This window comes from Ptychodera flava, chromosome 14 (genome assembly GCF_041260155.1).
Source record: "Ptychodera flava strain L36383 chromosome 14, AS_Pfla_20210202, whole genome shotgun sequence".
Classification (NCBI taxonomy): domain Eukaryota; kingdom Metazoa; phylum Hemichordata; class Enteropneusta; family Ptychoderidae; genus Ptychodera; species Ptychodera flava.
The window spans coordinates 26,289,368-26,400,746 of record NC_091941.1 but is presented as its reverse complement, the minus strand read 5'-3'; the positions used below and the strand labels follow the sequence as shown (position 1 = coordinate 26,400,746).

The following is a 111,379-nucleotide window of genomic DNA, read 5'->3' as shown; positions in this document are numbered from 1 at the left end:
AAAAAAAAAAATTCATCAGATTTAATTCATTAACCCTTCGCACCCTGTGGCCCCGGGCTGAAAAAGTTTCCTCACATACTAGAGAATCAACATTTTTGGTGAAATGCCAAAATCAAATTTTTGCACACACATGAACTTGTAATCGCTGTAGTCTAATCAAGTACACTAATATCAATAATCAAGAGTACATAAATACACAGATTTACCTAGTTTTATATTGGAAAAAAATTATCATAGTTTCCATATAGACAAGATAGTGAATCAACATTTCGGTGACATTCCAAAATCAAATTTCTTGCACAAACATCCACTTGTTACCACCCTAGTCTAATCAAGTAAATTAATATCAATAATCAAGCGTACATAAATACACAGATTTAACTAGTTATGTTATGGAAAAAAATTATTCATAGTTTCCTCTGACAAGATAGTGAATTAACAATTCGGTGAAATTCCAAAATCATATTTCTTGCTCACACATGCACTGGTAACTACCCTAGTCTTATCAAGTACATTAATATCAATAATCAAGAATCTATAAATACACAGATTTAGCTAGTTTTGTATTTAAAAGAAATTATTCATAGCTTCTCATAGATTATGTATGGAGGACCTGTGTATTTTCTATTTTGCCTGGGAGTTCTTGTGTGTTATCACTGTATACCTAGGGAGTCCAAGACGGGAACTTTCCAGAGAGTGTTTTACATTGCATGCTGCACTGGCACTGGAAGGTTTGAGTGTCAGCGTGTGCTTTTTAAGTCAGATATTTCTCTATTTTGAGTCTTACTCAAGTCAGCAGATATGTAAAGAAACCGGTGAGTGGCAGAGATCGAATTTTGTGCGGATCAGACAGTTTATTTAAACCCTACGCCATGCTCTACTTTAGTCGATGGAACGAACATTGCTCACACAAGTGAAAGCCGTGCCGTATATTTGCAATATACGCACTGCTAAGATGATAATATCACCACAAGTTGAAAGCTGATCTTTCTGCAGCAAATTGTGTGTTAACTGTGAACTTTATTCCGTTTATGAGTTCAGTCAGATGTCTGAGATTGTCATGAGAACATTATTTATGATTGTTCCACTGAACTTTTGTCGATGCGCGGAGTTAGCAGAGTAAGACTTCAGATTAGTTCGGCATGTCCCGACCGGAAGTAAACAAAAGATCTAAGAATATTAGTAAGATGGCTGCTCCCGTGGTAGCTGAACTGGACGCTGCTTAGCAGTGAATTGCGTGTGTTGTCGCCGACTTTTATGTGCAGACATTACACGGGACTTACAATTGTGCTCATCATCGATGCATCGAACATTAGTTAAAGTCGCGTGTGAACTATTTGTGTTTCCCAGCCGCGTCGTCAAGTCTGAGGTACCTCTGCGGTACCGTTAAGTTTTCCATAGAAATTGTTAAGCATTTAGAAAGGGTTTGAACAGAGTTTTGTTCTGAAAGTGTGTTCGACTCCTGCCGTCGGGAGGTCGATCAGTACGGTTACTGTTACCATGGAGTAATATTTATAGTTTTGGGTACGGTTTTACTATTTTATATGTAGACCCCGATATTTGACACAATATATACAGAGGTTGTTTGTTACATTATATGACTGTGTGTTGGTTCCTCATTTCGGCAGATCGTCCATGTAGCCGACACGAACACGAAGTGTGTGTTACCGGCTATCAAAACTATGAAAAATAGTAAAGAATGAGCTACAAAATCACTATCAGTTTTAAGTTGCAGGTAGAATAAGTCTGTGCCTTTGTAGAAAGTGAAGAACCAGCTGAAAGTTAGTTGAGGAGACCTTGACCGCATATCATTTGCATCTCATTGTCGGCTACATGGACTGTGTGCCCTCATTTTGGCTGTGTAGCCCTGCGTACAGGTGTGTGCACGTGTGTTCCCAGCATTATATGGCCTCTACCACAGCCCTGCAATGGTCTTTGAACAGACTTGAGGTCTCTGCGGCCTGGATCTGGACCGCAATGAAGACTAAACGGTCTTTTTGGCCGAAATTCTGCTCTATTGGGGCGAAATCCTTTCCCTGCCTACCTTTACCTCCTAACCAATCCCAGAAAAGATGCGATTGACTTCTCCTAACGTCCAAAACCGCTCATTTTCTGAAACATAACATACTCGACAAGTTGTTTACCCATGGCGATCCCCATTTTGAATCTCGCTGCAGAGACCCCAGTTATCTCCACAGACCGTTGCAGGGCAGCGTGGTGGAGGCCGTATACGCCAGGAACACACAGACCTGTACTCAGGGCTACATGCTCTGTTGCTGCTCTAGAGAGGTTAATGCCAGTCTCGGACTTGTTGGCCCTGCTAGAGAAATAAATTTGGCTGAGCTTCGGTCGGTTATTATTCTGCCGTCTCGAAACATCGGTTACACAAGCAACATTTCGGTGAAATTCCAAAGTCAATTTTGTTTTCCATAACTCAACACAAACCTTTGTAAAATTTGACCCCCTTCAATCATTGATTGTAAAATTTGACCCCCCCTGAAAAGCGGTTTTGTAAAAGTCAACCCCCCCTGATTTCCACCGACCCCCCCCTCCCCGTAAATAACGAATGCTCCCTTATGTCGAATTCTCCAAACAGGAAGTCGCTGTCACGGTTATCTCGCGCTAAGCTGACTTAAATACACATAATTCGAGCTGACAGCGACTCACTGTTCACAGAATATATAATATTCTACTCAGTTTTCACATCATCATACCGTTTCTGATATCGAGCAAGTGTAACGTACCCGCATCGATTGGCGTTGTGTTTCTAGATGCGACTCAGATTTACGATGGCCAAGGCGTCAGAATGTTTTAGTAATGTAGAATTATCGTGATCTCAAGTCTATCTTGGTAACAATGCCTTGCTTCTGTGCTTTGCATAACAGAGAAATTTATAATAAGACGACACCCATAATATTCTAACCCTCAATAAAAGAAATGAACTTGTGTCCTCGTGCCGACACAGAAGCAAGGCACTGTTGTGTAACAACTAAACTTTAAAATACATTCCGCTATGTACATCGGTTCTCTCCTTGTAGATAAATATTCATAACAGTATAGCGAAACATTGTTGTGCAACAACTCTCAATGCAAACACACATTCCGCCATCTGCGTAAAATATCCAACTGAATATCTGTGTGTACCCTAGTAGATGTATATTAAAACCTCTTTAGTTTCCTGACGAGTGAGTCCAGCGGCCAACGAAACATCGTTCTAGAGATATTATTGTAAAATCATCTCTCCAGCAACTCTCCAGCACTATATATATATATATATATATATATATACCGTACTCTCTGTGCCCAAGTTCAGAGGTTGCCATAAAGCCATTATGGTGATAACCGGGAGGGCACATTGTATACATTGTGTGTGTGTGTATATATATATAAATATATATATATATATATATATATATATATATATATATATATATATATATATATATATATATATATATATATATATATATCTCGAAGTATACAGATGTCCTCGAGAGAAATTACAGTGCTATACGAATACCAGAGCGCTATAAATAATAATACAAAGCACTTCAAGTATACGAAGTAATAATATCTGCATGAAACTTAACAGATATTATAACTTTGTACATGAAGTAATTTGTAATATATATATATATATAGATATATATAGAGAGAGAGAGAGAGATATAGAGATATATATGATAGAGAGAGATATAGAGAGAGATATATATAGTGTTATGGTTCTTTGTTTTGCAGACAGTCCCCGCGCCAATACACTAGAACACCTGATGAAGTCCGACTTCTCGGACGAAACGTTGTGCTAAGTGTATGTGTGAGTGTACAATACATACATACATACATACACACATACATACATACATACATACATACATACATACGTACGTACATACATACATACATACATACATACTAGGGATGAGAACTCTTTGTATGCCACTGTGACATTTCTTATACTAGTACAGTAATGGATTCATTCATGATCGGTAATGTTGCTTAACTCAATGTTGCGTGAAGAACTTTTTGTAACAAGACAGGGCCCGGAACTGTAGCACATACGATAGACTTTTTTGTTGTCTGTCACTCTTCTCTTGTCTTAGCGTTCAAGATTTTAACAGGTCAAGGTATACCTGCCCTTACACACGTGACAAGCATATCGTTTACGTAAACGACAGCCCATATTTTATTATGTCATACCGTAATTTTATCATCCGGTCACATACACATCACGCCACGCGTAACCCGTTTAAATTGGGTTACACTACCCCAATCGTCGACTCGGACGCCGTTTCACCACGTCCCATTGAGTCACAGAATTTGAACGAGCGCGCGTTTGGAATGATGTAATGCAATGATGTCATCGCATTTCGGTCACGACCTTTACACATTGTACTGCAGCACTTCCATCAGATTGACCTGACTTTTTACTCCATTCTTCGTAACGCGACCCATAAATGAATGCATCTATAAATGTTGGGTTTTTTTGTAACATTAAATAGACACAGGTACACAAAATCAACGACACTTAATCAGATGTTATTAAAATATAATAACCAAGAAAACGAAGTTCAATACCCAAATGCAAAGGTAATATCGACAAAAACACTGTCTGAAAAGCACGACAAAAACTGAAATTGTCCAAAAGTCTTCTAGCTAGCCAAAAATATGAGCGCTTTTAGCGCAGCGTGGTGGCAGCCTAGTATCAGGGAACCGGCAAAGAACATTTGCCTGTATCACAATGAATGGAGGGACTGTGCCCGTATCGAGATTTACACTCAAAAACGTGGTGTTTTACCATGGAATATGATTTGAATGGTTGGTAACTTAGAATTGTGAGCCAGTAAATTATTTTCAACTTGTCGAATACGTTTTGCAAGGTAAAAGAAAACTTGGGAAAACTGATCTTGAATGATTGTTAGTCAGATTTCAAAAATACATTGGGTCCTAAGTTAGAGAGAGGAGACCAAATTGGCCGTTGGAAGAATGGTACCAATTGAACGGAGTGTTCCAGAACTAGGGTCGTGTTTACGTAGACACCATCATATGGGAACAACGTAAATATGACAATGAGTGTGTAAGACTTGTTTATAGAAGAAAATTCAGACTGAACAACGCTCTTGAGGTACATTTCAAAGATTTAATTCTGCTGTCATATAAAGAATGAACACGAGTTTTTTTGGAAATCGGAAAACTTGGCAGACACGTTAACCCTATTCTACCACCCTATTAATGTTTTCGTGGTGTTTGGGTTTCGTTTGGTAATCTTTTAATACCACCTGACGCAGGCAAGGATGCGTAACAAACGGAAAATTCCGAAGATTTTTTTGCACTGCTGAAATTGGTCGACTTTATGTAGGGCATTGTGCTAAATAGAGCAATTATATTTTTCTCCGCGCGAACTTCCATATACGATGGTCACCGCTTCGCGTGATCGTGCATATGTACGACAACACGACATGCAAAGGTCGGGTGACACCTGTGTAAGCCGTTCGTTGCACCTCTGTTCAGGCGATACAGTTCACCCCTGGCTGAAATCGCTGACACATGTTTCTTGGTGCGTTCACGTGATCGTTGCATGATACCTGGTGCGCATTCGAGTGTACAGTACGCACCAGAAAAAAAACAACACTTGACGCCCTGATTCTATAAACTGGTGAAAGGTCGTTGCTTTTCGTCGGTACCTGCCTGTTCCGTTTTTTACAGCTCTCTTTGTCCAAAGTCCACCTATTACCTCAAGCCACTGTGAAATGACGTCAAGAGGTATATTTTTAGATCTCAGACAAGACCAAGCCGTCGCCGCCTCGCTTTGTTGTTCCATGGTTGGACCCTCTCCCTTTCTTCAAAGTTATTCGCGGGTACACAATACCGAAGGGTAACACGTCCATTCAATGACGCACACACTCATTGTCATATTTGCGTTGTTTCCATATGATGGTGTCTACGTAAACACGACTCTAATTCTGGAAAACTCCGTTCAATCGGTACCATTCTTCCGAAGGCCAATTCAGTTGGGTCCCTTCTCTCTGAACTTACGACCTGAAGTATTTTTGAAATCTGACTAATAATGATTCAAGATCAGTGTTCCCGAGTTTTCTTTTTTACCTTATAAGACCAAAACGTCTCCAGTGAGGAGCAAAAATGCGATTGACAAATGGAGATAGCTCCGGAGAATTGGAGTGACTTCGAGAAGTCCCCAATTGTTGTTTGCCTGGCGCGTGACGGCACGGTGGCTGGCTCAATCGAATAAAACCGACTCCCAGGCGAATTTTTGAGCTTATGCTTGCTTGATATAGGGTCAGCGAAAACTTTTCAGGCAACTTCAGAAGGACCGAGTGAACTTTTACACGAGATATTGGGACCGTGTATATGACTAACGACGCTCGCAAGTGCAAGAATACCAGTATATCCTTCCTTGGAGGGACCGGCGTCATCAATTTGTTCTTGGCCTTACCTGTCAAATTAACATACAGCAATAGTGGTATTGGAGTCGAGTGGCCTCGGTCACTTCAAGACTTCAAGCCGAGACTAACTCTCGACGCTTCACAGCTCTTCTCGTTCGGAACGTTGGGAAATCAACTTTCAATGATTAAGTGCTGCCTCATAGGCGTTACTGTAGGTCTTCAGCTTTCTTGGTCAATCTGTTCGTTCTTCCCACACTCATTCTACTGTCGGCACTTACTTAGTTTTCGAGTTCGACACCTTCCGAGTCCCACACGGCTGGCCCGGCTTCTGTTGACGAAACCCTTCAGTAAGGATTGTTTGACGAGACTTTCTCTCGCCATGTTACGCTCAAAAATCTCCTTATACTCCATTTTTGTGTCAATTTTCCGCCAGTTTCCACCCCTCACAGCACACACTCTGTTGTGTGGGAAGATTTTCTGTAATCTGAAGTATGACTCATTACTCCAATACCTTCAAGTTTTTGAATACACATTCTATGGGTCCTATGTTGAATACATTCGACCACACCCACCGTCCTACAGTGCTAGCCATATCTGTGTCAACGTGTAAGCACAGTCTAGTGGAGGGCCTGTGGTAGGCAATGCATTGACGAATGCGACAAAATCACTCGTGTCTGAAATTCGAGCCAAAAGTAGCGAAAAATATGAAAAACACGAGGAAAAGATGTCACGACAAGAATGACTAAAATGTTGGTAGGTAGGTAGGCAGGCAGGTAGGTAAGTAGGTAGACAGGCAGGCAGGTACTAGGTAAGTAGGCAGGTAAGTAGGTAGAAAGGCGGGTAGGTAAGTAGGCAGGTAGGCAGGTTAGTAGTTAGGTAGGTAGGTAGGTAGGTAGGTAGGTAGGTAAGTAGGCAGGTAGGTAGGCAGGCAGGCAGGTAGGTAGGTAGGTAGGTAGGTAGGTAGGTAGGTAGGTAGACAGGTAGGTAGGTAGGTAGGCAGGTAGGTAAGTAGGCAGGTAGGTAGGCAGGCAGGTAGGTAGGTAGGTAAGTAGGCAGGTAGGTAGGCAGGCAGGTAGGTAGGTAGGCAGGTATGTAGGTAGGTAGGTAGGTAGGTAGGTAGGTAGGTATACAAAGACTGGTAGGTGCACAATCGAGGATTGTCTCAGTGAATCGCATCAAGAAGATATTTTAAAATGACAGGCTTTTGTCATGTTCAGTTTACGACACTTCATCACGTCTGATCGGAGAAAGATTGGAAAGATGTTTCAACTAAGGTGATGGAAAGTAATGAAACACTGATTATGAAAGTGACTCAGATGTGTATACAATACACATATTAGGGCAGATTTGGCGGTCATGTGAGAAATAGATAAAAACAACAAGCAAGATTCACGCACTCATAAATAGTTCAAGAGAATGCTTTTGTATTTCGTACAAATAAGAAGTGATGACTCCGTGTGTTAAAAGAATGATGAACGTTTTCCATTACAAAACAGTTCACATTGTTTGCACAACATGCAGGCTCAACCTGTGTTTGTGCAATAAGCCATCTCCATGTCATCAGTGTGTCATTCGTGCGGAAACTTTATTATTACATTTAACTAATATTTTGATTACGTTGTGACACTCTAGTGTCGCAGAACAAAAACGAGTCTAGAGTTCCTTAACCCTCTGGGGCCAGATTACCGAAAAAAAAGGACTGTTAGCAATAAATACTCCGTTCCAAGCAAATCTTCAGTCCTTTGGAATTGCTGTAAAATTACATGGCAGCTGACTGAGGTGCTTCCATAGAGGAACTTCGGTCAAATCACGACTTTCTAGTCATATTTCGTTATGGATTTGCTTGTAATTTTTTTGACAGCAGATGACATGGACTTTTCCAGTTTTTTGAAATCCACTGTTACCAGATGCATTTTATGAATCAATCATTTCAGGAAAATAAAGCTTTCTGTCCCGTGTGAACTACCCCAGCGATGGACGCCAGGGCGTGTCTTGATGAAGTGCGGACAAATGTTAAAAAGACATTAACAGGGTCGGACATTGTTAATGGGTGAACTTTCTTTCACCCATGCAGCGGCTTACGTCTGTAATGTTCATCACGCATTGGTAGAGAGAAGAAAATTGTCATTTATATATATATATATATATATATATATATATATATATATATATATATATATATATATATATATATATATATATATAATCATACTACGTGAAAGGGCAAAAAGGGAAAGCCTAGTGTCCGGGGTATTTTATCTGATATATATTGACCCATTAACAGGGCAAATTACTGTGCATGAGGGGCTAAAGTCGTAATTGATTTGTGAGATCGGACCCGATAGTTTGGTCACACGTGATTTCTACACCCGCTGCGGGGGTCAGGGGGGAAGCTGTACGCTGAAACGAGACACGCATGGACTTGTGAATATGATATCGTGATGGTGATTGCCGTCCCAGTGTAAGTCGAATGGCTGGAGATCATTCGTTGATGAGCTCAATCGGCACAGACCGTTGATGTATTTTACACATTTTTGTTCTGCTTTTGCTTTGTCTTGTTCCACGCCAAAATATAATGCCGAAATGTTTCGTGTTCAGCTTGTCAATAGCCGTAATTATGTGTGCAATGGCTTTTCGTCATAACTCAACTCATTTTTCAACAGTCACATTGCATATAGTTATAAAAGAGTTGTTCAACATGATGTTATGGAGAAGAATAAAATATTCACTTGTTTTATTGACAACATCAACAGTACAATGCGTCTCAGGGACTGATTATCGGACTCTCGAACTTTTACATATTCTTTTGGTCTACCATTGGTGGGGGAGCATTTTGAAGGTAGATAAAATTTTCAACGGCTTAGTCGTTGTCTCTAAAGAGACAACAAATTGATGGTGGCCTTTTTTGAATTCAACTCTCCGGTACCTATTGAGTAATTTGTTTCTCTAGTAACAAAATTTGCAAGATGATCTTGATTGTTATCCTTGATTTTGAAAGAGAATGGTGGAAAGTTGGAGAAAAAGTTTTAATAAGTCTTTCATTTTCGGGGAGAGAACTTCAAAGTCCCACACGTAACATTTCTTAGTCTCAGATGTATAAAGATCACGCACGCAAATCGTCATGTAATGTTACATGCAACGTTTCCCGCACGTATTTTTGAGCGACCGCTGCCAACGTCTGACCAACGTCCTTCTCCATACGTTTGTATATACTCGGCCGTAAAAGATTATTCAAGCAGGGCTGAGAAGGTATTGTAAAATCATCAGTGTGACACGAGGTCAAGTTAAAGGGTCTCCGCTTGACTTCGTTGACTAACTATTCGTTTTCTTCGGGGAAGGGGAGGTGATGGGCTAGCTTGATACTGGGTAACGTTGAACATCGTTATTTGACATAGTAAACAATAGTATAAGCCGCGGGTGTGCATAAGGTCATGCTAGTTTCGAAACGTTTCACGGAACGGCTTACAGAAAAAACATTTCAGTTTGACGTACATGAAACGGCAGTTTGGTCTGACGTATATGAAACGCACCACCCCTGCAAACTACGCATGTCCTTTGTATATTGCGAACCCCGGCCAAGCGCTATGGTTCCGCTTTCTATTTATTTTGAAACAAACAAAACAAGACTTCTATGCTTTTATGACGTGGAAATGTGGGATGGCGGAAGAGCCATCGTATTCATTTAGTAGATAATTAAAAGTTTTACGCTAATGCGTCACTGTGAACATTTAACCGAACATTTCACCGTATCAGGACTGAAGGAACAATATAACACAATAAAGCAAGTGACGTAACCAAAACGACCAGTGTTATCCTGGATCAGTGACGTCACAATTCCCGGTTGTGAATGCAAAATAAACTGTTGATTACAGTATGTCACTTTAATTCCCTAAAAGGTATTGGAATTTAGGTTACTTTTAAATTCCCAACGTCGTGCAGCGTCTATCGTATGGAAAACACGAATTTGAGTAACAATGCATGGCATAATACCAATGATATCACACTGGTATACTGATAGCGCAGATACAATGATGGTGACGTGAAAATGATAGTGCTATATTCGCGTTATGGCATACAGTTGGAGCGCGCGCGATCTCTCAGCCAGAGAAAAATCACCCTTTTGTAACCTTTCAAGCCAGAATTACTGTTATGATATAAAAACACCTCAGCAAAAGGTATACCACTATAGGTTTAGATAAGTTTATATAAGGTGCAGTCAACAAGTAAATTGGGCCATTTTTACAAAATCATCACAAAACATGTTTCGAAGGCTGATATCATAGTTTGCATCTTGACATGAACGTTTGGAGGGGAAAGTGGAGTGGCATATGCCCCGCCCCCCCCCCATGAATCATGATGCCCACTGCCCTCCAGTATCTATGATCTGCCCCCTCTCCACTATCCTCAATAGTTCAAGGTCCCTACTGCTTTCTTCAAACCACTGAAAGTTTCCCGTTGCCCACTGGATTACATGTAACATATTCCCAAAGTGTACATTTCCTCTGTGAATGAAAACGGATGTATACTACATCCATTCCTGAACGAACCTACACTGGGTGATAGATAAATAGCTGCACAGCTACCGAACTGTTATACTTATTATTTCAACCTTTGCTCCTCTTTAAGTTAGGCGCTTATACCTTTCCTGAAGCTCAATCAGCCACGGCACTCCCTTCCCTCTTGGTATTTTCCGTAACCACTACTAGAAATTTTCGCCGCTGATTAGTTTTTAAATTTGTCCTCCCGCGGAAAATCTGCGCACGAACTCCTTTTTGCACGAACAGCTTCGTTGCCGGCACCTGTCATATGCACTGACTGTCGTTCGTCAGCCTCAAGCCAGTGCATAAGCTTATGTATCGCGAACTGGTCAAATTTCTCGTTGTATGCCTGTTGCTGGCTGTGGTTTATTACTCAAATGTAAACCGTGTATTATTGTTCCAACGTCCCATGCTTGTGTTTGTGTTTTTTAGTTCCGTGTCGCATTTCGCCTGATTTTTGTCGCTGTTTTGGTTTATTTCAGAAATACGATTCCCTTCATAATGGTGTAAGATTGTCGATTGGAAGGAAAAGAGTGACAGATGTTTAATTTAACGTTCGCCGAATGACTACTACTATGAAAATTCAGAAACACAAACGAATAGTCACTTATCTGCATAAATCTCTAAATGTTGTACATATCAGTGAGACCAGTCAAAATGTACCGAAAAGAGGTGAACATTTTTCATGTGTACCAAGTGAAAATGATAAATTCAATAAGTTCATTACACAATCATGTCATCAGCGGATATTGTAAAGTTAAACCTTGCAAAGGTAATATGAAAATAGCATGATCTGATATTCTTATGTCAGACGGCCGTTTGCTTAACTCAAGGTAATATTGACAACTGCCATTTCTAGGGTGTATTCTAAGTTTAAGACTAAACAGATTTCCCAAAGCCCTTTACTTCGCACAATATATGTTTTTCAGTATCACTTTACCAAACATTCCCTTGTGAGCCACATTGTCCGAGAAGACAGTTGTACATTACTCGGATAAGACATCTGCCCACGACATTGCACCATTAAAATACATGTTATCGCCCGAATGGGCTCTTGGGCCGTCCCAGTTGTTTTACGCAAGTCATATCCGATTTCGGCAGATTTCTGTGTCACGTGTGAGAGACCAGACGGAAGGTTTCCCTTCATCGTCCCAATTCATGCTCAGAAAGTATACAGAACAAAGGCTGGGTCAGGGTCAAGGGTCAAATACCGAGGCTCGCGTTTCGGACTTTAATTGATTGCCATTAGTGGAAATAATGTATTGTCTTTTTAGACTCATAAATTCACCATCTTGCTTGACCCTGACCGGTCGAGGTCACGTTCAAAAATGGATCCCAGTGATGCCAAGGCTGTCTATATACGCTAATTCTCCTAGGCGCATATGAACAACAAAGTAGCGACGTTGAGAAGATATCGCTGTCACGTGACGGTAAAACTGATCCGCTTTACAATGATATTTCGATGTATCTCAGTGTCAGTCAAGGATAATATTAGCATATATATATATGTTTAACACTGACCTTGCAGGTTTAATCTGCCCAAATAGAATAGTTTGTTTAGGACAAATATTAATTTTGATTCAGCCGCTGCTTTACCACTCTAAGACAAAAAGCAACCGAGGAAACGGCAAAGATAAGGATAGCATTAAATTATCCACTGCCGACTTCTTGTGTCAGTACAGATAAGTAATACTTTCCATGAATCTAGCAAAATCTTAACTCATCATGTTCCCCCACCCCTTTTTTTGCTTGCAAATGTATTAAAATGATCTATCATTAAAAGAATCCCGGATCGATGACACCCAATGCTATTTTTGTGGGTAATCGCCCCGTACGGTGACCCGAAGCGCCCTCGCAATCGCGAACGCGGCACGGCTGACTTCCATGGTCAGGCAGATCCAGTACAGTTTTGTAATAGGTATATCAATATCGCGGATAAATTGTCTCGGGCGATTCAAAATTAAACATGGCTATAAATTGCAAATCAAACAGTTCCGTGAGAAACAACCGGACCCCCGGGGACGGCTCAAGTTCCAGAAATCCTCGCGTGCCGTTGTCTCGTACCGGCTCGGACTGACCGATGCATAACGCAACCGCCGCTCGTCAATGGTCGTAAAATTTTCTGTCTTTCCCGCGCGATATCAGTTCTCGGCAGTGTTAATGTAAAACACATGTCAGGAATTATCGGAGCTGATTTATCAACATGATCGCCCGTATAATATCGCTTCATCACGCTAACTTTATGTTATCGCTAATAGATGGATAACATCGCTATCATTTTAATAAACTTATGATCAATTTGTCTAACCTTATCACCAAAACTTCAACAATTCATTCGGATAACACTCCAAACATTCATTAAAATGCCACTCTTCCATGACTTCCACTGTAACTGTCAATACTTTCAAACGTACTGTCTTTATTTTAAAATACCGTATACCAGACTTGGTGTGTTGCTGACACTTGCAATTTAACAATCGGGTTAACTGTTATTGCCTTAATATTGGTCTTACATATATGACTTTTTCTATTTTATAGTATCTCAATGTATTTTCATTTAATGAATGAGAAAAATCGATTTATTGATGTATTGATTTGGAGCAATAACATCCCGATTAAAGTTCACTTGCGTCTTGTCTTTCCTGAGTCCGGAAAGTGGTATATGTCAATCTGGTACTAGAGCTTGAAATTAGTTAAGAATCAAAATGGCCATGAGGCTCATAAAAAATGTGCAGGATAATCTCACTTACGGCTTCTATAGTTGTTGATCTTTTTTCATTGAGATCGTATCCTGAGACTACTTTGTTTCTGTCGTTTTCATTCATCTGTCCATTCATTCATTCATTCATTCATTCATTCACTCTCTCACCGTGACTATCAACTCACCAACTCATTCATCCGTTCGCTCATTCATTCATTCATTTTCCACCTATACGTTGTACGTTTACCATTGTCACGATAATTGGAGAATGATGGTTCAGTGGATTGATAAAAGAGAAATTTCCTCAATGTAAACTGCGATTATTCTTAGCTTCGAAAGGGCGTGACTGAACGTTTCCTTACGGAAATTTGAGCGAAAGTTTAATCCTTTCATCCCTATTTCCCTCTCTAAAGGTCAAAGTTCACCATAGAAAACAATGGATTGGTCCAAACCATTGTGGTGAAAGGGTTAAGTCCTTTAATTTCGAGGCGCCTACTGCGTTAACTGTTTTTGAAGGCAGGCCACTTTAAAGGTGAGTACTTGCAGCAGCCGGCCCAAAAAATTTAAAAAAAATTGTTTACTCCGCATATTTCTTTTTCCGTTTCTTTCAGCACCGCCTCGCAAGATCTATTGGTGCGTCCCCAATCTTCGCGGCCGGCACTTGTCTTGTAAACTGATCCGATTTGTAAGTTGACCCCCTGTCACCTCAGTTTCCCTTTCTCTATTTTATGTAGGTTATAGTATCGTCCCCAGTGCAGGCAATCTGGGGTTTGCCGAAGCTTGACGGGTTATGGGGTCAACCAGGCTGAGGTCAACGAAGCCGGCGACTGCCTGGTGTTTGATAGCAACCAGCCTGCCACAGAGAAAGTGGAATTGGAATAGAAGATTTAGTCTCTTTGCTAGATCGTAACCAATTTGTTTTTTTGACTGTTCAAATAAATGCAAGTCCTCACACAGACAAAATCCTATACATTCAACTGATATGGTTAATTTTATTATCAGCATTTTCTAGTTGACAATTGACAAAAAAAATAGATTGTGAATTCTGAATAGGTTACCAACCAGCCGAGTACGAGGAATTGTAAAAAGAGCTGTTTTACGTCACATATAAAATATACTATTCCAGGGTGTTTTGAAAACAAACAAACAAACGAAATTCGGGAGAACTTAAGTGATAGCCATCCAAGTCCCTTCTGCTCTCCCGCTACAATTTAAAGATGTTTTCCTTTATATCACCGTCGCGATGTCCCATCTAAAGTCTCTCCACTCCAGGAACCACCTTTCTCCGTTTTCCCGCCATATCATTTGTGCTACCCATTCATTGGGAACCGCCAAACAACTGAATGACCATGCAAAGTTAATCGCAGAGTAAAAAAAAAATGAAATCCCCTGCCCTCGGCCACTCACACTCGTCGCCGATACGCAAAAATATGGCCATGCGAACTAGTTTAACATCGATTACTTATAGCCAACAAATGCTTTTCCGTCCGCTGAAACGAACTAACAAAATACCATCCCGTTCAATCATCAAATCATCAAATTTATTTCACCAGAAAGAAAAAACAACTACAACACAAAAACAAATGTCAAAGTATACCTCGTTACAATGTTTCTGGTGAGGACCATGGAAATAGTCTCAAAGAAAAAAGTATAACAAAGCAATCATACGTACGTATATGAGACAGACGTTAAAACCCCATATTTCTTATTTCAGAAACAGTTTTGTTGCCCCCCCCCCCCCATGTAAAGGGTAAGTATGTTGCAGATAGCAGACTATACAATGGACGTTTTGATCTTAACACGACGAAATACTGTATTTTTATGATATTTGCTCAGACACGTCACATCTTCAGAACAGGAAAATGACCACCGAATGGTAAATATGGTGTGCAGAAGTTGTCACAATGACGACAATCGGAAATAGGCCTGGCAGCTTTGTAGTCGAAGACCCACGCTGTTGTCATGCCGACAAGACTGTAAGTTAAGTACATCCGACAATGTTTTCGCGACATATTTGTGGTTTTCACCTTCCCATTTCATGTCCTTTAATTAGGGTGGCCAAAGTTAAGCTAAAATGTTGCGACATTATACGCAACTCACGCACACTGAAAGTGAAATTTGATTTTCGTGAAATTTTAAACGCCATTTTTTCTGAAAATAAGTAGCTCAGTTACTGAAAAAATGGATATTTCCAATTAAAATCGATGTATGAGGCAGGTTTCATTAAAAAACTGAAGAAAAAACGATAGAAAAATAGTGTTTTTCCTCTCCAAAAATGCCACTTTGTACTGACCGGCCACAGCGCTCGAGCGGTCGCCGCTCATGGCACGCACTTCTGAATCCAGTCAATACCTATTTCGCAACGGAACTGCTTTCGGGCCCTGTGCACGCTGTCATAGAACTGTGAAACTTGGCCAGGAAGTGGCAGACCATCCCATTTACATGTAGTGGTGAGTTTTTGTTATATTCTGGGAATTTTAGCCAGCAAACACGAGGGTAAAGTGAGTACGGTAAATTCGGTGTAGATTTTTCCCATTTAGATACATATTTTGCCATAAAACTTGTAGCATGCTCTTTTTAAACATCATTCCAACATTTCTGTGAAATATGACGAAAATCTGTCCACGAGCACAAGTACGAATCATAAAAACAAAATCGTGTTCATTCATAGACCTCAGTACAGTGTGACTCAAGATGGCAGTCACACTGACACACCATTGACAGCCTGCCTGAGGCTGAAGTTAGGGACAGCTATTTCTTACAATTTCATGGCTGAAAATGAACTGCATTAAAAGACAATTGGCAGTTTAAATTGATTTGTTAGAATTGAGTGTTATTAAATAACATTGTGACAAAATTTCATTGTATTGTGAGCTCTAGTTTTTAAGTTATGTGAATTCAAAATTCATAAAAACATAAAAATCCATCCATTTTTCTATGGTACGGTGCCGCCGCAATTTTGACTAAGTCAGACAAAATATTTTCAATTTTCAACACCTCACAGTTTCAAAATCCAAGACTGTGCATCAGTCAAATCTTGATTTTTCCGTAATATTAGGCAAATCTGTGCACAAGACACATAGTTTAATGATTCCATGTGAAGTAAATAAAGAATTATGGGTTGCCAAACTTGAAGGATCGGCATTCATTGAAATAATTTTAAAATTTGCCGAAAATTGTCCGCGAAAAAATGGCATTCTTATTGCTTTAAAAATTCATAACTTTTGATTGGATACAGCTATTTGCATAATTTTTTTTTAATTTTTCTTCTTTTACCCCATTCTTGCTAAAAAGCCATTTAAACTGTGTGTATAAACAAGAGAAAAAAATGGCTTGGCCACCCTACTTTAATGCGAGAACCGCAATTTCCTTTGTTGGCTGTTACTTCGTTCGAAGTTTTTGTGGATACTTCCTGAAATAAAAGTCCTTGGAAGAGGATTGGTAAAACTATTTCACTTGACTTTTGACAAAGCTGTTTCTTTCTCTATTGCGACTGACGTGGTTACTTTACGCTGACATACTTAGCAATCGGCGATCAGAAGTTACCCGCGTCGTCTTTCTGAGCCCAAATCACAAAGACGACATATCATTAGTCGCCGCCGGGGCCTTCCTACCATTCATCAGCCATATAGGCCCGGGTTCTGTTTTACAAAAGGCCAAGGGTGGGTATAATTTAGGAGGGAAGGCAGTCACAACAGACCAGCCTATGTATAAAGCCCGCTAGCTGTATGTACTGTACACAGGTGCTCAAATCATAGAGAAAGATAGATTGTCTATATGTTTCTCTGTGCTCAAATCAACCAGCGACCGCGAAGCCCCCTGTACACGTACATAACAGGGGGCTTCGCGATCACTGGTTGATTTGAGCACCTGTGGCACTGTACTGTATAACGTAGTTTCTCCTTCTACTTTCAAAATCATGTTGAGATGAAAAATGTTCAACTTGTCAGCACAGCCCGTATTTGTCCAACGTTACTGTTGACATCCGAATTTTAGCCCCCGGACAAGAATTCATAGTGACATCATGATTCGCGTTGTGAGCAAAATGAATGCTCGCGTTTGCACTACTCTCTTTTTTACGAACGGAGATTCTGACAACTTTATCAAAAGTTGGTTATTTTATTACGTTTTAAATAAACGGACTGCGAATCTAGGTGTTAGTGCATTCTTCAATATGAGAAAATAAGTCTGAAGTTTAACTCGATGCGAGCGACGGACAGTACAGAATACTCCTGCGTGTATTACATGTATATACAAGCTTCATTGACAAGCTAACAACTAGAGTATGTTGGTCCAACTTTGAAGACAACCCGAAATTGTGATTTACATACACATACTTACACCCGTCAAATAATTATCAGAAAAGATCACTCAACATCAAAACTCCCTCAGTAAGACAAAGAAGCCTGTATTTTCCCGGTCTCTGCTGTTTACGTGGCTGTTTACGCGTACACACGCATGTCCTTCCGCGATGGCGTTGGTAAATTTCTCGGTATAGGCCTTCGCGGAGCTATCAAAGCCTCGTTGAAGGTCATATGCCCTATATGGAGATGGAAGGGGAAAGTTCAACCATTCGTGGGAAGGCCGAGTCCCTGGAGCTCCTCGCTTTGTTTGGTTGTTCTGACGAACGAACGTCAGCGTGTACATTGTACACCGTTCATTCGTGGTTTCCAGCGTGCAACACAGAGAAGTCGTGCTTTTAACTTCCAGGAATGGCTTGAGATTATCATTACTGTAATATTAACAAAATGAATGCGCGGTCTTGTAGGATGGTGATAAATTTCGATGTTTTCCTTGAACTCAATTGATACGCATACTTACAAATCGAAGGACAAACTACGTTTGTTTCAATCCATTATACACTCTTTCTCCGCAGAAGTGGAATTCAGCTTGTTTTCAAGGATTTTTTCACGGTTACGTATCAACATCAAGCTTTGTTGGTATGGAAGATGAAATCATGGGGAAAATAAACTTGTTTCGTGATGCAAGGTTCCAAAGATACACTGGTCCGTGTTTTTTTAATTGGTTCCGACACGTTCTCCACGCCCTTTATGTGCAGAAAATTCGAAATAGCGTCAGGACTGTTTCTGTCTCCGCGTGTGATCGAAACTAGCCTCCGTATGTGCGCGTGTGCCTCGAGAGCTGCTCGCCACAGCAGCATATAGACCTGTAATAGCAGCCATTGAAAGGTCATATTTCTGGTCTGGGTCGTCCAGATTTTGATATTTGCAAACACGCTGTGATACGTGTATAATAATCTTCACAGAATTCTATCCATCCGTTAATTAACAGACTTTACTTGAAGTAGTCTTCTTGTGAAGGTCAGCGCTACATGCGGAGTTTCGGCAGAAATTACCTCGAGTGTATTTTTTCAACAGCAAAAGGATTTTGACGATGGAAGCGTAATCATTTGTTTTTAGAAGGGACAAAACAACAGGGAAAAGGAGTGCGGTAGTGTGTATAATGTCCGGACAACACAGAAAATGGAATATTTTGAAGAGTAACTTCGCTTAATCTTTTCTACAACGAGCGAAAATGCGGGTGTCATCATGTCAACACACGAAATTTCTCCCAGCAGTTTAATCGTCGTCCTCGTTCAAAAACCAACCCTTCCTCTTCCGGTTGACTGGATTTTTCCTTCCCAGGATGTATCAGATTGAACTGACTTTTTTGAACTTCGTCCGCGATTTATATAAACTTGTACTCAAAATGATTGCTAGAGGTTTTCTATGTATGGCTTTGCAGGTTCATTGTCATCGCAGCGATATCAGCGGTGTCAATTCTTTGTTCCGTCATTTCCCGTCAAACCACTCGTGACCCCGTACGATTCTTAAATATGTGACCGCTTCCAGGTAACTGACGAACCCATGGTGTCAATAGAAGATAATCCACGTTTACTTTTGTACTTCAATCCTTCCTGTAATCGAACAAATCGTGGGTGGCATGAAGAATGTTCTCCTCCCTTCAGTGGTCTCCGTTTGCTGTGCAACCCGTAGACTGATAAGGCGTCTACATATTTAACCGTTGGTGGCGCTTTTTCCTGTAGGTCGGACCACCAACACTGCACTGGAAAGAGGGATTCCGGGATATGTATTCATGAAACAAAGGCAGGCATGATTTATTTAAACTGAGACACTCCAGTATTCAAAACCGATTTGTCATTTTTGTAACGATATTGGCTTCATCATGATTTCCATTCGGTTTGTGTGGGAAGAGAGAGAGAGAGAGAGAGAGAGAGAGAGAGAGAGAGAGAGAGAGAGAGAGAGAGAGAGACAGACAGACAGGCAGGCAGAAACAGAGACAGAGAGATCATATAAAATATATATTTTGTTTGCACTGACAAGTTAATCAGTAATGATTATGTTTTTATACCGTCTTCGTCGAACGACCAGCATGTTCTTTGTATTGACCACCATAGGCAAACCCTGACCTGACTCTACTGAGTATTATACACACTCAGCGACAGTACTGACAGGGAACCAGGTTTAGGGATCATACCCAGGTTGGGCCTAACCTAGCCACCTAGCAAAAAAGAGTGATAATGAGATTTAGTTTTCTGTTGTCACCGTAGCTCCAGGTTTACGTATAACACGATTTGAACTAATTTGGGATTGTTGGATCTTCAAATTTTTCAAATTTCTCAAAATTGGTAGGTACCCTGTAGCTGAATGTTATAAATTACTCATAAACACAAGTGTTTAACTTAAAAAGAAAAGCAGGTGAGCTTACATGTTCAGATTAAACTGACATTACTTCACCATCCAATTATCCCAAATTAGTTCCAATCGTGTTGTATAGGCCTTCACGATACCAGTAAACTGAAACTGCATGTGGCTTATGAACATTATGGACATGCTTTAACAGAATGTAGAGTTCAATCACGGTATAATTTTTGTGACTTTTATATCATTCTTAATTTCCATCCTAAGGCTTGTAAATGACACGTGTATGTATAAAAGAAAAGACAAATTTGGATTAAGAAAAAAACCCCACAATTTTTGCACTCAGCCATGGTATATTTGTACTATGTATGTTGTCAAACCTAAAATTTATAGAGGAAATGGTTTATGGTCATAACGTACACTCAGGCTCATTTGACAATAGACAGTAGAGAATGAACAATTATATGCGTTTCGAAGATTAGCATATAATTACTATCTATTCGTTACATAAGAGAATTCCTTTGATTGACGCTTGTGTCACCAGGTGTTGAATACGTATATATTGGTGTAAAGGTCTTTTGTCTTCAGTCTCGGTCGAAACTCCACGATGTCCACAGTCTCGGTCGAAACTCCACGATGTCCACACAAGTATTTTTATATGTATAATCTCTAAATCTTGTAATGCAGTTTTATAGATCTTGTAAGTCAGTTGCCTTTTGACAATGCGTTGTAAGGGGGGGGAATTGTGTAAATAAAAGTGGTGAGTCTTTCGAGGGTACACAGTACGCTCGTGGGGTGTGACGACCACCGCATACGGCATATTATTGCTGTTGTGTATCATTTAATTATCAATTCTCGAAGTTCAGTATAGGTACATGTTTCTCTACCCACTCTGAGTGAGGTAGGAGATGAGGGTTAAGAGACGTAGACATAGAGGGCGCTATTTCCATCACAATTGTGATGACGTCAGACTGGAGAACAAAGCCACTGTCGTCAAGAAACAACCAGGACATGGTGTGAAGGAATGTGCCGAGGGAACTGCGGCCGGAGTTGTAGCATGGCAAGAAGCGGAATTGGGAACAGTGGGACAGCATTTACCAGTATTGATTTGGATTTGACAAACATATCGAACATTTCGTACACTTTGCTAAAACAGCTTTGAGTAGCAGTGAGTCGTGTCCGTCGCAACAATGCGTACGTACTCATGTCCAGTTGTTGACAATGGTATGTAAGAACACGTCAACATCGATCGTTAACACTGCTCACTAATTCTGGGAAGTAAGTAACGATTGTTGTCGAGGACTGGGTCTCAGTTAGAGCTAGTAGGTTGTGGGCAATTAATTCCTGGCTGTGCATTTTTCATACCCGGATTGGGACAAGGACTTTCAACCTCTCAGACAAGTCACACAACCGAGGACATATCCTCCAGTCAACTTATTGTGACGTTGAGAAGAAAACAATATGGCGGATCCAGGAAACTACACAAACTACACAGTCACAGGCAACTTCACCAACTCCACAGCCAACTTCACAAACTCCACAGTCAGTCCCACTAATGTCAGCGTCATAGAGCCACTGTATCCCGGGCCAGGAGAGGCAATCCTAGCGGCCATTCTCGTACTAATCATACTTTTCGTGCTTCTGGAAAACATTTTCGTGTTGGTGGTGTTCTGCAAGGTGCCTCGGCTGAGAAAACCCGGACCCATGTACTTTGTGGTGCTGATAACAGTAGCGCATTTAATCACAGTGCCCTTCTTGCTCATACCGTCCCTCATTTCGATTATAATGGGCGCTTGGAAAATGGGTGATGTATTCTGCTCAATATCCGCCTACGTGGCCAACGTTTGCTACCACCTGACTGTTCACACCTTGGGACTGATTTGCTTCGAGCGATACCTTAGAATTTGCCGGCCGATCAAACACGAGGAAATTTTCTCCGAGATGGTGACGGCGATCGTTGTCATGGGCATCGTGTTCTTCGACTGTGTCCTGGTCGTGTTCCCGCTGGCCGGCTGGGGAGAATATGCTTACTTGCCACTGGAGTACCAGTGTAGGATGACGGCCATTGGTTGGCAGAAGCAAGTATCTCACCTTCATTTCACATTCGTGATGACGCTTGTCATACCGCTGGCGTTCTCAATCGCCTGCTGGGTCCTAATCCTAGGGCGAATAAGAGAGCACCGTCGGGTTGGCGCTGACCCGGGCGACGACAGAGCGGGGTCAAAGTCGAAAGACTCGTACGGCGACCGCGTTCGACGTTCGCAGGATAAGATGAAGCGCAGGATTCTGCGAAAGAGGCTGAAGATTCCCATGTCGGAGAAGGAAGCCAGCGCGAAGAAGAGGGCGGAAAAAGAGAGGAGGGTGAAATCGGAGCTGAGCGACAGCTCATCGTCCGAGGATGAAGAGAGCGTTCCCGTCGGTCATCGCAAATATGTTCACGCTAGAAATGTCGCTAGAAAGGTGCGGTATCGTGTATACGAAGTGGCGATGGCGAGGACAGTCTTCTGGACTTGGATTGCATTCTTTATCTGCTGGTTTCCATACTTCATCTGCAAGTACGTAGAGACCTATGAATCATCGCCCCTCCCGCAAGGAATTCTGTTGACCGCAGTCTTCGTCACTCACATCAGCTACGCGCTGTTCCCGATTATCTACGTCGCCGACAACCGTAGGCTTCGACTCGGCTTTCTGCAGGTCTTCGGCAGAAAGAAGACTGGCTCGTTCGACGTCGATGAAGACTATGAGCTGGAACAGAAGAAAGGCTCCGCGTACAAACCAGGGGAAAATAAGAAGACCACAGCGAACAGTAGCGGCTCGATCAGTGGCAATGAATCGAAGGATGATGTGGCCCAAGTTGCCATGACTCCCATTCAAGAAATGAACGAGGAGTAGACTCATCGAGGCCTTGCAATAAACATCCTCAAGAAAACTATTTTGTGAGTGTTACTAGGTAACCTCAACAGCCTCTAGACAATGCATATTTCAGTGTGCTGGTTCAACTCTACTCCAATCATTCATTGAAGCCAATCTTTCAATTACAAATCAAATAATTGCAATCAAAACATATTTGTAAAATATATGCATTGGAAAGTAAACTCCGATTTTTGGTATCAGATTTTGATGGACAGCTGTGGTTAGACTTCGACAGCTAATGTATGTTTTAGTGGACGAAACTTTGTACACTGCATAATACATGTTATAGATGTTGAATTTCAGTGTGCGCGAAGTGTACAAAAACCCTAAAACACAAATTTGAAGTCTTCCTTTCTATTTTAACTAGGAAATTGAATAGTCTTTACATTCCCAAACCGTCCTTTTCTATATAAAACTCATATGATCGTACCTTTGTTGCCGCTGGCGGCGTTTTAGCTACGCTGGTCTGTACAAAATATGTCACAAATGCCTTTCGAAACATATCATTACCAACTGCTTGGCTGAGATTTCATTTGGATGGAAACCCCTTCTTTGTGTGTACATTTTCTGTAACAGTTTTTACTTTTCAAGGAAAGTGTTCGTCCTAAATTTTACAATCATGTTATGTTCGAATGATAGAGATATTTAGTTTGATTAATTAACGATGTTTCGATTAGTAATGTCATAAGGGGTTCTTATGATATTTGCAGTTGTAACATGAGTTTTAGTTTGTCAACCAGATCCGAGTTGTAATTGTGAAGATATATCAGAACACTTCTGTACTTACGTCTAGCACACCAAACCATCAGAAGACTAAATCAGTGAAAATAATCAAGTGGCTATTTACATAGAGAACAGGGTTGTTAAACATTTTCCACTTTTTGTCTTTTTAAGATAAAAGTGCAGGCAATTTTTTACTTCCTTCTACATGACAAATCTGTCATAACTTGTTAGGTAGACCGGAAAAAATAATGAAATGAAATGAAAAACGAAAGGATCTTTTGATCTGGTGCAATTTGTTATCAATTTGTTATCAAGTTATCAAGTAAACGCTTATTTAGGTTTTCTACAAAAATCCCAGGTTAACCCATAGGGGAAAGAAATCAGTCCCCTGGGGTGGGGAGGGAGGGTTTTTTGTGCAACGGTTTACCTTATTTAATTTTATTAATTTTGACTGTGATATTTCAAATAAAGAGTTCAACTCCACACCGTCTGACAGCTTTATATATTACCGACAAGTCCTTATCTCCTCTCCAACTTGTGTATACACCGCTGTAATTACTCCGAAAACATTGCCAACTTGCTAATCCGCTGTCGGTATCAGCGGATTAAGTGATTGAGTCAACACCACAGCCGTCCCACACGCATTAAAATAAGGAAAGGGTTGAAGATCACAGACACAGTGTCACGATGTCGTCCGTAAACTAGTGGACGCTTAAATATTCATGAATTCGTAAATAAATAGGAAGGTACACAACTTATTATTCATAAATAAACGGTAAAGGAGCTCCCTAGTGACCGGCCATTGAGAGAGCAACAACCTCGCGACCGGTCGTGTAGACAAATGTTGGCAAAAATTCCACACTTAACACTTACAGCCACGACCTCACGATCGGTCACTGGAGAAAAATTACCGGGAAAAAAAAAGAAAAACCTGAAAGCCATAACCTCATGACCGATCATTGAGAAAATTTCGGGCTAAATTCAACTCTTTATAGCCACGACCGGTCGTTGAAAAAAATTACCGGGGAAAAAGTCAAAGCTTGAAAGACATAACCTCATGACCGATCGTTGAGAAAATGTCGGGAAAAATTTAACACTTTACGGCCACTACCTCAACCGGTCGTGGACAGAAAATGAAGTCGAATACCTGAAAGTCACGGTCGTTGAGAAAAATGTCGTGAAAATTCAACACTTTACAGCCACGACCTGGCGCGATCTGTTGTGGAGAGAAAATATTGGGAAAAATCGGAAACCTGAAATCTACGACCGTGGACGCTTAAACTATTCTCGTTCAGAGAAATTGAAGCCCTTGGTCTGTGATGAAATCAACTAGGCTACCGTCCGACCGATCAGGAGAGAAAATGTAGAAAAGTTAAAAAGTCACTAACAACACACCATGTGGAGAGACAGCTCAGAAAAAATTAAAATACATGATCTGGATTGCCTGAAGGAGAACAGCAACGTTACAACATTTTTGATGACATAGGTTAAGTTCCTGACTACATTTTCCTATACCCTAGAACTTTAAAAAGCTAAGTCCATCCTTTCAGTTCATTCAGATTATGTGCTGTCGTCGTTGAGTTGCGTGTTTGAGGAATGATAATGGTGGAAAGTGCATAACAATACAGCGAAAATATATAAAAGTCAGCGTGGACCCTCTGTTGTGCCGCGCATCAACCTAAACGCAGCCGCTGACGTTTTTACAGACAAATACACAGACAATGTGGCGAATACCATGAAATCGTTTTTATTGAAAAGGCGTGCTCACAGTACCGGCAAAACTGAATAAGAAGTTAATGATTTTATCCATCTAGTTCTCGGGAACTGAAGCGAGGGCTGTCCGTCTTTTTGGGAAAATACTATAAATTACGCTACACATGGACGCGGAAGTGAAAAACACACTAACATTTTAAAACGAGAACGGGCAAGAAAATGTCAGTAAATTCGTAATCCTGGTAATAATTGGGGTTAATATTAGGAAGTCTAATCGTGTTCCTTGACATTCAAGATGTTTTGTTGATACGATGTGCACATTGTGGAGGTTCTTTTGGAGTACCTGTAGGTGAGAACTTCATGGTACGGATTCTTGCTGATGTATTAGCGGGGAGGCCGGGCAAACGAGTCAGTCACAGTCGATGACAGTGTGCTACGTTTACGATAGACGCTATTGATGTACGGTGACGATGGTGGCATCGAATAGTATCTGAATATGGATAGTGTATAATACTGGCATACACGATGACATCAATCTATATTGAGCTGCCTGCAGCGGTGTTCGTTCGATTGATGCTGTCTGAGCCTCGCTACAAGGAGAAAAATTCTCCTTGTCTGTGGCTGTTGAAGCTACCACCTCGATTGACCAAGGAGGTTTGTGTAGATGCAGAGGCAGGAAACGTGATACCTCGCCCTTCAGCTCTTTCCGTGCAGGATTTACAGAAGTTTTGGTCATATTCTTTAACTCATCGTTAGCAACATTTTGTGACAAAAAGGATACAAATTGAATCCTTGTTTTTATTTTGTAGGATTGATTAAAACCAGTCGTGTAGCGTGATCTTATAAAACTTTTGCTCATTTTGAGCATGATGTACTAACTTTGACATTATGTAACATCAAACGCATCATGGGAAATATGTTTACTTCTGGATTGGAATAAACAGGTTTGAGGTCAAAAGGTTCTACTTCCGACTTCCGCTCTTACGGACGACATCGGACCATGACCGACTCAAAAATAGATTGGTTTTCTGGCTCAAGAGTGACCATTTTAGACGGCGTACTTTGGCATGTAACAGTTCATCGGTATAGCGATGCTTTTGATAGTCGTTAATTTCGATTGACTTCTATATCTGCTCAGATTTGCGTTTTTTTGTGATACTGTGTCTGTGATTTTCAACCCTTTCCTTATTTTACTAATGTGTGACGGCTGTGGTGTTGACTCAATCACTTAATCCGCTGATACGGACAGCGGATTAATAGCAAGTTGGCAATGTTTTCGGAGCAATTACAGTGGTGTATACACAAGTTGGAGAGGAGATAAGGACTTGTCGGTAATATATAAAGCAGTCAGACGGTGTGGAGTTGAACTCTTTATTTGAAATATCACAGTCAAAATTAATAAAATCAAATAAGGTAAACCGTTGCACACAAAAAAATCTCCTCCCTACCCCAGGGTCCTTTCATCTGTTCCCTATGGTTCGTCCAAGCGCGTTTACACACGTGGGTTTGTTTGTACCGTGGTCCATTCGAATTCTGGCACACGCGCGCGCACAAACATACACACAAACACACACACACACACACACACACACACACACACACAGAAACACCAAACTTCCAACATATTCATCTCCATCGGGCACTTAGCTGAACATGTTGCGCACAATTGTAGTCTTTAGTGCCCATTGACGAAACTCTCTATTGTTTCGCATATGAAATTTCATCAGTTTCGGATAGCTAGAATAGATAAGCTTGGCTGGAATGTAATTCAAGCATACTTATCGGCACGGGGCTCTAACCATGATCATAAGAAAAGAAATACCAAAAGAAATACCAAAATGTACATCAAGTTTTCAATGCAGAGTGTTGCATATAATTGCTGATGATTCATACTGTAAGCTCTACGGCACTGTCTGTGACAAAACGTTGATATTAGCACAGTGTGGAGGGACTATGATATTAGTTTTCGGTTATATGTAGTAACGTTCTAATGTTCAGCAATATAATTTCGTCGATCCAAACCAGTGCATTGATGAATTTCCCTTCTGTCCCGATAAAGCCAGCTACATTTGTGAACAACCCGTTTCCAATATCATCGAATGACTATCACTATTTTACAACTTCGTTATAGTAAGGGAGAAGGACCACAAATTCATCCCGCTGAGTGTAGTGACGTACCATCGTCGACATACTCTTTACTTGTTTTCAAAGCCAATTTAATTTAGAATAACAATACCTAATTAACATAACCTAGGAAGCTCTGCTGCTCTTCAAATTAGAAATGAACAGTAGATTTGTCAGATTTAGTGCCAATATTTTAAACGTTATACTTTTTTGTAAACGACATCTAAAAACAAATCAACGGCGATCGGCTAGTGTACAAATCTCACCAGTATTACCATGCGGAAGGTATGCTAGTATAATTTAATAAATACCACGTCCCTAACAAATAGCGTGTAATAGTCCACCGTAAATCAAGGATCCTTTGTTAAAATGCATGATGGGAGTAGGCGATAATCCCGAACAAGGTAACCCTCCGCACAACCACTTCAAGTCTTTCAAGATGTGAGATACATAATATTCGCCAGAACAGCTCTCAAGCATACTTACCTGGCACGGGGTCTAACCATGATCATGAAGGTGGTTACCCCAGGGTGAGGCCTGTCCATTGCACTCCGGACGGGTTGACCCCTGCGATCACCCCAAATGGGGGTGACTCGAGTGCATAATTTATGGTAAGGGGGACTGCGTTCGCGCTATCCCCTCATAAACTAATCAAAGGTTAGAATCAGGTGAAAAACGAAGTACCGTGTATGATTGTTTTCAGAGAAGTTGCTCCTAAAATTTCAAATATACAATAAAGAGTTGTGCTAGGTCAACTCTACACCCATCAAACATCGAGGTCAAGTGAATCTTCTAATGAAAATCGAGTCATTGCAATCAAATCATATTAGTAAATCTATGCATCGGAATGTTAACTCTCCGATCTTTGGTGACATGTTTGTTGACCGCTGTGGTAGACGAAACAACGTAAACTATATAATCATCAAACGTATTCCTATAGATGTAGTCAGTGTGCGCGGAGACTACAACAACCGTAGAACGCAAATTAGAAGTGTTCCGTCTTTCCGTTCCCAAACCGTCCTTTTCTATATAAAACTCACATCGTTGTACCTTTGCTGCCGCTGGCGGCGTTTTACAATACCTGTCTGTGAAAAAATATCACAAACGCCTTTGTATAACCGTTTGGCTGTTATTTCAGTTTGATGGGAAATCGTCTTTATATAAGTAACATTTTGTACCTGTTTGTCCTAAATTCTACAAGCATGTTATGTTCAAATGATAGAGATATTGAGTTTTGATTAATTGAAGATGTTTCAACTAGTAATGGCATCATTGGTTCTTATGATATTTGCAGTTGTAACACAACATGAGTTATAGCTTGTCAACCACATCCGAGTACTAATTGACATGTAAAGATATATCAGTACACGTCTTGCACTCCATCACACGAGTCAATAATGAAAACAACCAAGTGGCTTTTTACATAGGGAACAGGGTTGTGAAACATTTGTCCACTTTCTGTAAAGTACATGCGATTTTTTATTTTCTTCTACTTGACAAGTCTGTGACTATGTGGTAGGTCGACTGGAGAAATATTATAAAAGGAAAAATGAAAGGATCTTTAGATCAGTTGCAATTTGTAATTGAGTAAACAATTATTTCGATTTTCTACAATAACCAACGTTTACCATATCTGCGGCGTTACACTTCCTATTGTTCACGCCATATCTGAACATGATTTTGGGAGAGGTTAATTTTGTTCAAAGTGGCCATTATAGTAGCTACTGATGGGGTGTCGATCAGATGACGAGCGACAAAATCAAAATTGAATGCAATCATAACAAAGCCTGTGAAATTTCTAATAAAATGCCGCGACAATTAAAAACTTTATAATGAACCCCTAGAACAGCGGGAGATTTATTTGAATTTGGTAAGCCCGGTGGTTGCAGTTTGCATATCGCCTTGGGTAAATTTCATTAGTGACAATAGAACGCACATTCGTCATCTCGAAATAAAAAAAAACGGCGAAACATAACAAATATATTGTTCTGCGTCTTTGTATTGATAACACAAAGGATGGCTGAAATTATTCTTCTGAAATACTCGCCGGCACAAAAACACATACATACATACATACATACATACATACATACATACATACACGCACACATACGTCAGCGACGTTTGAGAGAACCGGTTTCCAATCTCACCGAATGAATATCACTATTTTGCAACTACGTTATAGCTTAGACCCTCGAGAGAAACTCTTGGGTCTATGGTTTTAGTGAGGGAGAAGGACAGCAAATTAATTCCATCGTCGACGTACTCGCACTTGCTCTACTGTCTATGGATTAATTTAGAATAACAATACCCAATTAACATAACTAAAGAAGCTTTGCAAGTCTTCAAATCACAAACCGATAATATTTTTTCAGATTGGTCAGATTTAGTGCCAAATTTATCAACGTTATACTTTACTGTAAACTGTATTCTAAAAACCCGAACGGCTGGAGCTAACGTACGAATCTCTCTATTGTAACTTTACTATGCGGAAGGTACAGTATACCACGTCCTTAACAATTTGCTTGTAATAGCACAGGGGCTCTAAGTGCGTATTTAAGTCAATATTACAGCGTTTTTCTTTCTTTTTCAATGTTAGAAATAAAGCTGAAGAGCACAACATTTGTGTAGCTGTCTTTTGTGTAGCTTGATTGGCATGTATAGTGCGCCCTCAATGGGGAATGTGATCATATGTAAATACGACCTTTAGTTCCGTGACCTCTAGCCAATTCCTCTGGCCATGCCTTCTGGCCACGTGTACAGACGTCGCTGTGTAGTACAGTAAGCATAGCGAGGGCAGGGCAGGAAGTAGGCATGGCATGGCTAGAGCCGGGCCTAGAGGTCACGGAACTAAAGGTCACATTTACGAGGACGCACTATACATGCCAATACACGCTACACAAAAGACAGCTACACAAGTGTTGTGCTCTTCAGCTTTATTTGTAACATTGAAAAAGAAAGAAAAACGCTGTAATATTGACTTAAATAGGCACTTAGTACAGTAAGCATAGCGAGGGCAGGGCAGGAAGTAGGCATGGCATGGCTAGAGCCGGGCCTAGAGGTCACGGAACTAAAGGTCACATTTACGAGGACGCACTATACATGCCAATACACGCTACACAAAAGACAGCTACACAAGTGTTGTGCTCTTCAGCTTTATTTGTAACATTGAAAAAGGAAAGAAAAACGCTGTAATATTGACTTAAATAGGCACTTAGTACAGTAAGCATAGCGAGGGCAGGGCAGGAAGTAGGCATGGCATGGCTAGAGCCGGGCCTAGAGGTCACGGAACTAAAGGTCACATTTACGAGGACGCACTATACATGCCAATACACGCTACAGAAAAGACAGCTACACAAGTGCTGTGCTCTTCAGCTTTATTTGTAACATTGAAAAAGAAAGAAAAACGCTGTAATAATGACTTAAATAGGCACTTATGAGGCCCTGTGGTAATAGTCCATTGTAAAACACAGATTATTTGTTAAAATGCATGATGGGAGTACGCGACAGTCCTGAACAAGGTAAGCTTAACTCTTGCTCGGTACAACCACTTCAAGTCTTTCAAGATGTGAGATACATAATATTCGCCAGACCAGCTGTCAATCATACTTACCTGGCACGGGGTCTAACCATGATCATGAAGGTGGTTACCCCAGGGTGAGGCCTGTCCATTGCACTCCGGACGGGTTGACCCCTGCGATCACCCCAAATGGGGGTGACTCGAGTGCATAATTTATGGTAAGGGGGACTGCGTTCGCGCTACCCCTCACTATTAACTTAAAGGTTAGAATCAGATGAAAACGAAGTACTGTGACTGTTTTCAGAGATGTTGCTCCTAAAATTTCAAATATGCAATAAAGAGTTTAACCATTATTTGCCAATAAGTATATTTTGAGTGAAAACTGTGTAAGGGGGAGGCATGTAATCATATATATTGTTGGCCGCACTCACGTCAGCTACGCGCTGTTCCCGATCGTCTACGTCGCCGACAACCGTAGGCTTCGACTCGGCTTTCTGCAGGTCTTCGGCAGAAAGGAGACTGGCTCGTTCGACGTCGATGAAGACTATGAGCTGGAACAGAAGAAAGGCTCCGCGTACAAACCAGGGGGAAATAAGAAGACCACAGCGAACAGCAGCGGCTCACTCAGCGGCAATGAATCGAAGGATGATGTGGCCCAAGTTGCCAAGACTCCCATTCAAGAAATGAACGAGGAGTAGGCTCATCGAGGCCTTGCAATAAACGGCGAGTCCCAAAACCCGGACCGAGACGAGTCGAGACGAGACCATAATGACCCCTCAGGCCAGGCGTTGTAAATACATTATATGCCTATGTACAACACTACAGAAAGCTTGCAGTTTATTGAGAGTGTCAAAGATTGATGCACAAAGCAAGATATAGCACAATCAACGATTGGAACAACTGAAAAAAGATTTGTTTAGGTTTTTCAACTCGAGTTCAAGGCGAGCTCGAAACATGCGAACTGCGTGCATTTTGGCCTAAGCGATAAGTGCCAGATTCAGATTCTACTATGATATCTACTGTGAATTCAAAATAGGTAACCTTGTATTAGAAACATACATACAGGAGATTTAAGTAATCATTTTTTAGAAATTAGATTCACCATTTATAAACACATTATAGGAAAGTAAACTGAGAGCTCATATGTTTAATTTTATTACAGTGGCTCTGCACCATTTTTCTACCTTAACGATAGTAACACTCATGTATGTTATGCCGGGATGTTATGTGTGTGGAATTTGAGGCAGCCTCAGTTAAGATTCAGATTCGGAGGGCTAAGTAACCACTGACTAGAATCATGGATGTAAAAAATATAGAATGTACGAAAATAAACAAGCATAAGTCGATGGTAGGGGTGGGATATCACTTCTTTGACTAACTAAGACAGAAGTGGAACAACGTCCTTTTTCTCCTGGCATTGATACAGATGCTGCCCATGTGCAAAAAACCGTAACTTTTCTATGAGTAAGATAGGAGGTCTTTTGGTCTCGTCTCGACTCGTCTCGGTCCGGGTTTTGGGACTCGCCTGCAATAAACATCCTCAGGAAAATTTTGTGAGTGCGCGAGGGAACCTCAATCGCCCTTATTTGACGCATCAAATTTCAATATGCGAGGTCAACTCTACACCTATCAAACATCGAGGTCACGTGAATCTTCCAATGAAAATCGAGTCATTGCAATCAAATCATATTAGTAAATCTATGCAATGGAATGTTAACTCTCCGATATTTGGTGTCATATGTTGGTTGACCGCTGTGGTTAGACTACAACAACGTAAACTACATAATCATCAAACGTATTGCTATAGATGTAGAGTTTCAGTGTGCGCGGAGAGTACAACAACCGTAGAACGCAAATTAGAAGTGTTCCCTCTACATTAACAAGGAAATTTTTCCGTCTTTCCATTCCAAAACCGTCCTTTTCTATATAAAACTCACATCGTTGTACCTTTGTTACCGCTGGCGGCGTTTTAGCAATACCTGTCTGTGCAAAATATATCACAAACGCCTTTGTATATACCGTTTGGCTGATATTTCAGTTTGATGGGAAATCGTCTTTGTGTGTACATATAAGTAACATTTTGTACCTGTTTGTCCTAAATTTTACAAGCATGTTATGTTCAAATGATAGAGATATTGATTTTTAATTAATTGAAGATATTTCAACTTGTAATGGCACCATTGGTTCTTATGATATTTGCAGTTGTAACACAGATCCGAGAACTAATTGACACGTGAAAAGATATATCAATACATTACTCCATCACACGAGTCAATAATAAAAACAACCAAGTGGCTTTTTAGATAGGGAACAGGGTTGTGTCACATTTGTCCGCTTTCTGTAAAGTACAGGCGATTTTTTTATTTCCTTCTCCTAGACAACTGTGACTACGTGGTAGGGCGACTGGAGAAATATTATAAAAGGAAAAATGAAAGGATCTTTAGACCAGGTGCAATTTGTGATCGAGTAAACAATTATTTCGATTTTCTACAATAGCCAACGTTTACCATATCTGCGGCGTTACACTTCAAATCTAGCGTTCGCGCCATATTGAACATGATTTTGGGAGAGGTTAATTTTGTTCAAAGTGGCCATTATAGTAGCTACCGATGGGGTGTCGATCAGATGACGAGCGACAAAATCAAAATTGAATGCATTCATAACAAAGCCTGTGAAATTTCTAATAAACTGCCGCGACAATTAACTTTATAATGAACCCCAAATGGAAATGCAAATGGAATGCACATTCGTCATTTTGAAATAAAAAAACCGGCGAAACATAACATATATATTGTTCTGCGTCTGTGTATAGATAACACAGAGGATGACTTAAATTATGCAGTTAAATAATTTCTTCTAAAATACTCGCCGCCACAAACACACATACACACACGCACACACACACACGTCATTCACGTTTGAGAAAACCCGTTTCCAATATCACCGAATGGATATCACTATTTTGCAACTACGTTATAGCTTAGACCCTCGAGAGAAACTCTAGGGTCTATGGTTATAGTGAGAGAGAAGGACAGCAAATTAATTCCATCGTCCACGTACTCGTACTTGCTCTACTGTCTATGGATTAATTTAGAATAACAATACCTAATTAACATAACTAAAGAAGCTTTGCAACTCTTCAAATCACAAACCAAAAATTTTTTGTCAGATTGGTCAGATTTAGTGCCAAATTTATAAACGTTGTACTTTCTTGTTAAATATATTCTAAATATCCGAACGGCTAGAGCTAATGTACGAATCTCATTATTTTTTACTTTACTATGCAGAAGGTACAGTATACCACGTCCTTAACAATTTGCGTGTTATAGTCTATCGTGAAACACGGATTCTTTGTTAAAACGCATTATGGGAGGAGGCGACAGTCCCGAACAAGGTAACCCTCCGCACAACCACTTCAAGTATTTCAAGATGTGAGATACATAATATTCGCCAAAACCCTCTTCAAGCATACTTACCTGGCACGGGGTCTAACCATGATCATGAAGGTGGTTACCCCAGGGTGAGGCCTGTCCATTGCACTCCGGACGGGTTGACCCCTGCGATCATCCCAAATGCGGGTGACTCGAGTGCATAATTTATGGTAAGGGGGACTGCGTTCGCGCTATCCCCTCATTAACTAATTAAAGATTAGAATCAGATGGAAAATGAAGTACCGTGTGATTGATATCAGAGAAAATAGTGGCATTTGAAAGCTATCGGACAAGTGATTTCAAGATTGTTTTGATTGAGAGTAAGAAGAAAATAAAAACATTCAATTACGCAAAATTCATAATCATGTAACAATCGCTCATAGGAAATGGATGAAATTTCATCATTTTTTTGTTATCAAATATCCACCAATGCCGAACATCAAGAATTGTACAAATTATCACTCATTATGTAAGCCTCATAGATCAAAATCTTTCCAATTAAATGATTGAAGGTTCCCATGTCAGAGAAGGAAGAGGGCGGAAAAAGAGAGGCGGGAGAAAACTGAGCTGAGCGACAGCTCATCGTCCGGGGATGAAGAGAGTGTTCCCGTCGGCCATCGCAAATATGTTCAAGCCAGAAATGTTGCTAGAAGGTTGCGGTATCGTGTGTACGAAGTGGCAATGGCGAGGACAGTCTTTTGGACTTGGGTAGCATTCTTTATCTGCTGGTTTCCATACTTCGTCTGCAAGTACGTAGAGACTTACGAATCATCGCCCCTTCCGCGAGGAATTCTGTTGACCGCAGCGCGCAGTCTTTGTCACTCACATCAGCTACGCGCTGTTCCCGATCGTCTACGTTGCCGATAACCGTAGGCTTCGACTCGGCTTTCTGCAGGTCTTCGAAACTGGGAAGTAAGTAACGATTGTTGTCGAGGACTCGGTCTCAGTCAGAGTCAGTAGGTTGTGGGCAATTAATTCCTGGCTGTGCATTTTTCATACCCGGATTGGGACAAAGACTTTCAACCTCACAGACAAGTCACCAGAACAGAACACACCACAGGGCCTCATAAGTGCCTATTTAAGTCAATATTACAGCGTTTTTCTTTCTTTTTCAATGTTACAAATAATCCAGCTGAGGAGCACAACACTTGTGTAGCTGTCTTTTGTGTAGCGTGTATTGGCATGTATAGCGCGTCCTCGTAAATGTGACCTTTAGTTCCGTGACCTCTAGGCCCGGCTCTAGCCATGCCTACTTCCTGCCCTTCCCTCGCTATGCTATACAGTAAACACAGCGACGTCTGTACACGTGGCCAGAAGGCATGGCCAGAGGAATTGGCTAGAGGTCACGGAACTAAAGGTCGTATTTACATATGATCACATTCCCCATTGAGGGCGCACTATACATGCCAATACAAGCTACACAAAAGACAGCTACACAAATGTTGTGCTCTTCAGCTTTATTTGTAACATTGAAAAAGAAAGAAAAACGCTGTAATATTGACTTAAATAGGCACTTATGAGTCCCTGTGAACACACAGAACACAGAACACTGATGACGTATACTCCAGTCAGCTTTGTCACAGTTACGGCTGACTCGCAGCGTGTTTGCAAGGTTATATCTGATTGGTCGATTGTCACTATTCACAGCCACTTAGGGAGTCTATTTGTATTGTTTTCATTATATTGGTAAGATTCAGCCACCCAATTGGATAACAGCTTCGAAATCGCTGCGAGTCGGCGTGATAATCTGGTGACAGCGCCCACAGATTAGTAACTTATTACACTTGCTTGCTTTGGCGCATTAAGCAATTACACGCATGATAAAACAGCGTAAGATTATCACAGGACAAATACATGACACTGTGTATGCATGCAGTGAAGGAGAACATTTAGAAATCTTCAGAAAACCAGTATACATCTTTATTGACAGTATCATACTCCAACGTATCAAAAAAACAACAACCAAAAAACGATAGCAACAAGAAACCTGTGCTGAGATCAATACACCCCTTCCTCAGCCCCAGCCCATGGGGACGGACATGTGAACTGCCCCTATGGTTATTGTAAGGGAGAAGTACCGCAAATTCATTCCACTGCAGAAACGCACCATCTTCGACGTACACGTACTTGCTTGATATCACAGTCCCTCCACACATGTTTTAAAAGCCAATTTTAGAATAACAATACCAATTTACATAACTAAGAAGCTATGCAACTCTTTGTTACGTGCAGAGAAAACGAACAAAAGGGTGAACTCAGCAGTTAACGTTTAAACAAAATTTATTACGAAAATAAAACTAATTGCTAAGTCAGGGATAGAGTACAAGTATTAAAAGTGTACAGACTACTTATCTCAGCTGGGACGGCAAAGCTCCAGTCTCAGAGTTGTAACAGTCAGTTGGATGTATGAACAGTCCTTGCAGGCTTGAAGCTGCACAAAGTCCACAGTATAAATCCAGCGTTGGCAGTGAAGGTCTTGAAAAGTCTTGAGAATGACTACTGCTGGAGTTTAGTAACACACAAGAGACACGATCCCAAAAGTCTGACTGCAAGCCTGCTGTCCCAGTATTTATACTCATGTGTTTACATAAGCATATAAGAACAATCTAGAACTTTTATTGACATGCTAATTACTGTTCTAAAATTATCTCTCTTACACAACTAATCAACTTTCCAGAACATTCCAAACTGACTAATTGAATTCAAGGTTGTGAGGTCATTAAGGGCAGTGACCTTGAGAATGTTCTAGACTTATTGAACTCAGGTCATGATGAGTGTGGGGGAAATGACCTACATAACACACCCCCTCTTCAAAAAAAGAAAATTTTTCAAGGAAAATCTTTCTTTTACAAATGTGATATTAAAAGTGATGAACAACAATAAACTCTAAATACGAGAGAGACAGTCTGCAATTAAATTGTCTCTGCCTTTGATATGTCTAATGTCAAGATTAAACTCCTGTAACATTAAACTCCATCTTAGCAATCTCTGATTTTTGCCTTTAAATTTCTGCAGAAAAACAAGAGGGTTGTGATCAATATAAACCACTATTGGCTGATTTGAAGAAGTAACATAAACTTCAAAATGCTGTAAGCTAATATCAAAGATAAACACTCTTTTTCAATTGTAGAGTAGTTTCTCTGGGATTTGTTAAATTTGCGTGAAAAATAGCAAACAGGATGATCTATACCATGACTATCCTCTTGCAATAAAACAGCACCAGCAGCCGTATCACTAGCATCCACAGCTAATTTGAATGGCAAAGTGAAATCTGGTGCAGACAACACTGGAGCACTTTGCAGTATGGCTTTAAGTGTATCAAATGCCTGTTGCATTGCTCTGACCAAACAAACTTTACTTTCTTTTTAAGTAAGTTAGTCAAAGGCTCAGTAATTGTGGAGAAATTTGGACAGAATTTTCTGTAGTAACCAGCCATACCGAGAAAGCGCATCAGTTGTCGTTTGCAGTTTGGTATGGGAAAACTTGAAATGGCACTGATTTTGGCATCAACAGGTTTTACCTCACCCTGTCCTACAGTATGTCCGAGGTAAGTTACCCTCGCCCAACCAAACTCAGATTTGGCAAGGTTGACAGTCAACATTGCTTTACTCAGTCTCTCAAAGAACTTCCGCATGAGCTTGATGTGTTCCTCCCAGGTGTCACTATACAGGATGACGTCGTCAACGTAAGCTGCACACCCGTCTAGCCCGGATATGACGTCGTTGATCATCCGTTGGAACGTTGCCGGAGAGTTCTTCATTCCGAATGGCATCACCTTGTACTGGAACAATCCGTCTGGTGTAACAAAGGCGGATATTTCACGAGCACGATCCGTCAGAGGGACTTGCCAAAATCCCTTCAGTAGGTCAAATTTCGTCACATACTTGGCTTTTCCCACTCGGTCGATGCAGTCATCAATCCTCGGGATTGGGAAAGTGTCTGTCTTTGTTAAAGTGTTGACCTTCCTAAAGTCCGTGCACATACGATAACTGTGATCTGATTTGGGAACAAGTATGCACGGCGAACTCCAGTTACTTTTACTGGGTTCAATAAAGTCATTGTCCAGCAGGTATTTGACTTCTTCCTGGAGATATTTCGCTTTTGTTGGATTCAGTCTGTATGGATGTTGTTTTACAGGCTTACTGTCCCCAACATCAACGTCGTGATAGATGACGTTTGTCCTCGTTGGAACATCTTGAAACAGGTGTTTATATTCATGGAGCAGTTCTTTCACCTGTTGTTGTTGTTCTGGCTGGAGGTGTGCCAACTTTGTAGACTCCAGCTTCTCCAGGATTTCTGAGTTCTGAAGCTTGACCGAGCCCAGCTTTGAGTTTAGAGTATTTTCACTCAAGTCAGTTTCAGTATCACTATCTTCATAATGGTTTGAACTGACTGCACTGACAGGCTGAGTTATAGTAGGATTATCCCTATCCAAATATGGCTTAAGCATATTTATGTGACATAGCTGTTTTTGTTTTCGCCTGTCAGGTGTTATTATGATGTAATTTAAATCACTCAATTTCTTATCAATTAGATATGGCCCAATATAACGAGCATGGAGTGGTTTGCCAGGAATTGGAAGTAGAACAAGAACCTTTTGACCTGGTTCAAACTTCCGTTTTGAGGTGCTTTTATCATATTTGTTTTCATTGACTGCTGAGATGACTCAATATTTTCTCTGGCTAATTCACATGCTTTAGAGAGTTTTGTACGAAAATCTGACACATATTGTAAAATATTCAGACAATCATCATCGTCTGATAGGAATTTCTCTTTAACGAGCTTAAGTGGGCCACGGACTGTATGTCCAAATACAAGCTCAAATGGGCTAAAACCAAGAGACTCCTGAATTGACTCTCTAACAGCAAAGAGCAGAAAATGAATTCCTTCATCCAACTGCTTCTCTGTGTCAAAACAGTAGGTCCTATTCATATTTTTCTAGGTTGATAAAATCGCTCGAGAGCACCCTGACTTTCTGGATGATAGGCGGATGACCTATACTGTTTAATGCCTAGCTGATCCATTACTTGTTGAAAAATACCAGACATAAAGTTGGAGCCTTGATCGGACTGGACACATTTAGGGAGGCCAAATAAAGTGAAAAATTTGACTAAAGCTTTCACTATAGTCTTTGTCTTTATATTTCTCAGTGGTATGGCTTCTGGGAACCGAGTTGATGTACACATTATTGTCAGCATGTACTCATTTCCTGATCTTGTTTTTGGTAGGGGCCCAACACAGTCTATTAGTATCCTACTAAATGGTTCTTGAAATGCAGGAATTGGCTGTAAAGGGGCCTTTGGAATGGTCTGATTTGGCTTTCCTACCATTTGACATGTGTGACAAGTTTACAGAAATGTGCTACATCCTGCCTGAGATTAGGCCAATAAAAGTGACTGAGAATTTTATGATAAGTTTTCCTGACTACTAACTGACCAGCCCAGGGCGTTTCATGGGCCAGGCGCAATATTTCAGCACGATAGGGCTTTGGAACCACAATTTGATGTTTTATAGCCCAATCGTCATCAACCAAAACATCTGGAGGTCTCCATTTACGAATGAGAATACCAGATTTTGTATAATAGGAAACAGAACTATCTGAAGTTTTACCTTCATCATCTACCCTGTCAACAAAGACAAAATATCTGGGTCTTTGTGTTGTTCTGCAATGAGATTTGATCTAGAAAATGTCTGACTTGGTCAGCAGAAGTTTTACTGGAAGTTTCAAATCCACGAGGGATAACGGAATGATCCGTGTCAAACACCTGACTGAGAAAGGTGTCATTTAAGTCAACATCTGTGACATTATTTTTGAGAGTATTTTGATTCTCGGAAGTTTTCTTTGACATGGCTCGAGTAATAGCACATGAAGGAAATAAATCGGGTATCTCTTGTTCAATTGGCTCTGGATCCTGATCTAAACTAGGATTATCAGTCACAAGTGGATTAGTATGACCTTGTCCCCAGCAAGGTCGTTTCCAAGAAGAAGGTGAATCCCTTCAAAAGGCAAAAAAGGCCTAATACCTAAAGTCACAGGTCCAGAAACAAAGTCCGAAGACAAATAGACATTATGGAGAGGAACAGGAATGTAGTCATTACAATCTACCCCCTTAATAAGAACTTTAGAACCTGAAAATGACTTTTCAGAAAACGGCAGGGTATCTGCCAACAAAAGAGACTGGGAAGCCCCGGTATCTCTTAAAATTTTGACAGGGGTAGCGGAAGAAAAATCACTAGAAAGTGATATAAAACCATCATGAATAAATGGTTCGAAAATACCCATAATGCTATCTTGAGAAGAATTGACCTTGACCTCATTAATTGGGGATAAGAGGGTTTAACCTCAGAAAATGTGTTACACACACTATTAGACTCTAATTGAGTTGATGAAGAAATAAAGCCGTTGGCTTAGATCCACTTTGACCACTTTGACCTTCACGTTTTCTTTTCAATTTGAAACACTCTGACATTAAATGGCCGTCTTTCTTACAATAATTACAAGAAAGTGTACCGAACTGTTTGTCAGAAGGAGATTGAGACTTGGGATCTGATGATGTGGGAGTGTTACTTGAACTCTGTGAACTGTTGTCATTTGATTTTCTACTGTCCTTTGAAAAATTCTTGGATGAAAAGGAGGAGTTAAATTTACCTGCATTGTTTCTGTATGAAAAGGACTGGGATGGTTTGCTGAGAAATGAAGATTTGTGGGTCAATGAATAATCATCGGCCAAACGTGCAGCAACCTCTAATGTATCTGCCTTTTGTTCATTGATAAACGTCTTGATGTCACTCCGGATGCACCTTTTAAATTCCTCAATCAAAACAAGTTGTCGTAATTTGTCATAATTCTGACTGACCTTTTCCGAAGAACACCAACGATCAAACAGTTGTTCTTTTGTTCGAGCAAATTCAACATAAGTTTGATCCTTCACCTTCTCACAATCCCTAAATTTCTGACGGTAAGCTTCAGGCACCAACTCATAACCCTTGAGAATTAATTCCTTCACAGAATCATAATCTGAAGCCTGCTCTACTGACAACTGAATGTAAATTTCTCTGGCTTTACCCACCAAAGCACTCTGCAAAAGCATAGACCAGGACTCCTTAGGCCAGTCAGACTCTGAGCAATTTTCTCAAAATGAAGGAAATATTTATCAACATCCTTTTCTTGGAAAGGGGAACTAACCTGAAATGCTTAGTGATGTCAAAATTGTCTGAAGGGAAGAATTTTCCTGACTTTCTAAGCTCTAAACGTCTCATTTCTAACTGCAGTCGATGTTCTGCTAATTCTCTTTCCTTTTCTTTTCCTCTCTTCTTTTCTCCCTTTGTCTTTCTTCCATTTGCAATTCTTTTCTTTCATTTCCAATTCCCTCTCTTTCTGTCTTTCTTCCATTTCTAATCTTTCCTGCCTTTCTTTTTCTTTCTGTCTTTCTTCCATTTGCAATTCTTTTTCTTTCATTTGTAATTGCATTTGTATTTTTTCTTTTTCTAATGCCAATTTTTTAAGCTCCAAATCTGCCTGAATTTCTAATTCTAATTTTTTGAGTTCGAAGGAAGACTCAGGCTCATAATCTTTTAAGGCAGACTCTTCAAAATGGCCAGAATTAACTAAATGTTTTGCAATCTTGAATTGAATTTCTCGCTTGCGCATAGATCTTTTGACTTCTACTTTAAGGAAATTGGCCAGTGCTATGAGGTTGTCTTTTCTGAGGGAATCAAATGCGTCCTGATCAAGGTCATCCATAAATTCGTCTGGCTTGAATTCCGCCATGATTGAATTTCGCTGAGTTCACAGTATACAGTAGTTTTGAAAAGGCAGGCAAAATGTTGTCAAACGGCTCAAAATATTCGTATCCCGGACAAGCCCCCAATTTTGTTACGTGCAGAGAAAACGAACAAAAAGGTGAACTCAGCAGTTTCCGTTTAAACAAAATTTATTACGAAAATAAAACTAATTGCTAGGTCAGGGATAGAGTACAAGCTTTAAAAGTGTACAGACTACTTATCTCAGCTGGGACGGCAAAGCTCCAGTCTCAGAGTTGTAACAGTCAGTTGGATGAATGAACAGTCCTTGCAGGCTTGAAGCTGCACAAAGTCCACAGTATAAATCCAGCGTTGGCAGTGAAGGTCTTGAAAAGTCTTGAGAATGACTACTGCTGGAGTTTAGTAACACACAAGAGACACGATCCCAAAAGTCTGACTGCAAGCCTGCTGTCCCAGTATTTATACTCATGTGTTTACATAAGCATATAAGAACAATCTAGAACTTTTATTGACATGCTAATTACTGTTCTAAAATTATCTCTCTTACACAACTAATCAACTTTCCAGAACATTCCAAACATGACTAATTGAATTCAAGGTTGTGAGGTCATTAAGGGCAGTGACCTTGAGAATGTTCTAGACTTATTGAACTCAGGTCATGATGAGTGTGGGGGAAATGACCTACATAACACTCTTCGAATTAGAAGGAACAATTTTTTGTCAGATTGGTCAGATTTAGTGCAATTTTTTTTCAAAGTTATACCTTCTTGTTAACTAGATTCTAAAAAGATAACGGTGATAGGCTGGTGCATAAATCTCACCAGTTGTACTTTACCATGCAGAAGGTGTAGTACTTGATATATACCACGTCCTTAACAATTTGCGAGTAATAGTCCATCGTGAAACACGGATTCTTTGTTTAAACGCATTATGGGAGTAGGCGACAGTCCTGAACAAGGTAACCCTTCGCACAACCACTTCAAGTCTTTCAAGATGTGAGATACATAGTATTCGCCAGACCAGCTCTCAAGCATACTTACCTGGCACGGGGTCTAACCATGATCATGAAGGTGGTTACCCCAGGGTGAGGCCTGTCCATTGCACTCCGGACGGGTTGACCCCTGCGATCACCCCAAATGCGGGTGACTCGAGTGCATAATTTATGGTAAGGGGGACTGCGTTCGCGCTATCCCCTCATAATCTAAACAAAAGTTAGAATCAGATGTGGGCTTCTAAAATTGTTTCTAAAATTTAAAATATGAAACTTTTATTAATCATTGAACAAACGTTGGATACCCTTCTACACCATTGAAATTTGAAAGCTATCCGACGTCGCAATCGCCGAAGTTTACATGTGTTGACGTAGAAATTATTATTATTATTATTATTAAAAATTGTTTAAAATGCACTACACATACGTCTCAGCACATTGTACATAGCTGTATAAAATAATTTAAAAATACAACCACACTAAAAAAAAAAAAAAAAAAAAAAAAATTATGTTCTTAGATGTTTTTAAACTTGCGATTTTGATCCTATACTCCGTACTTACCACCTACCTTTGTGTACGGCTGTAAATACAGTTCATGTGCGTAATGAGACGATTCCGTCGTATTTTGGGGTAACGCTCCAATTTTACAGATAAATTTATTTCACAGTGAGTTTTTAATGACTTAAAATAAGGCAAAGAAATGAACGGAAGGTGGTGGAATATTCAGATGAAATCGACCCAAATACTACATGGAGTAGTTTGCATCGATATTCTACATAACAACAACATCTTACTGTAAATTAGGATATATTTATTCATGTATTTTTTTCACTCATTCCAACTTGATGTCGAACCGTCTCTGTACTTTTGCAACAAGCTGCAATAATACTCCGCGGCGTACGCTTGATACGCCGTAGCTTCAGTACAGTAGTTCTGGTTTTGCCGTCCGACTCAAATACCCCAGGCAAAACCTCGAGCTACTGTACTGCGCTGGCTAGTACTCCGGTGCAGGGAGACTCGTATATCGCCCTCTATAGTCTGATATTAGAATGGTGTTTTGGCTGCATCAATGGCTTCCACCATGAATCACACACGTGTGTACTGTTGACAAACTAGTGCATCGGAGTGGCACACGGCAAATATGGCAATGCCCATGCGGATCGCACAGCAAACTAGATGCCACGTCTATCTACTTCGATCTCTCTTGCCACCAAATTCGAATGCAGGTATTATTTACAAATCCGCTTACAATAACTTGCCTAGCTGCAGTACAGTAGCTCGAGGTTTTGCCTGGGTATTTGGGTCGGACGGCAATTGCCGTCCGACCGAAATACCCAGGCAAAACCTCGAGCTACTGTTCTGCAGCTATAACTTGCCATGCACATGCCGGTGTTGCTGCGGATCCGTAGCCCTACCACCACTCCCTTTGCTGGTTGTGTTGGTTGTGTACCCCTCCCCAACACAACCAGCAAAGGGAGTGGTAGGGTTACGGATCCGCAGCAAATGCCGATGTTACTGCTGTAGTCCCTCCATGCCATGTGTCGTGATCATTGGGGTAGCGGGGTACCTATGTGGTACCTCAATGGTGGAGGGACTATTACATTGCATTGCACCTGTGTCAACAAGACGCACAGGAAGGTATGGATGTTGTAACGGGGGAATCAGCCAAATATTTACAAAACTTCCTTGACGGTTGCATGCGGAAAGTGAGTTGCCATTGATTGAGAGTCTGCCCAATGGAACCACCTCCATGATGGAAGTAAGGGTTTACAATAATCATGGAGGTAGTCTCTTCCTACCTCCATGCAATAATATTGTAATCCCTACCCTAAGTGCCTGTGGTCGCGAGACAAAGAGGTCATGTAAGGGGCCAGGCATGAGGGACATGTTTAATAGTATGTGCTTTATTCACTAAAATAGAGTCAAGACTTCCGTGATATGGGGATTCACTGAACTCATCTCAATTCGCCATGCGTTCACTTTCATCAACATGTCTGGACGAAGAACCAGAGGTGCCTCTAGCAATGCATTGGTTTCAATGGCTGCACTGACGCACCCTCATAACTTGAACACTGCTTGAAGTATCCACGTAGCGCAAATGGAAGGTTACAGATGATGCTAAAGCCCCAAAGTCACAAGGTTACGATAGTAGTCCCTTCTTCCAGGCACATCAAACCACAGTCTGTCCTTGTAGAGGGACCATGATCAACTTCATTTCCACACAGTATTATTACTTGTAGAACTGTAATATCAGTACATTACAGTACATCAGTACATTCTGTTACACGCAGCAGTTCATTTGTTGGTGAGGTCATTTACAAATGATTAAACACCAAACTTTCTGAAAGGCAAGTTCTTCTGCAATGTACAGTGTAGTGAATTGTTGTCTTTCATGTTTTCAGTTTATGGGAGAATAACTGCAGGAAGCTGTCGGCATTACACACAGCAGGGGCAAGACAGCCGAGAGCTTGAGAAGTTTTTACAACAGAGAATCAAAGTGAATGGTCCAATCACGGTGGCTGAATATATGAAGACGGTTCTGACAAACCCCATTTCAGTGAGTGCTTTCTAAACCTCAGTGTTCCCCATCAGTTGTGGAAATACTGCAAAACCAAGTGTGGCTAGAGCAGGCAGACGCTTACAGCACATTTAAAAAATGATATATGGTTAATACGATGACTGAAAAGTTTAGGATACACAGTTTATGTGTTTTGGACACAAACAAGTTGGGAAACAGTTACTGTGAAATATGTTGGCATGAGTGTGCAGTTTTTACTAGTTTATTTTGAAACACAACTTGGGATCACAAAATAAAAGTACAAAAGTGAATTTCACTAATTCAATGAAAGTCTAACCCCCTCCCCTGTAAACAAACAAATTTCACTTTCTAAACTTATGCGACAATCTGAGACTGTCCCTTACGCAGTCCATATTCGGGACTGCACATCACATATGTCTATCACCTGTTATTATGGTTCCTAACAAAACACCTGTGGAAATAAATTCAAGTCTTCCAGCCCAGCAGACTGCACGTAATTGACATTATTTGTCATGGTTGTCTCAAGGGCTACTACATGAAGACAGATGTGTTTGGAGCCAAGGGAGATTTCATCACTTCACCGGAAATCAGTCAAATATTTGGCGAAGTAAGTAACCTCAGATTTTACCAGGTTATTTATTCTACAACCGTGCAAACTGTAGAGCACTATGTTAAACACTACAGTTAAAGCCGGAAGTTGGTAAACCAAAAAGGACAGATTGTAATGTCTGTCAGACCATCATTTGTTGTACAGGTACTTTCATTCATGAATCAAATTTGAGGAAATACTCAAGTGTAGGCATCTGATTGACAGATTTTGACCATGGCTGTGAACATCTGAGCAACAGTTCTTGATTAATCTTTCAGCATATAGTGGTGATTTAGAAGCGTGATATTTCAGACACAATGCTGCTGGTTACACTTGCCACACTTGTACCTTAATTGTCTAACATTCATGGGTAAGGTCAAGGACTTATGAATTGTTAGAATGAACTTGTGATTAGTTTCAGCATTATGCAAAGTATGCTAATTTGAATATGATTGATTCCCCCCCCCCCCCCCCCCCCCCCCCCCCCCCCCCACTTTCCAATTAAGCTACTAGGGGTATGGATTGTACACGAATGGATGTTGTTGGGTTCACCACAGAAGCTGCAAGTTGTTGAACTTGGCCCAGGAAGAGGCACTCTGGCTGAAGACATCCTAAGGGTAAGTAACTGCAGCTCTTATTGTATCAGCTTTTTATCACTAAACTTTTACAGATGTTTACATGATCCTTGGAGCTGATATTCTGCCATGATGTCTTGTGGAAACTGATTGAAAACTTATGTTTGCTTTCGTCCTGGGTCAATTTATAGACGTATGTAGCTTATTCATGTCAGTGATAAATTTTATGCATGACACCTACCCAGAGGGGTTATGCAAATGCATTTCAGAAACACTATGTACAGCTACATGTGTTCACTCAGCATCACCATGCGAGGAAGTTTGAATTTTCAAAGGACTGTATACATGATGTATTCACAGTAATTCTTACACCATCATATTTAGTTGCCTCATTCTGAGTGGTCCTATCTTTTCTGGAGTTCCCCCATCGTGCACTGTTATATGGTTCACTGCATATCAGGACAACAGGGAAGGAAAGGCCGAAATATTTTGCGCCGCCCGCTCAGTGTGCGATCTGGCATTGCACCTTTGTTTATCAATGAATAGGTCTTTGCCAAGTTGATGCAAATCAAAGATGTTGTGTCACTCCATCTGGTGGAGGTCAGTCCTAAAATGAGTGAAATGCAAGAGTTGAAGTTGACTGGTGTCATCACCGGATCAGCTGACAGTGGGAAAGACTGCGAACGGCTGCAGGATGGGCCGGCTGGATACAAGACAGCCCGGGCTAAGAATGGCACACCGGTGACATGGTACAGGAAACTTGAAGATGTGCCTAGAGGTGAGTGACATCAACATTCAGAATATATATCATATCATGACCCTTAAATGAAACCAATCTTTGCTCATGTACATTGTATAAAATGTACTACTGTACTTTGTGTTGTGTGTGTCGTCATCAATATAGCCAAACACTGGTAGGAAACAGCTTTTATAAGCCTAGCAGATGTACTACTCAGCCTGTTCACATGCTGATAGCAGTTGGTGAAGAACATCCCAGTTTTTAAGCACATTACTTAGAATGAATATTAGAGAATTGCTAGAGATTGATCTGTTGAAAAAACTTTTGGTTTTTTATTCTCCAGGTGTGCCAACCTGCTTCATCGCTCATGAGTTTTTCGACGCTCTTCCCGTACACAAAATTCAGGTAAGTCTGAATTTTCATTTCAAACGAAAGATATCCATGATATTTTAAAAAAGAAGAGGTAGCTTTCTGAAATAAAAATTAGTACAATTTTTTTCCATTGTTTTAGAAAACAGAGAAAGGCTGGCATGAAGTCTTGGTGGATGTGTGTAACGAGAATGCAACGAGTCCGTTCCAGTTTGTGCTGTCACCCACAGACACAGCGGTGTCAAGGCTCTTTGTCCAGGTGAGCTTTGTCAGCTCCCACGAGTGGATGTATGTTAGTCTCAGTCATGATGGAAAAGTACATGGAATGGGGATTTAAAGTATATATAATTAAAACATTTAACATTAAGGTGGTTGGAAAGGCTATTTTTGCACCAATTCTTTTCTCAGAGTTAATGTCAAGTTTCAAGTGTTAGAATCAAGATATTTAGTTCAAATTTTCAGGATAACTCCCTTAGTTAATATTTTCTCCAAAGAATATAAAAATTGTATATTTGCAGCCATGATTTTGAAATATGACACCAGTAAATATTAAAATTTAATTTTTCATATTTTTTTTACATATTTGAATTTCATAATAATTGGATAGTATTAATATTACCAAATTAGTTATAAATACATTGACACTATTTATTGTAAGATTTGTATGGCAGGATTTGTAAATAAAATTTGTTTTCATGATTTTACATGGGTTTATATATAAAAAAATAATTAAAAATTCTTTCAAATTTCAAAATGTTATTTTTCAAAAAGTACTTCAAATACAAGGAAATTGTGCCGTACAAATCTTATCTGTAACCTTGTTAATAGGCTGTAAAAATTCCATGTCCATATCTCATTTCAAAGTTGGATTAAATTGGTATACAATTATGTCGGAAAACTGTTATTCTGTCAAAAATGTTGAAAACAAGCCATATTTGTACCCCTCTTTTGAAGTCATAGAGCAGTTTTTTTTTGGTTAATCTCACTTTTGACACCTCTTTGACACTCAAAGAATCTAAAAATGCATTTACAATAGCAGTCACTCACTCTGAATGCCAGCACCACCTTGTCAAACTTTCCTGAAAAACAGCAAATAATGACTTTCCCTTTTCAAACATTTTATTAAAAGCTAGGGGACCTCTACCATAGTTAATACACTAAGGACTCCCCAACTTCTTCTTATTTGGTCAGTTTTAACAGGCTATAACTCTGCAATGCCTTTGTGCCCAAATGTCTAGTTTTTTCATTCCACAGAGAATGTTGATTACTTTTATATTTTAATAGTTTTGTTGAAATTTATAACTGACGCTCTAGCCTTTCCAACCACCTTAACAATATGGCAATATTAAAAAGAAAGTTAGAAAGTTATCCATGAGAAAATAAGTTCTGCATTCTCTGCAATTAATCATTGTCTGTTTTGTAATCATAAAATTTGACTGTAAATTTGCAGCAAGACGAGATGAGAAGCCATGTGGAGGTGTGTCCGGAGGGAGCCGTGGTTGCACAGAACATGGCTGAGAGAATTTCTCAAGATGGTGGCTGTGCATTGATAGTTGACTATGGCCATGATGGTACCAAGGGGGATACGTTTAGAGTGAGTGTTTGACTCATTGATGACGACTTGTCAATGACGCACACTCAAATCAATGCTATACTGTATAAGCTAGGATTCATTTTCAAAAGATTTCATTTCACAGTTTTTATGTTTTAGACGTCTGCATTTGGATTTGAATTCACAGATTTGCCAGTGACCCAACAGAACCTACCACCGCATGAAATTTTCACAAGGATTCTATTACCACTGGCTAAAATAGCTGACTTAAATCCCAGTGAATGATTTAATCATACCATAATGCTTTCACCATACTTATCAGGTATTAATGGTAGTGTATATCACGTACATAATGAATATTCAAAAGAAAGATCAAATGAAAAAACATATCAGTAGTTTTGCAATACATATTTGTGAAGAAAACACTACTTCAGAAGTAGATGTCTGTTCTCTGCATCGCCTAACTTTCATGCAATGTTTCAACATCTCTTGTGTTGTCATTGCACCAATCATTCAATGTGCAAGTTTTCGACAAGCGCCCTCATCAGTTCTTATGTATTGTTCTTTCTTTTTTTTGCATCCTAAAAATAATCATGTCCAATATTATTACATCCAATTTTTTTAAAAAGCGTTTACGTAAAGTCTTCCATCATTGTCTAAGTGCCAGTCTTCAAGGATTTTTCTGAGAAACTGGCCCCTCCCTTTCATCTCATTTGAATAGAGTTTTGCGTACATCTCTTCAACTCATTCTGAAATGTTCTGTAGGGTTTCAGGAATCACAAGCTCCATGATGTGTTGACAGAGCCAGGCACTGCCGATCTGACAGCTGATGTGGATTTTGCATTTCTCAGAAGGATGGTTGCAGACAGAGGTAGGCCAGAAAACTTGGGCAACTTTCCAATGGACATGACCACTCCCGTATTGAACCATAAAAACTTTCATAAAAGCAGTGATATTTATTGCCATACACTCTTTATTGAAACCAGACACTCCAGTTTACACTTTTTATGTGAATTTTGGAAGTGAAAATACTTTTGTTGACAGAAGTATAATTCATGGTTACTGCCAACTTTCATTTGAGTAGACTTTCATGTGAAAGAAATTTTTGCTATAATCATTCATATATAGTCCAGCATTTGAAGAATTGGGAAAGGTGATGGAAGACTGGAGATAGTGAAATATAGTCACTTTGGAACGGTCTTTTTTGAAACAGTTGCGACGTTTCGATCCGACTACAACGGAGCTTGATCACGCAATGATGTTAATTATTCAACGTTAATATGTCTCTGTAGCTGGCGGAATAATATGTCCGTAAATTGATGGTAATTGGTATCCTTGGTCTCTATTCATGATTGGCCTCCGTTGTTTTATGTAGATGGCTTCTTTTACTTTACGTTTCAACCAGTCCTGTTCCCTGGCTAGGACCTTGGTATTATGCCAGGAAACGCTATGACCAGTGGCGTTGCAGTGCTCCCCAATTCCAGTAGTCTTTTCCCTGTTGGTGTGTTCTTTAAAACGGACACACAATGGACGTTTTGACTCTCCAATGTATGTGTGACTACTGTCCTGGTCACAGGTGATGTGGTATATTGTACCATATAGTCTTTCCTTCGGTGTTTTGTCTTTGGGATGCACCAGGATACTGCGCATGGTATTGCTAGGTTGGTGGTACAAGTTAACGCCATATGACTGGAATACCCTGAACAGATGTTCCGATAACCCACTTAGGTATGGTAGGCCAACTGAGATGCGGGTAGCTGGATTGCCATTACGGTTTATATTTGAATTCTTAGCTGGAGTTCTGTTCTTATTAGTAGGTATGTCAAGTGCCCACTCCTCGTAACCATTGGCTCTCAGAGCGTCATGGATATGTTGCAGTTCAGCTCTTTATCATCAGATGTAGTGACGTACTGGAGTGCGCGGTTGGTCAGCGTGCGGACCACAGATCTCTTGTGGATCAGGGGATGATGGGACTGAAAGTTCAAATATTGGTCGGTGTGGGTTGGTTTTCTGTATATCGTAATTTTGGTGGAAGTGTCATCATTTACATTAATACAGAGGTCGAGGAAAGGAAGTTTGTGGTCTGATTCCGGCTCTATGGTGAATTGAATATGTGGATCTATGCTGTTTATATGTTGTGTCAGTGAGTCTACAGCTGTTTCTTCTGTGTTCACAAATGTGTCGTCCACGTATCGCAGCCACAATGATGGAGGGTAGGGAGCTGTAGAGATAGCACGGTCTTCGAAATACTCCATGTATAAATTCGCTACAATAGGCGACACAGGTGACCCCATGGCGGCTCCATGGGTTTGTTGGTAGAATGTCCCATCGAACACAAAAAACGTGGTTTTCAGACAGAACTCCAAGAGCTTGATTATTTGTTCCACGGTGAGTTCTGATCTGTCGGCAAGGGCGTTGTCTGCCTCCAGCTTGTTTTTAGTAACTTCTAGTGCTTGTTCGACTGGGACACTAGTGAACAAGGCTGTGACATCATAAGAAACCAGTTTTTGACCGGGTGAAATTCGTAGATCTTTCAGTTTGTCCACCAGTTCTTTACTATTTTTAACACTGTGTACTGTGTTGCCGACAAGTGGTGTAAGGATTTTGGCTAGGTGGCGGGCAACGTTGTAGGTTATGCTGCCACAGGTAGACACAATGGGTCTGAGTGGTGCATTTTGTTTGTGTATTTTTGGTGTTCCGTATAGTTTGGGTGCTTCTTCAGAACCGGGATACAATTGCCAGTAAAGTTTGTCGCTAATGTTTCCTTCTTTCCTTATGTCTCTCAAGATGTTTACTAATCCGGTCTTGTATTTGGAAGTGGGGTCTTTCTTCAGTGTCTTATAGGTGTTATTATCAGACAATAGGGTATTGATTTTTCTTTTATAGTCAGCTATGTTCATTAACACTGTTGCCCTGCCTTTGTCAGCTGGTAGTACAATGATGGACTCGTCTTTACGTAAAGTTTGCAAGGCTTGACGCTCTTCTTTCGTGATGTTAGATTTGGGTATTTTAGCCCGCTTTACAACTCGTACCACTTCACTTCTTAACTCAGCCGCTTTGGTTTCTGAGAGTTTACTACATACTGACTCTGTACCAGCGATGATCTCAGCAACTGGCACCTTGGTTGATGTTATCGCAAAGTTCAGTCCTTTTTTTAAAATAGAAATTTCACTAGCATTTAGCTGTCTGTTGCTTAGATTGACAACCCATCTATCTGTGTTCACGCTGCTGTTACTCACTCTGCACTTTTCCTGTTTCTTTTTCTTAAGCTTTTCGAACTTGGCCGTTTGCCTAGCTTTGGTGTTTTCATAGGTGTTACAATGCACCGAATCTAAAAGTCGCCTCACCTCAACTTGTTCGTTGGAATTCAGGATGGCGTCAAGTTGTTTTTGGTGTTCATCCAAATGGTCACCCAGCTTTCTGATGGTATATGTACACTGGCGAATACGTACACTAAGGAGTTGTTTCTCAGCTTTGGCCACAATCTTATCGGCTTGTTTTCCAGTGACGTTGGAGTTTAGTTTGATGCTGTTTGGCGTGATGTTTTGCTGAACACAACGGACGTTGAACTTCTTATGGTTTTCCCATCGTGCGATCTTTCTCACAATGTTTTCCGCCTTTCGTAGAGTTTTGAGGACATCTCGTCCATGTTGTCGAAGAACAATGGAAAATATATTGTTCATGGTTCCAAGAATCAAAGGAGATAGTGAAATATAGTCACTTTGGAACGGTCTTTTTTGAAACAGTTGCGACGTTTCGATCCGAGACATATTGGAGACATATTAACGCTGAATAATTAACATCATTGCGTGATCAAGCTCCGTTGTAGTCGGATCGAAACGTCGCAACTGTTTCAAAAAAGACCGTTCCAAAGTGACTATATTTCACTATCTCCTTTGATTCTTGGAACCATGAACAATATATTTTCCAGTGATGGAAGACTGTTCAGTCTTCCATCACCTTTCCCAATTCTTCACAGCCCCTGGAAATATGGTCTGTTATTTCAAGTTCAGTTTACACTATGCAGTTAGGCTTGGTCATATTTGCAAGTGCAGAATACTGGACTAAATTGTTGCCAAAATAATACACAAATGTAATACATTAAATGTCTACAATTTCACTTGTGTATCGAGAATTCATGCAATATATATATATATATATATATATACACACACACACACAGTATTTATGTATTACTTTCTCACACAGCTGTTTGTCATGGACCAATTTCACAGCGTGTGTTTCTGAAGAATATGGGCATAGATTACAGGTTACAGGTATCTATGCATCATTTAGTTCCTGATATTTCAGAAATGTAGTACTTTCTGGGAGCTCAGATTTGGTGTCAGAGAGATGGGCTTTGCTGCTCAGGAGCTAGTGGTGAAGAACTTGTGATGGGGCATTGTAATAGCGCCCTCTTGTGGCATGGCCATTTCGAGTTAAGTGCAGCTTGTACAATACTGCATGAAAAATGTGTCCGATTTACAGTTTTATTTTTAATCACCTGTTGCAGGCCCTGATACAAAATGCAAATGAGTCCCAGAGGAAGGATTTAATCAGTGGATACAGAATGCTGACGGACTCCGACCAAATGGGAAACAGATTCAAATTTTTTGCCGTACTGCCAAAGAGTAATGATGGCAGTGACAGGACGGAACAAAAGCCAAGGTTACCAACAGGTTTCTACAGTTAGCAGAAATCTGGTGATACTGTTTTTTCTGAGAACAATCAAAGAGTGACGTTACGTGCATCTGAAGGCTATTCAATGAATTCTCTGAGCTATAGTGGTATCTCTCTTATACATTGGGAGAGTGCAATACAAAGGTCTTTTCACAGTCTGCAGTCCATGAATGATAAAGCTTGCCAGGATAGTGACAATTCTGAAAAAATTTTTCTTCTTGCATTTAAAAATAAAAGCAAGTATCAGAGTCTTCTGTAAAAAGTGATCATGCTCTTTGAATGAGAATGAAACGCTTCATCGGGGACTGTATTTCTTATGGAAGTGTCTTCACTAGTCTAGCTTTCTGTAGAGTACTCCGAGATACTATTTCAAACAGACGTAAATTTGTATGGAAAAAAAACAGAGAAGTTGAGGGGCATTTACAGTCCAATATAAGATCAGGAATGACACACTGGTAGGAACACATTTTGTTATGAAGTCAACTGCAGGACTTATGGCAATATTGCATATTCTGTTAAGTGCTCAGAGATGTAACACCCAAATGGGTTGAAGTACAGGATTGGTAGGACACAATTATGCTACAATTGTATGATAACAGATTAAACAATGGACTTTCAGGACTGTTGAAAGACTCTGCCATGGTGTTTTAAATACAGATCTGCTGTCATGGCATCTCTATAGGGAGTTTCATCGGCGCAGTGTAATGGATGCGTGTGGCTTGACTAAACAATGCTACCTTTGAGTGCACTGAAACTTTAAGACATTGTGATGAGAGTACCAAGTATCTTATTCATTGTCCATGTCAATATCAAATGAACTATTAAAATTTACATTTTAACATTGCTTTCTGTTTCTTTACTTGTGTGTTCAACATACTGTAGGCTTCATTTTTCGAAAGAATTTTAACCCTTTGAGTGCAAAAGTCAATTTTTGTCCCCTTCATTAATATACCCTGGTCAGTTTTTTTTCCAGATTTTTTTGCCAAAATTTTGATAAAAAGCTGCAGCTGGTGAAATGTGATGTCAATTTGGTCCAAAATTATCAAAAAAATTACACAAAAATTCATGAAAATTGGTAAAATGTTGCACTGAAATTTTGGTAGGAAAAATTACAGCACTCAAAGGGATAATATCTATGGATCATATTGCAGTGTGTAATTCTGTGTCAATATGGAGGATAATTCCATATCTATGAAATAATCAGCCAAGTTAAAATATTTCAGCATGTGGTTCTGAAAAGGATGAGATGACATTTTGATAACGGGGGACGTAAACGTAGTGTCATTTCTACAAGATAGCTTTTAATTAAAATTTCATGAATTAAATCTTTGCAGAGATTGACACACTTACATAATATTATTTTGTACATTCGTTTCATCAAGATATGATTTAAATCAATTTAATTTTAATTTCTTTTGTTTTCTTGCATGAAATTGATCAGTCTTGTTCTTGACAGACTTAACAAGCATTGACAGAGATGGGTCCTGTCCTGGACTCTTGCTGTTAGTCCTTTTCTGTTTTGCCTTGTTATCATATCCTTCCGGAGGCTGCTGGCCTGCAATTTCCTTATGCTTCCTTCGTTTTTGTTTTTCTTGGATAATAGTCTCCATAGCTTTGGTCTTCTTGAACTGTGGATCTGAGGGATCGATCTGGAAGTGGTGGGACTCATAAATGGCGGAAAACCTTGGATCTTCGGTGTCAAGTTGGAACTTGTCCTCAAATTTCTCTTCTCCATCGTGTTTCTTCTTCTTTTTCTTCCTCTTCTTCTTCGCTTCCTTCTCAGCATCCATGATTGCTTTCAGACTGAAGTGCTGTCTGTCATCGTCATCTTCCATCAGCAGAAGTTCCAACTCAGCCTGAGGGAGAGCAGGGGAAAAAAATACGCTAAGTACACAAGTACAGGATAGAGAAAGTACAGACTTCAACTTAACTTTTGGTCAGGGGTGGGGAAGGGGGCAGTTGGGGAAGGGGAGGCTACAGATTATTAAAAGGAAAGTCCACACAATACTTTGAACAATCGCTATCTTTCTAAACAAATTGAGGAGTTTTAAAAAGTGTGTGAACCCTTCAATAGATGCTGTGCACAGGCATACACCTATTAGCAAAACTTATCGAGAGCAGAGCTTCACAGTTGATGTTTCAAGATTTCCTGACACTACACACATACATGGTTGGAAAACTTGTGAAGTTTTTGAGAGGATAAGCAAATGAAAGATAAACTAGTTTGATAACATAATTGTTAAAGTAACTTTCTCAAACTCAATCATCAAGTACAGAACAAGAGACTTTACAACCTAGGCTTTCTGTAAGAATAGCAGCAGCTGCTGAACACTATTTACAGTGAAAGCAAGCTGAGAATGAACGATGAACTTGATCTAAATGTTATCTCCCTTGTCTAATTGGTTTGTGAAGGTGTTTCAAATTTTACCAAGGGACCAGTACAAGCTTAATCTTATCAATGTGTGCAGATCCATTGAGATCTGGTATCTGCCTTCAGTTTTAATTGTCACACAGTTTATTACGGTAACTGACCCTTGGACACAGGGTTACACAACATAACACCACTAACAAGTCACTATATGACACTTTGTGGTCTGAAACTGGCAAACTGTCATCAACCACACATAATTACCTCTTTCTGCTTTTTCTCAGCCAATTCCTCTTCCGTCAATTCTTCCTCCTGTCGTTTCTTCTTTTTCTTCTTTTTCTGCACATCTTTGCCGTCAGCTGTGAAAAGGATAACATCCGAGGAAAGTAAGAGGGAATCAGTCTATTGCCGTTACCTTCCATCAAGTTTGAAAAAATAGCCAAAAATTGCCACACCCGAGATTTTGGCCATCTAGTAGTTGAAAACATCATGGAATACATATTAATGCCTTAGAAAGATTTCGAGTTTTGATCCAAAAATTTTTACATACCCATGTCACACTTTCTGTTCACCCTGAAATTCCCTATCAACACGTCCACAATCACCAATGATCACAATATTAATGGGTTTGAGCCAAACTATGGCAGTGAACGGGTTAAATCTTAATCAATGAAACATACAGATATGTCTCCGAACTTGGAAACACTGTGTATGGATCCTCATTCTTACATCATTGAAGAGCCTACAGCTGAACCATGGTTTGGCATGGCATTGTGTGTATGGAGTGCAAAATGTTCCATTCTGATGAAGATCTACACTTGATGACACAGATGATGATGATGATGATGACAAACCTACTGCCACTGCAATGGAAAAAGATGCCCCACATCACAGTATACATTTTCAAAGTACAAAGTGAAAATGTACAGCATTCACCCAAAAAATTTACCTGCTTTTCTAGATTCTTCATCTAGGGCTTCCTTGAAGTATGGATCATTAAGATCGACATCCGGTGGCAACTCATCATCACTTAGCACTCCCTCTCGTTGCTATGGGTACAAATGAGGATTTATGTCAGCGATATCAAATTTTAAAGCAAACCTGTCATTGAAGAGTTCATCAAGTATGTTCCAACACTTTTTAGAATGTGACTCGCCAAAAATTTACAGATGTCTAAAACTGAAAATCACTTTTCTGAAATATTCTTGGGAGTCTTAGGATATCATCGTTTAATATTGTGTAATAAGTGATAGACAAGTTACATATAATTAAGAGATTTAGTTGCATGTATTGATGTGTACGTCTACTGACACCATAGTTGTGCACGTGTATCCATGCCAACGTGAATTTTCTGTGTGAAATTGCTGCAATAATTCTAGGAAATGTGAAAATACTCCTTTATTGTGAAATCCAGATAAGAATGTACAGTGAAATTGATCTAAATGTTATCACGCTTGTGTAATTGGTTTGTAAAGAAGTTTCAAAATTTACTACAGGATCGGTAATTGTAGTTAAGTTGTGGCAAACAACAGACGGATGATAGTGTTGTTTCAGAGTAGGCTTCCACTGTAATTGTTGATAAAGCAACAAAGCAGATTAGTGTCTGTGTGTGTAGGGTAAATATTTCCTGACTTTCCATTCCCCTACATTTCGACAACTTTCTCACATACAGCTTCTGGCGTATGTACACCTCTCTTCCCGCAGATCATGATTTTTTTGGCAAAGAACTTCATACCATGCAAAGGCAACAAGAGATCTAATGACAACTAGACTCTTGACTCGGCTATAACATAATGTACCTCAGAGCGGTGGTATATAAAGAAGGTAATATGATTCTGTGTATGTGAAGTGCACTGGAAAATGTACTCCCTGGTGTGTGTTTGGGTCCATAAAAGCTCTTTGATTTTCACCGCAGTTACAACAAGTCAGTGCAACTTTTGAGGCAAGTTTTGGAACTATTTTACTGTAACACTCACTGATATGACACATAATACACCCTCACTACTGGGTCACATCACCTTGTTTTTTTTGTAATTTTTTTAATTTAGTGGCAAAAACTTATAAAATATGATCATCATAATATGCTTTACTGGTTATAAGCAACTTGGCCTGATAGTAGATCAATGTGGTAGGTAAATTGTTATAGGATTTTCTTTGGCAGACAAAAGCATCAAACAATCAGTGAATTTGTTGCTTTAAAACCCACAAAATGACCTCTCAGCTCTTTACTTAATTTGCTTGTTCAGTACTCTGTACCTTTTTAACTTCTTCTCTTTTCTTCTTCTCTTCAGTCTTTTTGGCTTTCTTTTTCTCTTTCTTCTTCTTCTGATATTGTTGCCATGACGTCAGGTCCTCTGTCTCGTCCTTCTTCTTCACAAGTTCCTCAGTGGTCTCTTTCAGACCTGCAGCGGAGCAATCAGATTACCAAGTTTATTCTGGTGTTGTGATCATAAAAGCTATGATGACAGTTTGAGAATGATGCATGTATCATTTCAATGTTATGGGTAGTAACATTGAAAATGTAACTGATCATCAAGAACATGTTTCTTTGCTGTAAAACCATGACAGATGCACAAAAAAGTACTGTATGTAAATATTGCGAGTCATTTCATATCTACTATTGTCAAAGTTAAATTTTGTCTATGTACAAGTTACAGAAGGTTTACGTCATAAGTTACCACAATACATATGAACTACTTGAGTTAAGAATTCATTGGGTTGGAAAAAAGACTGTTAATTTCAGTAATGAATGCACAATTTCAACATGAAGATCCATTAACACATGGAAGCTGTCACATGCTGCACTGTTTCTCATCTCAACAAACAGCTTTCTGATCAATGGTCATTTATTGGTTAATAGCCTTCCTGACCAATGAACATTGCCATTGGCCAAAAGCCTCTCCATCCAGCCACTGAATGTTCCTTTGTTGGCTAAAAGCCCTTTTGACTGCTAGCTGTTAATTGGATAAAGGCCTGAGTGGTGGCCACCTGATGGCTGAAGGCTTTTCTGACCAATGATTATTTGTTAATAGATTCATTCATAGATTCATTGGTTCAAGTCCTTTTACACCAATGAATAGCTTTTGGCAAAAGGCACTTCTGAGTAATGACCATAATAGAATAAACTGATTAACCCTTTTCCTGCCAAGTCGGTGAAAATCCGCTTGAAATTCGGTGTAGCCAGAATCTAAGCACTGGTGACCGTTATTCTCCCAACCCGGTGGAAATCGGGCCCTTTTTGGGTACCCCCTTTCCTGCCAAGTCGACGGCACTACATTTTGCTATCCCCTGTGCGTTTAGGGGTCATCCGAGGAGAGGTTTTCTGACAAGGAACGCCTTTTCCCCTCGAAATGGGTTTGCAGGGAGTCGATAGACAGGGAAAGGTGCAGAAACCTGTCCGCCAGTCCCCCACACCCAAGGGGGGGCTGGGTTTTTTTTTCCGCTTTTTAGCGGACTTGGCAGGATAGCATGGTGACGTTTTCTGGCGGAGTTGGACGTACTTGGCTGCCTGGCACTATAGAGATTGCTGCGAACTTGACCAACTCGGCAATGCTAATCTAGAAGGCTACCTCTTGCAAACGACTTGGCAGATATGCCGATGGTGCGAGACGAAAGTCACTTATTCAGTTGTGCGTGACTGAAAATGAGAACGTATTTTTGACGGGACGGCTCGACTTGTTCCTCCGATGGAACGGATATGAACGACTCGGAAATACCATTACAAACTGGTGTCCGATGTACTAAGCTGGCTTCAGCTCTGCAAGTTCAAGCCAGGCAACGTCCTTCACCGCCTTGGCCGTGCCATTCAATGGACGTAGCTTGGATTTTTTATTTATTCCATCGTCCGAAGTATTGGCTCTGGTTTGCAGGCAAACGTATCCTCTTGCCGACGCATTAGTAACTACGTACGCTGTTTGCGTACAGAGAATTCAAAAGGTGACATAAGGTCAATATGCTACGGGGATACCGTCTGCAGTTAGCAGGGACTGCTTTTGTTATGCAAACCAGCTAGCAGTACAATATGGCTGCCAGGCATGTGGACACGTCGATGGCTAGAACAATGGAAGCATATTGCGTTGCACCTGTGCATCGCAAAAGTGAACTGAAGACTTGGGGGTAGTGACTGGTTATCACTGGTTAGCTGCAGCCCAAGCCATGTCGGTACAAACCCATACCTGACTGAGGACCACTCGATTAAGTCAGTAATGAACGGTAACACTCGTAAGCCAACTCCCAACTGAGCTGGCAAAACTACGTAAAGCTGTGCTTCAATGGCTCAGCCATGTCGTTAATACAACGGCAAAAACGTAGTGTTTGTGCTACACTGCCAAGTCGTTGGAGGTACGTATTCAATTGACCCTACCCTGGAGAAACAGGACAGGTTTGACGGTGCTGCTGCACCCCTAGCACGACCCTCAGGGTCTCTGACTAACAGACGAGTGAGGTGATGTTTGTGCCTAGCGGACGTACGTAATACTGAAGGAGTTTATTTCCGAAAAAATAAACATGAAACGGCAATAAAATGACGCACTCCCAGGGGCAAACAAAGCGGTGACCTCAATTTTTTTCTGCAGCAACCCTTGAGCTCCTTCCCCTGTCTACCGGCATGTAGAAATTATCGAAGTCTAACACGTATAAGTACGGCTAAAACGACCCTGAAAATGGGCGATTTCTGCCAAAATGCCTGGCAGGATAACATGCAGGAGAGCCAATCTTTTGCAGGCACATATTATGGGGCGGTTTTCTACTGACTTGGGAGAATAACGGACAAGGGCGCTCGGCAGGAAAAGGGTTAATGTATCTACCTGGTTCCCATCTTATGTCCATCTCCATCTCCTTGTCATGTTTCTCTTCCTTGTCATCCAATCCCTTCAGAAGTTCTCTGTACTTGGCTATTGTGTCCTCATCATTGCCATCGTCATTCTCATCGGAACCTGAAGCAACCTCCGGCAAACCCTCTGGTTCATGAACAAAAACAAGGAAGTTCAGTATAAACTTTGTACGTATTGATACCTATGGTATGTAGTTCTGTTAAAGCATCTTGGACAGAAAAAACACTACCTGTGTAGTAAAATTTCTATTTAGAATAGTCAACATTTACAACTGTTTCATTTTTGCAGTCTTTTTTCAAGGGGACGAATGGGGGATTGGCAAAGTTTACTGCAAAGTCCTTGAATGCAATACTGTCAAATTATTTTCTGCGCAATATCTTACACTTATGCTACCTGCTGTAGAAATGCACCACACTTTGAAAACGGAGCACAAAGTTCCAAGGACACTGCTACAGCAAACTGCTGGAAAGTCTGCAGACAGTAAGTACATGATGAAAAGAAGTCTGCATATTTGTTTGGAAATGTTTTATCTCTGGTCTCTGACAGCAGATGTTGAAGTACCATGCAGAGTTCAGTGAGGATAAAAAAACAACATCAACAGAGGTTCTCACTTTTCTGTTCGCTCTCTTCATCACTGGAGGAGGCGAGGTACGCCTGGAAATCAAGCTCCATCACTTCATCCTTGCTGAACTTCTTGGTGGTGACAGCAAGTCTGTCCTTGTCTGTCTCGTCCCAGGTCAGGTTCACTTTTGTCTGCTGCAGGGCTGAGGTCATGAACTCTGAGGGTTTGTACGATTCTGGTATGTCGGACGCTACAGACACTGGTTCGTCTTCAAAAGTAATGTCATCGGGGATAAATCTAAGGAGGCAAAGATGAAGGTGAGTGTGTACAAAGGTCAGTAAGGAGTAAAACCCTGCGTACAAAGACGTGCTTGTAGTCATTTTCAGTCATCTGAACCACTTGTCTGTGACTCAAAAAAGGTGATAGGTAACCTGTCCACCCCCATTCTTTTGAATGGTCTGACTTTGCTACAGTCAGTGGCAATTAACCGGCCCACTCCAATTTCCCTGGCTAGGGTATGTCTACCACTGCCACAGAAAAGAATGGGGTTGTATAAAAGCACAGTGAAAGGGTGGACGTGTGACCCTCGTGACCCATCCAATCCCACTTTCCTGAATAGGATTAAATTTTAGCCATGGAAGCAAATAGGGCTGTATCAAAGCACTGAGACAAAGGTTAACAAGAGCAACCATTCAGTGAAAGATACAGGGAACATTGATGCTTATTATGACACAAAATTTGGTCTCACTGTGACATTCGACAGATACATGCTACTGTCTGTAGCCACCAATGGAGAGGGGTCTAGTTTCTCACCTCAGGTCTAGCTTGGTTGAGCTATTTTGATATTCCAAGCCATCACACTCTTCATAAATAGCATTGGCAGTACTGCTAGTGTCACATTCAATCACAGCGTAGTAGTACTTCAACCTGGCAATGACAAACATGTGTATTGTAACAAAATCAAAGACGCAAATGTAACACTCCCCCATACAATGCACTACTTACATTTACAATGTATCCTCAAATATAACGTCAGGCAGGGATTCTACGCCATGATAAATGGCATGTACAATTGTCTTTAGGGTTGGCATTATTCATCATACATTCTAGTATTGCTTACTCAAGGACACTCAACAATATCATGGAAGTTTTACCATTAAAAAAGGTAATCAAACTGTGAAATGTTATTTTGATCAAACGCACAATTTTTGACTTAGTGCACTCTATCAAGACAGTAGGAAGTCAGAATTTCCTAGTAGGGTAGTTCTCAAATCCAGTGTTGTTGTACGTTAGCGCCGTAACAAGTATGTTAACGGGGGGTATTCCAGTCATTGTACTGTCATGGATACGCTTGGTGTGTCTAAACAATGAGTATTAGGGGACAGCAGAACATACAGTGTTTCCTCAATCATATCCCAACATTGTTAAAACTGCAACAACATTTTTAATCACACATAATTTCAGAATGATCCCCACTTCACGCTTCTTTGTTCCTACAGGGTTTTCTAGTTTTAGAAAACGAACAGAGAAAACTAGTATTCTGGCTGATAATAATAGGTCTCCTCAGCTCAGCTGAACCCATACACGATGCAGCATAAACCTGACAACCCTACACAGATGGGGATATTTACTAATGATGTGATGAGGTAGGACAAAATGTGATTTCACTCCTACACTAAGCATAGACAATGGCTTTATGACATGCTTGAAAATTATCAATAGAAATAGGTATCAGCCATCATGTTTTACAGAACAAATCAATATCACCAGGGTCATTGGAAATGTCACAAAGGAGTGACAGTTTCCCTGAGTCCTGAGTCAGTACACAAATCAACAGATTTCAAGCTAGCATTTTACGTCTGTACTTTTTGTACTTGTCCTCTTACCTGTTCATCTGATACTGGCGTAGTTTTTCAGTGTGGTATTTTTCTCCTTCCTGATCTAGCTGTTTGTACACTTCTCTGTCACTCTCTACCAGTTCTTTGGGTCCCTTCATTTCTTCTTCCTTCATTCTTTCCTTTCCAAAGTCTGACAGGTATATCTGCATCAACATACACACACGTCAAAAGTAATCCCACTTGCTTTTAGTATGTTTTCGTTAGTAATTGATTGTACACATCAGTAAATGTTATCAGGTGCCTAAGTAAGGTTACCGGACCTCCCTATGGTATATCAGTGCGATCCTACAATGCTGTAAGGCGACAACAGAAATGGTACAGGAGTTTCTTAGTCATTTAACTGTCTGTCTACCTCTGCTCTTAGCAAAAACACTGTCTTGACAGTTTTCTTAGCAAGAGCCACGTAACTTTGAATCATAAGACTATCATTGCCTTACATTGCTTATACCCATCTGTATTTATATATCAACAGATCTAAATATGGTGTCACTGGGTCAACATGGTTCTGATATGTCTGATAGACAGTAGCAGTAGTGAAAAGTATCAATTTTTGATGCTGGTGTTTCAAACATCTTGTCTGGATGAATTTGAAGTGACAAAGCCTTTCAATCTCTAAAGTTATGCACATTTGTATCTTATTGCTAACTGTGTATGGATAAGAGTGTCAATTCTGCAGTGTGTTTGGTGAATTATAAAGAAATAGATTTGTTGTAGGTGGATACAGATTATACCAGATATTCTATCGGAGCCCAAGACACTGAAGAGATATTTGGAAAACTATTCATATCGGCTGAGAAACAATTTTGGTCCACAGCAGTACATTTTTAATGTGTGGATCGTGTATTTGTGTTCGCTATACCAGTATACATAATTTTCATACAGTTAACTGTTTATATGGAATTTGAGTGTAAACAAAACCCTGGCGTCATTCAACATTCAGCAGATTTATGACATACAGGTGGGGTAAACATACTGCAGGTATTTCTGTAACATGGAGCATCCAATTAATACTGAAGCGTCTGATGTCCAGCGTAGTGCTCACCTTTACTGACTTGATAATTCCTCCAGTGGGTTTGAATGAGTTGAACAACACAAGCAAATCCTGGGCTTTAATCCTATCCCAGTCCATGTTACACAGAGCTAGTCTGCACGAGATCTCCTCCGTCGTCTCGGCATCTGCATCAAGTTCGCCCCATTTGTGTTCAACGTCTATTTCATTGTCAAACGTGAACTCTTCGTCTGAGTCAGAGTCTGAGCTGCTGGCTATGTTGCCTTTTCCTCTTGCAAAGTCTATCTCCTCCTCCTCCTCATCTTCATCATCATCGTCTTCTTCTTCTTCATCACTGTCATCAGCTCCGGGACCCTTAATTTCATCTTCACTGTGTTCACTATGTTGTTCACTTTTATCGTCTTTTTCAACTGAGCAGGGAAAGAGAAAGATTTTACATAATGACTTAACTTTGGAGAGCCAAAACGGCGCCATTTTATATGTCCATTTGGAAACTGCACAATTTGCTTTTTGAATGTCATAAGATGCAAAACAAATTAATATGTTCCATATACAAATAAATTTCTCATGGACTCTGTACTGTCAGCAGAGGGCACACTGCAGCAAAAACACTGCGTAAGATATTATTTAAAATATTATGTAAAATGATGCAAATATGAATAACTTACAAGACTCTACCATACTATCTTCCTCTTCTTCTTCATTGTCTTCATCACCATGATCATCACTGTCATCTTGATGGGTTATCACTAATGCTTTCCTCTTACTCACGGTCTGCTGTAACTTTTTTGTCATTACTTTATCTCTTTTGACTTTCATGCTAATCTCCTCCTTAGGTTTCAAAGCATCAGTTTTTGATTGTCCTCTTTGTTTTTCTTTCTTGTTTGCTTTCAAAGTTTTTTTTGAGTCTCTGTTTGCAACCTTCTTTTCTATGTGAGATTTGAGTTCAGTGCCCTTATCTTTCAGATTCTTTTTTTTCTTAGCTTTCTTCTTAGTGTCTTCATGATCATCCTCATCTTCCGAATCCGAAAGTTCATAGAATTTTTTAAGGTCCTCACTGGTTGTCAGGTTGACTTGCCTGCCTCTCTTATCCACTGTGTATTTTTCCTTGAAGCGTCTGTCCTTGAACATGCCCTGGAAGCGCTTGTCAATTTTGACCTTACGTTCCGATTTGGGCATGTGACGGAACCTGGGATCTGTTTTGATGTGAGCAAAACGCTCATCTTTGAGGATGTCTCCTGGCATTTTTTAAATGTACTGACTGTCACCGATGCATGGATTCAATCTGAGACAGAAAACAAAAGAGAAAATTTGAGCAAAATCATTCTAAGATTTTCTTATTGTGTGCTTAAACAAAGGGAGGAGTGACTCAACATAGTATAACATGGAATTTCTTTGGCATCTACAATGCTGAGAAAATTAATGGATGTGCCAAGTTTACACTAGCAAGAACATCAACGGCTATCAGGAGTTTGCCTAGTAAGAAACATTCTTTATGGCTTGGTGCAAACCAACATTTTTGCACAAGTTTCGAAAACCCACCGGATTAGCCAGAACAAGTGTACAATAGCCTCAAAGCTCTGCATGGTAGGGCTGTGTTACCGATGTAGCCCTCCCAACACATGTGGTGGGAGGCCTGTAGCCGGTAACACACAGCCCTGCAATGCTGAACTTGCCTCACACGGTGTGCGATTTTGTCTAGGCTACGGGTAGCTCCGATCATGGAGGTACACGCAGACCTGTACCTCCATCACCATGCGCTTTTGTGCAGTTCCGTATACAGCATCTTTCACAGGCGATTTTGGGTGGTGGAGACCCAAAACCGCCCGGGAAAGTTGTGGGCTATCGGATCGGCTACGTTCGCATCTCGAAACGACGGCATGCTGTCGTGTGACGTACACAAACGCTGACTTTGTAGATACTGATATTATTATTGATTCTAAGTTGTATAAATTGACTTCGTCATCATAAACATCAGATTGCCATACAACGGTAAAGATTATCAGTTTGAACGTAAACAACTTACCAACCAACAGTAGTTTAAAAGTGCACGTGTACTTCGATGTAGTGTTGTGCGACCTCACAATCATTATTGCGCAAGCTCAGACCAATTTGACCTACAAAGGTCATGTCTCAAAGCGAGGTAAGGTCACCTTCGGTCCTGTAGACCAGTACGCGCGCACTCGGAGTATGTCATGTGGTTGCAAGCCTCTCACACGAGTACCAGTAGGACGTTCGCCCTCTATGGTCACCTCTCTCGTCCGAACATGTTATGCAGAGTTGCATTGAACTTACAAGTATTACTGGTGAGACGGCGTGTGTTTTGCTTGAAAAATTTCAATAATTGTTCTGTTTTGGTAGAGCAATTGGGTGTGAATTTATTAGAATCTTTTTTTTTTCTCTGATGGTGAAACAAGACAGGAACAACAGTGACACAGGATCATGTTTTACTTTCCAAGATTTTATTCATTTCAACAATTCAAGATTACAACAAGTAACAACACAATTTTGCATAATCAAACTTTCTAAGGATAACAAAGGATGAAGAGTGAATAAAATTAACGTTTTCCTGTGGTAAAAATCTTACTTAGGGAGTTGTAATTATTTACGACCTTGGGGGGGGGGGGAGTCTGGGGAATTTCATAGTATTCTGAAATTTCGAGTAAACCCCATGCCAACCCAAATGCATTTGAGTAACCCAGTCTCTAACACAGAAATTTTGACTGATCCCTCCCCTCCCCTCCCCACTTAGACCAGTTAAATACCAAGACATGTATTTGTAACATTTACAAAACTACAGCAATAGTACAGACCTTTCATATCCTGCTGGAATATCATCGGTTAACCTCATGACAGTTGAAAAAGATGTGACCGGCAAAAGAAAATTCAAAGTCACAATAAAATGTAGATACAAAAGCTCATGCTGTAACCACTATCCAACCATATAGTATTGTTTACCATACAGTATTATTTATATTGGATGGGTATCATGACAAGGTTTCCACTAAGATATCTGACAGGGCAGAATTTGAAAGTACAGGAGAACAGTCAGGAGGCTGGGGGGTGGGGCAGTGTCAGAGGAGTTGTACCCTCTCGTGTTGAAAATTTGAGAGATTGATGTGTGCAATAATGCAGTATGGTGCAATATGAGAGATGTTATCAATTTGTGTAAAACTGTTAGAACACCCAACACGGGAAAAGTGTGAGAGGCGTGTCCCCTCTGCCACGTCGGAAATTTTGAGAAATTAATGAGTTCAATGATGCAGTCTGGTGCAATATTAGGTGTTTTCTATTTGTTTTTACTAAGTAAAACTGTCAGAACACCCCAGGGGGAGAGGAAGTGACAGGGGGTCGCATTAAGAATTTTGAGAAATTGATGAAATGGTGCAATCTGAGAGGTATTTCAATTCATTTTGTACCAAAAATTGAGCAACCCCCTTCTTTCTTTCCAATTTTGAACAACCTCCTTGTAGCTTTCAATTTTTTGAGTGACTACCCTCACATTCCTCTGACCCCCCCCCCCAGGCCCTTATGTTAAATTACTCTAAAAGATCCATAAAAATATTCTTGATGGCCTTTAATTTGTGAACAACATGTACAGTAAAAGTGGTCAACTTTGATGCAGTCTTGCTGATGCATTTTATGGGGCTTGAACTCACAATATCTACATTACTAATTCGTACTAGCTTAGCAGTCATTAAAACCCCTACAAATAGGCGTTTCAACTAGCAGCGGCCTCCCGTAGGAAACGTGCAGATCTTCATTTGGCTGCAGCAGATCGGTTTCAGAGCTGTGACAGCTCAAACCAGCTTTAATGCAGATCTGCACAGAGCGTTTGGAGCTGTCATTTGTCTGCTGCAGATTCGAGTGTCTCTGGAAGACGAAATGCAGACTTGTGCAGCTCTTGGCCGATCGGTCAACAGCCGTTATGCAGCTCAAAATCGTTCGAAGTAAAACTTTGTTGACACTACAATTGTCACAGCTCTATGGCAGCTCGAAACAGTTCACTGGCAGCAAAACATGAGCCAGTCAAGGTATATATAAGGGTATGCACCACCGTAGTTGAGTTTTCGTTTCTAGTAGAGTGAAGTTATAAGGACGGTCAGGTATTTAATGAGTTCAGTCCATTTTCAAATTAAAATTTGCGTGCGTCCGTTTTGCGATCTCGGCTCAGAAAATTGATCGAGTACGCGTGTACGTGTACATGTAGTCTATCAGCGTAATCCTATGGGCACACATATAAAAACGCCGGGAAAGCCCTGTGCATCAATGAGAAGTTGCCTTATAATTATCAACGTGTCTTCCTCAGAATCATTGTTCATTCGATGTTAAGCTGTGCTCCGTTTTACCTTTGATATTTGTAGATCCGAGCACCGCTACTTTTGCTACTCCCCACAGGTCCGAACATCAAATCATAGACCCTTGAGAAAAATGTGTACGTTGCATGTTGTTGTTGGTTAGGCTGCATCACGCATGATGACGTCATTTATCATGTGAAAAGTTGTCCGCGATTGGTCAGATTCGCTAAATGACCCAGGTCACGCAGGTCAAAGTGTAAGCGGCAAGACACATCGACCGTTAATCTACACGTATTGAATTAGCTTCAGGGTTACTCTGTCATGTTTCTTTGCTAAACTTTGGATGAAATTTCGCCGAAAACGGTATCCAAACTTTGATAAAATGGTAGCAAATTGAACGAGTATACTTGACGACATATTCAACGTACCAATAGGTCTCGCCGTCAGGAGAAATGAGGTCAAACCATGGATATATTGCCTGCAATTGCAAACGGCATTGCAAACCGCATACCGATCCCAATGATACTATAGGTAAGTTACTTTGACATATCTCCTTCATATGCGTTTTTATTTGTACAGACTTTTCTGAAGATTACATTCGGTATATCGAGGATATCTAGTTGATTCAAAGTTCAAGCCAGGCATCAGTAAAACTGCCGATTTGCGATTGTACGGTTCAAGAAGACAGGGTGCTGAAATAATATACACAGTCAATCCAACACAATTGTCATCAATAAAATTGCCGATTTTCGATCACCATGTAATCAGTGTTTCATCTAGGCTTTTGATCTGCTTCATGAAAATGCTGTTGAAACAATATACTACGCGTAAATTTTCCGTACGCTGATTTTGCATATGAAAGCCTGCCAGTTGAGAGTTACGTGTACGTTCACAAAGTTCATTGCCCTAGCCCGATACGGTTTCTGTGTCACATTATCTCTGTACAATTGAGAAAAGGAGACAAACTGAAGTTTTTATGCATTGTATGTGTCCATAACACTCTGAAAATAATTCTGATAGCAAAATCGACACGAACAATCGGACTTTATTGTCACAGAAACGTGTTCAGTGCAGACGGCATGCAATGAAAGTCACAAGCAAACTGTGGTGTCAATGGCCCACACAATGGGTCCTGTTTTTGAATTCAGTGAACAAACAAACTTATTTTTCGGGGCAAATAAACCCGTACAAGTTACAAGTTAAGTTCCCCAAAATTTTAAAATCCCCTCGAAAATTCCAGTGGAAGGGGACCAATCCCCTCACCCTGGTGTAGTATCCTAGATGAAACACTGTGTACCGGTAATATGGTTCAGTCTTTGCCAGCCTGCAGCCTTGCTTCACTTTCTTTTTCATCGACAGGCCTTATCTGGCTTATTGATATGTTTGCTAATGTAAATTCTCACTGGATTTTAAAAGCTACGTGAACCTTTTGTCTGCATTTAAGCACTGTAAATCATATATTTTCACATTTCAGTAACTTGTGTTTCTCATTCTTCTATCATTTCAGAGTTCATCTGTGACTGGTATTAAGGCTTCACGTTGAAGGAAAACTTCACAGTTTTACACTATAAAAGTATCAAAAACGCGAGCGATTAAATTTAGAGCGTAGCCCTACATGTAGCATTGTGTCGTTTCAGCATGGAAATCCCTTGGTTTGAGTGAGTAAACAGAATTTGTAAACATGTTTGCTGCGAAGTGATTTTACATAAAGTAACACTTTTATTTCCCATGGTCCATCTGGGTGAATTGTATCTATTTAAATTACACCCTCGCAATTCTTCTTTCTCATTAAATGCCAAAACAAATGTGTATTGCTTGATATATAGTTTGATGTCCTTTCCATATAGAGGATCTCAATTTCATTACTACTACCGGTATTTGTTCAAAGCTTCCTATATTTATTCTATACATCAGAATAACTTTTGTTGGAATTGATAAGTACTGGAAATATTTGAATAAACTAAAAGAACTTTGATCTATTTTACAATTCTGAGATTAACTCTTCACAATTTCTCAGAAGAAGTTTGATTCATCAAACAATGCTGAGGTAAACATCTCACAATATCTCCAACATCAGTTGTTCATGACAGTAAACTTGGACTAGTCTGTACTAGTTTTGATATAACATTATGCTAGCTTCATAAAGGTTTTAGACTTTTTTCCTTTGTTCTATTCAGTGTAATTTTTCCCGTAACCTTTAGTAATAAATGAGTGTTTCTTCATCCTACATCAGGTGTTATCTTTTTTTACTCACGTGTGAGCTAGTTCACTGGTATGGTAACTTTGATGAGGTGTGTCACATTTATCTAACAGGGTGACGAGGATCTCCAGCTGCTTGTGTTGTATTGTTGTGAGCCATTGAAGTGAGCATGACATGAGGTAGAAATAAATATATTTTGTGTGTGCAAATAAAATATGACCCATTACATGCAGTATGATAATGGTGAATGAGCAATGTCCATTTTGAGCTGTTATATGTCTTCAAGTGGTCTAATATGAGCTGCTGTATGTCTGCAGGTCAAAAGTCATGGGCTGAAAGTTGTCTGCAATGAGCTGTGGCATGTCTGCAGGTCAAAAGTCATGGGCTGAAAGTTGTCTGCTATGAGCTGCTGTATGTCTGCAGGTCAAAAGTCACGGGCTGCATTTGAGCTGTCATGTGTATGTCATTGATCTGCATACCATGCCCCATGAGCTGCAATTTGCAGCTCAAAGCTAATTATATATGCACAAAATCAGACCATTTGCAGATATCTGCAAGTGATCTGCTACAGCCGAGCTGCGAAGATCTGAAACAGCCATCTGGCAGGTCTGCAGGTTTGGTAAGGGAGCTGGTATCTCATGTAGCTGTACTGTGATAATGTTCCAGAGAATCCATAGGATAGCTAGGTGTGTGCCTCAATCAGGCAAAACAACAGTTAGCAATAATAACAACAGTAATAAATATCAATTTCTGCAAGTCATTTAAAAATATACCACCAAGGGCACAGTATTGCTCCTATCTGACAAACAAAAAGAGGTATTCCTATTTCCACTTATTCACTCAAAATACTATTGTGTTTGCAAAGAGTTTGAACTTTCAATTTTCATGGGCAGAATTCCGTTTTAACAGCCACTTTTCAATTTTGTAGATCAACAATAAAAATTTGATGGTCCTTTCTTGAAATGTTAAAATTTACTCAGAGTCAAGTTATACACAAGTTTGTTTGTGTAAGTAAGTTTGTGTGGTGAAGTTACCTGATATTACCATTCATCACTCATCTTATTCAATCTACACATGATTTCACTCGGCTGCCTTCATCTTTGTGAAGATTTACTTAATTAAGTGATACCATGACAGGTTTTTTGTTTATGTAACATAATGATTGGAACTGATACAAATAAACTGGAGTCTGTTTTATTGGTATGGTGCATCTTGCCATATGCCTTCTTGTGGATTGAAATCCCTCATCAGTGTATGGGGTTTCCTCCATGAAATATTTGCTAAAGTTGATCCAATACATAAAACATAAGCTCACAACTTTTTTCTAGATCATATTTCACTACAAATTGGCATCAATAAAACTACATTATTTTCAGTGTCTTCAAAATTGATTTACAAGGTATTCCGGGTTGGAATAGGTCATTCGAGCTTGCGGACTAATATATTGGCTCCAAAAACAAAAAATCATTGGTTCCCCCAGTTTGAAAAATGATTTGGCTTAGGTAGTCTCCAGGGATTTTTTATAAGAAATTCAAAGCTATCAGATAAACACCAATGAGACAAAAGCACTTTTTGACCAAATTGACAAAAATGCTCCAAAAATACAAAATTTTGCATTTTCTCACTATATAAAAATATCTGACTTAAGTCATCCTAAGGACCTGTATACTGAATATCAAAAAGTCTGACAAGGAGTTTTGAAGAAAAAAATAGATCTACAATGACAAAAATAATCTCAAAAATACAAAGTTGCATATCTTGGCACGATTTTACAAAATCTTATTGCTGCCATCCTAAGGGACATGTATAATCAATATTAATGTGTCTGACCAGAACTTTTGAATGATATTTTGGTTAAATATGACAATAATTGCCTTAAAATTTAAGTTTTAAAATATTTCATAACAATATGAACAAATGTCAATAAGGTTATCCCTGCAGAACAGTATCTTTAGATTTCTGTGGCAATACTAGAGTTTATTTGCTTCTTCAAGCATAACCATTCTTTTCCTTGACATAATGTAAACTTCAGCCTCCTCCAACAACACAATTGCGATGTAGTCTACAACAAACCTGGGTGAGAAAAATAGAAATATAGATATACTATTAATACATTTTTGTATATTTCAAATGCTATGCTGACAAGCTAAATATTGATTTTTTAGCAATCTTTTTGTAGTAAAATAACAACTTACAGTGGACAAATATAAATAATGAAAATAATATCAAAAGTAAGCATTACAGGCCCTCTAAATTTTTGAGAGTTGTAATATAATAACTTACACAATTATCCCAAAACCATTCACAGGATACAGCTCAAGTTGTAACTACAAAATGGTACACCAATGTGAGTAGCAACATATGAACATAATACCCTACTTACATTGACGTTTCTTTCACATTCCTCTTCCATCTGTTGTTAAGGCAGTGTCATATCATTCAAAGATACTGTCAAAACAAACAGAAATCCATTATTACATCAGAATGAATAAACACTGTTAACAGACGTTTCATATTAAAAAGTATTCTTTTTTTAATACTCTCTGTTTTCAACAGACATGCCATAAACCTTCAAAAGACAGAGTTTATGTTTTACTTTGCATATAAAAATGATATTAGTCTTGCAATGGTTATGTATAAGTGGAGCTGACAACAGTTGCCCCAAATGGGCAGTGACACATATGATTTGAATAAAATATCACTTTTAACATGGTCGTCATTTCCTTCTTTTGGCAGGTTACATCTGAACATATTTTACAGTACATGATCCTCATACAAATTAAAATGCCTCTTATTCAAAATGTAAGAACTTTATTGCCAATCAAAAAAAGTTTTGTTTAACAACATTTAAAGAAAATAATGTGAAAATTTAAGAAAGTTTGACCAAGTCAGTATGGAGTTAAATTGTTTGGAAATCTTGAAATTGGAAGAATAGTGAAGCCAGAAAATTGGGTGATTTGCAAACATTTGCAAAAATTACACTTCTTTATCAAGCAACCTACGACTGCTTGACAGCCTTGAAGATGAACCCAAATAATAATATTTTAATCTTGGGTTAACAATTTCATTAAATTAAATGAATGTCTACAAAAAAGTGATTTTGGTGCAAAATACTCTGTGTTGGGTGCAGCGCCCCTGAATTAGCAAGTTTTATACCACTGCAAAGTCTCTGTGCAACCAGGCGACACATTCTGACTCAGCATGATCTAACAGCAGATTCCTGCATAAAATTTTGATTTGAAAACTTGAATCACTTTTTAATAGCATGAAAAGAGCAAAACATAGGAGAAACTTAGATGACAAAGCCTTATAAGGGAAAGAGAGATGTACCACATGACTCCGTGCAACCAGGTGACACATTGTGACTCAGCATACTCCTAAAGCAGGCGACTGCATAAAATTTTGATTTTGAATCACTTTGTAATAGTATAAAAAGAGCAAAACCAATGAGAAAAATTAGCATTCACAGCCTTAGCACAGTAAGAGAGATGCACCAGAGTGTCCGTGCAACCAGGTGACACATGGTGACTCAGCATACTCCAAATGCAGTTCCTGCGAAAAATTTAAATTAGACAACTTAAATCAGTTGGCGATAGCATAGAAAGATGAAAACCACTGGGAAAACTTAGAAGTCACAACCATAACACGCTAAGAGAGATGCGCCGGAGTGTCCGTGCAACCAGGTGACACATGGTGACTCAGCATACTCGATCAAAATGCAGTTCCTGCAAAAAATGTAGATTAGACAACTTAAATCAGTTGGCGATAGCATAGAAAGATGAAAACCAATGAGTAAACTTAGAAGTCACAGCCTTAGCACAGTAAGAGAGATGCACCAGAGTGTCCGTGCAACCAGGTGACACATGGTGACTCAGCATACTAAAAATGCAGTTCCTGCAAAATATTTAGATTAGACAAATTAAATCAGTTGGCGATAGCATAAAGAGATTAAAACAAATGAGTAAACTTAGAAGTCACAGCCTTAGGGACGATTCAGAATTTACTTCCAGGGGGGGGGGTGGAGGATTTTCAGGGGGGCCACCCATTTTCCCAAGAAAATTTAGGGGGGGGGGGGGGGCCGACAAAAATACCACAATCTTTAAGGGGGGGCCAAGGAAAAAAAACATCAATTCAATATTTGCCCAGAATTTCTGATCTCTACAAAAGAGCACCGTAGACGCTACCTGGGTGACAGATAAACTCAACATGTTTAGTTAAACTCCTTTAGCTGCCAAATTCGGTATATTCACAGTGGTTTGTTTTATGCATCTACTGCAGTATCTTGTTCTCCTCCCTGAAGCGTTATGAAATGTCCAGTATTTAGCGTGTCAATACAAACCATACAGTGAACAGTCAGGGTTGTTTTTGTTGAAAAGAGATCTCAGATCAAGTCCAGACTAGAATTCATTTATCAACAATAACAATGGTCATTTATGTTCACACTGGTATGTTGCTAAATACAGCATTGGGTGTTCTATGTAGTGATAGAATAACAAACAAATGCCGATACACAGAGATGAACATTGAGCAAATGCTAAAAATTACAGCAAATGTCTTTTTAAGGTTGGGTTTACCTTGTAGCTTGTAAAGCAGTTGAAAGTTGCATGATAAAGAAGTGTTAATTTATGCAAATGTATGCAAATCACCTGATTTCTTGGCTTCTTTTGCCTCCCAATTTCAAAATTTCCAACGAATTTAACTCCACTCCGGCTGGGTCAAATTTTCTGAAATTTCACATTATGTTTTTTAAATGCTATATAACACAACAACTATCAATTGGTTTTGTTTGGCAATAAAGCTCTTACATTTTGAATAAGAGGCATTTTGAATAAGAGGCATTTTAATTTTGCTGATAATGATTTTAATCAATTATTAGAGTGTCAGTCTTTAAACTCCTACAATTTTAAAATGAAGATGGATAATGCCAAGTAAAATAGTTGTTTTTTTCTACATGAATACTATCCTTTCAAGTGAAATATTACATTTCAGAAAATACTGTCTAGTTTTCGACTTAAATTAATTTTTATCATTAATACAAAAATTGAGGTTTTTTACCCCAAATATACACCCACTTCATCCTTTGAGTAAACTACTGCTACTGCTACTCTTCTTTTCTGCTCCTTTTTTCTATGTTTCATTCTCATCAATTTTACCCTTTCTAAATTTTTTAAATGTTCTACATAACTTTTTACAGTGCTTAATACATCTACTATAAACCTTTTTGAAAATAAATTTATGGCCGTCTCATCTTCAAGGTGCTTTTCAACGAATAGGTTTTAATGTTGAAAATAAAAATATTATGTATTACTGTCAAAAATATATGGTGAAAAATTTACAAAAGGGTTCATTTTCCAGTAATCCTGTATGTGCATCCAGAAGATCATGTGGCACTGCACCAATGCTATGGTGTCGGATTGTTGAAATATTGTGTACACATGAAATTTGCTGTAGTCCAAGAAGTGATCTCAGTGTGTATGACGCTGGGAAAAATGTGGATAGGCTTACACATTGTGTATTGATGCTAATACTTTTGTGTCCCATTCGTTCTGATATGTATAATCAAAGATTTCACAGTGGCGGCTGGCAGAAAAGGCAAAAAAACAAATTAACATGTATTGTTTCGTGTCATCTGAAAACATGCGCATCATGACTATTTTAAAATTAAAATTTGTTAAAAAAATTTGAAATATGAATGCTCTGTCAATTTTGAAAAATACTGCTCACAAAATGTGAATTTTGACTTACACAGGGTTATCTGCATTTTAATATGAACATTGGATTGTGAATGGAATGAGCAGAATAACATGTGAATTCATGTTTGGATAAGGTGTTTTGTTCAAGAAATGTTCTAAAATATTCCTCAGCATTGTTGCTTTCAGTGGCAGCAACTTGGTTTTATGACAACCAAATTAGAAAAAAAGAGAAAATTAAAAACAAGTTGGCTTTCACCAATTTTAATTCCTAATGTTTAAAACTTTCACCGTGAGTCTGCAAATATTCAGCATCATCAAATGAAAATGTATGCTGAACGTGTGCATGTACATGTACATCTCACTTTCCAGAAATATCTGGATATCTGCAAATGAGATGTACCATTAAACTTCAAGATATATATCACTTTGCCAATTATCTGCTCCTCTGATTTTCTGTTCACCATTTCTAACTGACATCTTTGCTTGTCTTTGTGTGCATCATATGTATCAGTGAGACATAACGAAAAAAGTATTCATATTTAGTAATTAACTTTTCTTCAGAAATTTACAACCAGATATGTTTATTGCTACCCTTTCCAAAGTGTGCCACTTGCAGTCCCTGCAAATCATTCTTTTTATAGTCATATAACCCTGAAATGATTTGTTATATCATCGATTAAATGTCCACTACAGTTCCTGCAACTTGTTAGACTGGATATGTCTATAATGTATAAGCATGCATGTATATATTAGGGGGGGGCCATGGAAAAAAAAACAGGAAAGATGAGGGGGGGGCCATAGATTTTTTCTATAATTTACTAGGGGGGGCCATGGAAAAAAATCACCGAGAAAATAGAAAATCCTCCACCCCCCCTGGAAGTAAATTCTGAATCGTCCCTTAGCACAGTAAGAGAGATGCTCCAGAGTGTCCGTGCAACCAGGTGAAACATGGTGACTCAGCATACTAAAAATGCAGTTCCTGCAAAATATTTAGATTAGACAATGTAAATCAGTTGGTGATAGCATAGAAAGATGAAAACCAATGAGAAAACTTAGAAGTCACAGCCTAGCACAGTAAGAGAGATGCACCAGAGTGTCCGTGCAACCAGGTGACATATGGTGACTAGCATACTCCAAATGCAGATTCTGCAAAAAAAATTGATTAGACAACCTTAATCAGTTGGCAATAGCATAGAAAGATGAAAACCAATGGGAAAACTTAGAAGTCACAGCCATAGCACACTAAGAGAGATGCACCAGAGTGTCCGTGCAACCAGGTGACACATGGTGACTAGCATACTCCAAATGCAGATTCTGCAAAAAATTTAGATTAGACAACTTAAATTAGTTGGCGATAGCATAGAAAGATGAAAACCAATGAGAAAACTTAGAAGTCACAGCCTTAGCACAGTAAGACACTAAGAGAGATGCACCAGAGTGTCCGTGCAACCAGGTGACACATGGTGACTAGCATACTCCAAATGCAGATTCTGCAAAAAAATTTGAATAGACAACCTTAGCCAGAGATATATGAGAAATCGTATCCTTGTGTTACAAGCCTACGATCAAGAATCGAACAGACTACTATACTTGTACTCACTTGCTTCGAAATGGCACAAATGAAAACGTGCTTTGACAACCAGAGCTAGCACAAGGTATCAAGAATGCAAGGAATTACCCATGCTTGGACTTTCAACTCTGATCTTTGACATCGAAACATAACCAAATATGGGTGTGTCATAGCCAACAACCACATGACATATTTAAAACCAGATGACAGGACTTCCAAACGCGCGTACTCCCTCTATCCTTCGGTCAGTCAGGGAACAGAAAACGGACGTGCATCCCCGCCGCCCCACCCCCACCCGTATTTTGGTGCACCCAAAGACGAAAAGCGGACCATTTCCGACGGTCACAGTGTCAAAATGTCTTTATCCCAGATAAGTTCTTCAACTTAGTACCAACATGCATTGAAGCCGTGGCAGGGCACTGCCACAGGTGCGTAAACCACGAACCTAGTACCTGTGCGCCAGCCTGAGGGCGTATACGGTATAGCTGAGCGCTGATCTGTGACCCTACCACTGACAGGCACATGGAATGGAGCGTTCAGTGTATCTCTTTCTGCGTATACCACCACAGGAGACAACCATTGAAACATTTCAAACAAATAAGTGATAAGTAAACATCAAAAACCAAAATAAATAAATATAAAAGCAAATGATAAGTAGAATAAGACCTGAAATAATTGACTGAACAACACCTGCAACTTATTTGCCGTGAGTGTGTTGGGGTTCGAATCCCGTTTGGGTTAAAGTAAAAAATACATATATTTATTCAAAATGCTACATCAGTCAGTGTAGTGGATAGTGACACTGACGTAGTATTTTGAATATGTTGCATGTGCTGTTCGGTCAATTACTTCAATTCTTATTCAATTTATCATTTTCTCTTATATCTATTTATTTATATATTTTTATTTATTTGCTCAGGTTTTTGTCGATTATTTGTCTATTTATTATTTATTACTTATTCGTTTGTTTTGTTTGATTGGTTGGTTATTTGTTTTAGCTTTTGGTTTTTTGTTTGTTTATTTATCCTGGCTTCCCTGTGATACCACATTGACAACTCCAAGCACCTGTGGTAGGAGACAGATACAATCTCTGGTGCATGGCTGCCTGGCCACTGATATGCCAGAAATGAATGGTCGTCTCTGTTGTAGTTTTCATCTCTAAAGGAGCTATATAAACCTCGAAACACTCAACTTCTGATATTCCGGGTTTGAATTGTGATATACACTGAAGGATGTAAACTTAATTTGTCGATAACATACATGTAGTTTGTAAATAATTAGTAATATATAAATTAACTTAAAACCAGCATACCTTCAAAGCCTCCAAGCACACTTTCAACCGTGAATACACTGTAAATTTGCAAGACTCATGGACACAGAACAACCAGAACTTTTACAAATTATGTGTAAATTTGATTTCAAGGCTTTCTCCAAGGAAGTCAGAGCATGATCATATATATCATTCTACAAATCTATGTAAGACTTAACATTTTGTATTATCATAAATATTTTTTGATTTGCAGATGGGCCAGAAGCCTTTAAGTACAATAAATGCAGTATAATCAGTTTCCTGATGACCTAAATTTTACAAGGGTTATAGAAAAAATTTCCTTAAAGGGGCATATGCAAAAACCTTTGCAAAAGCATCTGGTTCATTATGATTCTGAGAAAAACAATTCAAGTCTGCAACTGGTAAAGATTTCTGGCGTTAAAACATCCCACTTTAAAAATGGTGGAAATCAGATGGTAAAGCCTTGGTGTTATATGACTGTCATAATTCTTTAAATGAAAGCACAACAATACTATACGTTTTTGGGGAAAAAAAACATTAAAGATTTATTACAGTAAAAGGGAAATAAACATGACAGACAAGACATAAGTTTCCTATTTCAGAGCCATACGAAGTTGGATATTACTGGACTGCAGATCATGGCACCCAGTACTGAGTAATCACAATCAGTGGAATATCAAAAGAAATGAAAAGAATTCAAGAAAGAAAAATGAAAGTTTCAGGTTCCACAGAAAGTAAACTTTATGCAAATGTTATCTCATAACAGATGATCTGCATAGACATGAAACCAGAACAGCCCAGGAAATATTTAGTTGCTGAAGAATTACAAGGACTTTTTGGAAGAGTTGCTAATTTCAAGATGTCTTTGTTGATTGTCGGTTTACAAAGAACAAGCATTATCACTTCTGTAAGAATTTCCTAAATGTGTTTTCATTTGAATCCAGAATGGCTGTTACACTGTACTGAAATACACAGATTCAGGTAAATTTTTGAGAAAATGGAGACTGCTTGAGGCTTTCATAATTCTTATAAGCAAATGGATGGCACAAATAAAATATATTTCAAATGTCATGAACTCTTGAGGTATATCCAATAGAGCAAAACGTCTATTTTCACTATATTGTCAACACTTACTTAGTTATATGTGAAATGAGTTGATACCCTGTCATCATATAGACATACAAACACTTCACATGTTTATTTTAATCTGGTTTGTCATTTTGTGTTGTGTCGAGTTTAACATTTTCCTGGTGTACAATATTAGCCACCTTATAGACACATTATTATTAAAGTGTTGTACAAACAATCACATATGCCTAACGTTACAATTGAAAAATTTTGTCATCTCTGGAATGTTCCACAGCATGTGGAATTACCCACAATTCTCTTCTTTTCACATTCGTACATCACTGTGGAAAAGTTTCTTGTGTCCAACAACTGCCTTTGATATTCAAGCACAAAATTGTCATCATACAAATATCATGTGAGTGAATGTTGACAATTTGGTTCGCAAGTGACACAGTCAAAATGCAAATTGCATTGAAAGCTTGAATGTTTGCACACGCTATAAACATTGCACTTTTGAAGGTACAGCGATCAGAAAATGAGGTAGTTACACACAGTGTTATCTCTGTTTACAATATCCGTTCAACAAAATTTATATCATTTAATTGCGCAATAAAAGTTCCACCAAGTTTTCTAAATTTCAGATGTCTTGTTAAAAAGTCTCTTCAAAAATTTTGAAAAATTGCAACCTCTTCCAGCAGAAATGCCTATTTTTCAAGACTAAAATATGGGATTCAAAGATACATCAACAGTAAAACATGATGATTGCTAAAATTCTAAAAATACCACTATGGTATTCTGTACATATTTAAGAGAGCTGCAATATTTAAAGGCTTGATCTGTGTCTACCAGACTGAATGATAAGATATTTGACCTATATGTGTTCATGCAGAGTAATATTTCTGTTGCATTCTATGGTTCATTGGCAGCCATATTGCATTTATAAACTGCATAGGTAGTTGTGTACAGGTACAGCCACTGCTCCGGCAACAGTCACGCCAAAGGTGTCGGCAACACTGGCAACTCCCATGGAAAACTCCTTGTGCTCTTGTTCAACCTGGGAATACAAATACAAAGAGTATTTTCAGAGAGACAGACACAAAATACCAGAAAGTACTGTGATTTCCTTTGAACTACAGTGTACACTGGTCAAAATAAAGGCAATAGTTCTCCATGACTACAACACAATCAATTGAGAGATTAATGAGAAATGACCTTTGCACTATCCTGTATAGATTAACTGTGTGGCACTTAAAGATCGCATGCCAGCTACAGGTCATTTGTCATCTTGATTGCATTTCATGTGGAACCATGGGATAAATGACACTTTGAATGTGCCTAAGACGAGCAGATGTTCAGTCTCAAATTTTACAATACTTTTCCTGTCTACTGCTTGAGCGTGTTGGCTCATTTTTAGCTCTTTGAGTAGATGTAGTTTTCACAATCAGTTTTCTGTCAAATAAAATAATAACTTTTTTGCTTATTGAGTCCACACAGGAGAAAGTGGCCATTTTGAATTTAAAAATTGGAAAATGCCAGGTTATTTGTTTCTCTAGTACCAAAACTTTTTTGGTGACCCCCTGATTTTGATTGTTGAATTTGAAAGAAAATGGTTCAAGTTTCCTTGAAGAAACAAAAGTTTACATATCAATTTCAAGGTGTCTATTACTACCTTAAAAGAGGCTATTTTTGGTCACTCATTAGCATTTAGAAATGATAGACCTCTGGCTATGCACACTTTGTTTCTTGTCTTGTTATGGATTTCCTACTTACCTCAATGCTTATTCTGTAAAATGTGTTGACGTACGCACTGCCTCCGAGCAGTCCCTCATAGAATACCAAGGCAAAGAGAATCCAGATGTTGGGAATATACAGAAGGAATATTTGTGACAGTATAATGGCAACATTTATGAACTGGAAAAGAATCGGAGCAAGAAAAGTGCAATGAACATATATTGCCATTCAACGTCCACTTATAAGTATGACAGGTGGTCCTGTGTGTAGTACATGAATGAACATATTTGTGGATGGACAAATTACATACTTTTTTCTTATGTATGTTCTCTGTACATGAAAACTACACAACATCACAATAATGAACTTCCTCCATCATATTGACATATAACATTCATCATTCTTAAAGTAACAAAAGTCGCTGAAGAAAACATGAAATACTTGCTTAAAGTCACTCAGTGTACAAAATGACATCGGTACATAACTGCACAAGTGTCAAAAATTACCCCTTTGCCAAATTTGTGACTTCTTAACAAAATGGATTTTTCCTATTCTTGCTTTCTTTAATATGACACATGAACATTGCAACAATGTAAAGAAAAGCTGCTATCCTTATTTATCTACATGAACGACACTGCCAACACAGATTTCATTAGAAAAGCTTGCATGAGGTCCAAAACTTTTATGTTCAGCCATGCATGGTGAGAATTGTGCATGGAGCTTGATTTTTTGGTACAGACAGGAAAATGTTTCAATGAATCTTTAATCTCAAGCAGTTGATATTATGAACAGTTGATCAGTACTTTAGCGTGTTTAAAGAAGTCACATAACACACATAACTTACCATATTAAACAAAATTCATGAAAGGAAGCTCAAAAAAAGCAACTTTGCTTTTGAAACTAACATTGACTTTGGTATATTAGTGTTATGAAGTGTTGACAGCCATGTTAAAAGTGAGTACAAGTATGAAATAAACAACAACCACAACAACCATGAAATGTGATGTAATATTTTAGAGGATATATTTATTATTTATTCAATAACATTGTTATTCTTCATACCCTGATAATAAAATGAGTCTTTATCATGTAATCATTGAGCTGTACAACTTTACATCTTTTTAATTTACTTTACAACTTTTATGAATTCAGTTTATAGCATTAAAAAAATCACGTAAATCCAAAGTTACCTGTAAAATTGATAGTATCCATATCTTTTTGATTTGGATGATATTGACGGAAGATCTTGAAACAAACACTCCCAGCTGATAGTCAACTTGAAACCTAGAAGTGCAATAATTAGCATATACCAAGGAAAAATTTGAGCGTCACTGACACTAAAAAGCATGAAGTAAGACTGCAAGAATCTGAAGATGTACTTGTGGTACAAAATCCAGACTGTCCTTTATAAATTATTTCATATTCAAAACATGTGACATAATGATTCTTTTCTTAATTTGAGAAGTGACTTCAACGTTCAAAACAGTAATGATACAATGACCACTTTAATGAAATGAAAAAAATAGTTTTATTTCAAATTCAAATAATCAAATGTTTATAAATTATTACAGCCATTTCCTGATGATTTCACACATCTTACCATCTGTACTGTTCTGCATGTGTTAACCAAATCCCATGAAAATATATCAATTCAATCTGCAAAAGACAAAAGTGTGGTCAATGATACAATATCTCAGATTCTGGGTTTAAACTTTAACATTTTTTAGCTTGAAAACCACCAGTTGTTCATTTTTCCCCACTCAATAAAAAGGCGAGTTGCCGTGTTGGGCCCCATTATACTGCAAAGGATTTGGAAACTGCCACAGATAATTGCAATGGCCCTTTACAGTAAATTCAGCCAAATTAGTCCGCACATCATTATGATTAAGCTGACAAAATTCTTACTTCAAGATTTCAGATCTCTTAGTTGCTCCTGAATAGACTGCATGTGGACATTGTCTAGAAAAAAATAGGACTTGGATGGGAGGATTTCCATTATTTGATAAGCCATGAGTCAATTGTCAAACCTGAAAGGAGAGCTTAGTTTCACGATCATGTCATTGCCTGATCACATGTGCTTGCTGGTGCCAATTGACAGCAAGAAAACACTGTATGAAGTACATTTTTGACAAGTATTGGACAAAAATTACAATTTAAGAGTTTTGTTACTCTTCAAAAAAATTTGTTGAATGTACTTTTAAAGGCTACTTTGTGCCAATTTGTTGGGCAAACCAGCGTGGGGCTAGTGAATATTATCAAGCACTGCCAGGGTGCTCATCACTAAGCCCTAAGAGGATTTGTTCCCACAGAGTATTCTCACTGAGAAAATCAAATAGGTAATGATGAAACGAAGAATGTCTGTGACAGCCATACATTTCAAGCCCCCAAGACTAAAATATCCATCCCTGAAGGGTACTCTCTACGCTCCCCCTTCAAGTGACGGATCTTTCAGTCTTACCCCCCCCCCCTCCCTTTGTCATTATGGCACATGAGGGGGCGCAATCCCGGACCTTCCTGCAACATTTTGTTAAAAATGTTAATCATTGTAAAGTGACATTAAATTTGATAAGAAGTGGGAAGAAATATATAAATCATGATCAGTAACAGTGTGTTGACCATTGCCTTGAAATTATATGAAATGCAGCTTTCAGACCAGGCTTTCTAGTAATTCTACAGGCTGATTGATATTGTGATCTTTGGAACACAGGTAGTTTTTATATTTCAAATGCTCCCCTCAATATGGGTGTGAGATAGGGTCAGCAGGGGTGAGGAGGCAATCATTTCAGTTTGATAAAGTGGTGACAAATGACAAGCATTGAAAGATGCAATAATATTAGAGAATCAAATGTGATGAGAAAACCAACAGTAAAGGCTGAGATATTGCACCCTTATCCTGCCATATTAAAGAGTTATGATATCAACACCAGTATGTCGATATAAGTGTAGAATAATATGTTTTCTGCAAGGCATTTTAGGAATCGAAAGCTGGGAAAACCACTAAAAACACATGAACAACAGTCTTGTCTTGCTAAGGCACAGTCAATGATCTCAATAATTTGACTTGATAGTACACAAACGTACAATCACAACCACTTGTGTAACTGTGAACTTCTGGGTATCTTGATTCATGTGCTGTTATGAGTCATTTATTGACCTGGAAATGCTTAATACACATACATTGAATCATAACTGATAAAACTGTGCACTGGTGTAGTAAAGTTACTCACTAATCCTTGATTAATGAAGTATTCTGCAATGTAGACAACCATCAACGGCATCATGAACCTCAACAAAGGCTGTAGAGCAAGAGAATATAATGTACACACATTACCATACAGATCAAACCCCTTCATTTATCTAATCCATATCTTTTGACTGCCAGGAATTTATATTTCATCTTTTGTTGAATATGCTACAAAAGAGAGAGAGAGACAGAGAGAGACAGAGACAGAGACAGAGACAGAGGAAGAGAGAGGGGGAAGAGAGACAGAGATTGAGGACACAGACAAACACATTTACGGTGAGAGACAGAGACAAAAAGCCAAAAAGGCAGAGATGAACTGGCAAACAGTAACTGGCAAACAGAGTCAGTCGGTGATGTCAACTTGTCGCTTACTTTTATCAGCATAATTTTTTCCTTCATTGTCATGTGTTCAGTTGGCTTTGCTCTGCCGCTCTCCTCTAGCAATGGTTCCCGATCGTCACTGTTTTCTTGTATGTGAAGCAATTGTTTGTCACCAGCAGTGCTGAAATTACCCGGACGTCTGCTTAGTAGACACCAGTAACTGAAAGTATGGTACAACAAGAACAGTGAGCGAAGATCCTCGGTCCAATAGTTTATGTTGTCAGGCAATACGTCTGTAATCAATGCTCACTTGGTACATTAAAGCAAAGACTGTGCAATTGGATGACAAAAATTTACTGGGTTTTAAAAACAAGTTACCTGAGTACCCTAACATTGAGTCAAACACCGCCTATATGACATACATGTATACACAATACCCTACTTGAACTTTTAGATGTCCTTAGACTACCTGAGTTTCTAGAAGTTGAAAAAACACCAATTAACTTCTTTAATCTTTAGAGATTGATCAGAAATGGATTACGCTCAAAAAGCATTTCACCAATCTGGATTGACTAGATGTTTTCGCAAACATACGCTTGCACCTAATTTGAATAACTTTGACACAACAAGCTGTGATAGGTTAGCTGATTGACAAGCATGTTGCCGGGGTAACCATATGCAGAGGATGATGGCAAGTAAAGGCCATGTAAAACAATGTGACCTTCTAAAGTGACCACTACAGATTCAGGACCACAATACATCTATCTACCTACCTAACAGCCTCTGCTAACGGTACCACTAACATGAGTAAAACAGTTTGTTTGGATGACAGACCAGCTGACGTTAGTCCAGCATAGGACAGAGCACCAAAGACACCGGCTCCACCAGTGCCAGAAGACCACGTAGAAACTACATTTCTGGAAAGGTCAATTAAGAATGGAAAACAGATTATTTTAAAGTTCATATGACAAAGAAATAACCATGGCTACAACTTAAAACATTAGTTGGTTTTCATCATTTCAAAAGATGAATTCACCAATTAATTGGCAATTTTTTGCAATCGTTACACAGCGCTCAAGACATCCGCATGTATTGCTTGGGCAAGTTGCCTCCCCAGATTTTCTGGTTGTCATTCTCCACGAATTTCTAACACTACCTGTGAAAAATGTTGCATTGGCGGCGGAAAAGAAAAGACTGGTAATTATTAAACACACAAATTTGGTCACGGTGTTCGGCAATTATACAAGATGGGTTATTGGGGGAATCACTGACACAAACCTACTTATCATAAAATGCTGACAGACTAAGGAATGTGATTTCACCAAATCCTGAGCTGACACTGGCACACGCTACACCTGAGATATGAAGGAAATGAAAAGATCAGTGAAAATGCATGAAGTGTTACATTTAAAAGTTGGATTATGGCAAATGTTTCTTTACTTAGTCAACTATACAAATCTATAGAGAGCTTCACCATTGTTGAGGTATGTCTGGTCTGTGACGGGAAAACTCTAGTGCCAGGTTAAGAAATTCCACTCTCAAGTTCAAAAAGAATACGAATGATCATATGATCAAAGGCAATTTTCATTAATTGTAAGCACAGGGGTATCACAGTTGCATTGTCCTCCGCAATAAATGATCGCAATAATTTGAACTAAAAACTATACTACCTTAGGTGTTGAAAGTTTAATGAGACTTTCACCATGTTTAAAAGTTTTTTTTCACATGCATTTAGACAGTAATGTTTGGTCATTTGGCTCTGACCCCGTTTCATTGAAGGACATCAGTCCTGTCAGTTTATGACCGAGTTCAGGTGCGTGTTTCTTCTCACTTGAGCAAATGCTATAGCAACAATAGTGATCACTAGTGAGGGTGTGATGGAGACCTACCTGCCAAACAGTGGGACAACTAAGTGATTGCCTTACCTATTATATTCAGCCAGACAGGTTCAAAGAGTCCCACCATTAGAAAACTGGCAGCCGCAAAGAGCACACACACGGCTATGCGAATACTGCAAAATAACAGTGTTGCAATAAAATAAAATTGCAATAAAGAAGCGTAACAGAATAGCAAAAATTATGCAATAACAAGACATGCATCTATTGTTCCTTCTTCATTTGTGGGAGAACAAAAAAATATGACAGAATGTCCAAACTGAATTGAAGTCATGCTTGAAGCTTGACTATTATGAACACATCTCTGAGTTTCATTGGATGATATCCATATCGGCCTATCTATAGCTTGATCATACCTACGTGGATTTTTTTCCATATTTTCTCATCAATAGTTTAGAACTTGATGGTCTGTGTCAAGAATGTGTTCTTACCCATATGGAATGTGATGGACAAAGAGCGGGGCACTGAATTTGATCACCAACGTTGGTATTATGTCGGCCAGTAAAATCACCTACAGATGCAAACCCAGAAGACAGACATCAATACAGAAAGTTAATGTGTACAAGGCTACTACGGAATGTACTTGACTATTTACATTATTTAAGGAAACTTCATCATGAACATCAAATGTACGATACCTGGTGTACAAAATGGTCGTAGACAATAAACTAAAGTGACTATTTTGTTGTTGTTGTTGTACGTATTCTTCAACAGAAACGATGATACCTGTGATATTGGCATTGGTTAACTTGTGTTCAAGTACAGCACAAGCATTTACTCACATTCAATTATGCTTCAGTTCAACTTTAGGATGTTAGTTTCTTTCAAATGTAGAATGCAAGTTCTCCCGCTGGAATGGCCATGGATGTTCAAGAGAGCTTTTTTTTTACATCCATGGACTGACACAATCCAATCTATGCTCTCAGGTTATATCTGCACTATGGCCAAATTATTTGCTATCTCCACTTACTACAAATGAGGGATATCAGTGTCCCACTTACCCCAGAAGACAGAGGATTGCAATCAAATCTCTGAGAGCCTGGTGACTTGCTTGTTGGTGAAAGAGTTGTTATTGTTGAAGACTGAAATAAACAATCCACAGAACAGAGTACCAAAATTAATTCTCATGTAGGCCATATGTTTAGTTGGAATAAATCTTCAGTATGTCTTTTGTTATGTAGGTCATTTCCCCCCACACTCATCATGACCTGAGTTCAATTAGTCTAGAACATTCTCAAGGTCACTGCCCTTAATGACCTCACAACCTTGAATTCAATTAGTCATGTTTGGAATGTTCTAGAAATTTAATTAGTTGTGTAAGAGAGATAATTTTAGAACAGTAATTAGCATGTCAATAAAAGTTCTAGATTGTTCTTATATGCATGTGTATATAAAAGGGACGTGCACAGCTTCCAGTCAGACTTTTGGGATCGTGTCTCTTGTGTGTTACTACATGTGTTTGGAAACCCAGCAGTAGTCATTCTCAAGACTTATCAAGACCTTCACTGCCAACGCTGGATTTATACTGTGGACTTTGTGCAACTTCAAGCCTGCAAGCCAAAGGACTGTTCATTCATCCGACTAACTGTTACAACTCTGAGACTGGAGCTTCGCCGTCCCAGCTGAGATAAGTAGTCTGTACACTTTTAAAGCTTGTACTCTATCCCTGACTTAGCAATTAGTTTTATTTTTGTAATAAATTTTGTTTAAACGTTAACTGCTGAGTTCACCCTTTTGTTCGTTTTCTCTGCACGTAACACTTTCAACAAGTTTTGGGATCACTTATATGTTAAATCATGTTCAAGTTTATGCTTTACTTTTGATTGATGGTGACAAGGAGATCTGTCTGCTCTAACACAGGCATACATCTACACATAAGTGTGTAAAATGTTGATACTAGATGAAGTGACAAATATTCAATGTTGCATTTTCCACCTGTTACAAATATACCATGATATTTCCATTTTTCCAGCAATTTATCTTGACTCAGATTTTGGTTAAGCAGTACCACTCAACACAAAAGTCACTATATAACAAAATATAGGTCCACATCACATTTACGGTAAAGAAATAGTATTCTCAAATGAAATTTATGTTAGTCAGCCGAGGTTCTAGCATTTTTATAATGGGAAGACAGTAGTTCCACACATGTCGCTGTAGTACCTTTTGACACGGAACAAGTAAACTGTGCATGATGAATAAAAACAATGTACAAATACTTTCATGTTATGACGTGACACTGAAAATGTATTTGCTATTGAATATGGCATGAATACATGTCTGTAGATCAGATATGCAGAATGATTAAACCCACTGTGATACAGCTGAACTTATCTATGTCCTTGAATAAATTTTGAACAAGTTAAAAAGAACACATGATATCACGAAATTTGTTGGCAAACTTTGCTGAAAACTTACATGCATATACTTACATTTGAAATGGGTACTATGGGAGTTGCATGGTGGCTCAAAATATCATGGGCTGCACTCAACATGATAACATAGGAATAGTTATTGCACAGTCCAAATAACCTGAAATGTTTGATGGAAGACACAATTGCATGAAAAAGTTCCTGAAAGCTATGTCTTTAAAATATTCCGTCCAGGGCAAATGGGGTAGACTAGTCTGTGTTCTGACTTTTGAGCACAAATGTAGATACAACCATAGACAGTAGAGGGGGGAAGCCCTCAACTGTCTACATGTAAGGTACACACCAGGCATTTACATCCAGCACCAGTGTGCGAAATTAAGAGAAAATAGCTTCAGGTCATAAGGACATGCACCAAGCCAAAGCTTCAGGTCCTTACAGAAAACTGCCGGTCCTCAATAAAGGCAGTTGTTAACGACCATTAAAGTCAACTTCTCCACCAATACTATGTTTTTGAATGTTGTAATATTTAATTTTTCATTTCCTTTTATCAATAGAGTTAGCAAGTATTCACTCCAAAAGACCATTGTTCACATAGATTGCATAATATTGTAAGTGAATGAATCATTCATCTACATGATCTGGAATCTGAAAAAGATCACAGCCCTCATCTTCCTCACTGCCATGCGCACACATTTATCAATGTTTTCCGCCAAGGAGGGGGGGGGGGGGGGCTAAGGGATTAACAGGAGAATTTGATATTTTTTCTAGTCATGTCAAATCCCCCGCTCTCTGACTATAAAATGATGTCAAACACCTACGTCCGGGGAATACAGGCTCGTACACTGGTTACATGTGGATGATGAAAGCGAGAAAATTTGTCTCTCAAAACTTTCTATGGGGAATAGTGTTTTCTCACATTCCTGGCCGCGGGGAGTGCGGGATCGACGGTGTGGGAAAAATCGATCCCACACTCTCAGAAATAGTCCCACACTCTGCAGTAAATATTACATGAGCTCTGATTGGATGATAAACAGTCTGTTTCGTTCCATGCGCAAAATGTTATCCAATGGCATGACGAGTAACACACGGGCCGGAACTACAAAGTAAGCAGGTCAGAGTACAGTGGCAGACGATAGAGTTTTCACGATTTCGGATAATGTTGTACGTGTCCAATGTGAATTTAACGCCTTTTGTGGTCATGTGAGAAAAAGAATCTCACACACCAGGGACCTGGGATCAGTTTCTCACACTCGTTGGGGATATTTTGTCTCACACTCGCCTGCGGCTCGTGTGAGAAATCTGATCCCAGGTCCTTGGGGGTGTGAGATTCTATTACTCTACATTGCTGTACACTACACCAGGGCCGCATGTGATATTGTGATTTGAAAATGGTTGGCGAGCTGAAAATCACTTCTGAAATAAGCCAACGCAAGTGGTAGAAGAGTGAGTGAATGGTTTAGTATCCTGAAAAACAGTCATGAGTAAGGGGAGTGTATGAATAATTCTTTTATGCAAACATCGATCGTTACGACTTTTTTTATTGTAATGTAAAACAGAAGGGAGAAAATACTTGGTATGTATTTGATATGACGTATGGATTACTTTCAAAATTTTTCAAAAAATAAACATGCTTATATGTGGCCTCTGTTGCAAGCATGAAGAAATAGATGAAGTTATACTTTTAATTAAAAGGACAAGTATCGTAACTTTTTCTCGATTATAGAAATTGCAGGCAACATGTATGGCACACGTCACCACTCGCGGAAATGAATGCATATTTTCTGATCGAAAAGTTTTGCCTGAGCGATTGCTCGGTCTCATCGCCCTTTGAAAGCTGAAAATTATTAAAATGACTCTGAAAAGTTTGACAGACACTCGATACTGCTGAAAACCATCGACACGATCACGACCGTAAAATCTTAAAAGACGTAATTTTTTGCAACATTTAGGCCTACAGCCCAGGAAGACGGTGAGTTTTGCATGCCTGTCCTAAAACGGTATACATCGAAACAGTTTGAAGCCCTATAGGCCTACTCTCGGCCTCTGAGAGTATACATGACGGATCGTGCAACTCGACAAAACTGTAAATGATAAGGCCGCTCTGTTTTATAAAATGTACACTTGTTATCACGATATATCGTGGTAACAGTCGGCCTTGTGAACTTTTGTTAAAGACCAACGAGCAAGCAAGATGTTGTAGCGGTCCACAAACAAACGCAGCGAAACTTGAACTTATCTGTCGACTGCAGGTAGCACAATTGGGCTGTGTTGTAGCATCTAGTCCTTGTATCGGGCGTAGTTCAAAACCATAGCGGTAAAAAAATACCTCCATGTTCAAAACCAAATATGTTTAGTCAACAGCACTGTTCTCGTAGTAGATTTTTGTCTTAAACTCTTCTATGAACCGTTTATGTTTTGAACGCTTCAATGGAAAATCAAAGCAAAGAAAACGGAGTCAGTTTGATAAAATGAAGGGCTGTATTATGTACGCATTTGTGTACATGTAAATTCCGAACACTTAAAGTGTAGAACTAGTGAAGTGATTCTGGGTATTGTTATCATATGACACAGACATGCTAACATTACCAGGCTTACACTCACTAGACAAGTATTATTATAATATTGTGTCACATTGTTGCACCAAAATCAATCCATTGCATCGTATCATTGCCAGAATCTGCATGCACGGACATAATTCATACTGATGTGAATGTAATCAGCTGCACCGTGCTATGCGCGTCGATCGAAGGGGTTAGACCCTTCGTAAATGTAAAAATAGCGCCAATGGCACTTGATCACAACTGGCACATTGTGAAACTACTCATAATTAATGAGGTAAAATATGTGGCGTCATGCGGTGTCCCATCATACCATATATGAAGGGTGTAGCACTTGTGGTTACTGAGTTATGGACAAATATGTATATTTCAGGTCAAATGTCACTGAGGTCATGTGACATTTTGTCAAAAAAATTGAATTGCTAAGTCATCCCTATATACCAAAAATCAGACCTAGCTCTATTGGCTCGCTCAAAATTAGATATGCACATAATTAATGAGGTACAATATGTGGCGTCATAAGGTGTCCCATCATACCATATATGAAGGGTGTAGCACTTGTGGTTACTGAGTTATGGACAAATATGCATATTTGAGGTCAAAGGTCACCAAGGTCACGGGAGATTTTGTCAAAATATTTTATATATCTGCGTGAACGGAGGGACATGACCCAATCTATAAGGCCCTGGACTTCATCCATGGGGACTAAAAACTGTGTCACTGAATCCTTTTTGCAATATGAATATGATGACAAACTAAATTTTTATTTTACTTGGCCTTATACATGGGATTCTATAGACAGCTGACTTATACATGGTAGTCTATGGTGGTGTAAACTAAAAGTCCTCTAACATGGCAAAATCGACGTGCATCTGTATGGGGTAGGGTACTATCCTTGTGCAAAGTTTGAAAGAAATTGACCTGGGCATGTCTGAGATATCTGCGTGACCAGACGGACGGATGCACACATGGACGCAGGCACGCACACACGGACATGACCAAACCTATAAGTCCCCCCGGACGGTGTCCGTGGAGACTAATTAGACAGACCACGAAGTCAATGAGCAACATACAGCTGAAAGACTATTTTTCACATTGCGATTTTAAGCCCATTTTTATGAGAAAAGGGACATGTATATGTATATGGAGAAAACAGCACAGGACATATTTGTAAATTGTTTGTTAAGTGACAATCATATATGCATCTCTTGAAATTTTGTGGTTATAAGGTATAACAGTAGTGTAAGAATAATGAGGTTAGAATAAGTTAGTAAAGCTAAGTTGACAGTAATTAAGATTACAAAATTACACACTAAGCTGAGGAAATCTGAATGAAATAAATGTTGAAAAGTAGCAAAGTCATGGTCATCTTTTGTCTAATACCTTGTGTAAGTTCATGAACTTTACATAAATCTTGCTATAGATTTGTTGCTAATGGGCAATAACTGTGTTTCAGATCATTTGAGAGCAATCCATCCATGACAGGTTTAAATTGTTATATACTTCTATTTAAAGGAGAGAAACTTCTCAAATAATTTTTTCCCTGTAATTTCCTGTGAGAACACATGGACATGCGTAGGACTCTATGCTGGTGCTACCTTGCAACTTGTCATGGCATTGTCTAACCTGTTCACCCCAATTTCCTGTAGACAGGTCCACACTCACCATTGATAACAATGGGTTTGGGCCATACCATGGTAGTGAAAGACTGTAACATGTGAGGTCATGGATACTTAATCTCAGGAATGTCAAAGTCTGTATATTGACTTAAGGATGTTACATAACAAATGCTTAGGGTCATCTCAAAAGTGAGAATCTAAACTATGAAAGATGTTTTTTTTTATTGCTTTTGATACCCAAAAGAGCATAGAAATCTCTTATACTTTGAATCAGCCATCCTGCATATTTCTAACATTCATCAAAACCTCATTTCTGTTCCACAACTCATAAAACAGTCCACAATGCAGGATTGGTGTACATTCCGAAACTACATATATGAAAGACCCCTAAAATCAATTAGTTAAAAAGGGGGGTTAGAAATTTCCCAAAACTATATAACCTCCGCTCCGTTTGGCTCCATTTTTCCGAATTGGAACCTTGGAACCAGTCTATGTATCGGTACCAAATATTAACGCAGTCTGTTCAGCAGTTTTTGACTTTTTGTCGTTTACGGAAATGGACGACATCAAACACCGGTTGAAACCACCTCTATATCACAACTTCCAGTTGTGATAAAAAGTCGCAAGACAAAAATTACTATGTTGCGACATTGTCAACTCCCCCACCCCTGGTCTGGCGAACCATAGAGATCAAATTCCCCACTACCAGGACACGAAGTGCGATCAATATCCTCTGTTGCCCCGCACTCCCACGGTAGAAAACATTGATAGTTGCATGACATTCAAGTCTGAATCACATGATTCAGAGTCAGTCATAATCTGCATCTGTTACAGGTCTTGACGAAGAAATTTTCATCATCTATTCCAAATTTCAGTCGGTCATAAGGACCGACATGTTGCTAAAAACTTTCGGCCCGACGAGAAATCTGTCGGTCTCGGACCGTTGGACAGACGTTAATTTCGCACACTGTCCAGCACATGTGGTACCCGTAGATGCTGTTTTTACCAAATATCTATATCTTGCTAACGATAGCCACTGAAGATCTAAATCACAGGAAACGATTGTAGAAGGTGATATCATAAATGTTGGGCAATTGTCAGCCAAATTATAGGGGGCTAAAGTGTCTGATAGATGTACATGTATATTGAAGTTAACTCTTTTGTTACTGCACTGGGGTTAGTCCATGTATTTTAATGGTGGGGTTGAATCTACAGAAAGGAAATAAGTTAGGGGAGGTAAACACATTGATGTGGAAAATTTTGTGAGATTTCCACATGGTGTAATCATATGCCAGTAATCAATATAGTCTTCAAAATAGAGATGTGGAGAATGGTGCGGAGTAATTGTAAGATCTTTTATTTTGGGACAAAGGGGCCAATTTTCCACAAGCCTGTATAACTAACATGGATAATTGATATATACTCATATAGAGACACAAAAATACACACATTCTTTTTGTAGCATCAGAATTTCTTGGACTTATTTAGAAATGACAAACTTAGACTGAAGACAATAGTGGGGGGAATCGCAAGCGAAGTGCCAAGGGTGCGAGCTGGGCATTCCGAAAGCATATGTTAACACATGGGACAGTGTTGTCTGTTGCAGGATTTGGGTTGCTATTAATTATTCATGAGACGCAGAGAACAGGGGAGACAAAGGAAGAAATTTGCACCGAGTTCGTAAGTACAAGTGAGATCGTACAGTATACCACAGTCACTATACATACATGTGTATATGCCATGTTGACTTGTCTTGAGTCTGAGAACAGCGGCTCTCAATTAATGTATGCATGTAATTCAGTAAAAACTTCCTGCTAATGTGCAGCGTGCTCAGAAGGTTATATCTGATTGGTCGATTGTCACTATTCACAGCAACTTTGGGAGTCTATTTGTATCATTCAATTATAACAGCAAGATTCAGCCACCCAATTGGATAACAGCTTCCGAGACGCTTCACATGAGCCCAAAATTTCCCGCCTGATTTTGTTTGAATGTCCAGTACAAACACAATGCAAGATAGCGCAGGTCCAATCCCATCCTTACCCTACTAGTGTCTAGCCCTGCGTACGATGCTTTGTGTTCATAACACCGGGAACACACAGAATCGTACGCAGGGCTAACTAGCGTCGACAGTAATTCAGACATCTTTTCTGGCAGCATAATTATAGTCAATAACTTGTCTCTGAAAGTCTTTGCAGTGTGAGGTCCTCAAAGGCTTGCCACAGTAAAGCTCCTTCGCTGTCGCCATGTTGCATCGGTACTGTTTCCATCTAGATAGCCGGTCATGACATGACTGGCTGACCTACGACCCGCTTTCACCTGTCAATCATTTCCTCTGTGTTAGGCTACAACAGGGTTTTCCCTGTTGTTATCGTTGAGGGTGCACTGGAAGACGATAGTCCCTCGTGATTCGCACTAGGTGGACTTGATTTAGGTGCCCCGGTTGAACTGACCAGTTTTTTCCATCACGTGGTCGGGGTCATCTGGCGGATTCTCCAATCAAGTGGCCGCCATGTTGTATTTGTCTGTTCCCGACCAATATCGATCAGGCTATTCGGGATCCGTGAATAGGTGCGCACGTACAATCCCCGAACCAATCAAGTATAAACTTAGTTGGCCTGCGTGCACCGGTCTATACCAGTTGCCCCAATGAAGTCCACTCACTCAGATTGCCCAGCTCGCATCTTTGGCTCTACACTTGCGATTCCCCATACTGTCGTATGTGCAAGAGACTACACCAATAAGAGACACAAAATGCACAAGGGACTGTCGACAGTCTATGACAAACTTAGTACATACCAAAACGCTGTCAGATTTCTGCAATAATCTCTGGTCCTCTTGGGTTGTTTTTCTGTAAAACAACAAGAACAATGCCGGATCAATATTTTTTACAATAAACAAACTTGAAGGTAAAGAGGTAAAAGATTACATCTCTTGATCAACACATTATCGTTGTCTCTGTGAACTCATATTTGCCCAGATGAAAGTTGAAACTGTTTTTCTGCTCGATCTATCGATCCCGTACTCGATCTGCCCGTCACTGCAACCATCAGTGGGAAAGAAAAACGATCGATCAAGCAGTCAATCCAGTTGCTGTGGCGGGAAGATCGAGTATGGGATCGATAGATCGAACAGAAAATCGATTGATCAAGCAGATTACCCAGCCCACGGGCGCCTGTGACTCCACGCACCTGTGCACTATTGCCCGTGGTACATGTAAAATCTACTATCTGTAAGGGAGCTTTCACTAATTACAGGGGGGTGGGCCGGGGGAATTTCGTGCACACCTGTATTGTAAAATGTGACCCTCCCCCTATCCTCCTGTCTAAAATGTGACCCTCACCCTTGTCTGACATTCTAAAACTTGACCCTCCCCCCCAACCACTGTGGTATTCTCCCCAGGAATAACTAAAACAGTATCACCTACAATTGATTCAATTGTTATGTTAGGGACAAATTACAAAGGGGAGGGCTGGTGGTTTTGGATGGACAGTCGCAATTTATCACGCAAGATCTTTTGAAGAGATATGGTATTTCATACATTTGAGGGAGGGTCACCATATTATTTGCAACTATAAGAAGGCAAGATGTGGCTGATTTAGTGCTTCATCTAAAAATATCAAATCATAATACATGGAGTCTATCCGGCAAATTATCGACAATTTACCCCCACAAAACATGCTATATCTGTATATTATATGTTTGATAATGTATTTAAATGTACTTTGTTTGAATAGGGAAGTAAAATGTGCATTTGCGTACAAGAAATTGATTTCTGAATTTCATCTAAAAAGTTGGTTCACTATCCATGGTGTCCATGATGAAATTATGAATACTTTTTTCCAATACAAAAATACGTAAATCTTTGCATTTATGTACTCTTGATTATTGATATTAATGTTCTTGATTAGACTAGAGTGATTACAAGTCTACGGTTGTGTTAGATATTTGATTTTGGAATTTCACCGAAATGTCGATTCACTATGCATGCAGGTCTATGATGAAACTGTGAATAATTTTTTTTCATTACAAAGTAGATAAATCTGTGCATTTATGTATGCTTGATTATTTAGATTAGTGTTCTTGATTAGACTGGAGTGGTTACAAGTCCATGGTTGTGCAAGAAATTTGATTTTGGAATTTCACCGAAATGTCAATTCACTATGCATGGCAGTCTGTAATGTATTTTGTTGGCGATTTCCTATTCCGGAAATATCACATGGGCAATCAAAATTTTGGCCATAAAATCGGCTTCTGTCAAAAGTGACCCTCCCCCAAGATAGGTTTATTAAAAGTGGCCCTCCCCCTTGAACTGTTTTCTAAAAAGTGACCCTCCCCCCAATTCCCCCGGCCCACACCCCTGTACACTTACTGAAAGCTCCCTAATGTATACATCGAGTGACACAAGACTGCAAAAATCGCTTGGACACTGTCATGTCAGTGTCATACGTGTCAGAGGGAAATGGCGTTTGAACTCACCCCTCCGCCCGGGTGAATCCCGGTTGTGTTCGCCTCCATCGTACACTTCTTCTTCACTGCCGCTGTCGTATTTTCCGAGTTCATCCATCCTAATCAGACTCTGACGGGCTCCGCCTGTAATCCCGTTAGCGTCCCTTGCATCCCACATGAATGAGAGAGGTTGTGAAACTGCGAATCGAAACAAATAGATTGTTTGACCCTAGGCCGCCCTGAGTACTTTATGATATTCTCTACAAAGACAACGAGGCTACTCCGCCCACTCCGACTCAGCTCCGACCGAACCACGCACGACCGAAGGCCAACTATTGCAACCGCGGTACGTACCGCGGAGAACCGGACAAACGGAGTACACAGTCCCAGAATGGCAGAACTGATCAGCTGATAGCTGTAAATACGCAGTACATACTCGTGCGTATTCACAGCTAATCAGGAGGCTGAAGGCAAGTTGAATTAGATAACAATTGAATAAGATAGTCATCAAATCTGGTTACTTGCCACCATAATCCCCCAAAACAAGGAGTGTTCATCCACGTTGGCGCTCTCCGGTCAACACAGAAACCGGAACCGGGAAGTTGCACCAACGTTCACATGACCTGGGTCAGGGGTCAAGTCAAGCGAAGGGACTTTTTTCAATGCATATATATATCCACAGAAATAAAAATTAACATTTCGTGCCTAAGAATGAATAGCATGATGATCATTTGAACCATCCATATAAACAAAAACATGAAATCTTTTAAAGGGACAGCTGTATGTTTTGATGTTTTTTTAGTGCATTTGTGATTTGTATTAATTTCAACTACTTCAATTCCCTAAAACATAGAACTGTTCAGATTTTGTCTCCGAAAGTTTCCAAAAAAGGCGCCCTCTATCGACACAAATATGTCGACATAGGTTGTCAATGTTCCAAGAACAGTCCCCCAAGCACAGGACCTCGGTCCAAATTTGTTATCGGTTCACTTATGTTATTTTCGGTTATTTGTCGTAAAAAATTATATGAAAACATTAAACAGAGTCCTATTCAAATTTACCTATATTTCATTGTTAGAGAGCTCCAATTCTACATTCATGTTTGGGGTAAGTTTAGTCACAAAGCACAGATCATAAGGTTAATATTGTAAGCAATGAACATTTTGAAGAAATTAATTTTTGTTATGCAAAAAAGTAAGTAAAACACTGTGCAATTACTTGTACGTAAAAACATTAGATTGAACTACCCTTGTGAAAGTTATTATTGAACTAATCATCTCTACAACAAAGGATTATTTGCATAAATTCTACATTTTTTAGTACTTTTGTATGTTGGTTAGAAAGAAGAGATGCATAAATTTAACAAATTCTAAGTTATGGCCTTGAAAATGTCGTTTTGTAGGTAGTAAATTAGCACATTTCATGTTTCTGTTTGGTCACCATGGAAAGTGGAGATCAAGCCGATCACAGATTTTCATAGGGTTGTCACACAAAAAAGGGTGCCACCACATAGTCATTTAGTTAAACCCACCCTCATACATGGGCATATGTAAATTAGAAGTGATTGTACACCTTTAAGCATGTTGAAGCAAAGTGTTATCCCAAATACAAACAACGAATATTTTTATTTTTGAAGATTGAATCATACTGCACTTTAATCAGCTTGTGATCAATAACAATGTCAACTGGGCATAGCCTAAATTTGTGTGAACTGAAAACTAGGAGTTTAAACAGGCTTTGGGGAGTAGAACCAAACTAATTGCATAATTGATACATATATACAAAACAACAATACTAACAATCATATTCTTATTCCCACATATTATTTTGCATTTTTTTTAATTTCCAGGAATGCTGTAACATGAAGTAAAATTGGTTTGTTAAATCTTCCTGCAGGAAATTTTGTGGATACCCATTCAATATGTAGCACGTTCACACCATACACCCACTGACAGAATACATAATATGTATTGAAATAATACAATTTACTCCTTGAAGAAAAGTACGCATGCTGGAACATGTTGTATTGTATAGAGCTCACACAGCCAAAATTCCACAGCAGTTAATTTTTCATACAGTCGGGTAGTATTGGGTATCTAAATATCCATTTCATAGTTGTGTACAGATTTCATTCTAAATACAGCAACAGTATAAATATTCCCTTTTTCTAGGACTCGCCAGAACTGGGCATATGAACCCTGTTAAAAAAGAAAAGTAATGATTGCTTTTCAAGATAAAAATGAATGTACTTGTTTTAATCACTTGAAGATAACAACCTATCCATTTCAAACATTTACAATCTATTGCGTCAGATTAAGTTATATCTTAGTTTAGCCTACCTTACAGTTGATAGTTAGCAATCTTTCCCTAAAGGTGTACTGTTGTAAAGACAATGACCTAATATGACATCACCACCAACTTAAACCAAGAAATACCTATCGTATGTGATACATTGACCGAAGACACTAACAATTGCAGAATCTATTTACTAGCACTCTCGTCAATCTATGGTGCTAATATGGTTCTTTGTTACATTGAAGCTGGGTTGTGATGTCATATTGTGTCAACGAAAAATTTCTAAGTGCTTTGAAAAAATAAGCCAAATTACATCAAAGTGTTTCCTGGCAATCTAATCAAAAATTATAAAGAAAATTGGATAGTCTAATAGGCAAACTGCAGATAAATCATCAGGTGATCTTACAACCTCATCAGAACACATTTTCACTGGGCATTATTAATTAAAACTCAAGCATGGCAAATGCAACTAATTGCATTAGGGAGGGAGGGAGGGGGTTTTAACTGTATTTCGATTTCCGTGGGTACATTCACACTGTTTTGATCTTACAGTTTAGTTTGTACCAAGTCAGCGTTATAAGCAGATATTTCTACCAGTGCTCTTTCGCCATACTGTGTCTTGTAGCGAAACACTCGTTTCTGCATTTGTCATTACGTGGCCAACAATCCGGTCATTTACATCATGTATGTTCAATTTGTTTCAACAGCAAAATTCCTGATCGTGGGTTCGCTGATAATGAATATTCGCACTTTCAAACTTTCATTTAGGGGAGGGAGGGGGGAGGGGGTTTGAGGTCAATCGCAATAAGTTGAGTTTGCTCTGCATGTGTTTTAATTATCCACGGTCCAAACGGTAGAGAAAGACCTTCAGATTCGAAATTGTTTACAATTCCTTTCATGTGTACCACTTGTGTTAGCTCGTTTTGAAACTTGTGTCGTAAATAAAACTTTCAATACCTTATTTTTGTACAAATTGAAAATTTAATTTTTCCTCATACAATAATAAACACAGGGAAGGCAGCCATGTTGGTTTTCAAATGTTAGTAAATGTTAATTAATTCGTTTCTCTAGTGCCAAAATTTGCATGGTGTCCCTAAATTTTACTCTAGATTTTGAAAGAGAATGGTTAGAAGTTTCCTGGATCAAAATTTTTGCAAAAGTTGAAGTCTTTCAGTTTTGACGCGTGTAATACCTTAAATACAGTACAACAACGTTGAGAATTATAAAATGCACAGTTTAATATAACTGATTCAATCAATACGTGTAAGATAATATTAGTCTAGTGTTCTCTAAACATTTCCTGAACTTTTACCTCATGCCATGCTAACCTCACATGGATATTTAAATTAACATGGGTATTACTATTTTTTATCCTTTGTGGACCAACATTTTAAGGTGAACCAATTCCTTGTGAAAATGGCTTTGTTGACAATGCCTGGTCACACAATGCAGTCAATTTGTACTTTGCAAAGAGAAGGCACATGTTCGCTGGCAGTGGTCATTTCCATATTACTCTCTGATTGTCAATGAAAATTTTCCCAACCATCACTTTCATCGTCGTCAATTTTCAACTGTGACGGGCTCTTCCTTGTAATTACAACTTCATCATCGCTATCATCTTCCCATAACACTCGTCTCTGATCTCTCTTATTACACTCTCATCAACAAAGCCATAAATAAGTTCAACATTTTTTGTCTCATCATCCTTTCGCGAGCTGTTACGTCCGCGAATATCTTCCAATTCTTCTGGTTGTGTGTTGAAGTCTGTTGTTATACTTCGTTTAATATATTGTAACCTCCCTTTTATGCTGCCCTTCTTAACTTGTCTAAATTTGGTTTCCTTTGTGAAAAGTTATCGATGCAGTAAACTACAAAATTCATCTTTTCGGATGCCTTTCTCACTCAAGTGTTCCTTGTAACCTTCAAAGAGTTCACTGGTATTGACAAAGTCAGATACTGTGCCTCCCTCGTAGTGTTTACACATCCAAGTTTTTAAATCTGCTAGGTCAATACGGTGCCTAAAAGGAGAAAACATGTGAATGTTACATTTTGACTACCCAATGAAACCACGATTTTTCATTTAACCCTTTGAGCGCCAAAGTCAATTTTTGTTGCCTTTATAAAATATACCCAAGTCAATTTTTTCAAATTTTTGCAAAAATTTTGATAAAAACTGTAGCCAATGAAATGTGATCTCTATTTGATCCAAAAAATAATCACAGAAAAATTCATAAAAATTGCTGAAATGTTGCACTGAAATTTTGGTGGGAAAATTACAGCACTCAAAGGGTTAAACTTTACGTTGTGTAGAGTTGCACCACTGTAAGAGTTATGTTATATTTGACTTACATCACTTTTAAAGTACATTTCGTTTGGCAACTTTCTTGTTAAATGTGAGATCCAAAAACTTATGATTCATAAGCTATTGCATTTCAATTGTTAAATTACATTCTGTTTGAGGCGGAATATGTTTCAGTTTCGACATTCTTATCACTTTATTATTTTTTTTGTTAAAATCATCTTCTCTGAAAATGCTGGCTCAATTGGTACGCAGCATTGTTATTCTGATTTGTTCGAATACTGACAAAATTAGCTATTTTTTGTGTCTACAATTAGTTTTCAATTCTGAACTTATTGATGGCATCTTTTCACTGATGCATTGAAACAGGGCATAATACATAAGGTCACATACCTGTGTTCTCTCCTTCGTGAAGTGTTCACACAAGATTGGTATATTTCCAATGGAAAAACTTCACCTTTATCACATAAAATTACATTCTGAAAGAAACAAAGAATATTTCATGAAGTGCCTGATCTCTTTGTGTAGCATTACGAATCAATAAAATATCGTCAATAACACAGTGTCGCTCACATGTGATCATAATTTCGTAAATGGAGTCCTAAAAGCCTTTTATAGACACACACAAAGTACCGATACTTGTCCATTTTTTGGTAACTGCCAGACGCTCAATTAAAGTCGCCTCTCGGTATATGCATACCAAGATTTAAAGCAATCAGAATAGCCAATTTAAAAAAAATAATTTTTTGGACCAAAAATGCCAAATATTGACCAAAAAATACATATTTGAAAATTTCACCACAATTTTGACAAATCCAATCGCAGACAACTCTAGGATCTAGAGTTTCAACTTTCAAAGCAATCAAACAAGAACTTCCGGAGAAAATAATTGTTTGGACCAAAAATGGGGAAAACTGCCCAAAAATACAGATATTAAAATTTCACCACGATTTGAACAAATCTGACAGAGGCTAACCCTAAGGATCATGCATACCAAGTTTCAAGGAAATGGGACAAGCTCTTAAGAGAAGAGTTCTTGACCAAAAATGGGAAAAATTGCCCCAAAAATACAACTATCATAATTTCACCACAATTTGTACAAATCTAACAAAAATCACCATAAAGAACCTACGTACCAAGTTTTAAGTAAATCTTGCCTGTGGTTACAAGGTTTTAGCAATTTGCAGGATTTTCCTTATTTAATCTCATTTGCATATTTTTGAAACTGACGTGCATTTGAACAAAGTCACATCTTGACCCCTGGGTGCACCTGAACACAAAATATTAAGATGGTAGGTGCTGCGGTTTTTGAGTTTTTGATGTGGATAGACAATTAGACACACATCCGCACATACTAACATACATACATACATACATACATACATACATACATACATACATACATACATACATACATACATACATACGCCACTAACCTACCATATAAGCTCTCTTTGGTATATATAAGCTTACATATACCAAATGTGGGCTAAAACATGACAACAAATGAAAGAAATCACAGTATTGAACCAGATATGAACTGAAAATGCCCACGTGTTTCATTATATATTGCAGTTATGTGTAAATTTTAACCTTTGCCACATGTTTGCAACTTCATTGAAATTATTATGATCAACATAATGAACAACAATAATCACCGCCGATTAATTCTAAAAGGTCATGAACTATACAAATATGTAATTAGCTGAAATAAAAATATTAAAGTTATTTGACTGCTCTTATTGTATCACCACTTTATATAGCAAGTGTAATTACCGTTGGCCATGTCCTTCAAGCCAAAGTTCATTAAATATGTAAATTAGGAATTAGCTTAAGTAAAAATGCTTAATGATTGTCAATAGTGTTGTATCATGGTATCTGCAATATGTTTAGCAAATTTTGTCAACTTTGGTCAAGTCAATTCAGATATATATTCAAGCCAAAGATTATTAAATATGCAAATTAGGAATTGGCTGAAGAGAAAATGCTTAATGACTTTCAATAATATTGTATTATAGTGTCTTTAATATACATACAAAGTTTCATCAATTTTGATCAAGTCAATTCAGATAAATATCCCCAATTATGAAAATTCATTTAATTAATATTCAAATTAGGTTTTGGCTGAAGTACAAATGTCTTTTGACTTTAAATAATGTTACATCACAGTATCTTTGATGTATATAGCAAGTTTCAACAACTACAATCAAGTTAATTCGGATATATATCCCTAATTGGGAAAGTTCATTAAATATGCAAATTCGAAATTGGCTGTAGTAAAAGTGCTTAATGACTTTCAAAAATGTTGTATCATAGTGGCTTCAATACGTGTAGCAAGTTTCATCAACTTTGGTCCAGTCATTTCAAATATATATCCCTAATTAACAAAGTTCATGAAACATGCAAATTAGGAATTAGCTGAAGTTAAAACGCTTAATGACTTTCAATAATGTTAAATCATAGTATCTTTAATATACATACCAAGTTTGGTTAATTTTGATCAAGTTAAATCAGACATATATCCCTAGTTAGGAAAGTTCATTAAATATGCAAATTAGCATTTATCTTTTATGTCACCCCTTACTGGTTCCCACTGCTGATATATCTTGATGTGATCAACATTTGTGGCAAATCTCATCAAAGTGTGTGTAGTCGTTTTTAATGTATATCCGTTTTTTTCTAAAATCATTAATTATGCAAATGAGCAAAAAGTATGCAAGCCACACCCACCAAAAACTAATTAGTCCTTGCCATTTGCTAACTGAATATATGTACCAGATTTAATTCTGATCTGATAAGCAGTTTTTGAGATATCGGATCAACAGACAGACAGACAGACACACAGACGGACAGACGGACAGACAGACAAACAGACAGACATCGCTGCGACATATGCTCACGTGTGTAAACACGTGAGCAAAAAAGTGACGAATGGCAAATGACAAGCAAATATGTTACATTATCAAAAGATGATGCGAACGTGCAGAAACCGATGATGTATTTGTTCACATTCTGAACAGATTTTCTAAGTAATAATTTTCAACCGCCATTGGAGTTTCACCTAATTTGTGTACTGCCTCACTTGCATCCAAGTACTTGTCGGCACCAGAAATAACACTGTTAAACCAAAACTATACTATGGCTAATGCTGTCCGCCATGTGGGGCTGACCTATTATTGCGCAAAAACACACATACAAATTATGCTAGGATGGCATTATAATTGCGACATATTGATGTTTCACACATACACTAAAATTGAACCTACCTTGCTAGAGAGAGATTTTGCAGTGTATTCATTTACATTGATAACACCGAAGTCCTACAAGATAAGTGAAAATTCACAATCGTAAGTTGCTATTTTATAGTGTTCACTTCTGCAGATTATATTCACAACAAAGAACAATACAAACAATGGCAACAAGCCAGACAGACATATAATTTAAATTCCACAGTTATATGATATACGGATAGTTTTCAATCGGATTCGAACCCACAACATACGGCATCAGTCGCCTAGCTGAGAGGCCAGAGACAGAACCAGTCGGCTAAATCTCCACTCCCAAAAAAGAGTGGTTCAATAGCCGGCTAAGTTGTTACATTTTTCTGACTGAGACCGCTCAACACGTTGTAGAGTTCGTGAAGCACTCACGCACGCATGCTCACAATCATACATCGCACATACACACTACATCGAAGCGAAGAAACGAATTTCATCGCTTTAACTGGGCGAACGATAACCTCGGGGACAATTCTGTCCACCAGCAGTGTTACCAACCCAGGATAGAAAATACGGATAGTTTTCAATCGGATTCGAACCCACAACATACGGCATGATGTGCATAAATACGACCTTGTATTGTCTTGTTAATGAAAAACAAAAACAAATACCTTGTTTTCAATTGGACTTTGTTCAATGGAGCAACTGCTAATGGGCTCTACATTGATCCTGCCACCATCCGAAACCACATCTATGAAAATCAGTTCAAAAATATTTACCATAACATAAACAATTTTGAAGTGAAACGTGTTGCACAATACTAGATGACATACATTCGTTACCAAACAAGTTTGCTTATCTCACTATTCAGACCTAAATCATTATTATTATTATTATTGAAAATTCTTAATAAACACACTACACATACGTCACAGTGCGCTGTACAGAACACACAAAAGAAAAAGCGATTTTACAAAATACAAGTGTCAGGGATAAAACGCACCACACGAGCAGTCCTGCGGTGAAGAAAATGTACCGCAGAGCATAAACAAATCACTGATAATACAGATTAAAAAGATAGGTTTTCAAACCGCGTTTAAAAGACTCAACATTTCTTGCAGTACGAATCTCTACAAGCAACATATTCCACAACGATGGCGCACACACTGAAAAGGCTCTCTGGCCGTATGCTTTACTGAATTTTCCGCGAGGTGGAATCAGACGCAACTTGTCTGCAGAACGGAGATCTCTGGAAGGAACATATTGCTCTATCAGCTCTGTCAAATATACAGGTGCAAAGCCTCTGATCAATTTAAAAGTAATTAACATAATCTTGAACTTAATACGTGCTTCAACAGGCAACCAATGTAAATCAACTAGTACAGGTGTAATATGATCAAATTTGCGGGAACGGCTGACTAAACGTGCTGCGGCATTTTGAAGAGATTGCAAACGGTGGAGCTGATCTTTGTTAATTCCATACAAGAGACTATTACAATAATCTAACTGAGATGTTACAATGCGTGGATCAATGTCTCGGTAGTGTCCTGATCGAGAAGGTTACGGATCTTGCCAATTCTATATAGAGTAGTAGCCTTTCTACAAACGTGGTTTATATGATCAGACATAGCACCATTCCTGTTTAAAATCGTGCCAAGATTACGTACAGAGTTTGAAGGGATGACATCAGTGTCGCCGATCCTTAGGCTAGATAGTCCCGTCGCATCAGATTTCAAGCGTGACGAGAAATGGACCACTTCAGTTTTGTCATCGTTCAGAATGAGTAAATTTGACTTCATCCAGCTACGTACATCGTCGATACATTCCTGAAGAGAGGCGAGTACGTCATCCGGTTGCCTACAAATAACATAGACTTGGGTGTCGTCTGCGTACATCATACAATCCAGACCATGGCCTTCGATGATATCCTCCAAAGGTGATGTATATAGTGTGAAAAGGATTGGCCAGAGTACCGATCCCTGTGGCACACCATACTTCATTGTCGAACTGGACGATGTTACATTGCCGACTTTGACACACTGATTGCGATCTGACAGATATGATCGGAACCAGGACAGCACGGTGCCAGTTATGCCAAATCTTGATTGCAGTCTGTGTAATAGAATGTCATGATCGATCGTATCGAACGCAGCCGACAAATCCAACATGATGAGAATGACGTCCATTTTATCGTTTAGGGCGCGCATGATGTCATTATGGACCCGCAATAGAGCTGTTTCGGTGCTGTGGTTAGGACGGTATGCACTTTGGCGCTTTGAGAACAGATCAAACCTGGTAACATGGCTATGTAGTTGCTGTGCAACAATTCTTTCAAGAACTTTTGAAAGAAATGTAAGATTAGACACCGGTCTATAGCTCTTCAGGATGTTTTTGTCCAGGTCCGGTTTTTTCAGGAGTGGCCGAATAATGGCGGATTTGAAGTGAGTTGGGACAATGCCTGTCCGGAGCGAGCAATTAAAAAAGTCAACTAAGAAAGGTGTGAGGGTGTTGACAGATTTCTTGATAATGTCCGATGGTAAGACATCAAGGTCACAAGACTTCGTGGAGGATCGTTTTATGACTGTCTGTACCTGATCGGCTGTAACCGGATGGAAGTCAGTGAATACATGGGGTGGTAGGATATCATGGGAGTCGACCTGTTGAACTAAAAGTCCGTTTCGGAGCTTCGCTACCTTGGATTCGAAGTAGGTGAGAAATTCGGATGGCAAGTCCGTGAGAGGTATGTTGTTTGGCAATGCATTAGTGTTACTTGCATTCGCGTTTGAAAGTTCGCCAACTATTCTAAATAGTTTCCTATAGTCCGCCTCTTGGATACGACGTCGATGGTACCTGGATTTCACGTCATCACAGCGACGAAAGTATTCAGATCGCACGGAGATGAAAATTTGTCGATCTATCTCAAGCTGTGTATTTCGCCATTTCATTTCTAGACTCCGTAGATTTTTCCTGTGTAGTAGGAGTTCCTCGGTGTACCAAGGTGCACGGACTTTATTGATTATAACTTTGGTAGTAACAGGAACAACATCATCTAACACGTCCGTAGCAGTCGCGTGGAAAAAATTTGATAGTATTTCAGGATTGGAGTCGAACGGGTAATCAGAGAATTTGGCTGCCAGCTTGACTTGAAAATCATTGATATCCATCTTCCGATAGTTCCGGCGAGAAGTAGTGACTTTGGAGTTCGGTGGACGCTGTACTTTCATGCTGAAATGGACAAGGCTGTGATCGGAGATGAGAGAATTGTCGATTCTGATAGAATGTAAAAACTGGTCAGCTGATCTTGTGATAAGTAAGTCGAGAGTGTGTCCTTTGATGTGTGTTGAACCATGCACATGCTGCTGCAATCCCATCGACTGAAGTAGATTGAAGAGTTTGATAGTGTCCGGTGAAGTGATGTCCTCAAAGTGAAAGTTAAAATCGCCGGCAATAACAAGATGACCTGGTAGAGTTACGGCGCTTTCAAGCAGAGTTGAAAATTCGGAGATAAATTGATTTATAGTTGCGGTATTCTTCGATGATTTTGGTGGACGATAGATAGTAATAATGTTCAGGAGTTGACTGGATGAACGGAGAGTTATTATTAATGATTCAAATGACTGGTATGCGCAGGACTGCTTTTCAACAACTTGAAGATTAGATCTTGATACGACAGCCACACCACCACCTTTCCGTTTAGCCCTAGGTTGCTGATTTACGTTGTAACCGCTGATCGAAGAATGAAACTCCGCCAAGATTGGATCGGACTGACTTTTGATCCAAGTTTCTGTGATTATTAGAATGTCAAGATGTTCCTCGACCAAGGTTGTCGCCACGGCAGCAATTTTCCCGTTCATCGAGCGTGCGTTCCATAGTGCTGCACTCAGCTGTAATTTCTTGAAACAAGTAGAGATCCTTGAGATTTTCACCAGAACGGAGCTCCTTTCATTTTTGGTCGGCGGAACAGTCCTTGGTGTTACAACTGTTTGAATAACGCATTGTTTATTTGCACCCACCTGTTTAGAGATCGGAATCTGCCGTAGTGCCCGTGTCCGAATATGTTCACAA

General features: G+C 39.2%; 5 protein-coding genes, 2 long non-coding RNA genes and 4 other non-coding genes across 14 annotated transcripts in view; 7 read left to right on the top strand and 4 right to left on the bottom strand.

Moving 5' to 3' along the window:
- LOC139149932 (protein c-Fos-like) overlaps window positions 1-6,928 on the bottom strand; it is an 18,929-nt gene extending 12,001 nt beyond the window's left edge. The window contains exon 1 of the mRNA XM_070721993.1: window positions 6,452-6,928. The gene's annotated coding sequence lies outside the window, so the exon portion shown is untranslated. The remainder of the gene's footprint in view (window positions 1-6,451) is intronic.
- Window positions 6,929-21,763: 14,835 nt separating this feature from the next.
- On the top strand, window positions 21,764-23,194 carry LOC139150732 (5-hydroxytryptamine receptor 7-like). Its single transcript, XM_070723142.1, has one exon. It carries the CDS (start codon window positions 21,764-21,766, stop codon window positions 23,192-23,194), a length of 1,431 nt encoding a protein of 476 aa, XP_070579243.1.
- A 5,059-nt stretch (window positions 23,195-28,253) lies between these two features.
- LOC139150740 (U1 spliceosomal RNA) lies at window positions 28,254-28,417 on the top strand. The gene has a single exon (XR_011556277.1). It is a non-coding gene; the product is annotated as a U1 spliceosomal RNA (small nuclear RNA).
- Window positions 28,418-31,380: 2,963 nt separating this feature from the next.
- On the top strand, window positions 31,381-31,544 carry LOC139150741 (U1 spliceosomal RNA). The gene has a single exon (XR_011556278.1). It is a non-coding gene; the product is annotated as a U1 spliceosomal RNA (small nuclear RNA).
- Window positions 31,545-34,763: 3,219 nt separating this feature from the next.
- Window positions 34,764-34,927, top strand: LOC139150739 (U1 spliceosomal RNA). The gene has a single exon (XR_011556276.1). It is a non-coding gene; the product is annotated as a U1 spliceosomal RNA (small nuclear RNA).
- An 8,595-nt stretch (window positions 34,928-43,522) lies between these two features.
- Window positions 43,523-43,686, top strand: LOC139150738 (U1 spliceosomal RNA). Its single transcript, XR_011556275.1, has one exon. It is a non-coding gene; the product is annotated as a U1 spliceosomal RNA (small nuclear RNA).
- Window positions 43,687-44,530: 844 nt separating this feature from the next.
- On the top strand, window positions 44,531-55,368 carry LOC139149929 (protein arginine methyltransferase NDUFAF7, mitochondrial-like). 3 transcript variants are annotated; one of them, XM_070721984.1, is made up of 11 exons: window positions 44,531-44,707; window positions 45,884-46,038; window positions 46,547-46,627; window positions 47,116-47,226; window positions 47,731-47,962; window positions 48,267-48,328; window positions 48,435-48,551; window positions 49,743-49,886; window positions 50,610-50,715; window positions 54,054-54,121; window positions 54,358-55,368. In XM_070721984.1, exons 1-11 carry the CDS (start codon window positions 44,623-44,625, stop codon window positions 54,535-54,537), a joined length of 1,341 nt encoding a protein of 446 aa, XP_070578085.1. In that variant the 5' UTR covers window positions 44,531-44,622; the 3' UTR covers window positions 54,538-55,368. The 3 variants fall into 3 exon arrangements, with proteins under 3 accessions (XP_070578085.1, XP_070578087.1, XP_070578086.1); XM_070721986.1 differs by having other exon boundaries at window positions 44,536-44,707; window positions 47,123-47,226; XM_070721985.1 differs by lacking the exon at window positions 44,531-44,707 and adding an exon at window positions 45,530-45,620.
- Window positions 55,369-55,805: 437 nt separating this feature from the next.
- Window positions 55,806-69,616, bottom strand: LOC139149928 (ESF1 homolog). 2 transcript variants are annotated; one of them, XM_070721983.1, is made up of 11 exons: window positions 69,543-69,616; window positions 65,862-66,478; window positions 65,227-65,603; window positions 64,173-64,327; window positions 63,100-63,213; window positions 62,336-62,583; window positions 61,698-61,850; window positions 59,149-59,294; window positions 57,842-57,941; window positions 57,157-57,251; window positions 55,806-56,380 (listed from the first exon to the last, which is right to left on the bottom strand). In XM_070721983.1, exons 2-11 carry the CDS (start codon window positions 66,436-66,438, stop codon window positions 55,919-55,921), a joined length of 2,427 nt encoding a protein of 808 aa, XP_070578084.1. In that variant the 5' UTR covers window positions 66,439-66,478; window positions 69,543-69,616; the 3' UTR covers window positions 55,806-55,918. The 2 variants fall into 2 exon arrangements, with proteins under 2 accessions (XP_070578084.1, XP_070578083.1); XM_070721982.1 differs by lacking the exon at window positions 69,543-69,616 and adding an exon at window positions 67,220-67,318.
- Window positions 69,617-69,750: 134 nt separating this feature from the next.
- On the top strand, window positions 69,751-71,718 carry LOC139149931 (uncharacterized). Its single transcript, XR_011556166.1, has 2 exons — window positions 69,751-70,022; window positions 70,999-71,718. It is a non-coding gene; the product is annotated as an uncharacterized lncRNA (long non-coding RNA).
- A 1,573-nt stretch (window positions 71,719-73,291) lies between these two features.
- LOC139149927 (uncharacterized) lies at window positions 73,292-79,143 on the bottom strand. The gene is made up of 3 exons (XR_011556165.1): window positions 78,985-79,143; window positions 74,075-74,139; window positions 73,292-73,764 (listed from the first exon to the last, which is right to left on the bottom strand). It is a non-coding gene; the product is annotated as an uncharacterized lncRNA (long non-coding RNA).
- A 1,620-nt stretch (window positions 79,144-80,763) lies between these two features.
- LOC139149926 (battenin-like) lies at window positions 80,764-100,143 on the bottom strand. Its single transcript, XM_070721981.1, has 15 exons — window positions 100,028-100,143; window positions 99,533-99,700; window positions 97,853-97,904; window positions 90,937-91,036; window positions 89,506-89,586; window positions 88,936-89,015; window positions 88,535-88,620; window positions 87,892-87,964; window positions 87,383-87,526; window positions 86,661-86,829; window positions 86,272-86,340; window positions 84,645-84,700; window positions 84,235-84,328; window positions 83,084-83,224; window positions 80,764-82,367 (listed from the first exon to the last, which is right to left on the bottom strand). Exons 2-15 carry the CDS (start codon window positions 99,678-99,680, stop codon window positions 82,251-82,253), a joined length of 1,410 nt encoding a protein of 469 aa, XP_070578082.1. The 5' UTR covers window positions 99,681-99,700; window positions 100,028-100,143; the 3' UTR covers window positions 80,764-82,250.
- Window positions 100,144-111,379: the final 11,236 nt, after the last annotated feature.

Coding starts and splice junctions, on each gene's coding strand:
- LOC139149928 (XM_070721983.1), bottom strand. CDS start 66,438: ATGCCAGGAGACATCCTCAAAGATGAGCGTTTTGCTCACATCAAAACA. Junction 65,604..65,861: donor AGATAGTATGGTAGAGTCTT/GTAAGTTATTCA, acceptor TTCCCTGCTCAG/TTGAAAAAGACGATAAAAGT. Junction 62,584..63,099: donor TCAACCAAGCTAGACCTGAG/GTGAGAAACTAG, acceptor TTGCCTCCTTAG/ATTTATCCCCGATGACATTA.
- LOC139150732 (XM_070723142.1), top strand. CDS start 21,764: ATGGCGGATCCAGGAAACTACACAAACTACACAGTCACAGGCAACTTC.
- LOC139149926 (XM_070721981.1), bottom strand. CDS start 99,680: ATGTGGGATGCAAGGGACGCTAACGGGATTACAGGCGGAGCCCGTCAG. Junction 91,037..97,852: donor AGAAATCTGACAGCGTTTTG/GTATGTACTAAG, acceptor CAAACATTTCAG/GTTATTTGGACTGTGCAATA. Junction 89,587..90,936: donor CCATAGTACCCATTTCAAAT/GTAAGTATATGC, acceptor TGTTTATTTCAG/TCTTCAACAATAACAACTCT.
- LOC139149929 (XM_070721984.1), top strand. CDS start 44,623: ATGGCAATGCCCATGCGGATCGCACAGCAAACTAGATGCCACGTCTAT. Junction 44,708..45,883: donor GCCACCAAATTCGAATGCAG/GTATTATTTACA, acceptor TCATGTTTTCAG/TTTATGGGAGAATAACTGCA. Junction 46,628..47,115: donor TCAGTCAAATATTTGGCGAA/GTAAGTAACCTC, acceptor TTTCCAATTAAG/CTACTAGGGGTATGGATTGT.